A 140,000-nucleotide genomic window follows, 5' to 3' on the forward strand; every position below is an offset into this window, starting at 1 on the left:
ACTGTGTTTTACTTTACTACTGGCTACAAGTTAGTATACTGAATACCAAAACGAAATGCAGATCAGTTAAAAGTTAGAGTTTGTTTTGTTTAACGACACCACTAGAGCCAATTGATTTATTAATTTATTAATCGGACTAGTGGATGTCAAACACTTGGTCATTTTGACATGTAGTCTTAGAGAAGAAACCCGCTACATACTTTTCCATCAGTAGCAAGGGATGTTTTATATGCACTATCCCACAGACAGGATAGCACATACCACGGCCTTTGATATATCAAAAAAAAAAAATACAGATCAGGGTTATGGTTTGTGCAAGGGTGAGAGTAGGGTCTAGATTGTGGCGAGCGAATTTTTTTAAGTTGGGGGGGGGGGGGGGTAGGGGTGGTCGAGTCATGCTTCCATAGCATACATTTAAAAAAGAAGATAATTTGCTTGGAGCAGGGTTTTTCTACCCCCAATCTCTACGCGCCTGTGTCTTTAGAAAAGGTTTACTTGATTACAAACGCTCCATTCTATTAAATGATAAACGGATCTCTTGATTCTCAAACTGAGAATAAATAAATATAAATGTGTTAATATTTTCTTAAAGAAATGTAAATGTGTTTATACTTTCTTAAAACAATGTAAATGTGTTAATACTTTCTTAAAACAATAGAAATGTGTTAATACTTTCTTAAAACAATGTAAATGTGTTAATACTTTCTTAAAACAACAGAAATGTGTTAATACCTTCTTAAAACAATAGAAATGTGCTAATACTTTCTTAAAACAATACAGATGTGTTAATACTTTCTTAAAACAATAGAAATGTGTTAATACCTTCTTAAAACAATACAAATGTGCTAATACTTTCTTAAAACAATAGAAATGTGCTAAAACTTTCTGAAACAATGTAAATGTGCTAATACTTTCTGAAACAATGTAAATGTGTTAATAATTTCTTAAAACAATAGAAATGTGTTAATACTTTCTGAAACAATGTAAATGTGCTAATACTTTCTTAAAACAATGTAAATGTGCTAATACTTTCTTAAAACAATGTAAATGTGTTAATACTTTCTTAAAACAATAGAAATGTGTTAATAATTTCTTAAAACAATAGAAATGTGTTAATAATTTCTTAAAACAATGTAAATGTGTTAATACTTTCTTAAAACAATGTAAATGTGTTAATAATTTCTTAAAACAATGTAAATGTGTTAATACTTTCTGAAACAATGTAAATGTGTTAATACTTTCTTAAAACAATGTAAATGTGTTAATACTTTCTTAAAACAATGTAAATGTGTTAATACTTTCTTAAAACAATGTAAATGTGCTAATACTTTCTTAAAACAATGTAAATGTGTTAATACTTTCTTAAAACAATGTAAATGTGTTAATACTTTCTTAAAACAATAGAAATGTGTTAATAATTTCTTAAAACAATAGAAATGTGCTAATACTTTCTGAAACAATGTAAATGTGTTAATAATTTCTTAAAACAATAGAAATGTGTTAATACTTTCTTAAAACAATGTAAATGTGTTAATACTTTCTTAAAACAATAGAAATGTGTTAATACTTTCTTAAAAAAATAGAAATGTGTTAATACTTTCTTAAAACAATAGAAATGTGCTAATACTTTCTTAAAACAATAGAAATGTGTTAATACTTTCTTAAAACAATAGAAATGTGTTAATACTTTCTTAAAACAATAGAAATGTGTTAATACTTTCTTAAAACAATAGAAATGTGTTAATACTTTCTTAAAACAATAGAAATGTGTTAATACTTTCTTAAAAGAAATAGAAACTTTAAAGTTACAGGTGATATTTATCGTTGCGTTTTATCGTTGCGTTTCTTTTGGTGCTCAGTATATAATAATATTTGGCTGGGTGTGCATATTTATGAAATTGCATTAATAAATATGTTAATATGTTAATATGTTAATATCTTCTTTCTTCTCTCTCTCTCTCTCTCTCTCTCTCTCTCTCTCTCTCTCTCTCTCTCTCTCTCTCTCTCTCTCTCTCTCTCTCTCTCTCTCTCTCTCTGTGTGTGTGTGTGTGTGTGTGTGTGTGTGCGTCGATATATATTGGTACTATTGATATACGTTTTGTACTTTGTTACTTATGATATTTGAAAGGGGTGGGTGAGCCAATCCATGTTCTAACTCACGCCATACGCTCACATAAAGTTTTGATTTACTAATCATCAGCTCTTTGATGTCAAACATTTAGTAAAATTGACATATAGTTTTAAAAGTGAAAATCCGCTACATTTTCCCGGAATTAGCAAGGGATCTTTTATATGCACCATCCCACAGACACGATAACACATATCATGACCTTTGATATACCAATCGTGGTGTACTGGCTGGAGCGAGAAATAAATGTACAGGTGTGAACAGGACCGAAGAACACCTTCGGGGCTTTTATAATTTTTATAGAAATCACTAGCCATGGGATAAGTGTTTTTTTAAATTTACTAGCCCTACTTTTAAATAAATGCAATTTTACTAACAGTAACAATTGGAAGATAGAGCTTAAAAACCTTATATTTGAGGAGAGGATATTCATATTTACTAAATTAACTTAAATGCAGCATTTGACTTCATAAAATCGAGAGTTGCTTCATTCCTAATTTTGGGTCAGGAGTTTTGAGACGATAACTTAAAGAGACATTCCTGAGTTTGCTGCATTGTAAATTGTTTCCGACTAATAAAATATGTCTACGATTAAACTTACATATTAAATATATTTTCTTGTTTAGAATATCAGTGTCTGTATATTCAATGTGTTTCTGGTTATCTTAATATTTGCAAGAAGCCCAAACAGGATTTTTCTTCAAATAATTTCGTACTACGAAAAAAAACATATTTTAGAAAATCAAAGGAAATTTAACCCAATACAAATATTAGAACGACCAGAAACACATTTAATATACAGCCGCTAATATTTTATGCAGAAAAATATATTTGATATGTAATTACATTTGTTAAAAAGTCTCTGTTAGTCGATAACATCTAAACAATTGCAGCAAACTCAGGAATGTCCCTTTAAGTTACCTGCAATATAAATGACATTAATGTTAAATATAGTAACACACGTAACACAACCTCCCACGTAATTTTTGATATGCGGATTAAGATAAAGGCAATCTGTGAATGAAGGGACTGAATACAAAGGACTACAACAGTTGAGATAATATATGCACATTAAATTTCAGCCAATCACTTTTGTTGGGTGTTGAACAGGATCAAACACATCGCCGCCCAAGATTAATTCCATATTGTATACCCAGTAATAAAAATGCGGGGGTGGTAATTACTATGTTGTACACCCTGTAATAAAGTGCGGGGGTGGTGATTATTAAAGGTGAAGACAATTAAGATGTCTGTGGCTATTGGTGTCTTTTACTTTTTTAAAGGAATTTATTGACAAGGCGGGTCTAAGATATTATGCGGGAGGGACCAGGGATTTTCCAAGTTCTTGCCGTTTATTACGTATCACTTATCACTGCCACTGGTTTAAAAATGAACTCGCTGAGGATTGCGATTATGTGTTCAAAGACGAACACACATTATAGCATAATACGTCTTGTATATAATTGTTGTGCGATCGGTCTGGGATCGACCCCCGTCGATGGGCCGACTGGGCTATTTCTCGTTCCAGACAGTGCACCACGATTGGTCTATCAAATGCCGTTGTATGTGCTATCCTGTCTATAGGATGGTGCATATAAAAGATGCGTTGCTACTAATGGAAAAAAAAAATGTAGCGGGTTCCTCTCTAAAACTCTATGTCAAAATGACCAAATGTTTGACATCCAATTGCCGATGATTAATTAAACAATGTGCTCTAGTGGTGTTGTTAAACATACCTGATTTCTATAGTTGAATTGTATTACTTTCAGATCTCTCTCTCTCTCTCTCTCTCTCTCTCTCTCTCTCTCTCTCTCTCTCTCTCTCTCTCTTTTTCTCTCTCTCTCTCTCTCTCTCTCAATTTCTCTTTCTCTCGCTATTTATCTCTAACATCTCTTTATCTCTCTTTCTTTTTCTCAGTGAATGAATATGAACGAACGACCGAACAAACAAACGAACGAATGGATAATAAACATCGCGTGCAGCAGCTTGAACAAAAAAGAATTAAATAACAACATTAATATTTGGAACGACAGTTATTTCGAACCCGAGTGATTGTTTTAAAGTAATAACTGTACATTATTTATTGAACATTTCGTCCCTAGAATATTCACGTCATCTGCATCATACAGTCTCTATGTATTTAACACCGGTGCCTCGAGTTTATCTGATGTGGATACAGTTTCCACTGTATGCAACATATGGCCGATTGTCTGTGCGTCTGTCTTTGTCTTATAGGGGATCCAGAAAATCCATTTAGGAGGGCCCCAGTGACATGAGGTGGAATGCCAAGGGAATTTTGGGGGAGGTTTGGAGGGGGGGGGGGGGGGGGGGGGTCGTAAAAAATAATAATTAATATATAATAAAATTATTAACTATCGCAAATTTTAGGGTGGGGGCCCTAGATCCGCCTCTGGTAGCCCAGTGGTAAAGCGCTCGATTGGTGCGCGGTCGGTTTGGGATCGATCCCCGCCGGTGGGTCCATCGGGCTATTTCTCGTTCCAGACAGTACACCACGGCTGGTATACCAAAGGCCGCGATATGTGCTATCCTGTCTGTGGGACGGTGCATATAAAAGATCCCTTGCTACTAATATACATTTTTTTAGCGGGTTTTCTCTCTTGAGACTATATGTCAAAGTTACCAAATGTTTGACATTCAATAGCCGGTGATTAATAAATCAATGTGATCTAGTGGTGTTCTTAAATAAAACTAACTCTTTTTTTGTTGTCATATAGGTGGGAATTTACACAAAAAACAAAGGGGGGGGGGGGGGGTCGTAACAATCAGTAGTGGTATGAAGGTTTAGAACTTAAAATAGAACTTTATTGCTATCAGATCACAACGGGTGGGGTGCGGGAGGTGGGGGCCACGCATAAAACGAGCACTGTAACATTGGACTACGTTCTGCCCTTCCAAAACACATGAAATGTTTTGGTTTCCTTGTTTTTTGTTTTAAATTGTTTCACTTCGCTTTGCTTTGCTATTTTCCCCTTCTGTTTCTGTTTTGTTAAATGTTTTGTTTTTAAAACGTTCTTCATATATCTTTTGCATGTTTGTTTGTTTGTTTGTTTATTTATTTATTTCTTGTTGTTGTTGTTGTTGTTGTTGATGATGATGATGTTGTTGTTGTTTTCTAAATAGCTAATGACATCCAGAAAGGAAATTATAGCTACAAATGAAGGCGTAATTCTTGTCTGCAAGACACCACGGGAAAGAGAAACCCGGAGCACGTTGTAGGCCCTACACAGCGTAATATGACGTGTTGATGGGTAGGGTGAGAATACAGGTTTGGCGATGGAACATTACATTACAATAACAAAAATATATAGGAATATACAAAACGTTTTCGTCAAGACAAAATACACTGGCGTAGGAAACGGGAGGGGGGGGGGGGCAAGGGGCATGTGCCCCCCCCCACCACCACCACATTTCAGATATTTTGCTTTATAATAGTGTAAAAGTGTGTAAATATAAAAATGTGTCCCCCTCACTTTTTGGCACCTTCCTACGCTCGTGAAATGTTAAAAAAGAAAAAAAAAATTTTTTTTTTTTTTTTTTTAATGAAGTTTGTTTTGTTTAATGATATCATATTAATTTATTAATCATCAGCTGTTGGGTTTCAAACATTTGATAATTTTAACATACTGTCGTAGACAACACCTGCTCTATTTCCCTCCATTAGCAGCAAGGGATATATGCACTTTCGCATAGACAGGACATCACATACCACGACCTTTGATATACAAATCGTAAGGCACTGACTGGACGGGGGAAAACGGGTCAAGCAACAGGGTTCGATCCGTCAATCCAAGCACCCCGGGCGAGTGCTTACCGATTGAGCCAGTAAAATAAATAAATAAATAATTTTAAAAATCAGCACCACATCTCTAAAAAAAAAAACTACCCATATAAAAACAACAAATACCAATAAAAACAAAAATAGAATAGAATAGAATTAGAATAGAATAGAATAGAATAGAATAGAATAGAATAGAATAATAACAATTAAATTTTCTTTTAATTAATTATTATTATCACGAGCGTAGGAAGGTGCAAAAAAGTGGAGGGACACACACGCATACATACATATATATATATAAAAACATCGCTACTGCTACAACGTGTGTGTGTGAGATGTGTGTGTGTGTGTGTGTGTGGTGGACATACCCCCTTGCCTCCCCCCCCCCGTTCCTACGCCAGTGATTATAATAATTATTTATTAATTTTAAAACAAACAATAATAAAATATTTCAAAGCAATAACTATCATAACAACAACCAGACAGCAGAACCACAACGCGGTTCATTTCCCCCGCCTCCTAAAAAAACAACAAAAAAACAAGCACCCCCCAAAAAAACCCACACACCAAACAACAACTTTAAGAAAAGCAAATCACTGGCCCATAAAATGCTATTAATGAATACTTAATTTTATTTTATTGGCAATAGGGGTGTGAAACGTTTTCATTCACGTTCACACCCATATAATGCTTTAGAACAGCCCACCGGGAGATCCAAGTGGACTGACCCGTGGAGCTATCGCCAAAACAACGCGTGGGAGGGTCACGTGATGTTATTCCCAGATTATCCACCCAAGGGTGTTTAAAGTTTAAACCAACACGGTTATGAATATCTAATTCAACAAATGACCTTGGCCTTATTAATAGTAAGCAACAGTGGCCGTTTGGCGTTATATATCATACATCTTATAACGAATTCGTCCCAGGCAGTGCACAACGACTGGTATATCAAAGGCCGTGGTATGTGCTGTCCTGTCTGTCGGATGGTGCATATAAAAGATCCCTTGCTACTAATGGCAAAATGTAGCGGGTTACCTCTGAAGACTACTAGTCAAAATTACCAAATGTTTGACATCTAATAGCCGATGATTAGTAAGTACTCAGGGTACATTTTAAAACAGTATTTTCTTGCTGTTGATTAAACAATGTGCCTACCCGCCCAGTGCTGGAGAAAATCCTCAAATGCGGATAAAAACGATAGATATATTCGGGCAAAATAAAATAGCCTGAAACCTTTTTACGAATTATATCCATCATTCTACCCACAATATTAGTTGTAATCCATGTAAAAATGCGTAGTGATTCACTTGCAACTCGATACAGTATTGCTAATATGAACAAATGTTGTTATCTAGGTTCGGGCATTTTTGTTTAATTCGACCCTCACCCCATCGTACAAAAATGGGATCGCGTATGCCTATGTGCCCTCTCCCCCGCCCCTACAAAAATAGGAGCCCGTATGCCGATGTGCCCCCTCTCTCGCTCCTACAAAAATGGAAGCCCGTACGCCTGTGTGTGCTGGGATATCATCCCGAGTAAACATCAGTGGTGTAGGAAGGTGCCAAAATGTAGGGGAGGGGAGGGGGGGGGGGAGCACACACAAACATACAGTGCTATATCATAATTTATCATCAATTAAAAAAGAAACAATAACAACAACAAAAAAACAACGCAAAAAACCCAAACAACAAACATCACCAACCACAAAACAATCATAACAAGAGTAATAATAATAGTAAAAAACATATTAACACCCCAAAATAAATTTAACATAAAAACTAAATAATAATAATAATAATAATAATATATAATGATTCGACCGCTATTAAAAAAACAACAAATTATAAAGCACACACACAAAATAACAAACACCTAAAACAAAAGATCTGGTTTATAAAACTCACAAAACACGACAAAAGAACACCCCCCTCCCCCCAAAAAAAACCCCCCCAAAACCCCCCCCCAAAAAAAAACCAAACAACAACAAAACAACCTAGTCAAAAAACCCAAACAGCAACAAACAATACAGACAATATATAGTACAAACAAAATAATGAACAAAAATGACAGCAATACATTGTTAAAATTTCTAAAACTGTTTATTATAGTACGATTATGTCAATCAAAAAGATGTATGTTTATTTCATAACCGTTATTTACTTTTACTTTAAATCGCCGCGTGTAATATACCAGCTATATTACACACACAGGCAGCTATATCTTGTCGTCTACCGAAGGTGTACATCACAAGTGATTGACTGTCCAACGGATAAATAATTACCCGTCAAACGCTTGTCACAAGGTCATTTGTACCCGCCCACTGGTTCATCGCTGGCCAGAACTCTTTTTGATTGACAATAACAACGTTTTATTTCTGCACGGCAAATGCCCTTATTTGGAACAGGGGCAATCCCGTTATACCCATTAAGAGCCATTCGTTGGGTAACTGGTTGTTGTCGTTTTTTGCTTGCCCCTCCCGTTAAAAAAAAGAACAAGTAGAAATCTGCAGGAAATGTAACGGTAAACGAAAAAGACAGTTGTTAATTAAACGGTCATCTTGCTGGTAAAGCAGCGAGCTGTTGGTCTGAAGCCACTACGATTCATAATATCAAACGCAATTTCTTGTTTTCCTCTGGCCGCTGACAGCTGATAGATCTAAAAGGTCCCGAATGAGAATTTGTGACGTCACAGTGTAGTCGTACTCACATCCGCTCCATTGCTGACAAGTGGCATGAACAATTGGTTTCCCAGCGCGACAGATACGGTGACAGTAGTGTTATACGACTAGACCACGTGGTAGTCAGATCCGTTGAAACAGCATTAAATTTGAGTCAGTACCGTATCAAACATTTAATTTTATTTCCGGAACTCTTTTCCGCACGCGGAGCTTTGTACCTGTTACACTGGGCGTGAGAGGGACTGGGTAAACTCAATTTCGTGTTAAAGTTTGATGGTGCCTCCCGTCAGAAAAATATCGCCAGGAAAACTTCAGGATTTATTGTCTCTCTTTCGCTGGAGGAGTGGATTTTGTTGTGTGGGTGAATTTCAGGGATTTTGTGTATTATCTGTATATACCACTGACACTTGAAAATGTCGCAGGAGAGAACGGAACGGAAAGGCTCTCAGGTAGTGCATGTGCGGGAGAACAGTGACACAGAACTGGAAGCGCTGTTCAATTTCGCAATCAACCCGTCCGACAATAAGGGCTGCATCCCATTCCGAATGAGGAACCTGCCACCTTCTTTCTTCAACCCCGGGGCCCAGAAACACATCGGACACATTCACGAGGACAGTTCCGACTCCACCGGGTACCCGGCCACGCCCAGCTCGGTCGGGGGAGCCCACAGCAACGTCATTTCACACAGCAGAGCGCACTCCTCCCCTGCAAGTCTTCAACAGACCCTCAGCGCCGCACCCCCACAGTTACCCCCTCCACACACGCGACAACAGAGTTGCGACATTCTCTCGGACGATCAGCCGCTGCCTCCAGGATGGGATATGGCCAAAACGTCCCACGGACAAAGGTACTTTCTCAAGTAAGTCGGCGAAAGTTGGCTTTAGGTGTTCTCGACGCCATTTTGAATTGGTTAGGGGATGGTTGTAAGTTATAGAAAGGTATGACTAACGGTAATAAGTGTTATTACACGGTGAAACCTATATTTTTAGGGGGTATGTTGTTAAGTCTGTACGTTTCGTTATCCGGGACCCTCACCCGGATTGTTTTTCATGTCGATTTTTAACTGGATTCACTAATAAACCGTAAAGCGCCCCCAGGCCAAAACTTTGAAGTTTGACAGCTACAGGTAAACACAGAATCTACGTTCTCACTTAGCAGTCGGGCTGTTTCGCTGAGCCATACACACGGTAAATTAAGCACAATGTTTTTTCTTTCATTTTATATTGGTTCTCAATTTTAAAAATGCCAGTGGATATAAACAAGGGTCGGTTTATAAATAATAAAAAAATTAAAAATTAATAAAATGTATTAAAAAAAGTTGAACATGTTGCTACAAATGTAATACGTTAAGGTGTGCATTTCAGTTTGTCTGCCTATACTATGTGTTGTGTGTGTGTTGTGTGGATATTTTTTTTTAAGTATTACAATGTTACACAGACTATAATAGTATTTTTTTTTTTTTTTAAATACTGTATTACATATTAATATAACATGTAAAACAATGTAATCAGACAAAGGAATGCTGGGGTATTTAATGTACATACTTAATATACTATATGGCTGTGTTTTAACATTAGTTCTTAAAACTTTTTTCTGGCCGAACCAACATGCCCATACGCAGAGGGGTGCATATGCACCCCCCCCCATAGTCTACCGAGGTCTGTCCCAGAATGCAGGAAAATGCATCTCCTGCATTCTAGATTTAATTTTTTTTTAGGGGGTGGCATGCCCCCAGACTCCCCTAGCAACTCCGTTTACGCACCCCTATAGCATATACATTTCTGCATACGGGCCTGACCAATATATTTATATTGAAACAAAATGGAAATAGATATTATTTACAATCTTATGTGTCGTGCTAAGTTTATGAAACGAGTCAGGATTCTTGTGTTGCAAGAGCGAGGTTAATACATGACTCCTAAAACGAGTTTTGTAAAACAGTACGACTCACGAGTGTAATACTTTTTAAATTTTGCTTTTGCACCACCAGAAACTCCATATGTATAACCTGTATGTTTTAGTTCTGAAAGCGGACCATTTGCTTCGGGGGGGGGGGGGGTCATCCTACCCCCCCCCCCCCATCCTACGCCCCTGATATTTGACATGCACTATCTGAGCTAGAACTGGAGAAAGCAATGTTATATTATGACGACATTTCGCTTGTTATTACACATGTGCTTCGTACAGTTTTTATTAACTTGGTTATGTTGAACCATATATGAATAATAATAAACATTACAACAAAAAAATAACTTAACAACCCTCCTCCCCCCCCCCTCCCAACAAGAATCCCCAATTTAAAGAGACCTTTGTGAAACATTTTAAACATATTGATATACAGGGTTTTATAAAATACATCATCCCACATGCGCATTTTCTTTGGATGATTACCAGGTTCACTGAAAGTGGTGAGAGGAACAACCTGTAGTCCAGGTAGTAAAGCACTTGTCTAATCCGTGGTCAGTCTAATATTGATCCCCATCAGTGGACCGACCCATTGGGGTATTTTGTCGTACCAGCCACGGCACCACGACTGGTATATCAAAGTGGTCCGAAGAACAACCTGTAGTCCAGGTAGTAAAGCACTTGTCTAATCCGTGGTCAATCTAATGTTGATCCCCATCAGTGGACCGACCCATTGGGGTATTTTGTCGTACCAGCCACGGCACCATGACTGGTATATCAAAGGCCGTGGTATGTGCTATCCTGTCTGTGTGATGGTGCATATAAAAGATCTCTTGCTGCTAATCGAAAAACATAGCAGGTTTTCTCTCTATGACTGTCAGAAATGACCAAATATTTGACATCCAACACCCAATGATTAATAAATCAGTGTGCTCTAGTGGTGTTGTTAAACAAAACAAACTTTACTAATTATATGGAAAAATGTAGAGGGTTTCCTCTGTGTGACATCCAGTAACTGATGATTGGAAAATGAATGTGCTCTAGTGGTGTAATTAAAACAAACTTTTTAATGGAAAAAATGTAGTGGGTTTTCTCTCTCTGACATTCAACAGCTGATGATTAATAAATCAGTGTGCTCTAGTGGTGTCGTTAAGCAACACTGTAAACTTTAACATTAGTAGACATCGTTGTTGTTGATTTGATCTCTCAATCCAGGAAGTGCTTGGCCTACTGCTACCGTCAACATGTACTGGACTGTGGAGTGTTGTGCTATTGTTTTTCAACAGCTTATCAATGTTGTTCAGGATGTGTACGTAGTACAAGCTTAATTGTCTCCATGTTAATTACTATCACAGCTACCGCTACCGGCCTTGGTCCATTGCGCAGTAGCAGTTTAAAAAAAATAGTGGTATGGCTCGAGGTTGCCAGATTTCTCTGGAAATTGTCACAGATACAACAAATATAACTCACAGGAAAAAAAAGTGTGTCTGCCAGGCATGGATATGTAGGTCAGAGCTTGATAGGGATCTTGGTCAGTGCTAAGCAATCAGGTCATGGATACAGGTCAGGGCCAGGCATGTAGGTCAAGGCCAAGGATGCAGGTCAAGGCCAAGGATGTAGGTCAAGGCCAAGGATGTAGGTGTACATTATTTGCTAATATATAACATAAATTTGTACGTTTGAAATATGTCTACACAGCAAAATAACCTTTCAGTCATGTTTATTTGCTGTAAAAGTCACTTTTTAAAACAAATTTGCTGTGAGCAGGACCAAAATTGTGAAACATTCCTTGCTAATGGGAAAAGGCAGCAGGTGTCCTCTAAAGACAGCCAGTTAAAATACCAAATGTTTGACATCCAATATCTGACGATAAATATATCTGTCAATGTGCTCTAGTAGTGTCTTTAAACAAAACAAACTTCATAACTAAATGAGTTTAAACATTTCTAACCATTGGACTGCATGCCACTGGTTCCAGTCAGTGCACCACGACTGGTATATGAAAGGCCGTGGTAAGTGGTATCCTGTCTGGGATGGTGCATGTAAAAGATCCCTGGCTAATGGACAAATGTAGCATTTTCTCTCCAAGTCTGTATTTATATAAAAATTACCAAATGTTTGACATCCATTAGCCGATAATTAATAAATCAATGTGCTCTAGTGGTGTCATTAAACAAAACAAACTTTAACTTTCATGTCAAAAATTACCAAATGTTTGACATCCATTAGCCTATAATTAATAAATCAATGTGCTCTAGTGGTGTCATTAAACAAAACAAACTTTAACTTTCATGTCAAAAATTACCAAATGTTTGACATCCATTAGCCGATAATTAATAAATCAATGTGCTCTAGTGGTGTCATTAAACAAAACAAACTTTAACTTTCATGTCAAAAATTACCAAATGTTTGACATCCATTAGCCGATAATTAATAAATCAATGCTCTAGTGGTGTCATTAAACTTAACTCTTTCTTTTTTTTACATATATCACTGTTTGTGAATGAGGGGATGAGGCCAATCGATATAACATTGGATCACTGTGCTCCAGTAGTGTCGTTAAACAAAACAAACAGGTTTTTTTTAACATATACCACTGTTGGTGAAGGGTGGGGGGGGGGGGGGAAGAAGCCAATCTTTTTTGTTTTTTTTAACATACACCACTGTTGGTGAATGGGGGAAGAAGCCAATCGATATGGCGTCGGGTGACATTGTTCCTCAATGAAGTAATGTCTAAGTTTGGCGGCCTGTTTCGGAATCCCGCTCGACCTGCGCTTGAATGGACCTGGGGAGGATGTTTACTGTTTGGGAAATATTTCTCTCACTTCGCAGCATTTGTCCGCTGTGTTTGTCGAGAGTAAAATCAGAACAGCCATGTTTGTTTCCGTGGGAGACCAGCCATCCAGTTACCACAAGGAGGTTCTGTATTGATCACGAAGGTGCAGTGCTCGGATGAGGGGGGGGGGGGGGGTGTCTTCGCTCAACTCCTCCCGGGGGCGGGGGGACATAGCCCTGTGGTAAAGCGCTCACTTGATGCGCCGTTGGTTTGGTATTGATCCCCATCTATGGGCCCATTGGGCTATTTCTCATTCCAGCCAGTGCACCACGACTGGTATATCAAAGGCCCTGGTATGTACTATCTTGTGTGTGAGATGATGCATATAAAATATCTAATGGAAAAATGTAGTGGGTTTCCTTTCAAAGACTAGATGTCAAAATTACCAAATGTTTGACATCCAACAACCGATGATTAATAAATCAATGTGCTCTAGTGGTGTCATTAAACAAAACAAACAAATCACTCCTATCACATTCATACCCATTGGGCTATTTCTCGTTCCAGCCAGTGCTCCACAACTGGTGTAACAAAGGTCGTGGTATGTACTGTCCTGTCTGTGGAATGGTGCATATAAAAGATCCCTTGCTGCTAATTGAAAAGAGCAGCCCATTAAGTCGTGACAGCGGGTTTCCTCTCTCAATATCTGTGTGGTCCTTAACCATATGTCTGACGCCATATAACCGTAAATAAAATGTGTTGAGTGCATCATTAAATAAAACATTTCCTTCCTTCCTCTAATTAGCTCGATGGTCAGTCGTTTCATCCCCCGTAACCATATGTATGACGCCATATAACTGATGTTAAAAATGTGTTGAAAAGTTAGTTTGTTTTGGTTAACAACTCCACTAGAGCATATTGATTAGTTAATCATTGGTTATTGGATGTCAGACATTTGGTAATTCTGACACATAGTCATCAGAGGAAACCTGCTACATTTTCTTAATGCAACAAGGGATCTTTTATATGCACTTTCCCACAGACAAGAAAGCACATACCACAGTTGTGGTGCACTGGTTGGAACAAGAAAAAACCCAATCAGTCGAATAGATCCACCGAGGTGGTTTGATCCTGCGACACAAGCACCTCAGGAGAGCAGTGAACGAAATCCTGCCCCATTAAATGAGTTGAAAGCATTATTAAATAAAACATTTCATTCTTTCTTTTCCTTATAACAAATAAAAGATGGATCTGGGGGGGGGGGGGGGGGTGTTATAATTTTATTATATATTAATTTTCATTTTTTTTATCGGCTTTTTTTTTTTACGATCCCCCTCCAAACCTCTCCCAAAGTTCCCTTGACACTGGGGCTCCCCTAAATGGATTTTCTGGATCCGTCACTGCCAATGCATTTTTTTGTTGTTGTACAGATGTGTCATTCGTTCTTTTTATTTATAATTCATTCTATATTCTGGTTAAAAGGTTCCTTTCTCTTCCTACTACATTTTTGTATTATGAGTCATTTTCAACTTATTTGAACTCAATATATATATATATATATTTATATATATATTTTTAAAGATTATATAGTTCTCTGGTGGGTTTTTTGTTGTTGTTAAGAAGATGTGAGCCAGCTTCTGTTGGTGGTTAGTTGAAGCAGTGGGTGGAAACCTCAGGAAAAATTGTATATCGCCAGGTTCTATCTGATGCTTTTGATAGCCCCGGAACATAATCGTGCACTTACAAGAGATAAGAAACCAGACCAAGGCCGTGCATAGTGGGCTGTATAGTTTGCAAACCATTGTGTTACCATGGTAACGGAGCACATATCACAGTCTGTGAGTTATTGTTTAGCACACAGAGCAGCTTCAAAGAAAGCATCAATAACTTAAGTGGAAATTTGATCAATGGTGAAATAAATGTTTAATTTTTTATTCTTTTCACATTTTTTCTTCGTGGTTCAAATTTATGCAGTTAAGTACTACAGTCTTTGTGGAGTAAACCAGTAGTAAAAGTTTGTTTAGTAACGTCTTTGAGGGTCAAAACATAATCAGAAAATTTTATACATTTACACATATTGATGTGATACATAAATTTACATATTTTTTGATATTGATGTTTACCACAAATAATGTCCATAAATATATGCACCTCAGCGCTCACGCTGGATCACAAAATACCTGTAGCCAAAACAATTGCCAAATGGGATTTTTATTAACCATAGTGCCACCTGTAACTAAATTGATTAGTAAATATTAATACACTTTTTTTTTTCCATTATAATATCAATAATAGCTTTCCTCAGTAAAGTTTGAGCACAATGTTTAATTAATCATCAGCATTTTAACATGGGTGGGGGTAGAATTTAACTGTCGGTTGATTAATCATCAGCATTTTAACATGGGTGGGGGTGGAATTTAACTCAGTCAGTTGATTAATCATCAGCATTTTAACATGGGTGGGGGTGGAATTTAACTAAGTCGGTTGATTAATCAGCATTTTAACATGGGTGGGGGTGGAATTTAACTCAGTCAGTTGATTAATCATCAGCATTTTAACATGGGTGGGGGTGGAATTTAACTCAGTCAGTTGATTAATCATCAGCATTTTAACATGGGTGGGGGTGGAATTTAACTAAGTCGGTTGATTAATCAGCATTTTAACATGGGTGGGGGTGGAATTTAACTCAGTCAGTTGATTAATCATCAGCATTTTAACATGGGTGGGGGTGGAATTTAACTAAGTCGGTTGATTAATCAACATTTTAACATGGGTGGGGTGGAATTTAACTCAGTCAGTTGATTAATCATCAGCATTTTAACATGGGTGGGGGTGGAATTTAACTAAGTCGGTTGATTAATCATCAGCATTTTAACATGGGTGGGGGTGGAATTTAACTAAGTCGGTTGATTAATCATCAGCATTTTAACATGGGTGGGGGTGGAATTTAACTCAGTCGGTTGAGTGCTCGCTTCAGTTGCAGACCTTGCACGGGTCCGATCGCACTCGTATAGTGCATGTGTTTTCAATCTGACGAGTGTAACAAACAGCTCACGTTACACTCAACAAATGGCACACATAAAAATAGATGGGTATATTTATAGCTCATTTGGCTGATATGAAGGTCCTTTTATTAAAACAATAAAAATTAAAAACATGGCAGTGGCTTCCATGCAGTCGTTAAACTGGTATTTCTCTTTGTTTAACAAATCAGAAAATTGGTTTTATAGACAATTGCGTTTATTTTTCAGAGTGATTTTTCACTCGCCTTAGTTTATTGAGAGTGATTTTTCACTTGTCTATAATTTTTAAAAACCAAGGACTGCAGTTGCTTGCGTTGCAGAATCGAATCACCTTGGTGGATCCATTCAACTGATTGGGTTTTTTCTTGTTCCATCCAGTGCACCACAACTGGTCAAAGGCTGTGGTATGTGCTATCCTGTCAGTGGGATGGTGCATATAAAAGATACCTTGCTGCTAATGAAAAAATGTAGCGGGTTTCCTCTGATGACTACGTGTCAGAATTACCAAATATTTGACATCCAGTAGCCGATGATTAATTAATCAGTGTGCTCTAGTGGTGTCGTTAAACGAAACAGACTTTTAACTTTAGATTTTTGACCTGACCACTCAATGTTCCATCATCACATAAACTGGCGTGAGATAAAGCTTAGACTTTAATAAAAATGTATACTATTGTTTCAGTTTCTTTTTCAAGATTTCTAAATACATACATGCATGTACGCACTACGCATACATATTGAACATTGATTTTCCTACCCACTCTATTCTTCCCCACCCACATCATCCAATATCTTAAGTCCATAAATATCTAAATTGCTTTGAACACCATTACGTTGTATAACAATGTTCACGGACTTCTACTGTGCTGTGAAATAGGATCATATTTCCCAAGTTGCATTCTCCTCATGTCAACATGAATATTTTAAACGGTTTGCAAAATACACTCAAGATTGCCATAGAAACACTCACAATTTATGAGACTTATGAAATAAGATACTGCTTTTAACTCATTTTCAACTATATTAAATGTAAATTGTTGCTATTGTTATGAATAAAACTGTTTTTGTTTGTGTGTGTATATATAAACCATCCCCTTTAAAAAAATGCCCATCAGTCACAAAGTATATTTGACTTGACATATTATATAAAGTAAAGTAAAGTTTGTTTTATTTAACAACGCCACTAGAGCACATTGATTTTTTATCTTATCATCAACTATTGGACGTCAAACATATGGTCATTCTGACATTCTGTTTTTTTTAGAGTAAACCTGCTGTCGCGACATAGGCTACTCTTTTACAACAGGCAACAGGATAGCACAAACCATGGCCTTTGTTGAACCAGTTATGGATCACTGATCAGTACAAGTGTTTTACACCTACCCATTGAGCCTTGCGGAGCACTCACTCAGGGTTTGGAGTTGGTATCTGGATTAAAAATCCCATGCCTCGACTGGGATCCGAACCCAATACCGATACTATAGACCGATGGCCTAACCACGATGCCTCCGAGGCCGGTGACATATTATATCTATATGTTGTATGTAGAGGATTCATTCTAAGTGTTTTATATCAATTGGCTCTGTTAATCTGACAGCCAGTGCACCATAACTAGTATATACCAAAGGCCGTGGTATGTGCTATCCAGTCTGTGGGATAGTGCATATAAAAGATTCCTTACTACTAAAGGAAAAAAAGTAGCGGGTTTCCTTTCTAAGACTATAGACCTGTGTGAAAATTCACTTGAATTGAAGCCCATACATAGACCTGTATGAATATTCACTTGAATTGAAGCCCATACATAGACCTGTGTGACTATTCACTTGAAATGCCCATACATAGAATGAATAGTCATACATAGACCTGTGTGAATATTCACTTGAAATGAAGCCCATACATAGACCTGTGTGACTATTCACTTGAAATGAAGCCCATACATAGACCTGTGTGAATATTCACTTGAAATGAAGCCATACATAGACCTGTATGAATATTCACTTGAATTGAAGCCCATACATAGACCTGCATAGACCTGTGTGAATATTCACTTGAAATGAAGCCCATACATAGACCTGTGTGAATATTCACTTGAATTGAAGCCCATACATAGACCTGTGTGAATATTCACTTGAAATGATAGCCCATATTCACTTATGAAGTCATACATAGACCTGTATGTCACTTGAATTGAAGCCCATACATAGATATTCACTTGAAATGAAGACCTATATGAATATTCACTTGAATTGAAGCCCATACATAGACCTGCATATACCTGTGTGAATATTCACTTGAAATGAAGCCCATACATAGACCTGTATGAATATTCACTTGAATTGAAGCCCATACATAGACCTGTGTGAATATTCACTTGAAATGAAGCCCATACATAGACCTGTGTGAATATTCACTTGAAATGAAGCCCATACATAGACCTGTGTGAATATTCACTTGAAATGAAGCCATACATAGACCTGTATGAATATTCACTTGAATTGAAGCCCATACATAGACCTGTGTGAATATTCACTTGAAATGAAGCCCATACATAGCCCATACATAGACCTGCATAGACCTGTGAAATGAAGCCCATACATAGATGAATATTCACTTGAAATGAAGCCCATACATAGACCTGTATGAATATTCACTTGAAATGAAGCCCATACATAGACCTGTGTGAATATTCACTTGAAGCCCATACATAATGAAGCCCATACATAGACCTGTGTGACTATTCACTTGAAATGAAGCCCATACATAGAATATTCACCTGTGTGAATATTCACTTGAATTGAAGCCCATACATAGACCTGTGTGAATATTCACTTGAAATGAAGCCCATACATAGACCTGTGTGACTATTCACTTGAAATGAAGCCCATACATAGACCTGTGTGAATATTCACTTGAAATGAAGCCCATACATAGACCTGTGTGAATATTCACTTGAAATGAAGCCCATACATGACCTGTGAAGTTGACTATTCACTTGAAATGAAGCCCATACATAGACCTGTGTGAATATTCACTTGAAATGAAGCCCATACATAGACCTGTGTGAATATTCACTTGAAATGAAGCCCATACATAGACCTGTGTGAATATTCACTTGAATTGAAGCCCATACATAGACCTGTGTGACTATTCACTTGAATTGAAGCCCATACATAGACCTGTGTGACTATTCACTTGAAATGAAGCCTGTACTTAGACCTGTATGAATATTAATGAATCCTGTACATCAGACATGCATAGTCTCTCCACCTCTCTCCAGTGGTTCGTACTCATTAACCGTAGCACCTGTTAACCCATGGGATTTCAAATGGCATTGAAATCATGTTACCCAAGTGTTTTGAAAAACACTGGGCTCGGATTTCTGGGAAACCTTTGAGGAGCGTTCCACAGATCACACCAAGTTACCTGCCTGTACTGTCAAAGTGGTACATCATAGGACCAACATAACAGAGAGTGGAAAGGAGTATGTGAAAATAATCATCTTAACCACTATTACTGTTGGTGGAAGCCATGGGGGGGGGCCCTCTTGGGGATGTTTTTAGCAGTCTGTTTACTATTGGCAGAACAGTGCTGTTGTCTGTGGCTAAATCATGAGATTTAAAAGTTAAAGTTTGTATTGTTTGATGATACCATTAGAGCTTCACTGATTTATTAATCATCAGCTATTAGATGTCATAACATTTGGTAATTTAGACATATGGAGAGGAAACCCACTACACTTATCTGTTAGTAGCAAGGGATCTTTTATATGCACCATTTGACAGACAGGATAGCACATACCACAGTCAGTGATATACCAGTGGTGGTGCACTGGCTGGAATGAGAGATAGCCCAATGGGCCCACTATCGGGGATCAATCCCAGACCGACCGCTTAATCATTGTGAGATTTATATGGCTGCTACGTGGTGAATTTCTATCCACATTAAACATTTGGTCATTCTGACATATAGTCTTAGAGATGAAACTCGCTACATTTTCTCATTAGTAGCAAGGGATCTTTTATATGCACCATCCCAAAAACATGATAGCACATACCATGGGCTTTGATATACCAGTCATAGTTCACTGGCTAGAACAAGAAATACCCCAAATGGGCCCACCGACAGGGATCAATCCTAAGTCCTTAGTAAGTCTTGGTGAAGACTCCACAGGTGAAATGGCATTAGCCACTTTACTGCCTTCAGTAAGTCTTGGTGAAGACTCCACAGGTGAAATGGCATTAGCCACTTAATGGCCTTTAGTAAGTCTAGGTGAAGACTCCACAGGTGAAGTGGTGGTCAGCTGAAGTTTGCACTTGTTGACTGGCTGACCACCCGCCTAGTCTTGTCTTGGGGCTGTTGATGTTGCCTTTCTTCTATCTGTGTCCACTTCCACGTGGAAGTATGGGACAAAGCTGCACACCATGGCCTGGCAGGCTGGACAGAAACACAGTGATCAACAATGCACTTTTGTCCTGCCCATTGAGATCCCGCAGTGAATGAATCACTCGTTTACAATAGTGTGTGTGTTGTATGTGTGTGGTTCGCTGACCTGACTGGGGCTTTTGCTTAATAGTGGTCCACGGTTTTGGAGAGTTCTGTTTTGAAGAGAGCGCATGGATGAGTCTGGGTCAGTAGGTTAATGGGTGGGTGGGTGGGTGGGTGTGGGTGGTTTGGGAAGGCAAATGTCGTCCCATGTATGTAACTGAGAACAGTCCCTTAAGGGGTTTGGGTTGGGAGGGCATCACCCCCCCCCCTCCCTTGTATGTAACTCAAGACTTCCTTTAAGGGTTGGGTTGGGAGGGCATCTGTTCCCACCCCTTGTTTCTAACTCAGGACAGTCCCTTAGGGGGTTGGGAGAACATCTATCCTCCCTTGTATGTAACTCAGGACACTCCCTTAAGGGGTTGGGATGCGAGGGCATCTATTCTCCCTTGTATGTAACTCAGGACACTCCCTCAGGTGGTTGGGAGAACATCTATCCTCCCTTGTATGTAACTCAGGACACTCCCTCAGGTGGTTGGGAGAACATCTATCCTCCCTTGTATGTAACTCAGGACACACCCTTAGGGGGTTGGGAGAACATCTATCCTCCCTTGTATGTAACTCAGGACACTCCCTCAGGTGGTTGGGAGAACATCTATCCTCCCTTGTATGTAACTCAGGACACTCCCTCAGGTGGTTGGGAGAACATCTATCCTCCCTTGTATGTAACGCAGGACACTCTCTCAGGTGGTTGGGAGACCATCTATCCTCCCTTGTATGTAACTCAGGACTATACTAACTCAACTATATTAAACTGTATATTCCTGGTATTCATTACCTGCTAGTATTTAACGTATGCACTTGTGAAATATGTCTACACACAGCAAAATAACCTTTCAGTCATGTCGAGTTGCTGCGAAAGTCGGTACGTCTGTTTTTTAAAAAAAACAACTACCGTAGGCAGTCTCAAAAAATTGCCGTTAGTGGACTGTGTCACCCATGGCAACATTTTAAAAATATTGCTGTAGGCGACAAATTCTTAAGTTAGAGACCTGTAATACTTTGTTTATGTCGGTTAAAAAAAATCCAGGTTGTCCTTGCATTTATAGCACTGGTGTTTGAGTGCATTGAACTAATGTAAATAGAGTGGAGGAAATAAAAATTAGCCTGCCAGGGCTTGTTTCTGCATTTACACATTAATGTCAGTGCAGATGTACCTGCTTTTGAACGTCTTTTATTTGTTGCAGTAGTTTTTGTCACTGGGGTGGGGGGTGGGGTGGTATGGACGTAGTCCAGTGGGAAAAAACAGGCTTTATGCGTGGTAGGTCTGAGATTGATCTCCGTATGTGGGCCCATTGGGCTATTTTTCGCTCCAGCCATTGCACCAAGACTGGTATATCAAAGGCCATGGTATGTGCTATCCTGTCTGTGGGAAAGTGCATATAAAAGATCCCTTGCTGCATTAGGAAAAATGTAGCGGGTTTCCTTTCTTAGAATATAATATTATGTCATAATTACCAAATGTTTGACATCCAATAGCCAATATGAATGAATCAATGTGCTCTAGTGGTGTCGTTAAACAAAATAAACTTTTCTACTGGATTAATTTTTTACAAAAAATACTTTGAGGGGGTACACATAACCTTTACTCCCATATTTTCACTTAATGTTTTATAAAATTTATACATAAAATGATATTAATACTTGAATTGGTAACTGTTATTTTGCTTGACACCACTAGAGCACATTAAGTTAGTAAACATCGGTTCAAAATCTGTTTTGATATTCTGTTGCCGACCATGTCAGCTAGTTTTAAATGCCAGCATAGCAAAATTAAAATGTAGTTACATATATATATATATATATATTTATGTACAAGTAGTGTATGCTTAAAATACCCCCCACTCCCCATATCTCCAATGTAATTGCTTCTAAAATAGGCCTAATGGCAACCACATGTGGATTTGGTGGCTGAAGAACAGCAAAATGTCTGTAAATAGCACCAAGCCCATGTTTTCCTGGAAACAAGAAATGCTAAACATCTCCGCTATGTTTCCATAATTATAAATTAGGAATTTTAGAACATTTTTGTTTATAGCCTTGAAAACACATTGGTAATGTCTTGTAAATTTGACCTGTTGCGTGTAGGACAAATACTATTTAAGAATGACTAACCTGATAGCCAGACAGTAATCACACCTGTAGCTACGATGTAATTAAAATGATTATCCACGTAGTTCAAGATATACAGGGAAATATAACCAGTGTGTCATAATGATTTCACATGCACATCGAATGATGTAATTTTGGGAAGCGATGTCATAACATAATGCGGCTTCCCCAGTCTTAGCTCTGTGTGATCCCTTACCAAAATAATATCATTTCCTTGTCTCCTTCTAGTTGCATTTGTAACATTTTGACATGACCCTAGCTTGTTATTCCTAAAAATAAACTGGCCTCGGTGGTGTCGTGGTTAGGCCATCGGTCTACAGGCTGATAGGTACTGGGTTCGGATCCCAGTCGAGGCATGGGATTTTTAATCCAGATACCGACTCCAAACCCTGAGTGAGTGCTCCGCAAGGCTCAATGGGTAGGTGTAAACCACTTGCACCGACCAGTGATCCATAACTGGTTCAACAAAGGCCATGGTTTGTGCTATCCTGCCTGTGGGAAGTGCAAATAAAAGATCCCTTGCTGCTAATCGGAAAGAGTAGCCCATGTAGTGGCGAAAGCGGGTTTCCTCTCAAAATCTGTGTGGTCCTTAACCATATGTCTGATGCCATATAACCATAATAAAATGTGTTGTGTTCGTCGTTAAATAAAACATTTCTTTCCATATAACCGTAAATAAAATGTGTTGAGTGCGTCGTTAAATAAAACATTTCTTTCCATATAACCATAATAAAATGTGTTGAGTGCGTCGTTAAATAAAACATTTCTTTCCATATAACCGTAAATAAAATGTGTTGTGTTCGTCGTTAAATAAAACATTTCTTTCCATATAACCATAATAAAATGTGTTGTGTTCGTCGTTAAATAAAACATTTCTTTCTTTCATAAAAATAAAATAATAGATAATAAAGAAATTGTTACACTCACGTATGAATTGTATTGATTTTATCAAAAAACTTGGGCAGTACAAGAATCCTGACACTCGTTTCGTAAAATCAGTATGACACGCACGCTCTACGGTCGTATAATAATCTCTGTTTATATATCCCACTTCCGGTCTCCATGTCCTGACACTCGTTTCGTAAAATCAGTACGACACGCACGCTCGTATAATAATCTCTGTTTATATATCACACTTCCGGTCTCAATGTCCTGACACTCGTTTCGTAAAATCAGTATGACACGCACGCTCTACGCTCGTATAATAATCTCTGTTTATATATCACACTTCCGGTCTCAATGTCCTGACACTCGTTTCGTAAAATCAGTACGACACGCACGCTCGTATAATAATCTCTGTTTATATATCACACTTCCGGTCTCAATGTCCTGACACTCGTTTCGTAAAATCAGTATGACACGCACGCTCGTATAATAATCTCTGTTTATATATCACACTTCCGGTCTCGATGTCCTGACACTCGTTTCGTAAAATCAGTATGACACACACACTCGTATAATAATCTCTGTTTATATATCACACTTCCGGTCTCAATGTCCTGACACTCGTTTCGTAAAATCAGTATGACACGCACGCTCGTATAACAATCTCTGTTTATATATCACACTTCCGGTCTCGATGTCCTGACACTCGTTTCCTAAAATCAGTATGACACACACACTCGTATAATAATCTCTGTTTATATATCACACTTCCGGTCTCGATGTCCTGACACTCGTTTCGTAAAATCAGTATGACACGCACGCTCGTATAACAATCTCTGTTTATATATCACACTTCCGGTCTCGATGTCCTGACACTCGTTTCGTAAAATCAGTATGACACGCACACTCATATAATAATCTCTGTTTATATATCCCACTTCCGGTCTCAATGTCCTGACACTCGTTTCGTAAAATCAGTATGACACGCACGCTCGTATAATAATCTCTGTTTATATATCACACTTCCGGTCTCGATGTCCTGACACTTGTTTCGTAAAATCAGTATTGACATGCACGCTCTACGCTCGTATAATAATCTCTGTTTATATATCACACTTCCGGTCTCGATGTCCTGACAATCGTTTCGTAAAATCAGTATGACACGCACGCTCGTATAATAATCTCTGTTTATATATCACACTTCCGGTCTCGATGTCCTGACACTTGTTTCGTAAAATCAGTATGACACGCACGCTGTACGGTCGTATAATAATCTCTGTTTATATATCACACTTCCGGTCTCAATGTCCTGACACTCGTTTCGTAAAATCAGTATGACACGCACGCTCGTATAATAATCTCTGTTTATATATCACACTTCCGGTCTCGATGTCCTGACACTCATTTCGTAAAATCAGTATGACACACACACTCGTATAATAATCTCTGTTTATATATCACACTTCCGGTCTCAATGTCCTGACACTCGTTTCGTAAAATCAGTATGACACGCACGCTCGTATAACAATCTCTGTTTATATATCACACTTCCGGTCTCGATGTCCTGACACTCGTTTCCTAAAATCAGTATGACACACACACTCGTATAATAATCTCTGTTTATATATCACACTTCCGGTCTCGATGTCCTGACACTCGTTTCGTAAAATCAGTATGACACGCATGCTCGTATAACAATCTCTGTTTATATATCACACTTCCGGTCTCGATGTCCTGACACTTGTTTCGTAAAATCAGTATGACACGCACGCTCGTATAATAATCTCTGTTTATATATCACACTTCCGGTCTCGATGTCCTGACACTTGTTTCGTAAAATCAGTATTGACATGCACGCTCTACGCTCGTATAATAATCTCTGTTTATATATCACACTTCCGGTCTCGATGTCCTGACACTCGTTTCGTAAAATCAGTATGACACGCACGCTCGTATAATAATCTCTGTTTATATATCACACTTCCGGTCTCGATGTCCTGACACTTGTTTCGTAAAATCAGTATGACACGCACGCTCTACGGTCGTATAATAATCTCTGTTTATATATCACACTTCCGGTCTCAATGTCCTGACACTCGTTTCGTAAAATCAGTATGACACGCACGCTCGTATAATAATCTCTGTTTATATATCACACTTCCGGTCTCGATGTCCTGACACTTGTTTCGTAAAATCAGTATGACACGCACGCTCTACGTTTATATATCACACTTCCGGTCGTATAATAATCTCTGTTTATATATCACACTTCCGGTCTCAATGTCCTGACACTCGTTTCGTAAAATCAGTATGACACGCACGCTCGTATAATAATCTCTGTTTATATATCACACTTCCGGTCTCGATGTCCTGACACTCGTTTCGTAAAATCAGTATGACACGCACGCTCGTATAATAATCTCTGTTTATATATCACACTTCCGGTCTCGATGTCCTGACACTCGTTTCGTAAAATCAGTATGACACGCACGCTCGTATAATAATCTCTGTTTATATATCACACTTCCGGTCTCGATGTCCTGACACTCGTTTCGTAAAATCAGTATGACACGCACACTCGTATAATAATCTCTGTTTATATATCACACTTCCGGTCTCGATGTCCTGACACTCGTTTCGTAAAATCAGTATGACACGCACGCTCGTATAATAATCTCTGTTTATATATCCCACTTCCGGTCTCAATGTCCTGACACTCGTTTCGTAAAATCAGTATGACACGCACGCTCGTATAATAATCTCTGTTTATATATCACACTTCCGGTCTCGATGTCCTGACACTTGTTTCGTAAAATCAGTATGCACGCTCTACGGTCGTATAATAATCTCTGCACTGACACTCGTTTCGTAAAATCAGTATGACACGCACGCTCGTATAATAATCTCTGTTTATATATCACACTTCCGGTCTCGATGTCCTGACACTCGTTTCGTAAAATCAGTATGACACGCACGCTCGTATAATAATCTCTGTTTATATATCACACTTCCGGTCTCGATGTCCTGACACTCGTTTCGTAAAATCAGTATGACACGCACGCTCGTATAATAATCTCTGTTTATATATCACACTTCCGGTCTCGATGTCCTGACACTCGTTTCGTAAAATCAGTATGACACGCACGCTCGTATAATAATCTCTGTTTATATATCACACTTCCGGTCTCGATGTCCTGACACTCGTTTCGTAAAATCAGTATGACACGCACGCTCGTATAATAATCTCTGTTTATATATCACACTTCCGGTCTCGATGTCCTGACACTCGTTTCGTAAAATCAGTATGACACGCACGCTCGTATAATAATCTCTGTTTATATATCACACTTCCGGTCTCGATGTCCTGACACTCGTTTCGTAAAATCAGTATGACACGCACGCTCGTATAATAATCTCTGTTTATATATCACACTTCCGGTCTCGATGTCCTGACACTCGTTTCGTAAAATCAGTATGACACGCACGCTCGTATAATAATCTCTGTTTATATATCACACTTCCGGTCTCGATGTCCTGACACTCGTTTCATAAAATCAGTATGACATGCACGCTCGTATAATAATCTCTGTTTATATATCACACTTCTGGTCTCGATGTCCTGACACTCGTTTCGTAAAATCAGTATGACACGCACGCTCGTATAATAATCTCTGTTTATATATCACACTTCCGGTCTCGATGTCCTGACACTCGTTTCATAAAATCAGTATGACACGCACGCTCGTATAATAATCTCTGTTTATATATCCCACTTCCGGTCTCGATGTCCTGACACTCGTTTCGTAAAATCAGTATGACACGCACGCTCGTATAATAATCTCTGTTTATATATCACACTTCCGGTCTCGATGTCCTGACACTTGTTTCGTAAAATCAGTATTGACATGCACGCTCTACGCTCGTATAATAATCTCTGTTTATATATCACACTTCCGGTCTCGATGTCCTGACACTCGTTTCGTAAAATCAGTATGACACGCACGCTCGTATAATAATCTCTGTTTATATATCCCACTTCCGGTCTCGATGTCCTGACACTTGTTTCGTAAAATCAGTATGACACGCACGTTTGTATAATAATCTCTGTTTATATATCACACTTCTGGTCTCGATGTCCTGACACTTGTTTCGTAAAATCAGTATGACACGCACGCTCGTATAATAATCTCTGTTGATATATCCCACTTCCGGTCTCAATGTCCTGACACTCGTTTCATAAAATCAGTATGACACGCACGCTCTACGGTCGTATAATAATCTCTGTTTATATATCACACTTCCGGTCTCGATGTCATGGTTTCTTTTGTTAAAAGTGGACAGTGTTCACCGACATTGCATAGGGCAAATGTTGTATAAATATTCCATTACATTTGTCTACCAGATCTGAGTCATAATATACAACGTAAATTTGTTTAACTTTGTCTACCTATGTTGTATAATTTGATGTTATACAGATATTCCTTTACATTTGTTTACCAGTACTGAGTGGTATTATTCAACACAGGACTTCTAGATTATGGTAGCCCCACTCCCATGGCAAGTGACATTCAATGTTGGGCTAGTAAATAACTACTAATGCCATGCCCGACAGTTAGTGAATTTGTCTGTCAGATGTTGCAGTTAAGTCTAATTTTGTAAATATGAATATCTTGCCCCCATCCCAACCCCCAATCTTAGTGTTTTTAAGCTCTGTCTCCCTCTTTAGGTGACATATCTGATTATTACTATTATTTAATAAAATTGTGTTAACTTGAAGTAAAGTAGGGCTAGTGAATTTTTTATTGTGGCTGGTAAATGTTTTAAATCACTGATCCCATGGCTAGTGGATTTCATAACACTTCTAGAAGTGTCCGTCTACCTATTAATGATTGTATAGCGTGATGTTTACAAATATTCCTTTACCTTCCTATACACTTGCAAATTCTATTAAGTTCTACCGGAGGTGTGGAATGTAGCCCAGTGGTAAAGCACTCGCTTGATGCATGGTTGGTTTGGGATCGATCTCTGTTGATAGACCCATTGGGCTATTTCTCGTCAGTGTACCACGACTGGTATATCAAAGGCCGTGGTATGTGTTAATCCTGTCTGTGGGATGGTGCATATAAAAAGATCCTTTGCTACTAATGGAAAAATATAGTGGGTTTCCTCTTTAAGACTATATGTCCAAATTACCAAATGTTTGACATCTAATAGCTGATGATTTACATGTCAATGTGCTCTAGTGGTGTTATTAAACAAAACAAAAGTTCTACCATTTTGAATCACTCTTGACCTGAACTGGGGTTCTGTCACAAATCATAACTCATGACCAGGATAGGCATACTTGAACCTGCAGTGGATATGGGCACATTCACAGAGTTTAAGTTAAAGTTAGCACATCAATTTATTAATCATCAGCTACTGGATGTCAGGCATTTGGTAATTCTGACAGTCTTAGTGAGGAATCCCACTTCATTTGCTTATTATTAGCAAGGAATCTGTTCTTTTATATGCATTTACCACAAAATAGGACAGCACATACCATAGCCTTTGGTTGTGGGGCACTGGTTGGAGTGGGGGAAAACCTAATAGATTCACTGAGGATGTTTGATCTTAAGACCCAAACATCTTAGATTCTCCTGCAATTGAGAAAGACATTTGTAGATATTAAACTTTGTTGGCCTCACTGGTTGGGATGGCGGAGGGGTGGGGGGGTGGGGGGGGGCTGAAAATGGGTTCACTGGGGTCATTTGATTTTACAACGCAATTGGCACCTCGGGTGAGTGCTCTACCAGCTTCGCTAGATTCCGCCCCCATTAATAAAGGTTTCCCGTCCTTTCCCTAGATGCACTGTCAAGTTGATATGAAGTTTAAAAAAAAAAAAAAAAAATCTCCCGCAGCGAAATGGTTTTAAAAATAGGCAGTTGTTTACCACACGTGTGTGGACACCTAGCTCTATGTAATTGGTAGGTAGTGCCAGCGTGCGAGGGTACCGGGTCTGTGGCGGACAATACTCGTTCACGCTTCGTGTCACTGCTCGAGAGACGCTTGCATATATTTAGCCGTCAAAGGCCAGGACGATCTATTTGTGGCCACGGATCAGTCTCCGAAGAATAAAAGTAAACACTGGGCTTAGTGTTCTCATTTTTGTGTGTGTCTCTCTCTCGCTGTGTGTGTGTGTGCGTGCGTGTGTGCGTGAAGAATAAAAGTCAACACTGGGCTTAGTGTTCTCATTTTTGTGTGTTTGTGTGTCTCTCTTTCTCTCTCTGTGTGTGTGTGTGTGTGTGTGTGTGCGCACGTTTGGTGAGGCCAGATCTTCGTAGTAGTAATATTAATGCATATATGTATATCTATATTTGTGTGTGTGTATGTGTTTGTATGTGTGTGTCTGTGTGTGTATGTATGTATGTATGTATATCTATGTCTGTGTGTGTATGTATGTATGTATGTATATCTATGTCTGTGTGTGTTTGTATGTCTCTCTCTCTCTCTCTGTGTCTGTGTGTGTGGTGTGTATGTATGTATGTATATCTATGTCTGTGTGTGTTTGTATGTCTCTCTCTCTTTCTGTATGTGTGTGTGTGTGTGTGGTGTGTATGTATGTATGTATGTATATCTATGTCTGTGTGTGTTTGTACATGTATTTATCTGTGTGTGTGTTTGTATGTCTCTCTCTGTGTGTGTGTGTGTGTGTGTGTGTATGAATATCTATGTCTGTGTGTGTTTGTACATGTATTTGTCTGTGTATGTGTGTTTGTATGTCTCTCTCTGTGTATGTATGTGTGTGTATGTATGTCTCTCTCTCTCTCTCTCTGTGTGTATGAGTGTTTGTATGTCTCTCTCTCTCTCTGTGTGTGTGTGTGTATGAATATCTATGTCTGTGTGTGTTTGTACATGTATTTGTCTGTGTATGTGTGTGTTTGTATGTCTCTCTCTGTGTATGTATGTGTGTGTATGTATGTCTCTCTCTCTCTCTCTCTCTCTGTGTGTATGAGTGTTTGTATGTCTCTCTGTGTGTGGTGTGCATGTATGTATGTTTCTCTGTGTGTGTGTGTGTGTGGTGTGCATGTATGTATGTCTGTGTATGAGTGTTTGTATGTTTCTGTGTGTGTGTGTGTGGTGTGCATGTATGTATGTTTCTCTGTGTGTGTGTGTGTGGTGTGCATGTATGTATGTCTGTGTATGAGTGTTTGTATGTTTCTCTGTGTGTGTGTGTGTGGTGTGCATGTATGTATGTCTGTGTATGAGTGTCTGTGTATGAGTGTTTGTATGTCTCTCTCTCTGTGTGTGTGTGTGTGTGTGGTGTGCATGTATGTATGTCTGTGTATGAGTGTTTGTATGTCTGTATATATGGTTTTGCTTGTGTGTTTGTATGTCTGTGTGTATATCTGTATATGTCACACACAGTGTGTATATGTGTGTGTGTGTGTGTTTATATTCCCCGATGTGTGTGTGTATGTGTAAATATCTGTTTGTTTGTGTGTGTATATCTGTGTTTGTATGTCTGTATGTGTGTGTTTGTATGTCTCTGTATAATTTGAAACATGCAATGTATGAAAATCTACAGTCCAGAAAGTAGAAGGGAAGTAACCCTGTATTGTGCTCTTTTTACGAAACTTGCACTTGATTTACCCCGTGTAAAATTCATCAATAAATAATTATATATGTTAGTGTAGATGTCTGGGTAGTATGGAGTTTCTCAAAGGTAATGGACGGGTGACAGTGGCGGATCCAGAAAATCCATTTGAGGGGGGTGGGGTGGGGGGGGGGGGGGGGGGGGCAATGACATGTGATATTCCCGATGGGATTCCTCTGATTCTCCAATGTCAAAAATGAAAACACAAAAATAAAAGTATAACTATTGCAAAATTTAGGTGTGTGTGTGTGTGTGTGGGGGGGGGGGGGGGGGTTCCTGAGCCCCTGGGTTTCCCTTAGATCAGCCACTGAGTGGTTTTGCAGTGCAGGTGTATTACAATACATACATGTACTATGATGCTACTACTACCAAGTCATAAACATATCATACACTATGCTCTATTTTTCTCTAACTTTACATTATGTTTGCAACATGTTCAACAATGTATATAAGTAATTATGAATAGTCCATTGTGTACACATGTACAACAAACGTACATGTATGTGTTCATATACATACCATATAATGGTGTGGTAATTTTATCTCATTACACATGTATTATGTGGGTCTCTCTTTGCTTAATACAGATTTTCTTTTAATGTGTAGTTTTAAAATGTTTTAAAAAGCCAACTTTCAATGATGACCATATTGCATGCTGCTTTTTGCCTTGTGTGTGTGTAGTCGGCTTAAATTGCCTGACTGTAGCAGTAGTCATAATAGTCGATAAAAAAACCCGCCTCATATCTGTAACCCATAGCAACTCATGTGTTCTTAGCATAGCGTAAACATTATTAATAAATAGCATGCAAAATCGGGGCTTATATAATATAGCATTTGTTTGACTTGCATTTCAGATATAACCAGGAGAAACAATAATGTGCATTTCATATATCATGCAGTTTGTTAGATATAGTTTTAAAATTTCTTACAATGTTTGTTTTTGTTGAAGATGGGGCGGGGATTTCAAGAGGGACAAAACATTTTTAAACTGTGGATCCAGACAAAATTACAGGGAATGGCTCAAGAAGGGGTGGAGTGGAGGGGGGGGGGGGGATTATAAGAACATTTAAAAAAAATTGTTTTCTGTAAATAATAAAAGGTTGACCACAATTTTAAAAGAGAGAAAGGGAACAAAATATTTCAAGGGGGCCACAAATCATTTTAAAGGTAACATAAAAAATATTCTGTTTGGAAAGGCCCTAAATGGGAAGGTTGAACCTAGAACAAGTGTTGATCAGGGATTGACTGGTAGGGATGGGGGTAGGGATTGACTGGTAGGGATGGGGGTAGGGATTTACTGGTAGGGATTGACTGGTAGGGATGGGGGTAGGGATTGACTGGTAGGGATAGATTGACTGGTAGGGATGGGGATAGGGATGGGGTAGGGATTGACTGGCAGGGATGGGGGTAGAGATTGACTGGTAGGGATGGGGGTAGGGATGGGGGTTGAACTATAATGTTAACCTAAATTTTGTTTTAACATGTATAACCAATCTAACCTGTAATATATATATATATATATATATATATATATATAGAATTAATATTATTATTATTATCTCTTTAATATAATTAATACAAAATTTGACCAATATTTACTGAAGTATAATTTAACCTGTCTAATACAGCTAACCTTAATTAATACAATTGGCATGTAATGAATAAATGAACATTGTTTTGCATCATATTGATATTGTTTTCAGAAATATTTATTGATGCTGTACAGTACACGACACAACGACAAAGCCAACTAGCAAAGCGTGGTTGGTTTTTCAGTTGGTTAATGCTCCTGCTGAACACTGGGGAAACAGTGATTACTCAGCAACTCCTAAATCTAACCATACCCCCCACCTTCAATTTTTGGGTTCATCCGAATATTTTTATCCTTTACTTGGTTGACATCCAATAGCCGATGATTAATTAATCAATGTGCTCTAGTGGTGTCGTTAAACAACACCTTCACTTGGTCACACCATTCACACTAGGGTACCAGAATAGGACCGAGATATAGCCCAGTGGTAAAGCGCTAGCCTGATGTGTGGTCGTTTAGGATTGATCCCCGTCGGTGGGCCCATTGGGCTATTTCTCATTCCAGCCAGGGCACCATGACTGGTATATCAAGGGCTCTAGTATGTGCTATCCTGTCTGTGGGATGATACATATAAAATATCCCTTGCTACTAATGGAAACCTGTATTGGGTTTCTTCTCTAAGACTATATGTCAAAATAACCAGTAGCCGATGATTAATAAATCAATGTGCTCCAGTGGTGTCTTTAAACAAAACAAAAAACATTATTACCACAATGTTACATAGGCGGAAATAAAAACTGTCAAATTTTGTCCCATAGAACTGCTGAATAACCCATTCTCCTGGTTGACTGTGTTGTTGAGTTGTGTGTTGTATATATAATGTGATATTTTGATGTGTGTTGTATATATATAATGTGATATTTTGATGTGGTCCGGAGTGTAACATGGTAAGTCGTGATGCTATTGTTCACAGAAGGAACCAGAACTACTAGAACACTTGATTACACCCACCCACCACCACCACCTCCCTGATGTGGATAACTAGAATATAACTGAACCTGCTACAGTGGACACCTTGTATAACAACCACCTGTCTATTATGGCCAAATGTGTTTAGGGTTTTTTTCATTTGATTCAGAATTACATGTATATTATATTGTATGTATTTTACTTTAATTTGATGTTGACAAAAATTCCATGTAATACATAAATCATAAACTGTATGTTACAGTATGTATTAGGATGCATGGTCGTGGGAAGGTGTTAAAAAGTGTGTGTAGGGAGGGGGGGGGGGGAGGAGGGAGGGAGGGCACACACATACATATATATAATTTATAAATACATGTATTAATATATAAAAACCAACACTGCTGCCTCTCTTCCCCCACCTCCTATGCCTGTTACCATTTGTACATTCATTCATTTCAACTTAGTTTCGTGCTTATATCCAAGTAAGGTTCAAGCATGCTGTCCTGGGCACACACCTCAGCTATCTGGGCTGCCTGTCCGGGACAGTGGGTTAGTTGTTAGTTGGTTAGTGGTTAGTGAGAGGGAAGAGGGTGTAGTGACCGTACACCTATCCATTAAGCCCTTAAGAACTCGCTCTGGGTGGGAGCCAGTACCAGGCAGCGAACCCTGTACCTACCAGCCTGTAATCCGATGTCTTAACCACTGCGCCACCGAGGCCGGTAGATTATACATACATACATACATGTACATGTGTTAATTGCTAAACATAAATGCCTTGATATGAAACAAGATCATTACAAATTGCATGGACCAGTCTGTGTCTGTATATCTGGCCCGATTGGTAAGTTGGGAAAAACATTCCAAGTATACAAGCCAGTGGCAGATCCAGATTATTCATTTAGGGGTGGTAGGTGGGGGGTGACCAGTGACATGTGACCAAGGCCCCCAAACGTTCCTGAAGGAATTTCTCAGATTCTCCCCCCCCCCCCCCCCCCAAATATATATATACATATATATATATATATATATGTATATATATAATTATGAGGTGTGGGTGGGCCTCCTTAAATCCACTACTGTAAAATCTATAATTGTGTCAGTCTGGTTAACAACAGTTCGACTGTTCATGTACACAAGTACATGTATTACTATTAATGGCTCTGATTCATTTGGACTGAGCGTTAAGTAGTTAAAACAATGGTCATTATGTAGGCGGCCCACTGATCGTGTTGTCAAAACTGAGTGATGTTTGTAGAGTTTTGTGTAGCAAACACATATTGCTGATTATTATTCCCCAAATGAATCTAATAAATAAAACACCCCAGCCAAATTTGCCTGCTATTCATTATGAAAATGGTTAAAATATTCACCTAAATACCTCTTTTATCTTTTTAACCAGCCCTGCTCCACCCATCCTTCCCTGTCCCAGTCCCATCCTGCCCTGTCTCTGAAATCCTGTTCTTTTCCACCCCATCCTACCAAGTCCCTTTTTCACCCCATCCTACCCTGTCACACCTCACAACAGTATACACACACACACATACACATATACCTCTACATGAACAATAAAAGTATACACACACACACATAGATCTCTACATGAACAATACCAGTATACACACACACACATAGACCTCTACATGAACAATAACAGTATACACACACACACACACACACACACACACACATAGACTTCTACATGAACAATAACAGTATACACACACACATACACATAGACCTCTACATGAACAATAACAGTATACACACAGACACACATAGACCTCTACATGAACAGTAACAGTACACACACACACACACACATACACATAGACCTCTACATGAACAATAAAAGTATACACACACACACACACAGACCTCTACATGAACAATAACAGTACACACACACACACACACACACACACACACACACACACCTAGACCTCTACATGAACAATAACAGTATACACACACACACACACATGCATAGACCCCTACATGAACAATAACAGTATACACACACACACATACACATAGACCTCTACATGAACAATAAAAGTATACACACACACACACACACACATAGACCTCTACATGAACAATAACAGTATACACACACACACACATAGACCTCTACATACAATAACAGTACACACACACACACACACACACACACACACACACACACACACACACACAGACCTCTACATGAACAATAACAGTATACACACACATACACATAGACCTCTACATGAACAATAAAAGTATACACACACACACATATACCTCTACATGAACAATAACAGTATACACACAGACACACAGAGAGCTCTACATGAACAATAACAGTATACACACACACATAGACATCTACATGAACAATAACAGTATACACACACACATACACATAGACCTCTACATGAACAATAAAAGTATACACACACACATATACCTCTACATGAACAATAACAGTATACACACAGACACACATAGACCTCTACATGAACAATAACAGTATACACACACACACACACACACACATAGACCTCTACATAAACAATAAAGTATACACACACACACACATAGACCTCTACATGAACAATAACAGGATACACACACACACACACACCTAGACCTCTACATGAACAATAACAGTATACACACACACTTACATAGACCTCTACATGAACAATAACAGTATACACACACACACGCATAGACCCCTACATGAACAATAACAGTATACACACACGCATACATGCACCTTTACTCTACTGCTGCTCATATGACCTACTTAAGGGAAAGGGGAACTCGTGGCCTGGCTAATGGCCAAACTTTTCACTAGAAGAGCACCTGTTTGCAAAAACACTGAAACCTATTTGTAAGCTTATACAGTTTCTTCATATTTATGCCAAGCCATGGTTTATCAATCACCACAGAGACTCGGTTGTTTAGAAATTACTTTTTCTTCCCAGTTACAGCCGTTTGTTGAAGTGGGATTGAAAAACAAACACCATACATGTTCTGCTGTTCAGTAGTGTACACTAAATTGTTAATCATTGGCTTTTGGATGTCAAACATTTGGTAATTTATGTGCACTTTCCTACATGCTGGATAGCACATACCATGACTGTTGGTATATCAGTCACATATATCAGTTGGAATGGGAAAAATCCCAATGAGTCTGCTGAGGCTGTTTGAATCTCAAACCAATCACCTAATGCTAGGCTCAGACTACCAACTGCCAGCACAAAGTTGGCCAACTTTCTGCTCTCACGACTTCGTACATAAACTTCATATACCACACCTGGTATCACCTAGCAGTACTGTAATTGAGGAAGACTGTACACAGTACATAAACTTCATATGCCACACATGATGCCACATAATAGTACTGTAATTGAGGAAGACTGTACACAGTACATAAACTTCATATGCCACACATGATGCCACATAATAGTACTGTAATTGAGGAAGACTGTACACAGTACATAAACTTCATATGCCACACATGATGCCACATAATAGTACTGTAATTGAGGAAGACTGTACACAGTACATAAACTTCATATGCCACACATGATGCCACATAATAGTACTGTAATTGAGGAAGACTGTACACAGTACATAAACTTCATATGCCACACATGATGCCACATAATAGTACTGTAATTGAGGAAGACTGTACACAGTACATAAACTTCATATGCCACACATGATGCCACATAATAGTACTGTAATTGAGGAAGATCCATACACATGTAATTACAAGTTAAACCGTTCACTAAATACAGACGTAGAGAGTATCTCTATCCTTTGATCTGTATGCCCACCTTCAAGCTAATTGGATCTTACCTACTTCGTGACCCTTTATTGGTCGTTTTTAATGTCGTCACACTAGATTAACACAACTCTGAACCAGGTCACCGCTTGGTAGGTATACACCGCTCTCTCTCTCTCTTCACGTTTTACACAGAACCCAGACTCCTACCCTATTATCATACCTGTTCACAGTGGTGCTTAAACTGGCTGGGTCAAAAGTTTAATTACAGGGCAAAGTGCTGCTTTCCTTGCACTGCCTTTGTTTGTTATTGGGCTAATACTGCTGATGGCAGTTGTTCATTGGTTGAGTGGAAAGCGATATATATATACTGATAGTAAAAAAGTGTTACTTGGCAACCCCCACACTCTCCTACAGTCAGGGCTTCTAGAATTTTGATAAAATCCACTAGCTAATGGATCAGTGATTTTTAAAATTGACTAGCCACGATTAAAAATTCACTGGCCCTACTTTACTTTAAGTTAATACAATTTTACTGAATAATAGTAATAATCAGATATGTCACCTAAAGAGGGAGATAGAGCTTAAAAACAGTAACAGTGGGATGGGGGGGTTGGGGTAGGGAAGGATATTCATATTTACAAAATAAACTTAACTGCAATATCAGTGTTCGAGATTAACAGTATCCCGATATCCTGGGGATACCAGAATTTAATTTTGGATTTCAGACTTCAAGAACCCAGTATCCCACCGGGATGCCATATAATCCTAAATTCTCAGGTGGGATACCAGATTTTGAAATGTTAGTATCCAACTGGGATACTGACCAAAAATTTTAATCTCGAACACTGAATATTTGACAATTTTTTTCACTAGCCGTCGGGCATAGAGCTTAAAAACACTAACAGTGGGGTGGGGGGTTGGGGTGGGGAAGGATATTCATATTTACAAAATAAACTCAGCTGCAATATTAAACCTTTTTTTTTTCACTAGCTGTCGGGCATGGCAATAGTATTTATTTACTAGCCCAACATTGAATATCACTAGCCATGGGAGTGGGACTACCATAATCTGGAAGCCATGCTACAGTGTAGTACTACTTGCAGCACATAGCATGGAATAAAAGTACATGTATGTCTGTTAATAACTGGTATCCATGGCGCAGTGCTCATACAACATCACTTGCCAATCTTCTTACCTATCAACCGGCCTCGGTGGCGTCGTGGTTAGGCCATCGGTCTACAGGCTGGTAGGTACTGGGTTCGGGTCCCAGTCGAGGCATGGCATTTTTAATCCAGATACCGACTCCAAACCCTGAGTGAGTGCTCCGCAAGGCGCAATGGGTAGGTGTAAACCACTTGCACCGACCAGTGATCCATAACTGGTTCAACAAAGGCCATGGTTTGTGCTATCCTGCCTGTGGGAAGTGCAAATAAAAGATCCCTTGCTGCCTGTCGTAAAAGAGTAGCCTATGTGGCGACAGCGGGTTTTCTCTAAAAACAGTGTCAGAATGACCATATGTTTGACGTTCAATAGCCGATGATAAGATAAAAAATCAATGTGCTCTAGAGGCGTCGTTAAATAAAACAAACTTTACTTTTCTTACCTATCAGGGGTTGAATTTTTTTTTTTTTACTACTATCCCAAAGGAATAGTGAATTTCAAAAAACACTATTCCGTTTAAAAATGTACTATCCTTTCAATTATTAATGTACCACTAGTTTTCCTGACTGTGCTACGTCGCCCTGTACAACATTGCGTGACGACAATTGTTTATATACCAGTCTATGCATTACTGCGTACTAGCTGGAATTACAAACGAACTCACTCCAAACATTAGTCTCGATCAAAAAGATGTTTATTTTGTACCGGTAAGTGCATGAGAAAGGTCTTAGTAGCGCAAGGATTTGTTCTGCAGAAAAATGTAGCTGAAGAAAAGGTGTAATAGTCTCAGGCGATTTTTGGTATTCCGTGGTTTATTTTCACTCTCATGACGGAATATTGAAAGAATTGTTTTACTAATCCTATATCGAAATTTACTATTTGCGGAATAGCAGAATAGTGTAAAATTCGACCCCTGCCTATATATATGTGTATATATATATATATATATATATAGAATACAAAAATGTTTAAACACGAGTTAAAAGATAAAATTTATGATTTTACTATGTGCATCTGCTATTGAATGTCAAACTTACAATAATTTTAGCAGGTAATCTTCAATGGAAATAACATTTTCCCAGCAAGAGGTCTTTCTTGTGCAGTATTCCACAGACAGGACAGCACATACCACAGCATTTGTTATACCAGAAATAGGAGACTGATTGGGATGACCCAAGCACCACAGACTAGTGATTGTTTGTGCCACCATCAATACTCTCCCCCCAAAAAAAACAAAACAACAACACCCCCACCCCAACCCTGTTATTGTGAATACTGTATTGCATATCATTTTCATGGCAGAGGATAATAATAAAAATAAAACAAATACCCCCCAAACCCCCCCAAAAAACCCTTTCATCATAGACAGGACAGCACATATTGTGGCCCATGATGTACCAGTGATTGGGAAAGTAGTTGAACGGGGCAAAATAAACAAAACTGTCTGAAGGCGATATTATACATCTACGGGTCGAGATTTAGCTCAGTCGATTGACCGGTTGCCTGAGGTGCTTGTGTCAAAGGATCGAACCACCTCAGTGGATCCATTCAACTAATAGTTTTTTTCTCATTCCAACCAGTGCACCACAACTGGTCAAAGGCCATGGTATGTGCTGTCCTGTGTGGGAAAGTGTATATAAAATATCACTTGATGGTAATGGAAAAATGCAGCGGGTTTCTCCTCTGATGACTAAGTGTCAGAATTAACAAATGTTTGACATGCAATAGCCGATAATTAGTGTGCTCTAGTGGTGTTATTAAACAAAACAGACTTTAAATACAGCTATTCTATAACGCCTCAAGAGAGCGCTCTACCACCAAGCTATATTCTACCCTGGTCACAGTAGTAAAGTGCTCTCCTGATGCGCAGTCATTTTAGGATCAATCCCCGTTGGTAGGCCCATTAAGCTATTTCTCTTTCTGGCCAGTGCACCACGACTGGTATACCAAAGGCCGTGGCATGTTTTATTCTATCTGTGGGAAACTCGGGACTCACCCTGTACATTGCCAAATTAGCCAGTTGCTAATTTTTATACAAAATGGCTACAAAATTTAGACTTTGGCTAATAAAATAGTCCTCAAATTAACCACATTTCAATGATTTTCAAAGAAATACTCTACATAGTGGATACTAGTGCATATAAAAGATCCCATGCTACTAATGTAAAATGTAGCAGGTTTCCTCTCTAAGATTATATGTCTGAATTACCAAATGTTTAGTTAATAAATGTGCTCTAGTTGTGTTATTAAACAAAACTATCTTTGAATATTTTGCCCTGATGAATGGCAATAACATTTGTTTTACTACACGTCTTTCTGCCTGTATGTTGATTTGTTTACATGTACTTTTCACGTTGTACATTCACCTACATACTTCGGTACAGGTACACATGGAGTGGATGTTTCCATTAAGCATGTTTTTATTCACTGATAAGTGATATACACCAAACCTTACTGCCTGGGGTGTGCTTCATAAACACATATTCGATGAAGGCTTATGGCTGGGCTGCCTGTGAGTGTATATACATGTATCTATGTATCTATGTATCTATATATCTATATATCAATATACTCTTCAAAAAAAGTAGGGGAACCAGAAATATTAATGTTAATATCAACTATTAGACCAAACATACGTTTTGACCACAGACATCCTAGTAAAGTAGGGGAACCTGAAATATTAATGTTAATATCAACTATTAGACCAAACATACGTTTTGACCACAGACATCCTAGTAAAGTAAGGGAACCAGAAATATTAATGTTAATATCAACTATTAGACCAAACATACGTTTTGACCACAGACATCCTAGTAAAGTAAGGGAACCAGAAATATTAATGTTAATATCAACTATTAGACCAAACATACGTTTTGACCACAGACATCCTAGTAAAGAACGTTCAGGTCTGTTTATCAACACACCGAAACACATTCCATAGTTTGCACGTGCATCATGCAGTTGCCCCGTACACGTGCGTGGGGTGTCATTCTTGATTTTGACAATTTCCAGGAAGGTCGATTAATCACTGTAGAACATTATTTCTGTCAATCTTTTTCATTCTGTTGATTATACATTTGCTATTGTTTTGTTTTTAATAATTTTTATTTGAATTTGCGATTTACTGATAAAACCCCCACCAACTTTCAAATTTCACTTCTGACCCCAATCGTCCTTCAAGATCTTTGGTGGTCATAAAACCTACTATAATACTGAACTACCGGTTGTAATGTTTGCCCAATTAATTCACTATTATCATATAACCATTCCCCACAGCTAATATACCTTACAATTTTGGCAATTGTAAATTGTTATTAGAGTTCCCCTACTTTTTTTGAAGAGTATATATATATTGGGTCAAGCACTCTCACAGATAAACACACATTGATGTGGAGCATGACCCCGTTGACCTTCAGAATGGGAGCAGGTAAGTAATAAAATCTACCTGTCTGAACCATCTGGAAATTGCAGGAGGGCACTAACCATTTGACTGACATATTAAACACAAGGTGGCAACGTTCAGACAAGGAGATCTGTTAACAAATCTGAAAAATAAATTCCTTTAAAGTTAGAGTTTAAGTTTTGTTTAACAGTTTAAGTTTTGTTTAACAGTTTAAGTTTTGTTTAACAGCACCTCTGGAAGAAGGAAATGTTTTATTTAACGACACACTCAGCACATTTTATTTAGAGTTATATGGCATCAGACATATGGTTAAGGACAACACAGATATTGAGGGAGGAAACCTGCTGTCACCACTTCATGGGCTACTCTTTTTCGATCAGCAGTAAGGGATCTTTTATATGCACCATCCCACAGACAGGGTAGTACATACGACGACCTTTGATATGCCAGTTGTAGTGCACTGGCTGGAATGAGAGGCCCACCGATGGGGATCGATCCTAGACCACTACATTTTTACATTAGTAGCAAGGGATCTTTAATAATGTTTACATATAGTCTTAGAGAGGAAACCCACTACATTTTTCCATTAGTAGCAAGGGATCTTTTATAAAGTTAAAAGTTTGTTTTGTTTAACGACACCACTAGAGCACATTGATTTATTAATCATCGGCTATTGGATGTTAAACATTTAATAATGTTTACATATAGTCTTAGAGAGGAAACCCACTACATTTTTCCATTAGTAGCAAGGGATCTTTTATAAAGTTAAAAGTTTGTTTTGTTTAACGACACCACTAGAGCACATTGATTTATTAATCATCGGCTATTGGATGTTAAACATTTAATAATGTTTACATATAATCTTAGAGAGGAAACCCACTACATTTTTCCATTAGTAGCAAGGGATCTTTTATAAAGTTAAAAGTTTGTTTTGTTTAACGACACCACTAGAGCACATTGATTTATTAATCATCGGCTATTGGATGTTAAACATTTAATAATGTTTACATATAGTCTTAGAGAGGAAACCCACTACATTTTTCCATTAGTAGCAAGGGATCTTTTATAAAGTTAAAAGTTTGTTTTGTTTAACGACACCACTAGAGCACATTGATTTATTAATCATCGGCTATTGGATGTTAAACATTTAATAATGTTTACATATAGTCTTAGAGAGGAAACCCACTACATTTTTCCATTAGTAGCAAGGGATCTTTTATAAAGTTAAAAGTTTGTTTTGTTTAACGACACCACTAGAGCACATTGATTTATTAATCATCGGCTATTGGATGTTAAACATTTAATAATGTTTACATATAGTCTTAGAGAGGAAACCCACTACATTTTTCCATTAGTAGCAAGGGATCTTTTATAAAGTTAAAAGTTTGTTTTGTTTAACGACACCACTAGAGCACATTGATTTATTAATCATCGGCTATTGGATGTTAAACATTTAATAATGTTTACATATAGTCTTAGAGAGGAAACCCACTACATTTTTCCATTAGTAGCAAGGGATCTTTTATAAAGTTAAAAGTTTGTTTTGTTTAACGACACCACTAGAGCACATTGATTTATTAATCATCGGCTATTGGATGTTAAACATTTAATAATGTTTACATATAGTCTTAGAGAGGAAACCCACTACATTTTTCCATTAGTAGCAAGGGATCTTTTATAAAGTTAAAAGTTTGTTTTGTTTAACGACACCACTAGAGCACATTGATTTATTAATCATCCGCTATTGGATGTTAAACATTTAATAATGTTTACATATAGTCTTAGAGAGGAAACCCACTACATTTTTCCATTAGTAGCAAGGGATCTTTTATAAAGTTAAAAGTTTGTTTTGTTTAACGACACCACTAGAGCACATTGATTTATTAATCATCCGCTATTGGATGTCAAACATTTGGTAAGTTGGACATATAGTCTTAGAGAGGAAACCAACATTTTGTCTCTTAGAAACAAGGGATATTGTATATGCACTACCCCACATACAGGATAGCACATACTACGGCCTTTTATATACCAGTTGTGGTGCACTGGCTGGAATGAGAAAATCTCATTTAAAGCTCACCACTGCTAATCTGTGAGTAACTGCTCATGTCATGGAGAGTACTACTAAAAGAACATGTATATGTAGTAACAATAAAACCCAGCAACCTTTTACTAATGTGTTTCTCATTCCAACCAGTGCACCCACAACTGGTCAAAGACTGCAAATGTTTGAAATGTGCTGAGGTGTCATTAAATAAACATTCCTTTCCTTTCTTCCCTTTGTCTTAGTGAATTTATTATGAAAGATTTGCCAAAAGGAAGTTCTGTTCTTACTGGGACATTTGGTGAATGACCGATTACATACTTTCTGTTACTAAATTTGGTAAAATCGGTGTTTATATATATATATATATATATGTATATATGTGTATATATGTATATATGTATATATATATATATATATATATGTATATATATATATATATATATATATATATATATATATATATATATATATATATATATATATATATATATATATATATATATATATATATATAAACACCGATTTATATATACATGTATATATATATATATATACATGTATATATAATATATATATATATATATATATATATATATATATATATATATATATATATATATATACACACATGTATATATAATATACATATATATAATACATGTGTGTTGACAAGTTGTGATATATACTGGTAACCTGATAACAAATCAAAATGCTGACAACACACATGTATAACAACACTGACAATGATTAATGTGAAATAGAACTAGGTGTATTTCAGTGTTCTTTTAGACTTGTTTTAAAATAGACTTTTTATTGCAACCGTTAAGACAGAATTAGTTCAGCAAAATCGGTTACATCGTTCATATCCTCAAGTGTGGTTGTGTTGACAAGTAATCATAATGATGATCAAAGAAGCATATTCCAAGGTGACAATAATAATGTACGTCACTGACCTCGTTTTCCCCCAGGTAGCGAAATTTACATTTATATCTCGCATAAAGTAAACTTAGAGTTGGGGGTGGGACATAACCCAGAGGTAACATGCTAGCACGATGGCTGTTGGATCGATCCCCGTCAGTGGGCCCAGTGGGCTATTTCTGATTCCAGACAGTAAACCATGACTGGTATATCAAAGGCCGTGGTATGTACTACCCTGTCTGTGGGATGGTGCATGTAAAACATCCCTTGCTATTAATAGAAAATTGTAGCGGGTTTCCTCTGTAAGACTATGTGCGAATTACCAAATGTTTGACATCCAATAGCCAATAATTAATAAATCAATGTGCTCTAGTGGTGTCGTTAAATAAAACAAAATTTAACTTTTTTGTGTCTTGCATAAAGTAAACTACGACTGGTATATCAAAGGCCATGGTATGTGCTATCCTGTCTATAGTATGGTGCATATAAAACATTCCTTGCTACTAAAGACAAACAAATGTAGCGAGTTTCATTTCTAAGACTTTATATCAAAATGACCAAATGTTTGAGTCTTTGACATCCAATAGTCAATGGTTAATAAATCAGTGTGCCGTAGTGGTGTCGTTAAACATTTAATTTATTGTCAAATCCCTGTTGCTTTTCTGTATTCATGTAAACTGGTCTCAGTGTGGTTAAGCCATTGGACATAAGGCTGGTAGGTATAGGGTTCGCAGCCCGGTACTAGCTCCCACCCAGAGTGAGTTTTTATGACTCAATGGGTAGGTGTACACCCTCTTCTCTCTCACTAATCACTAACAAACTAATAACTAACTAACTCACTGTCCTGGACAGAAAGCTGAGGTGTGTGTGTGTGTGCCCAGGACTGTGTGCTTGAACCGTAATTGGATATAAGCACGGACATAAGTTGAAAACTAAAGTTTTGTTTAACAACACCACTAGAGCACATTGATTTATTAATCATCGGCTATTGGATGTTGGTAATTTTGACATAGTCATAGAGAGGAAACCCACTGGCCTTTCGATTTCACACCTATTTTTCGCTCCAGCCAGTGCACCACGACCGGTACCTCAAAGGACATGGTATGTGCTATCCTGTCTATGGGATGGTGCATATGAAAGATCCCTTGCTTCTAATGGAAAAGAGTAGCCCATGAAGTGGCGACAGCGGCTTTCCTCTCTCAATATCTGTGTGGTCCTTAACCATATGTTTGAGGCCATATAACCGTAAATAAAACGTGTTGAGTGCGTCGTTAAATAAAACATTTCCTTCCTTCGATTTCACACTGTACATCAAGTGAGTGCGTCACCACTGGGCTACGTCCCACTCTGAAAACAAGTTGCAATGAAACCGTATACAGGTATGTCAAGCTGTGCCTAGTAGTTTAGTCTTTACAAACATTTCTGTTGAAGGAGTCTTCGTTGTTGTCATCCGTGCTGTCTGGAAATCTGGCAACCCGATGACCCAGGGGGTAATTGACTAGTTGATGTTAGTCTGCTGACCTTGGGCTCATTACATGCTTTAGTGACTTTGAGATACAGACAGGGAGAAGTCATTGTAGTCACCCCCCCCCCCCCCCCCCCCCCCCCCGATGTTAGAGTGTCTTGGATTTGGATCATCAATGATATATTAGGTTTCAGATTCAAATAGACAGCAGTTTGAATGTTAGAGGAACTTGCAAACTGATATCATCCGTGTGTCTGTGTGAGAGAGAGAGAGAGAGAGAGAGAGAGAGAGAGAGAGACACAGACAGACAGACAGACAGACAGAGAGCGCCAGCCATGAGGGTGATATTCACAAACTTTCACATTGAAATAGGGAACAGTTACAGGGATAGCTGTGGGTGAGAAAAACAGTTTGCCAAATTATCTTTAAATATTTGCAAAATCCACTGTTATATTTCAACAAAATGTGTTTTGCCATATCAAAATAAAATTCGCCAATTGTTCCTGAAATTCGCAGTTGGCGAATTTGGTGAGTGGCAGAGTTATCCCTGCAGTTAGAATGTTAGAGGAGTTTTCAAACTGATATAGCAGTGTCTGTGCAAATGATGAGGGTGGTATTCACAAAATTAGGGGCAGGTCTGAATGTTAAAGGGACTTGTGTATGGGGGGGGGGGGGGAGGGGAGGGGATGTCAAACCATGAGGGTGATATTCACAAAAATTTCAGATTGAAATACAGTAGTTTGAATGTTAGAGGGGGTGAGGGGTTCAAACCATGAAGGTGGTATTAAAACAGACAGTAGTTTGAATGTTAGAGGGGGTGAGGGGTTCAAACCATGAAGGTGGTATTAAAACAGACCGTAGTTTGAATGTTAGAGGGGGTGAGGGGTTCAAACCATGAAGGTGGTATTAAAAACAAAAATCAGATTTGAATTAGGAGCAGTCTGAATATTAGATGGACGTGTGTGTGTGTGTGTGTGTGTGTGTGTGTGTTTCAAACCATGAGGGTGGTATTCACAATAATTACAGATTCAAATAGGGGTGTGTGTCAAACTCTCTCTCTCTTCTCTCTCTCTCTCTCTCTCTCTCTCTCTCTCTCTCTCTCTCTCTCTCTCTCTCTCTCTCTCTCTCTCTCTCCCCCCCCCCCCAACCAGGTTTCATAATCATATGTTTGACACTAAATAGCTTTAATAATTTAAACAGATATTCCTTTCGTCCACATACACTGCCACACTGCCACGTTTTAATCCACCTGACATAGACATGATGATGTAACATAACACAAGGTGAACATCCTCGCTTGCTGTCCTAATTAATGTAGTGCACCTCTACTTGTGTAAGCCTCCATCTGTCACTGGGAGGACAGTGATTTGTGGCTCTCACAGGATGAAAAATAGTTCTGTTTAATGACACCACTAGAGCACATTACATAGTACAGTGGTAAGGCCCTCGCCTGTTTCTCGTCCCAGCCAGTGCACCATGACTGGTATATCTAGTGGTGTCGTTAAACAAGTTAAATTTTAAATTTGTTTTGTTTAATGACACCACTAGAGCACATTACATAGTACAGTGGTAAGGCCCTCGCCTGTTTCTCGTCCCAGCCAGTGCATCATGACTGGTATATCTAGTGGTGTCGTTAAATTTAAAATATGTTTTGTTTAATGACACCACTAGAGCACATTGATTATTAATCACTGCTATTGAATGTCAAACATTCGGTAATTTGACATATGATCTTAGACAGGAAACCCGCTTCATTTTTCCATTGGTAACGAGGAGTCTTCTATATGCACCATCCCACACCCAGGATAGCACATACCACAGTTTTTGATATATCAATCGTGCATGGTGCACTGGCTGGAACAAGAAATAGTTCAATGGGCCCACAGATGGGGATTGATCCCAGATCGTCCACGCAAGCAAGCTAGCACTTTAGCACTGGGCTGCGTTCCACCCCTTTGTCCTTGCTAAGTGGAAATTTTAAGTATTTTTAATTCGTCACATGAAGTGATTGGTTAATGCCACACATGGCAGGGCTATGAATTATGTACATACACTTGGAAATATCTCTTTCACTTTGTCCACCAGGGCTGGCGTTTGCCTAAAGGGAAAGGAGAAATTCACGCTTGAAATATGTGGAAAAAACATTTTAATACTTCACCATTCAGACAGCTATAGGTTGAGGGCATTTTATAATAGATTGTAAGCATATTTGACAGGAATATTTTAACATGTTTCAAATATTTTTCTCCCCTATCGATCGTTTAAAATATTTTTCATCTCTATCAATCGTTTCAAATATTTTACATCTCTATCGATCACTGAAAATATTTTTTAAATGCTTATAAATCTGTATCAATCATAAAGATTATGCTTGGTCAGGTTTGTTAAACTTTTCATGGCCTGTACACTACATGTATTTGCAAATGAAATGTTAAAGAAAAAAGTAAAGTTTGTTTTATTTAACGACGCCGCTAGAGCACATTGATTTTTTATCTTATCATCGGCTATTGGACGTCAAACATATGGTCATTCTGACACTGTTTTTAGAGGAAACCCGCTGTCGCCACATAGGCTACTCTTTTTACGACAGGCAGCAAGGGATCTTTTATTTGCGCTTCCCACAGGCAGGATAGCACAAACCATGGCCTTTGTTGAACCAGTTATGGATCACTGGTCGGTGCAAGTGGTTTACACCTACCCATTGAGCCTTGCGGAGCACTCACTCAGGGTTTGGAGTCGGTATCTGGATTAAAAATCCCATGCCTCGACTGGGATCCGAACCCAGTACCTACCAGCCTGTAGACCGATGGCCTGCCACGACGCCACCGAGGCCGGTTTGTTAAAGATGACAATGGTGGAATGAAAACCCAGTTTGTTTTGTTTGCCAACATCACTAGAACATATTGATTTATTAAACATCGGCTATTGGATGTCAAACTTTTGTTAATTTTTACATATACCGGTATAGTCTTTAGAAAGGAAACCCGCCACATTTTGCCATTAGTAGCAAGGGATCTTTTATATGTACCATCCCACAGACAGGATAGCACATACCATGGCCTTTTATATACCAGTCGTGGTGCACTGGCTGGGGCGAGAAATAGCCAAATACCCCCAATCCGAGTCGGGCCACTGATCTTATCGGAAGTCGGACTCTGGATGGGCATGTTCGAAACCCTAGTGGTATGTGAGCATGTTAAAGTAGTTATCTTTCTATCCAAATAGGCACTCTGTTGGGGGTTGATCCCAAGCTGACCGCACATCAGGTGACCGTTTTACCACTGAGCTACGTAATGCCCGTGATAGAATGAATCAAATTTGATTTTGCTACTTAAACTTGTACTTCAGATACAAATTATTATGATCAATTTTCTTTGTTAGTGGAATTCCTTATTTAGTGTGACAGATTGGTGCAAATTGTAGAAGAATTGAGCCTTTAATGATAAAAAAAAATGAAACTTCGCATGAAGTAAGAACAAACAAACTGAAAGAGTTATTTTTAGATGTAGGAACATCCTGTGATTTGACAAAATAGTGGCTGAGTCCATGAATCTATCTAGTCCCTCATCCATAGGAGGGCAGCCACTCCTGAGATCATCTTCACTGCCAGAAAGAGGACTGCAACTCTGAGACTAGTTTACTAAATAAACATTAGCACCAGACGTAGCTCATTAGAATAAGTACAGTTGTGATGACATGCTCTCATGAATCACTTTCATAACAGGGTGGGATGTAGTCCAGTGGTAAAGTGCTCGCCTGATGTGTGGTCAGTTTAGGTTCGACCCCCGTCGGTGGACCCATTGGGCTATTTCTCATTCCAGCCAGTGCACCATGACTGATATATCAAAGGTTGTGGTAAGTGCTTTCCTGTCTGTGGGATGGTGCATATAAAAGATCCTTAGTTACTAATGGAAACATGTAACAGGTTTCTCTCTACGACTATGTTAAAATGACCAGATGTTTGACATCCAACAGCCGATGATTAACAGATCAATGTGCTCCAGTAGTGTCATTAAACAAAACATACTTAACTTATAAACAAAAATGGCAAAATCTGTGTAGGCTGGTATATTTAGTATCCAGAAGATAAGGTTGTACACATTTCTGGCATGTTGTTGTGCAGGTTTATAAAACTACTTGTCTTCTTGGATAAAACATTGTAATTTAATCCACAGTGTATCTAACATTAGACATTATCAAGAGGAAAAACTCATCCATAAATACCACAGATGCCAAAGTAGGCCAAGTGAAAAATGAAAGTGTCGTGTTTACATACTGTTAATAAATAACATTTGGTTAGTTGCTGATTAAACGGAAGTACACTGGAGGTGAAACAGCCACTCTTCATACTGTAATAGTGTGTTTTGTTTAACGACACCACTAGAGCACATTGATTAACTAATCATCGGCTGTTGGGTGTCAAACATTTGGTAATTCTGACTCGTAGTTGTCAGAGGAAACTCACTACGTTTTTCCTAATGCAGCAAGGGATCTTTTATATGCACTTTCCCACAGACAGAAAAGCACATACAAGTACCATGGCCTTTGTCCAGTTGTGGTGCACTGGTTGGAATTAGAAAAAAATCCAATACTGTAATAGATTCTGATTGAACCATGAGCTGGGGTTTTAAACATTTAAAGTTTGTTTTGTGTAACGACACCACTAGAGCAGATTGATTAATTACTCATCGGCTTGGATGTCAAACATTTGATAATTTTGACCTATAGTCTTAGAGAGGAAACCCGCTACATTTTTACCATTAGTAGCAAGGGATCTTTTATGTGCACCATCCCAAAGACAGAATAACACATACCATGGCCTTTGATATACCAGTCATGGTGCACTGGCTGGAACAAGAAATAGCCCAGTGGGCCCACCGATGGGGATCGATCCGAGACTGACTGCACATCAAGTGAATGCTTTACCACTGGGCTACATCCTGGACATTTATATATGTATATAACTCTGGGTGAGTGGAAAATGTCAACAAATTATCGATTGAATAATATTTTTGGGGGGTAAAAACCCACAATTATTTTTGAACAAAATATTAAAAACCAAATGTTTCATCATATTAATTGAAATTTTACTGTGTTTTATAAACTTTTCAATTTGTTGATTTGGCTAGTGACTTGGAGAGCTTTGGCGAGTGGCATATAGAGAGTTAGTGGCCCTGTCATTTACCTGTGTTCTTGATTAAACCTTGAGGCAGTGGGACATAGCCCATTATTAAAGTGCTTGCTTCATGCGCAGTCAGTCTAGGATCGATCCCTGTTTGTGGCCTCATTGGGCTATTTCTCGCTCCAACCATGACTGGTATATCAAGGCTGTGGTATGTGCTGTCCTGTCTGTGGGCTGGTGCATATAAAACGAATCCCTTGCTACTATTAGTACTGATGGAAAAATCTAGACTAAATGTCAATGACTATATGTCAAAATTACCAAATGTTTAACATTCAATAGCCCATGATTAATAAATCAATGTGCTCTAGTGTTATCATTAAACAAAACAAACTTTAACTCTAAAACTATGTGTCAAAATTACCATATGTGTGACATTCAATAGCCGACAATTAATAAATCAATGTGCTCAAGTTAAATACAAAAAACTTTTAAAACTTTTTTTTATAAAACCTTTATACACTTGCCAGCTGTACACATGCCTAGTGTGTGTATATATCTGTACATGCATCATGCAGGTTACCTGGCCAACTAACCTGCTTGATTGATTGATTGGGGGTTAGTGGGTCATTATGCGATGATTAAAGCCTTGGTGTCTGCTGCAGGTGCGGGCTGGGCAGACAGTGGATGACAATGGGAGACAGGGGCCGCTACTCAGTCACGTGGGAACCTGCATACGTTGACACCAACCAGTGACCTTCCTGCATTTCCCACAACTAGTGTGTGACATAAAACGGTCTCTATATATGTATATATGTCTCTGTGTGTGTCTGTCTGTCTGTCTCTCTCTGTCTGTCTGCCTGTCTGCCTATCTGTCTGTCTCTCTTTCCCTCTCTCTCTCCCTCCCTCCCTCCCCTCCCCTTCCCTCCCTCCCTCCCTCCCTCCCTCTCCTCTCTCTCTCTCTCTCTCTTTCTTCTCTCTCTCTCTCTCTCTCTCTCTCTCTGTATATATATATATATATATATATATATATATATATATACTCTTCAAAAAAAGAAACGCAAAAGGGTACAAATGGGTTATAACTCCGATTTTATGTTTCCTACCGGTTCATGCTTTGTGAATATAAGGTCATTGCATGTCCCAAACACATTCCCACGGTTACATTCGATAAAACACAGCTACTGTACAATAAAGTTCCAAAATGTGAATATTCGCAAAAACGCAGCCACATGCAAACCATGTCACCACTGCACGTGCGTTGTCTGCACGTGCAACATGAACACCGACAGTATAAAAGTGCAGGGTGTTCGCTTGCCTGGCCTCTGTATCTGGCCGACAGTTGACAATCCATGACATGCCACGTCTCAGTGAACCGCAGAGAAACAATGCCATCGGCCGACTAGACGCAGGCGAATCCAGAACGGCCGTTGCCAGGGCATTACATGTGTCCCCAAGCACCATCTCCAGACTGTGGGACCGTTACCAGCAACATGGATCAAACACGTGACCTCCCTAGATCCGGTCGACCACGGGTCACTACCCCCCGGGCAGGACCGCTACATCCGGGTACGCCACCTTCGGGAACGATTGACTACTGCCACCTCCACAGCCGCAGCAATACCAGGGTTTGCGCAGGATATCCGACCAGACCGTACGGAACCGCCTACGTGAGGTAGGAATTCGTGCCAGACGTCCAGTTCGAGGTGTCATCTTAACACCACAACACCGTCGACTCCGACTGCAGTGGTGCCAGATTCATCGACAATGGCCTCAACTGCGATGGAGACAGGTGTGGTTCAGTGACGAGTCCCGATTTCTGCTCCGACGTCATGATGGAAGATGTCGCGTGTATAGGCGTCGTGGTGAACGTTATGCGGCAAACTGCGTGCAGGAAGTGGACAGATTCGGCGGGGGTAGTGTCATGGTGTGGGCAGCCATCTCACACACTGGCAGAACTGACCTGGTCCACGTGCAGGGCAACCTGAATGCACAGGGCTACATTGACCAGATCCTCCGGCCACACATCGTTCCAGTTATGGCCAACGCCAACGCAGTGTTCCAACATGACAATGCCAGGCCTCACACAACACGTCTCACAACGGCTTTCCTACAGAACAACAACATTAATGTCCTTCCTTGGCCATCGATATCACCGGATTTGAACCCAATTGAGCATCTATGGGACGAGTTGGACCGACGCCTCCGACAGCGACAACCACAGCCCCAGACCCTGCCCGAGCTGGCAGCAGCCTTGCAGGCCGAGTGGGCCACCATCCCCCGGGACGTCATCCGTACTCTGGTTGCTTCAATGGGCAGGCGGTGCCAGGCAGTTGTCAACACACGCGGAGGCCACACCCGGTATTGACTCCAGATGACCTTGACCTTGGTGGTGTGTCCTATCACTTACTCACAATAGACTAGAGTGAATTGTGAACAATCCTGCAACATTTGGTAATTATCGGACTCACCATTCAATAATTAAATCAATTCTCCAAATGTTACGACAATGTGGTTTTGCGTTTCTTCTTTTGAAGAGTATATATAGCCCACTTAATTTCCCATAACTAGTGTGTCACATAAAGCTTTCTATCTCTATATATATATAGAGACAGACAGAGAGAGACAGAGTAGTAGCCCAGTGGTAAAGCGCTTGCTCGATGCACGGTCAGTCTGGGATCAATCGGTGGGTCCATTGGGCTATTTCTTGTTCCATCCAGTGCTCCACAACTGGCATATCAAAGGTTGTGGTATATACTACCTTTTCTGTGGGATGGTGCATATAAAAGATCCCTTGCTGCATTAAAAAATATATAGCAGGTTTCCTCTGATGACTACGTGTCAGATATACCAAATGTTTGACATCCAATAGCCGATGATTAATTAATCAACGTGCTCTAGTGTTGTCATTGAACAAAACAAACTTCTTAATACATATGAATCTCTTTCTTTTGTCATCATCAGAAAGACCGTTGTTATTGCTACAGTTTTTTAATTAAATATGCATGTTTAAGTTCTGATATCCTTGACAACCAGTTAGATATTATCCATTCCGATGGGTCATGGGTCACGATGGGTCATAGGTCACAGGTCACGCTTCCCACTGAAATGACATTATGGACATCAAACACCGTGGTCATCCTGTGCATTTTCAGCCCTGCTACTGCTAACTAAAACATAATGGCCGTGTTCCTGAATACCGGATTTCCATTCAGTGTGTGAAAGGCCCTGTTCACACTAACCCACTGATTGTCAATTGGATAACAAGCCTGGAAGTGGCTTTACAACTTTTAGGTGCCACAGGATCAAATCAGTTCCCATTGCCGATAATGTTAACAGTTAAAAACAATTTAAAAAAAAAAAATTATTTTAATATAAAGCAAATATATGCAGTTTATCAACAAATTCAACTTTTATGTGCCACAGGATCAAATCAGTTTCCATTGCCTATAATGTAGTTTTTTTGTTGTTTTTTTTATCCCAGTGCCCCTTTCCTTTCTCTCCTTTGAATTTCATCTGATTTCTTCCCGATCTGGCAACTCCTTCTATCTTTCAACTTCTTTCACTGTCCACCTCCACATCCCAGTCCTTGTCTCTCCAACCGCGACAGGAGCTTGTCTCTTGTGGCTATCTGTGCCACACACATCTGTTTCCCCATCAGCTTTTAGCTGTGGGCCATTGCCGATAATGTTAATGTGACGGAACATGCTCTTAATTTGTTTTTGATTGTGGCGATATTAATTGTTTTAGAGGGCTGTGTGCAGTTCCAACATGCACTTAAGCCCAGGTGGGCACTTTGTTACGTAATACCTCCGCTGTGCGACGGTGGTCAAGCTGTTCCAATACACACCCAGCCCAGGTGTGGAGGCCATGTGGCCAGTAGTTACGTAATAACTCCGGTAGTGCTGTTTATGACCAGGGGATTGCTCGCGGAATGGCGACAGCCAGTCTGGTCTTCTAAGAGAAAAATGCGTCTCTGGGAGTTGGGTAAATATCTCATGATACGTGAGGTACCGCGTTGTGCCCCCAGGCGATATTCGGATTTTGATAAATAGCTAGGGTTTTAGAGATATCAGGGAGAAACATAGGAAGGCTGCAGGGGAAACGGACGTCGTCCACTGAACGAAATATATAAGTTCAGTCCGGGCGTGGTAAATATATTTTTCTGCTCTGTGTATAACCTTGATGTGATTGATGTGACTTTAAATGTTTTAATACTGTATTATACCAATATTATTTAGACGGTGCTGCTGGTAATCTGATGCAGTAAACTGTAGGCTCACTGTTCTATATATACTCTTCAAAAGAAGAAACGCAAAACCACATTGTCGTAACATTTGGAGAATTGATTTAATTATTGAATGGTGAGTCCGATAATTACCAAATGTTGCAGGATTGTTCACAATTCACTCTAGTCCATTGTGAGTAAGTGATAGGACACACCACCAAGGTCACGGTCATCTGGAGTCAATACCGGGTGTGGCCTCCGCGTGTGTTGACAACTGCCTGGCACCGCCTGCCCATTGAAGCAACCAGAGTACGGATGACGTCCCGGGGGATGGTGGCCCACTCGGCCTGCAAGGCTGCTGCCAGCTCGGGCAGGGTCTGGGGCTGTGGTTGTCGCTGTCGGAGGCGGCGGTCCAACTCGTCCCATAGATGCTCAATTGGGTTCAAATCCGGTGATATCGATGGCCAAGGAAGGACATTAATGTTGTTGTTCTGTAGGAAAGCCGTTGTGAGACATGCTGTGTGAGGCCTGGCGTTGTCATGTTGGAACACTGCGTTGGCGTTGGCCATAACTGGAACGATGTGTGGCCGGAGGATCTGGTCAATGTAGCCCTGTGCATTCAGGTTGCCCTGCACGTGGACCAGGTCAGTTCTGCCAGTGTGTGAGATGGCTGCCCACACCATGACACTACCCCCGCCGAATCTGTCCACTTCCTGCACGCATAACGTTCACCACGACACCTATACACGCGACATCTTCCATCATGACGTCGGAGCAGAAATCGGGACTCGTCACTGAACCACACCTGTCTCCATCGCAGTTGAGGCCATTGTCGATGAATCTGGCACCACTGCAGTCGGAGTCGACGGTGTTGTGGTGTTAAGATGACACCTCGAACTGGACGTCTGGCACGAATTCCTACCTCACGTAGGCGGTTCCGTACGGTCTGGTCGGATATCCTGCGCAAACCTGGTATTGCTGCGGCTGTGGAGGTGGCAGTAGTCAATCGTTCCCGAAGGTGGCGTACCCGGATGTAGCGGTCCTGCCCGGGGGTAGTGACCCGTGGTCGACCGGATCTAGGGAGGTCACGTGTTGATCCATGTTGCTGGTAACGGTCCCACAGTCTGGAGATGGTGCTTGGGGACACATGGAATGCCCTGGCAACGGCCGTTCTGGATTCGCCTGCGTCTAGTCGGCCGATGGCATTGTTTCTCTGCGGTTCACTGAGACGTGGCATGTCCTGGATTGTCAACTGTCGGCCAGATACAGAGGCCAGGCAAGCGAACACCCTGCACTTTTATACTGTCGGTGTTCATGTTGCACGTGCAGACAACGCACGTGCAGTGGTGACATGGTTTGCACGTGGCTGCGTTTTTGCGAATATTCACATTTTGGAACTTTATTGTACAGTAGCTGCGTTTTATCGAATGTAACCGTGGGAATGTGTTTGGGACATGCAATGACCTTATATTCACAAAGCATGAACCGGTAGGAAACATAAAATCGGAGTTATAACCCATTTGTACCCTTTTGCGTTTCCTTTTTTGAAGAGTATATATAAAGCTTATCCAGTCATCCTAGAGGACCTAGGTAAACTGTAGGTTATTGTCTTTATTGTGATAGGTACCAGTATTAATTCTGTGTTACAAGGTTACTGAATGAGTAGTTAAGGGTTAATTAAAAATTAACCAGTTAGGAATAGAGTTGTAATTCCTTTATTAATTCAGTTCTCCTGGAAGCATTTCTCAATTATCACACATGTGGGTGTTGTGTCACGGTGAAGTGATTAGAATATTGTGTAAACTAGACACCTAGAGATTAACTAATTAAGTGATCAGTTCTGGGTTGTTATTATTTGGTGTTGTTAATTAACTACTGTGGCAGTACATTTGTCAGCGTAGGTTAATACAGATTCCAAAGTGTATTGTGTTTTTGTTGTGTTTTCTAGTGAACTAAACGTGCTATATTATACATACTTGATATAAGATCGTATCTCTGATCATACCTAGAGACGAGCCACTAGGGTATAACCACCGTTACAGAGAGATCTAATAGATATACAGTTAGGAGAGAAAAAAATTGGATAATCGTGTTTCATTCAGTTACGGGTATTGTAGGATCCCCATGACAGTTAACATTAAACATTTTAATTAATTTTTATATATAAAGCTGATATATACAGTTTATCAACACATTCAGGAAATGAGTACACATAAAAAGTGACATATTGCCTTTAACCAGCCTGCAAAGATTTATGGGTATATATATATATATATATATATATATATATAATTACAGTGATTTCGGCCAGGATATACATGTAATCTTGTGGTAAAGAGCTCACTTGATGAGTAGCCAGTATAGGATCAATCCCCATCAATGTTTTTGTCCCAGCCAGTGCACCACGACTGATATATCAAAGGTATATTAAAGGCTGTGGTATGTGCTATCCTGTCTGTGGGATGGTGCACATAAAAGATCCCTTGCTACTAATAGGAAAATGTAACCAGTTTCCTCTGAGACTATATGTCAGAATTACCAAATGTTTGACATACAATGATTAATTAAATCAATGTGCTCTACTGGTGTCGTTAAAAAAACCCCAACCTTTAACTTTTACAGAATAATTATGTAGAAACATTTTTGAATGGAAATATTTGTTTGATAGCCAATAGTGTCCTGGGGCATTGTTAAACCATTCGTTTGTTTATTTATTTATTTATTCATTTGCTTGTTCATTCGTTCTTTCATTCATTAGATACATATATGAATTTCCTGATATTACACTGTAAAAAAATAGTTTTAGCCTCATTGGGGGGATGGAGGGTATTGGTGTGGGGTATTCAAACACCCCCACCACCACCACCCAGCCTATGCCCCTGACATTATTAAAGTGTGGTTGACGTGGAACTTGGACACAGACGTTCGTTCGTTTGTTCGTTTGGTGTAGTACATTCGTGACCGTGATATCTGACTTGGACAGATGAATGGTGGGAAATCCCAGGCCGTGAACTGCACTCATTGAACATATACACTGTGGGCTGTGTTTGAAACCACCAGTTGATTCTGTGAACACAAGCGTGCAGGCAGTCCAGGCAGCCAGACAAGGCACTATCGGCTTGTGCCAGGTATAATTGGCAGTGCTGCCGCAGTGAATGTGCGGTCTGTGAAATGATTCATATGGGAACAATGTGGCTGAAGATTACTCAGCTATAGTCCAGGGAACGGACCACAACAGGCGGCATGAATAGGTTGGGGGTGGAGGTAGTCAGCTATAGTCCATGGAACGGACCACAACAGGCGGCATGAATAGGTTGGGGGTGGAGGTAGTCAGCTATAATCCAGGGAACGGACCACAACAGGCGGCATGAATAGGTTGGGAGTGGAGGGGTAGAGGTCAGCTATAGTCCATACAACTGACCACAAATTGTGGGATGAATGATTTGGGGTGTGTATGGAGGGGGGGGGAGGCGTGGGGGTTGGAGGTAGTTGGATACTGACTAGTCTGCTATAGGCCACAAAACAAATAAAAAGTCTGTCTGTCTGTCTGTCTGTTTCTCTGTCTGTCTCTCTACCTCCCTCCCTATCTCTCTTCCTCTCTCCAGATTTCTATAACTTGTAGAAGACCGATTCTGCACTGCACCCAGTACACTGTTGCTGTGTTATTTTGGTCAGATCTGCTGGGCTTGTCGGTGTTGGCCCAGTAAACTATCTCTCTCCTTTCCCTTCCTCCCCTCCCTCTCTCTCTCCCCCTCCCTCCCTATCCCTCTCCATTTCTCTAGATTTGTATAACTTTGTAGAAGACGGATCCTGCACTGCACCCAGCACACTGTTGCTGTTATTTCGGTCAGATCTGCTGGGCTTGTCTGTGTTGGCCCAGTAAACAGATCGGCTGGCTGGCTATCCGGTTTGTTTTGTACCGATAATAAACCACATCGTCTTGTTTACCTCAGCAGCCCACCGCAGCACGTTCTCTCTGGCTTCTCTCCACTCCGCCAGGCTTGTTTATAGCAGGCCATTGTTTATCTCCATTGCTGTTGTCTCTATCTTCCAGTTACTGGTGTCCATGCCACCCTAGAACAATGGCATTATTAACTAATTAGATAAAGACGTCAGGTGGTGGGTGATACATTCTGGTTGTCTTTCCATTGCCAGAATCTTTATAAGTCATGTAGCCGAGATAAAATGCTGGTCAACTTGCCCGAGTGTTTGGACAACTCACCCTAAACTTTACTGTCTGTAATTGTGACAGAATTAAAAATGGACGTCTACAACTTTGGTGTCCTTTTATAAATTTATGTACATTAGTGAAAATACGACCACTTATTAAATGGTTTTATATTGGGGAAATACTAGTAATGGATAAATAATAATCTATTACAATGAACTGTCAAGCCTATTTTAACGACGTTTGTTAGTTTGTCCCTTATTTCCTTAAAGGAATGTAGGACTTCTAGAATTTTGATAAAATCCACTAGCCACGATTAAAAATTCACTTGCCCTACATGACTTTAAGTTGATACAATTTTATTATATAATAGTAATAATTGGATATGTCACCTAAAGAGGGAAATAGATCTTAAAAATACTAACATTGGGGTAGGGTGGGGGGCAGGATATTCATATCTACAAAATAAACTTAACTGCAACATTTGACCAAAATATTTCACTAGCCGCTGGGCATGGCAATAGTAGTTATTTACTAGCCCAACACTGAATATCATTAGCCATGGGAGTGGGGCTACCATAATCTAGAAGTCCTGTCGGGCAAGGCAATAGAAGTTATTTACTAGCCCAACACTGAATATCACTGGCCATGGGAGTGGGGCTACCAAAATCTAGAAGTCCTGTCGGGCAAGGCAATAGAAGTTATTTACTAGCCCAACACTGAATATCACTAGCCATGGGAGTGGGGCTACCATAATCTAGAAGTCCTGTCGGGCAAGGCAATAGAAGTTATTTACTAGCCCAACACTGAATATCACTAGCCATGGGAGAGGGAGAGAGAGAGAGAGAATGAGAGAGAGAGAATGAGAGAGAGAGAGAGAGAGAGAGAGAGAGAGAGAGAGAGAGAGAATGGAGGGGAGAGAGGGAGGGAGAGGGAGAGAGAGAGAGAGAGAGGGGAGAGAGAGAGAGGAGGGAGAGAGGGAGGGAGTGAGAGAGAGAGAGAGAGAGAGAGAGAGAGAGAGAGGGGAGTGGAGGTGAGAGTGTGAGAGAGTGGGGCTACCATAATCTAGAAGCCCTGAGGAATAATCAGGCAAGGCTTTTGGATTCCCGACTGGTGTACATATTCAACAATATTTAATGCACATTATTGCTTAAACTATTGGTGTATTAATTAATAAAATTGTAATGATATGAGTTACAGTGTGGGGCAAGTTGACCAACTGCTGGGGCGAGTTGACCTGCTCCCCATGAAATATAGATTGAGGTCTGATTCTTGAAGAGCAGAACACTTTTTTTTTATACAGTGAAACCCCTCTAAACTGGATACCCTCGGGACCAAGTAAAATATCTGGTATTAAGAGGTATCCTGTTTAGAGATGTTAAGTTCTGTATCGATTTTTAAAAAAAGGACCGTGAAACATGTCCGGTTTGTGTGAATTCCGGTTTACACAGGGGTTCGGTTTGAGAGGTTTTATTGTATAGGTTTTTAAAAATAGACATACTGCTGAGAAACCGGCCTCGGTGGCGTCGTGGTTAGGCCATCGGTCTACAGGCTGATAGGTACTGGGTTCGGATCCCAGTCGAGACATGGGATTTTTAATCCAGATACCGACTCCAAACCCGGAGTGAGTGCTCTGCAAGGCTCAGTGGGTAGGTGTAAACCACTTGCACCGACAAGTGATCCATAACTGGTTCAACAAAGGCCATGGTTTGTGCTATCCTGCCTGTGGGAAGTGCAAATAAAAGATCCCTTGCTGCTAATCGGAAGAGTAGTCCATGATACACCAGGCGTAAGGCACTGGGTCCATATTTTCGTCACAACCTACCTATGATGGTTTTATGATTTCATTATTTTCGTTACGATTTTATAGCGCTAACATCACTTCGAAAATATTGGTCCTGGATGGTTGGTGTGGGAGTAGGGTAGGGTGGAGGGGGAGCTGAGGGGTCCCCCACGGTTGATTGATCCAGTGACTCATCAGAGCTGAAGCAAGTGCTCTATCAACCGGCTGTATATCCTCGCCCCGGGACCGCGTTCAAGTCTTTTGTGAATTAAATGACGAGCATTCCGATTCTTGATTAAATTGTGACAGTAATGTCGACATGTTACGAGATACACCATCAATAATAAACAAAAAAGATCTCTGTATCGCCTGTGGCAAAATGAACAGCAATTATTCACGTAATTTATAAATACGACTGACGTTTTACATTACAAAGCCAGCGGTAATTATGTTTTATATATATATATATATATATATATATATAGGTTACATTAAAAACAAATATAGGTACGTTTTATTTGTATGTGGAGAGAGAGAGAGGGGGAGAGAGGGAGAGAGGGAGAGAGGGAGAGGGAGAGGGGAGGGGGAGTGGAGAGAGAAGGGAGGGAGGGAGGGAGGGAGGGAGAGGGGGGGAGGGAGGGGAAGTGAGGGGAGAGGGGGGAAGGGAGGAGAGAGAGAGGAAGGGAGGAGAGAGAGAGAGAGAGAGAGAGAGAGAGAGAGAGAGAGAGAGAGAGAGAGAGAGAGAGAGAGAGAGAGAGAGAGAGAGAGAGAGAGAGAGAGAGAGAGAGAGAGAGTGAGTGTGAGTGTATAAGTATATAACAACTGGTTACTGCCGTAAGATATCGGTTTTATCCTGCGAAGGTTAGAATTGCTGAATGTTGTGAGGCTCTGCTTTCGATAGACAGGTGGTTGTTGTACAAATTTCTCATTACAAAATATCTGTGCTGAATATAGACAGGTAGTTGTTATATAAAATTCTCATTGCAGAATATCTGTGTGTTAAATATAGACAGGTGGTTGTTATACAATATTCTCATTGCAGAATATGTGTATGTGTACAAAATATAGACAGGTGGTTGTTATACAAAATTCTCTTTGCAGAATATCTGTGTACACAAAAATAGACAGGTGGTGGTTATACAAAATTCTCTTTGCAGAATATGTGCTTGTTCCAGCCAGTGCACCACAACTGGTATATCAAAGGCCATGGTATGTACTGCCCTGTCTGTGGGATGGTGCATATAAAAGATCCCTGGCAACTGATGGAGTAATATAGCAGGTTTTCTTCCTAAGACTATATATAAGTCAGAATTACCAAAAGTTTGACATCCAATAGCCAATGATTAATAAGTATTATGCTCTAGTGGTGTCGTTAAACAAATTAAATGTTTTAAAGAATGTATGAGTGCACAAAATATAGACCGGTGGTGGTTATACAAAATTTCCATTTATGTACAGAATATTTGTTTAAAAAGTTTGTTCTGTTTAACGACACCACTAGAACACATTGATTTATTAATTATCGACTATTGGATGTCAAACATTTGGTAATTTCGACATATTGTCTTAGAGAAAAAACCCGCTACATTTTTCCATTAGTAGCAAGGGATCTTTTATATGCACCATCCCACAGACAGAATACCACATACCACAGCCTTTGATATATACCAGTCATGGTGCACTGGCTGGAATGAGAAGTAGCCCAATGGGTCCACCGACGGGGATCGATCCTAAACCAACTGCGCATCGAGTGAGTGCTTTACCACTGGGCTACGTCGCTCTCCTGAATATTTGTGTGATTGTTGTTTTTAAACACCACTGTTCTTCTTTCAGTCACCTCTCACAGACGACACAATGGACCGACCCACGCAAGGGTCAGCAGCAAGACTCACCCATCCACAGCGGTCCGTCCTCCCCCCAGAACAGCGTCTCCGTAGATAAGGTCCCCCTCCCCCCGGGCTGGGAGCAGGCATTCACCCCCGACGGCGAAGTGTATTACATCAACCATCTCAACAGGACGACTAGCTGGTTCCATCCTGGTATACGTGAGTATCTTTTTTTTCTCTCATTCCAACCAGTACACATGCACCACAACTGGTCAAAGGTTGTGGTATGTGCTATCATGTGTCTGTGGGAAAGTGCATATAAAAGACCTCTTGCTGCATTGTAGCAGGTTTCCTCTGATGACTACAGGTCTGAATTACCATACATGTATGTTTGATATCCAGTAGCCGATGATTAATTAATCTAGTGGAGTCGTTAAAACCCCCAGAAACTTTAATGAACCTTTCCATAGGTATCTTCAGCATTGCAGTTTGTTCTACTACAACAAGAGTCCTGCTAATGCAATACATGTCCCCTACCAGGCCCAACAAATTTGCATATATCCTAAATTCAAAGCCTAAAATATGTATGTGTAAAATGAATGCACCCAAAGTAAATAAAACATACTGACATGAACAAATTTCCATATATCCTAAATTCAAAGCCTAAAATATGTATGTGTAAAATGAATGCACCCAAAGTAAATAAAACATACTGACATGAACAAATTTGCATATATCCTAAATTCAAAGCCTAAAATATGTATGTGTAAAATGAATGCACCCAAAGTAAATAAAACATACTGACATGAACAAATTTCCATATATCCTAAATTCAAAGCCTAAAATATGTATGTGTAAAATGAATGCACCCAAAGTAAATAAAACATACTGACATGAACAAATTTCCATATATCCTAAATTCAAAGCCTAAAATATGTATGTGTAAAATGAATGCACCCAAAGTAAATAAAACATACTGACATGAACAAATTTCATGTTAAGCTTTCAAAGGTATATTAAAAAAAAGCATTCTGAGAGTACTGCTAATGCAATACATGTCCCCTACCAGGCTCAACAAATTCAAGGACCATAACTCTGCCAATTAAAGGTTTATTAGCCTGAAATTCAAACTTGATCTGTAACAGTACATGATAAAGCTGTACACATAATTTCAGCTCAATATCTTGAGACCCTCTGAAAAATAAAGCCCTGAAAACATGAACAAAAGAATCACTGCATGAAATAAGGTATATTATACAAATACTCGCTGAAAGCGTGCAATTTGAACAAGAAATAAGTTGCCAAATCGGAATTACGTTTTCGTACTCCGACTGTCCAGGTGATATTTTGGTCCTAACACTGTTAGTCATCTGTTAGCTTCCTAAATGAAGATATTAAATATATTTTGCCTGTTTTAATTTAGCGGAACTTAACATCTGGCCGTTTAAAGAAAGCAAAATTAAAATGGTCACAAACATTTGTCAGGAGACAATATGCAGACGTGTTCATTAAAGGGACAGAACCCAGTTTCAGCCCATGAAAATTAACACTACGTTTAGTTGATCTACAAACCTGTAACACATTTGGATAAAGTTACAACTGAGTGAAACATGAGTCTGTGACTTTGAAATGGTGAAATACCCTCTAAAAATAGACTTAAAAATAGACTAAAACTCGACTCCATAACTGTTACTTCTCAGAATTACTTCTCAGATTGGGTGTCACGTGCACTTCTCAGATTTATAAAAATATGAGAAATGCATTTTGTGCTAGTAAAAACACCAGGATGACCAAAGACACATCGAATGTACGGAAATGAATAATCTAAGCAATACAATCTAAGTAAAGTATGATTTTAGTTATCAAAAATGGCTATAATAGTCAAAAATATGTCTTAGTGTTTAAAAACTAGGGTGTGTCCCTTTAATAATGTTTTACAGTTTTTATTTGTTGTGTACTGTGGCATTAATAAACCAATCATTGATTGTTTGATTGACCGATTTATTGATTGACCAGTTAGTCTCTTGATTGACCCAATTATCCATCCATCCATCCTTCCATCCATCCATCCATCCATCCATCCATCCATCCATCCATCCATTCATTCATTCATTCATTCATTCATTCATTCATTCATTCATCCATCCATCCATCCATCCATCCATCCATTCCATCTATCCACCCACCCACCCAATAACCCACCCATTCATCCATCCATCCATCTATCTACCCATCCATCCATCCATCCATCCGTCCATCCGTCCACCCACCCACCCATCCACCCATCCATCCTTCCATCCATCCACCCATCCAAAAATAGAATTGTTGATTTAATTTTTTTCAGCACATCAGCTACAACGTCCTGGAATGAGAATGCAACAACAACAACAGCAACAACAACAGCAACAGCAAATGTCGGCGAACCCGACGTCTCCGCAAGGGCCCGGTCCGCGACCGATCATGGTGGAGCGCCTCCAGCGTCTACAGCTGGAGAAAGAGCTCCTCAAGAAGAGACAAGAAGAAATCGCACGTCAGGTAGGGTGACCACCAGGGTGTGTGTGTGTGTGAGGTCAGGTAGGGTGACCACCAGGGGTGTGTGTGTGTGAGGTCAGGTAGGGTGACCACCAGGGGTGTGTGTGTGTGAGGTCAGGTAGGGTGACCACCAGGGGTGTGTGAGGTCAGGTAGGGTCACCACCAGTTTAACGTATGGAGGGTGTGTGTGTGTGTGTGGGAGGTCAGGTAGGGTCACCACCAGTTTAACGTATGGAGGGTGTGTGTGTGTGTGTGGGATGTCAGGTGGGTGACCACCAGTTTAACACACTATGGGGGATGGGAGGGGTGGGAGACGTCAGGTGGATCACCACCAGGTTAACACCCTTATGGGGGGGGGTTGTGTAGCATGTCAGGTAGGTCACCACCAGTTAACACCCTTATGGGGGGGGCGGTGTGGCATGTCAGGTAGGTCACCACCAGTTAACACCCTTAAGGGGGGGCGGTGTGGCATGTCAGGTAGGTCACTACCAGTTTAACACCCTTATTGAGGGTGGGGGATGTCGGGTAGGTCACCACCAGTTTAACACCCTTATTGCGGGTGGGGGATGTCAAGTGGGTCACCACCAGTTTAACACCCTTATGGGGTGTGTGTGACATGTCAGGTAGGTCACTACCAGTTTAACACCCTTATGAGGGAGTGGGGGGGGTGTGTGGCATGTCGGGTAGGTCACTACCAGTTTAACACCCTTATTGGGGGTGGGGGATGTCAGGTAGGTCACCACCAGTTTAACACCCTTATGGGGGGTGTGTGGCATGTCAGGTAGGTCACTACCAGTTTAACACCCTTATGGGGGAGTGGGGGGGTGTGTCACCACCAGTTTAACACCCTTATGGGTGTGTGTGTGGCATGTCAGGTGGGTCACCACCAGTTTAACACCCTTATGGGGGGGGGGCATGTCAGGTAGGTCACTATCAGTTTAACACCCTTATTGGAGGTGGGGGATGCCAGGTAGGTCACCACCAGTTTAACACCCTTATGGGGGGGGGTGGCATGCCAGGTAGGTCACCACCAGTTTAACACCCTTATGGGGGGGTGTGTGGCATGCCAGGTAGGTCACCATCAGTTTAACACCCTTATGGGGGGGGGGGGGGAGTGTGGCATGCCAGGTAGGGCACCATAAGTTTAACACCCTTATGGGGTATGTATGTGTGTGGCATGCCAGGTGGGTCACCATCAGTTTAACACCTTTATGGGGTGTGTGGCATGCCAGGTAGGTCACCATCAGTTTAACACCCTTATTGAGGGTGGGGGATGTCGGGTAGGTCACCACCAGTTTAACACCCTTATGGGGGGGGGGTGTGGCATGCCAGGTAGGTCACCATCAGTTTAACACCCTTATTGAGGGTGGGGGATGTCGGGTAGGTCACCACCAGTTTAACACCCTTATGGGGGTGGGGGGGTGTGGCATGCCAGGTAGGTCACCATCAGTTTAACACCCTTATGGGGGGTGTGGCATGCCAGGTAGGTCACCATCAGTTTAACACCTTTATGGGGGGGGGGGTGGCATGCCAGGTAGGTCACCATCAGTTTAACACCCTTATGGGGGTGTGTGTGTGGCATGCCAGGTAGGTCACCATCAGTTTAACACCCTTATGGGGGGGGGGGGGGGGTGGCATGTCAGGTAGGTCACCATCAGTTTAACACCCTTATGGGGGGGGTGGCATGTCAGGTAGGTCACCACCAGTTTAACATACTTATTGGGGGTGGGGGACATCAGGTGGGTCACCACTAGTTTATCACCCTTATGTGGTGGGGTGGGGGACATCAGATGGGTCACTGCCAGTTTAACACCCTTATAGGGGGGGGTCACCATCAGTTTATCACCCTTATGTGGTGGGGTGGGTGCAGGACTACATTGGAAAATAAGGGAAACCACTCTTTTTCATAGTTTTTAACTTTCTGTCAGAAGTTGTTTCCCTTGCATCATTTATACCAGCCGGCGTCAGATTACAGTTATCTTCCCATTTGGTTGTCCAAAATCCGGAAATTTGACCGCGCAAGTAGTCTGCTGTTTGACTGTGATTATTTCATGGCAGACAGCTATGAAGTGGCAACTATTCGACTGAAGTTGACAGGGGAGAGCATGTAGTTTGTAAACAGGTGTAACTTGTTGATATTGAAGACTTGTTTGTGGTAATTCCGGCTCATGCAAAAGTAGTGCTTTTTGTGTAAAATGGGTGTACTCCGGCCTCGTTTAGAGGGTGTGTTTGTTTAAACCAATATGCTGGGAGAAAGAGCTGGACAACAGGGTCTGTCCTTTTCAGGGTATGTGTCCCCCAGGCAGGCAAAGGTACATACAAAAATCCACGGGCCTGCTGATATTAATTAAAATGTTATAGCCACTGAGGCTATATAGAAACATATAGCGAAATTAATTGTGGTCTGAGGCCAGCCTTACTTGAATGTTTAATCAGGCTTGTAGGAACTAGAGGGACCAGGCAGCACATGCTCTCCCCAACTTAACCTTTAGACTACTTTTTAGCAAAAATCATGTTGAGTGGGTACAGATTTATAATTTTTACTCACATGTATTCACTTAAATGTTTTATAAATACATGAAATAAAGTTCAAATATGAATCGGTAAGTATTATTTCTGTGGGTTTTTTGTAAAAAAAATATTTTTATATCAGCTAATGGTGATTAAAACAAACAAAAAATTGTGTTTACTTACGGGCATTTGTGTCCAGCTGTCCAGTATTTATGTCCATTATTCCCGATAACAGTGGTTTTGTGACCAGAATTTTTTTTTAAACCTGAACTACGATTCATATTGCAATATTTGGTGATTTTGTTGTTGGTAAAACTATCAAATTTATTATCAAATTAGCTGTCACACTCAGCTATCGATCCCTGAAAATGACCGCGACATGCCGCCATTGTTGTCAAGCGAAAATACTTGCTGAAAACCACTTTTTGAACTCAAAATTTCAAGGTATTTTCAGTTAAAAAAATCAAAGCCACCATTTTGGAAAAAAAATCTTTTTTCTTTTATTATATTTCCGTTTCCGGTGAGTGTCGTGTGCAAAACGACGGGAAATATGAATTGGGAAATGCACTGTATACAGTATACAGTATGTCGACTGACGTGACGTCGGGCGAGATATCTCGCCTGCAGTACTCACAAGGTTAAGGACCAACTTGTATGAGGTTTTCTGGTTGTCCTAATCTGGCTTGTGCTCCCCAACTAGAGACTGTACCCACCCCACTAGAGGTTGTGCCCCCCATCACCACTCCAGATATGGTTCCTGTGGGTCTGTTAATTAAAACTGCTCTTTTTGTAAGGTGAGTAAAGATCAGCTGGCACCTCCCCCTGAATGTTCCTTTACTAGAACTTTTATTTCAATACTAGAGAAGATCATCATATACATTTGTGGCATTAGGGTTATTTCAAGGAATAAGTAGTACACCAGCACAGCACATTGTTTAATTAATAGTTCAGAACTCGAACTCGAGGATTTGTCTCCCACGGCAATTTTTAAAAGAATTGTCACAGGTGAAACAGCCCACCGATGGAGTTTTTTTACAAAGTGACACAGGATCAGTGTACAGACGGACGGTGGATGTGATTAATGTGAGGTAACCATGTTGATGTGTTGTTGTTTCAGGAGATGATGATTCGCACGGGCAACCTGGCGTCGAGCACGGCGGAGCAGCAACAGAAAGACATTGTGTGCTCGCAGTCAAATGAGATGACGTCGATCACGGACCCGTTCCTTGGGCAGACAGCTGCCACAGACTTACACTCGAGGCAGGCCAGCGCCGACAGCGGACTCGGTATGCTCGTCAAACATGTAGTACTTATAAAAAGGAGTGCTTATGAAATGTAGTGCTTATGAAATGTAGAGCTTATGAAATGTGGTGCTTATAAAATGTAGTGCTTATAAAAGCTTGTTTTCTTGAAGGACATGTAATATCATGGTCAGTGTGGTGTTCTTGAGAAAGTTTACCATATAACGTTTTATACGATGCATATATATCCTCTGGATGCCTGTTTTAAAATGTTGCACGTCCTCACTTGAAATATTCTACATCTGTCACAGACACTTGTTTCAACACGTAAAAATGGACACCAAGTTTGATCTACAAATCTGTAACACATTAGGATAAAGTTACAATAGATTGAAAGTAGTCTCTGTGATGTTAAAACTAGGAAATGCCCATTTCCAAAACAGTTATTTCTCAGAGGTATATGTATATGTACGTGCATTTTTAAAATATGAAAAATACATTTCATGTATTAGAAGTACCAGGATGACCAGAGACACTTCGGGTGTATGGAAATGGATAATGTAAATAATACAACATCAATAATGTCTGATTTATAATGATAAAAACCATTTGTTTATAGTGAAAGGTAAGCTGTAGTGTTTAAAAACTCTGGTTTGTCACTTTAACTGTGTGAATAAGAGTGTATTTTAATTTCAGGTGGGATGGGGACGAGCTATAGCTTACCTAGAACTCCTGAAGATATCCTTGGCAATATGGAAGAAATGGACACACAAGATGGGGGTATGATCATTGCGTTAACAGACGCTGGTTTTTTAAAGAAGAAAATGTATTTAATATGTATTCTGCTAAAAAAAGAAGTCGGTAAAGAATTGTATTAAATAACATGTCATCATAAACTAAATACTAGAATTGCATGTAAATGCAAAGTGCTTATAAAGTATGTTATGTGTTATGTCTTTTCGTTTGCCAAATTGTGATGTTTTCTTGGTTTTGTTCAGACAAGGTAATTAATTCATTGGTGCTTAGTCACCCAGTAGTATGGTATGTGACACTAAAAGGCGTTATTTTCTCAATGAGAAATTACGCACAACGTTTTCCCATTATGAGTAACTACTGTAGTACGAGGACATTTTATTCTTTATGTTTTCCCCACCATATTATCAAGGAGTATTGCATATGGTTAGATTACTCCATATGGTTAGAGGGCATAATGTAAGCCAGTGGTAAAGCGTTCGCTTGATGCACAGTCGGTCTAAGATCGATCCTTGTAGGAGGACCCATTGGGCTATTTCTTGTTCCAGTCAGTGCTCCACAACTGGTGTAACAAAGGCTGTGGTATGTACTATCCTGTCTGTGGGATGGTACTTATAAAAGATCCCTTATTGCTAATCGAAAAGAGTAGCTCATGAAGTGGCGACAGCGGGTTTCCTTTCTCAGTATCTGTGTGGTCCTTAACCATGTCTGACGCCATATAACCATGAATAAAAATGTGTTGAGTGCATTGTTAAATAAAACATTTCCTTTCTTCCTTATGGTTAGTCTTCACAGTTTTGAGACGTCGCTGTGATTTTTGCATACAGGAAAACCTGTATCTTTAACAAGACTTTATTTTCTTTGACACAGGCCCTAAATTAACCGGGGGAGCAAATGACTTTGGCAGCATGGACATTTCGAATGTGGTCACCGGCGACGGAGGTGACAACAGTAATATGGAGAGCGAAGATCTTGTACCAAGCCTACAAGTAAGAATCAGTTTGGTTTCCTCAGAGAATGGCGTCTTATAGGTAGGGCCTCCACGAGACTTGGGGTCAGTTTGGTTTCCTCAAAGAATGGCATCTCATAGGTAGGGCCTCCATGAGACTCGAGTACTCAGGGTCAGTTTGGTTTTCTCAAAGAATGGTGTCTCATAGGTAGGGCTTCCACGAGACTCAAGTACTTGGGGTCAGTTTGGTTTCCTCAAAGAATGGTGTCTCATAGGTAGGGCCTCCATGAGACTCAAGGTCAGTTTGGTTTCCTCAGAGAATGGTGTGTCATAGGTAGGGCCTCCATGAGACTCGAGTACTTGGGGTCAGTTTGGTTTCCTCAAAGAATGGAGTCTCATAGGTAGGGCCTCCGTGAGACTCAAGTACTTGGGGTCAGTTTGGTTTTCTCAAAGAATGGTGTGTCATAGGTAGGGCTTCTACGAGACTCGAGTACTTGGGGTCAGTTTGGTTTCCTCAAAGAATGGTGTGTCATAGGTAGGGCCTCCATGAGACTCGAGTACTTGGGGTCAGTTTGGTTTCCTCAAAGAATGGAGTCTCATAGGTAGGGCCTCCGTGAGACTCAAGTACTTGGGGTCAGTTTGGTTTTCTCAAAGAATGGTGTGTCATAGGTAGGGCTTCTACGAGACTCGAGTACTTGGGGTCAGTTTGGTTTCCTCAAAGAATGGCATCTCATAGGTAGGGCCTCCATGAGACTCAAGTACTTGGGGTCAGTTTGGTTTTCTCAAAGAATGGTGTGTCATAGGTAGGGCTTCCACGAGACTCAAGTACTTGGGGTCAGTTTGGTTTCCTCAAAGAATGGAGTCTCATAGGTAGGGCCTCCATGAGACTCAAGTACTTGGGGTCAGTTTGGTTTTCTCAAAGAATGGTGTCTCATAGGTAGGGCCTCCACGAGACTCAAGTACTTGGGGTCAGTTTGGTTTCCTCAAAGAATGGTGTCTCATAGGTAGGGCCTCCATGAGACTCAAGTACTTGGGGTCAGTTTGGTTTTCTCAAAGAATGGTGTCTCATAGGTAGGGCCTCCATGAGACTCGAGTACTTGGGGTCAGTTTGGTTCTCTCAAAGAATGGTGTGTCATAGGTAGGGCTTCCACGAGACTCAAGGTCAGTTTGGTTTCCTCAAAGAATGGTGTCTCATAGGTAGGGCCTCCACGAGACTCAAGTACTTGGGGTCAGTTTGGTTTCCTCAAAGAATGGTGTCTCATAGGTAGGGCCTCCATGAGACTCGAGTACTTGGGGTCAGTTTGGTTCTCTCAAAGAATGGTGTGTCATAGGTAGGGCTTCCACGAGACTCGAGGTCAGTTTGGTTTCCTCAAAGAATGGCGTCTCATAGGTAGGGCCTCCATGAGACTCGAGTACTTGGGATCAGTTTGGTTTCCTCAAAGAATGGCATCTCATAGGTAGGGCCTCCATGAGACTCAAGTACTTGGGATCAGTTTGGTTTCCTCAAAGAATGGCATCTCATAGGTAGGGCCTCCATGAGACTCAAGTACTTGGGGTCAATTTGGTTTCCTCAAAGAATGGCGTCTCATAGGTAGGGCCTCCATGAGACTCAAGTACTTGGGGTCAATTTGGTTTCCTCAAAGAATGGCGTCTCATAGGTAGGGCCTCCATGAGACTCAAGTACTTGGGGTCAATTTGGTTTTCTCAAAGAATGGTGTGTCATATAGGGGTGTAACATTATACTCAAATATTCAGTGCACCGAACTGCGATCTGTATCGTAGTTGCATTCGTATTTGTCACTAGCTCAACCAAATACATGAATACATATGTGTGTATTGCTAACAGTACAATTTATGTTTTTAATCCACACTAACCAAAACAATATATACTATACGTCAAAATTCTAGGCACAATATTTAAAAACCTTAGGTAATTGGAAGTCGGTTCATCCAAGTTTTACTTAGGTAACCGATTGTTTGGTTATGTGAATATAGTTCTCGTTACCGATGAGTTAGGCCTACCTAATCCTAAAACACTTGAACTACGCGGTTCTGTGCTGCATTGGTGGTTCAAATGTATTCAAAAACATAAACTGATTTTCACTTTCATTACTGAAAGTACTTTTAATTTTAGAACGTAATTGTTCACCAAGTAACCGATTGGTGGTTCTCGTGATTTTAAAGTTGTGTACCGACATGTGAACAGAACAAAGGTTCTCGTGAAATATTGTATCCTGAAAATTACCAAATATTTGACATCTAGTAGCCGATATGATTAATTAATATCCAACCAGTGGTCCACAACTGGTTCATCAAAGGCCGTGGTATGTGCCGTCCTGTCTGTGGGAAAGTGCATATAAAAGACCCCTTGCTGCTCATCGGAAAGAGTAGCCTATGTGGCAATGGCTGTGGTATGTGCTGTCCTGTCTGTGGGAAAGTGCATATAAAAGACCCCTTGCTGCTTATCGGAAAGAGTAGCCTATGTGGCAATGGCTGTGGTATGTGCTGTCCTGTCTGTGGGAAAGTACATATAAAAGACCCCTTGCTGCTTATCGGAAAGAGTAGCCTATGTGGCAATGGCTGTGATATGTGCTGTCCTGTCTGTGGGAAAGTACATATAAAAGACCCCTTGCTGCTTATCGGAAAGAGTAGCCTATGTGGCAATGGCTGTGATATGTGCTGTCCTGTCTGGGAAAGTACATATAAAAGACCCCTTGCTGCTTATCGGAAAGAGTAGCCTATGTGGCAATGGCTGTGGTATGTGCTGTCCTGTCTGTGGGAAAGTACATATAAAAGACCCCTTGCTGCTTATCGGAAAGAGTAGCCTATGTGGTGGTAACAGGTTTTCTCTAAAGAAATATGTCAGAATGACCATATGTTTGACGTTCAATAGCCGATGATAAGATAAAAAAAATCAGTGTGTTCTAGAGGCGTTGTTAAATAAAACAAACTTTTTTTTTGGATTAATTAATAAATCAATGTGCTCTAGTGGTGTTGTTAAACAAAACAAACTTCAAATAACTTTCAGGCATGGTGGAAGCAAGTATACATTGGGGACTGAGATCGAGGGTACAAAGCAAAGTTTCTAGGGCAGTTCTGGGATATGCTCCCCCGTAAAAGTTTTAAACTAGATATCCTGAAATTCAATTTCCTGCACAATTCTACAATTAAAATTCTTCTCTGCTGTAAGATTCACTACCAATAATATTTTTGATTGAGAATTATTGAGGGGGGGGGGGGGGGGGGCAGGCCCCCTTGCTCTGCCGTGACTGATTATTGTCTGTGTTAAATAATGTGCAATTCTCTTTGTAGGAGGACATCAGCAGTGACTTGCTGAAAGACGTGGAAACTGTACTGAACTCAAACAAAATTGACAATTTGTTAACGTGGTTGTGAGATGCCCAGCAGAACCAGTCAACCCGAGAGGGAAAAAAACAAATTAGTTTATTTTTTTATAACTTTCCAACGAGGAGCAATGCATTCTGGGAGCAGACTGTTTTGCTGAGAAGTATTGTAAAGCTAGATAGGCAGATTGAGCTGGCCAATCAACAAGATGGAAAAGTTGACCAATGGAAAACCATGAAACAGTTGACCAATCGAAACCATGGATAAAGAAGAATTGTCCTATCATCGTGGTCAGACAGAAGCTGATTTTTGTTAATAATCAGTTTCCACCATAAACCTGCTTGCATATCCCGCAGAATGACAAAAAAGAGATTTTCTGAAGTTTGGCAGGAACATTTCATTATACTTGCAAATTATTTCACAAAAATCCATTAATAATAGACAGAAAAGCTGATAGAATTATCTCCCTTTTTGATTATCAGGAATTTATTTATTTTGAAAGAAAGTCGGGAGATGTGAAATTTATAAAATATTTTGCATTTCTGTACATTAGCTTGGAGTCACTGGAATCCTTGCCAAACTATCAGTACCATGGTTTCTGTTTCCTGGTTTGAAACTTACCAATCAACACCGTGGTTAGAAATGACCAATGAGATTGCTGCATGTGTCAGCTCAAAATGCAGTATTTCATACACACAACTCGATTGGTGCAATGTAAGCAAGTTGCAAGATACTTCAGGGATGTTTGGAATGGGAGAAAAAAGATGATAAATTACAACATGAAAGAGCGGGCTCTTGTGAATCTATCTTATTCCATTTTGTCAGAAAACAACTTTTGATAAACTGTAGATCTTTCTCATAGCAGAGAGAAAAATATAAACACTTTGAAATCATTATTTTTTATTATCGATCAGGGATGGACGAAACAATTAGTTTCTGTGTTGTATTTTCAATAAAATAGTATGAAGAAAAATATATATTGCAGCAGAAAAAAAAAAGAAAAAAAAGAGTTTTAAAAAAAAGTTGATAATTCCAAAACACACATATTTTAAATACAATATTTTTTTATAATGGGCAGGGAAATTGTAATCGTGTGGAATTTTATGTATTAATAACATCCCATCATGCCTTGCAGTGCTTAGCTAGTTTCTACAACAAGCCTGAGTGTTGTTTATGTAATATGTGGATATTGTACATTAACGTTATTGTTTTCCCATGCCTTGTAGGAGTTGGCTTGAATAGTTTATGTACAAACAAGAATTCAATCAATTTTGTTTTCATGCTTTAAAATATAATTTTTTTATTTTTATGAACTAACTACAGTGATTCCATACATTGTACACTAAAGACCTGCACTGAATCATACCCCAATTTAGAATCTGGACTTGAACTGCATGCAGTTTGTACCAGGAAGGTTTCAGGGATGATTTTAGGGATGGGCAAATAGGGCAAGTTTTACACTTTCAAGGGCCATAGAATTTTGTTATTATTATACATAATAATGAAAAAAAAATGTTCTCATAAAAATTAAACATTACAATGGCCAAATAACTACCCCACTGGTGGCCCCAGGAACCCTAAGTTCACCCTTTTTTGTCAAAATTATTGACATCCACTAGCCAATGATTAATTAATTAATCAATGTGCTCCAGTGGTGTCATTAAACAAAACAAACTTTAACAAACGTTTTGTCAAAATTAAATTGGAGCCTGTATGATAAGTTATTTAGAACCTGTTAGTTCCCAATTTGATTCTTGAAAAAAGTTAAACTATCTCGTAAAGTCCTAGAATGCATAAAGACGTTTCTGAGATTCATAAATCTAATACTGACAGTATTTTTCACTGTAAATCTGTCAGTATTGTAAAACCATTTTATTTTGGGGAAACCAGAGCCAAAATTACTTCTTTTTTTTCTTTTTCATTGAACATAATTGTCAATTTTAGACTCTCTTAGTAAATATTTTGACCATCTTTCAAGTTTGAAAGATATTAGCGTAGCTGTTTATTATTTTCTGATGTTTGTAAAATGTGAAGTTACTATAACTTTTTATTTACTATGCAATATTGCACATAACTTTTGGGTATTTATTTTAATTTGATTGATATAATCTCTCTACTTTTGTGAAAGTGAAAAACGAAGAAGATATATATACATAAAAATATTAAACATTTTTATACGTATATTGTTAGGGGAGTATAAATCCTTTTGTGTAAAGAAGGTAAATAAGTGTTTTTGAAAATTTTAATCTTGTTAATTATATATACATATTCTGTGAATTTTGGGTTTTGGATTGACCGTGATCAGTTTTATATTATATTGTAGTTTGGGTTCTGTTCTTTATAGTTTCTATTTAAATTGTTACAGATTAAATAATTATATATTATATGGTTTGATTTACGGAACAGCATTTGAAATGTTGTTGAAAGTGTATCTTTAAAGAAAATAGCAGAAATATTTGTATTATTGGTATATGTTAGAGTATGTACGAAGTAGCTTTATATTGGGCGATATAGTCAACAAACAAAATCTACATCAATGTGGTACACTGGGTGCTAAAAATAACCAATGCTCTCAAAATGTTCAAAGCAGGTGCCAGATAAAAAGGCAATTTGCATTTTTAAAAATTAATTATATGGTAGTTTTAAAATTAATTATATGGTAGTTTTAAAATTAATTATATGGTAGTTTTAAAAACACTGGATTATCTTTGCTACATCTGTCTGCATGCAGATGCTTTCTTGTTTTGGGTGGTAGTTATGCAGCTGTTTGGTAGTTGTGCAACTGTTTGGTAGTTATGCAACTGTGGTAGTTATGCAACTGTTTACTCGCAGCTACCCCTATACATTTCCAAAACTAATCCACGGGGGTAATGTTTTGGAATAATGGCCACAGCATTTCTGCCTGGGATTATTTTTGGGGGGATATCTGTGAATTCAGTAATGCAGGCATTATGCTTACCATTATCATTAATAAATGCATTTCTACAATGATACTACAGATATACTCTTTTGTTCCAGCTGACATGAACACGGAAATGATGTTCCAGTAATGTCTTTTTGTGAAATTGTTAAATGCTGTTGGAATATTTTATACTCGGGCCTAGCTCTGGCTGAGCAGATCATTGCGCCAGATTATGTGTTAAGCTTAAGAAATTGCAGAAACCGTCATCTTGTAACAAAATATCAGTTATTAATTTAATTATTTTACCAAATTAAAATAAAATTTGCTAATTGTTTTTAAAATTGGCAAATTTAGCGAATGCCAGAGCTAGCCCTGTATTACTAATCAAGTTGGAAATCCACTCTGAACAAACTGCATTTTATATCCGATTTTTTGAGGAGAGTGATGTCCTCTTCAACATTTTAAGGAGTGCAATTTTACACTTCTGTTTTTTTTTTCTTTCAGAAACTAAAGTCTGAATCACTCATGTATATTAGCCCCAGTGTTTGTGTACAAGACATTTTTTTTGTTCTCGCTGCGAATGTTTGCTGTGATTTTGTCGCCCTATCAGAGTTTAGATTACAGGACTAGAGTTTCTAGTCGGGAGACTGAACTAGACTACCAGTTTCTAGTCAAAGAACAACAACCGAGTCGGTACAGATTAAATTCCACCTGTAACAACTTAAAGGGAATCCGTCACATTTTGCTGGCATCACATTTATAGCCTATTGCACATCTACTGCCTGAAAGATATTTAAAAGACTATTTTACTAAAGTGAAACATATACCGTATGTTAGAGCATGGGTTGAAGCACTTTCATACATAATTGTATGGCTTTCTGAGGACACTCTTATCAACTACAGTCCACTCCACTTGTTCGCATATCGGTTTATAGCATTCATTCTTGGTAATTTTGTATCAAGTGGAAAGTAAGGTAGTTCCACACACACAATGGAAATGCTTGTGAGATGTTCAAACACTGTGACTGGCTAATGTGTATAATGTACCAAAGTTATAAATGTGATGCCTGCATCTTATGATTGATTCTTTTTAATATAGATAACCTGCAGGGAGAGAAAAGAGAGTGGGGAGCAGATCCACAATTTTCTACAGATTTTACTGATAAATAGGGCAGTACAATATATAATGAAATGGATCTGTCCCTGTCTCGATAAAGCCTGGATGTATTGTCTTTAATTCTGGCTTCAACTATATATGTGTTAACAGAGGTCAATGGATGGCTTAAATACATGCCGGCCTCTTTAACTACATAATTCTAGACTGCATACTCAAAAGCTGATAGCAGATTATGAATAACTTTGACAAAGGAATTGCAAAGATTTCTGAATACCTTATGACAAAGGGATTGCAAAGATTTCTGAATACCTTATGACAAAGGGATTGCACAGATTTCTGAATACCTTTGACAAATGGATTGCAAAGATTTCTGAATATCTTTGACAAAGGGATTGCAAAGATTTCCGAAGAAGTTTGACAAAGGGATTGCAAAGATTTCTGAATATCTTTGACAAAGGGATTGCAAAGATTTCTAAATACCTTTAACAAAGGAATTGCAAAGATTTCTGAATATCTTTGACAAAGGGATTGCAAAGATTTCCGAAGACCTTTGACAAAGGGATTGCAAAGATTTCTGAATATCTTTGATAAAGCGATTGCAAAGATTTCTAAATACCTTTAACAAAGGAATTGCAAAGATTTCTGAATACCTTATGACAAAGATTTCCGAAGATCTTTGATGAAGGAATTGCAGTTTCCTAAGACTTTTCTCTCCCTGACCACATGTAGCCAAAAAGGTCCAATGCTTACCGAAGGCTTGTCATTGAAACAAAAATCTGACGCACTTGTTTGATGGTAATGCATTGGACACAAATTGCATTTGTCAATTGAATGCAGACTGTTAAGTTTATAACGTGAACTGGCTTCACAGGTTATCATTAGAATGGTTGGAAAAACAAAACTGTGCATGTATGATTATATATAGTATATATTATCAAGTCCTTGTGATCACAAGATTGTTTTAATAAAAGTGCCTTTAATTTGATGGCAATATAGTCTTCAACAATATATATAATTGTACAGAAATGTTGTGTGACATCGGCAGTGGATGTCGCACACCTCTCCATACACAAATTAAGAAGTGGTTTTAACGAAGGTACCCAAGTGCTGAACAAATGCCTTCAACAATGAGAAATATAAGAAATCTTTGCTGTGCTGCCATGAGCATTGAAGCAATCATTTTCTACATTACACGGAGAGAGGACTGAATAAATTTCAGTGTGGTGTGTGTACTAGATATGAGTTTTCTATAATTATTATTGTCATGTTTTTTCATATGAACAGATTTTATTTTCATATATAAATGCATGTCTTTTTTTTTTTTAATCCACTGCCAAAGTGGTTGTCTTGAGTGGGAAAAAAAGTATTGACACATTGAAATGACTTCTGTTGAAATGCAACTTTATGCTGTGAAATGAACCTCAATTTTTTTTTTATATTCATCTATACATTCCAATAAAACCATCCATTTGCAAGCTCACCAAAAAAGCTGATATAGATATGGTAGAAACCACATCTGACCTAGGCAATAATGAATTGTTAATTAAATTAAACAGGAAGCGCCAGCAGCCATTTTGTACAACAGAATTACAAGTATTTTGATGATCTTGTGTACAAGTACTTTGTACCGTTTTTGATGATATACATTTTAAGTATAGCTGTAATTTTTAAACACCCCGTTCCTGGTTATATAGATGGATTTTTGCTTTTTCAAATCAGTCATGTTATAGTTTCCTTGTTTTTGCTGAATTCTGTGGTCGGAAATAACAGTAAGTTTGTGATTACTTAATTCCTCTATTTTAACAGTGTTATTTGTTTGTGAGGGAAAATATTGCATTTGTTTGGCTAAATTTATCACATACCCATTAAAAAGTTGTAAAAGTCTAGATTAATGCAAATTTGAATGATGGCTTTTAATGTATCAATTTCCTCCAAATCAGAAAATCCTATAAATGCAGAAACTAGGGATTTAGAACAAGTATTGAAACCAAAAAAAAGTTTGTTTTTCCTTCTTTTTTTTTAATATATATAATATGAATGGATTTGTGATAAATATTGAGCCATATAATATATTTTGATGCTAGTTATGGACTTGTGTTTTTTTACATGGCAGAATTACTTGGCTGCCAGGACTGATTTCATACATGAAAAATACATTTTAAACTCGGTGGTTCATACCGTGCTCTTAAAATATGTCGTTCTAAGAAACTTTAGTAAATTAAAAAAAAAAAAAAAAAAAAATCAGAATGTTGATTTTTTAATTTATTTGTTTAAAATTTAATAGTATTATCTACACAAGTTGTATTATCTGTCATTTTCTTTCTATTATTATTATTACTCTGTTGTCATTGTCTTAATGATGTTAGTACTTTGCTGCAAAACACACATTGTGAAGAAATATTTTTTTTAAAAGGGCCATTTCAATAGAAAGGTTTTGTACATTATTATGCAATGAAATGTTTATCCTCAGTACTGCAATCCCTCCATATTTGAATCGGTGATTTGAACTTCCTTTTCTTCTCACTGTTGGTTAAGGATGTTTTTCAGGGCTCTAAATTACTTTTAAAGGGACATGCCCTAGTTTTTACACACTATGGCATATTTTTTTACTATTACAGCCGTGTTTGATAACTGAAATCAGACATTATTTAGATCTGATTGTTTAGATTATCCATTTCTGTACATTTGGAATTTTTGGTCATCCTGGCGTTTTTAATATCACAAAATGCATTTCTCATGCATTTTTAAAAACACACGTGCATCTGAGAAGTAACAGTCATGGAGTCGAGTTTTAGTCTTATTTGTAGAGGATAATTCACCATTTGAAAGTCAGACTCCTGTTTCACTCAGTTGTAACTTTATCCAAATGTGTTACAGGTTTGTAGATTAACTAAACTTAGTGGTAATTTTCATGGGTTGAAAGTAGGGTGTGTCCCTTTAATTAGTCTACCGGTAGACCGTGATAGAGCCGTACTATACATGTAATTGTTAAAATTATTGTAATTCACTGTTCTGTTTTTTTTATTGGTTTTATTTGTTCAATTCTGAAGATTTATAAACTTAGTAAACGTTTGAAAATACTATACAGTGTGCAGTCAATACAAGCTAAATATTTTTAAACAGTGTTAGCGACGCACAAGTTAAATAAGAAAGAAAAAAGTACCGGGTATATGTTTAATATCCGTCCAGATTTAAAGTAAATGTGATTGACAAGTATAGGGCTGAAAGTGAATTTACTAGTGTGTAAAACTGTTGTAAACCTCGCCTTAAAAACAACAGCTGTATGATTAAAATATTTGTTTACTTGTATCTGTCCGTAACATAGAAACAAACTTAATGGACGACTAATTTGAACATTATAGAAATAGATGGGTTCATACGTCGCGATAATATCCAGGAATAAACTGTTGTAAAACTTGCCGTAAAAACAACAGCTGTATGATTAAAATATTTCTTTACTTGTATCAGTCCGTCACACAGAAACAAACTTGAATGGAAGACGAATTTGAACATCATAGAAATAGATGGGTTCATACTTCACGATAGTATCCAGGAATAGCTAAGCCGGTTTACGTGAATCTGTTAACAAGAAAAACTTGGTTTTTTTATTATTGGTATAGATATTTGCTAGCTTTGAGTGTTGTCAGTAGGTTTTTCAGCTTGTATAACATATTACCAATACCTATATTTCTTTTTTTAACGAAATATGCTGTGTACTACTTTAATACATATTGATTTAAAAAAAAAAAAAAAAATGTCCACCCCATTACATTTTTAAAAATAACCACAGCTTATAAAATTAAATATTTTTCTTTTCTATTTGTTGACTTTTAAGTCTGCCCAGTTCATTGCTTGGCATCATATTTAGGAAACAAAATTCCATGTTATTAACCTACTTGGCATTGCTTATATCTACTACTTACCAAATAACCTACCGTAATGTGAATTAAAGAAAAAGTTGGCTAATTTATTTTACAGTAAATTCCCCCAAAAGCATTATTAAAAATTCCATGTGTAATGAACCTTTATTTTATTGCATTTTCTTTGGCTAAGAAGATGTGAATTCGGGAACACATTTTCAATCAAAATTTTCCAAATTGTTAATGTTTGTTCAGCCTGTTTGATACTTTAACAACTGGTCAGTTTGTATTAAAATTCATTATTTTTGAAAAATAGATTGTTGTAATATAATCAATATACGATTTTCCTTTTTCTTAATAGTTTTAATATTTAGTCAAATATAATTTGCATATACGTATTTAAAAAAACACATAATCTGCATTTAGGTTTTGCATTAACAGTTTCAATTCTTTGCAGAAGTTTATAAATGAAATACAAATTGCACACCAGTGTTAGAATTCAATTTAATTTTGCATGAACCATTTACAGTAGAAATGATTAGGAATGGCGACTTTTAGCTGAAATTATTCAGCGAACTGAAATGAGTAAAAAAAACCTCCAGCATTTAGTGAAGCATAAAGAACATGATGAAATTGTTTATCATTCATCTTATTATTATACATCTAATTATATACATATATATTCATTCGTCTTTGTTCTTCCATCAATTTTTATTTTTTTATCTATACCCAGTCAATAGAAATTAATATTTGTTTGTACATATGATGTTATGTGTATATAGATCTCAATACTACATGCATTCAAGTAATAAATGAAATTATATATTAAAAAAAAAAAATTATTAAAAAAAAAATTCATAAAATTCATATTCCAAAAATAGCCATGAACGTTTTCACCATTTAACTGGTTGTAGTCCAGAAATGGGCACAAATAAAAATGAAATAAAAATATAAAAATTTTACAAAAGTGTTTTGTTTATATATTGTGGTACTGAACTTGCAAACCTTAGTTTTTAAACACTATGGGATATGGGCAGGGATGTAGCCCAGTGGTAAAGCGCCCGCTTGATGTGCGGTCGATCAAGGCTCGATCCCCATTGGGCCATTTCTCGGCCCAGCCAGTGCTCCACAACTGGAGTAACAAAGGCTGTGGTATGTACTATCCTGTCTGTGGGATGGTGCATATAAAAGATCCCTTGCTGCTAATCAAAAAGAGCAGCCCATGAAGTGGTAACAGTGGGTTTCCTCTCGATATCCGTGTGGTCCTTAACCATATAACCGTAAATAAAATGTGTTGAGTGCATCGTTAAACAAACATTTCCTTCCTTCCTATGGGGTATTTTTCACTCTGTCATTTCTGATAATTGAAATCCAACATTACTTAAAGGCACATTCCCGAGTTGGCTGCATTGTAAGATGTTTCTCTTAAAGGCACATTCCCGAGTTGGCTGCATTGTAAGATGTTTCCGACTAATAAAATAGTTCTACAATTCAACTTACTTATTAAATGTATTTTCTTGTTTAGAATACCAGTGGCTGTATATTCAATGTGTTTCTGGTCGTCTTAATATTTGTAAGAAGCCCAAACTGGAGTCTGTCTTCAAATAATTTGGTACGTACGAAAATAACATATTTTAGGAAATAAAATGAAATTTAACCTAGTACAAATATTAGAATGATCAGAAAAACGTTTAATATATAGCCACTAATATTTTATGCAGAAAACTATATTTGATGTGTAATTACAATCGTTAAAAAGTCTGTTGGTCGATAAACTCACGAATTTCCCTTTAACATTTTATTTGATCTATTTCATACATGTACATCTGCTCATACCCAGCCTTTGAGAAACGACAGTGTTCGCCCGAGATGCTTGCGTCGCAGGATTGAAACCACCTTGGTGAATCCATTAAACTGAGTTTTTCTCGTTCCAACTAGTGCACCACAACTGGTCAAATGCTATGGTATGTACTATCCTGTCTGTAGGATGGTGCAAATAAAAGATCACTTGCTGCTAATGGAAAAATGTAGCAGGTTTCCTCTAATGACAACATGTCAGAATTACACAATGTCCGACATCCAATAGCTGATGATTAATTAATCGATGTGCTCTAGTGGGTGTCATTAAAACAAAAACTTTAACTTTGAGAAATGACATATTTGTTTTTCGCCATCTATATAATATTAAAATTTTAGTGATGTCACATGCATGCAATTTATACGCAATGCCATGGTTTTAAGTCTGGAGATATGATTACGTTTTACAAGTACAAGACCAGGTTTATCTTGGCCAAGTGTCGCGCCAAACGTCGCGCCAAACGTGCTGAGGTGTTGTTATGACTTTTAGTTTTATATTATCAGTTTCACAGGGCAACACCTAGCCCTGTGGTACAGCGCTTACCTGATGCGTGGTCAGTCTAGGATCGATACCCATCAGTGGGTTATTTCTCGTTCCAGCCAGTGTGCTAAGACTGGTATATCAAAGGCCATAGTATGAGCTATCCTGTGTGGGATGGTGCATATAAAACATCCCTTGCTACTAATGGAAAAATGTAGCAGGTTTCTTCTCCAAGACTGTCGGTTACCAAATGTTTGACATCCAATAGCCAGTGATTAATAAATCAATGTGCTCTGGTGGTGTCGTTAAACAAACCAAAATTTAACATTTAGTTTTACTTCAATTAGTTTCACAAAACACATGATACTGATAAGGACTAGAAACCCATTTACTGAAATAATGAAGTGAAAAAACTAAATAATACAAGTATTTTATTTTGACAATAAGTTTAAATTGTATTTGAAAGAACGTATTTTTTAAAGCACTCTGGGGGGGGGGGGGGGGGGGGGAATGACATTCTGAAGTAAGTGTGTAAGGCAAAGTCCCTATACATCATTGCCTATCTGAAATCACTGTCAGAATCATACAAAAAGTGATTTGATTATCTGAAATCACTGTCAGAACTGTACACAAAGCATTGCCTAACTGAAATCACTATCAGAACTATACACCCAGCATTGCCTTTAGAATTGAAGTCACTGTCAGAACTACACACAGCATTGCCTTTAGAATTGAAATCACTGTCAGAACTGTACACACAGCATTGCCTTTAGAATTGAAATCACTGTCAGAACTGTACACACAGCATTGCATTTAGAATTGAAATCACTGTCAGAACTGTACACACAACATTGCCTTTAGAATTGAAATCACTGTCAGAACTGTACACACAGCATTGCCTTTAGAATTGAAATCACTATCAGAACTATGCAGACAGCACTGCCTAACTGAATCACTATCAGAACTATGCAGACAGCATTGCCTAACTAAAATCACTATCAGAACTATGCAGACAGCATTACCTAACTGAAATCACTATCAGAACTATGCAGACAGCATTGCCTAACTGAAATCACTATCAGAACTATGCAGACAGCATTACCTAACTGAAATCACTATCAGAACTATGCAGACAGCATTGCCTAACTGAAATCACTATCAGAACTATGCAGACAGCATTGCCTATCATCACTAGTGATTTTACATCAAGTTGTTATCCAGATGAACAGTACAATCTTCACAAGTGATTTTACATCATGTTATCCAAATATACAGTACAATCTTCACGAGTGATTTTACATCAAGTTGTTATCCAGATGAACAGTACAATCTTCACAAGTGATTTTACATCAAGTTGTTATCTAGATGTACAGTACAATCTTCACAAGTGATTTTACATCAAGTTGTTATCTAGATGTACAGTACAATCTTCGCGAGTGATTTTACATTAAGTTGTTATCCAGATGAACAGTACAATCTTCACGAGTGATTTTACATCAAGTCGTTATCCAGATATACAGTACAATCTTCACGAGTGATTTTACATCGTCGTTATCTAGATGTACAGTACAATCTTCACGAGTGATTTTACACCAAGTCGTTATCTAGATGAACAGTACAGTACAATCTTATTGTACAGTACAATCTTCATGAGTGATTTTTACACCAAGTCGTTATCTAGATGTACAGTACAATCTTCACGAATGATTTTACACCAAGTCGTTATCTAGATGTACAGTACAATCTTCACGAATGATTTTACACCAAGTCGTTATCTAGATATACAGTACAATCTTCACGAGTGATTTTACATCAAGTTGTTATCCACATGTACAGTACAATATTCGCGAGTGATTTTACACCAAGTTGTGTTATCTAGATGTACAGTACAATCTTCGCGAGTGATTTTACACCAAGTTGTTATCTAGATGTACAGTACAATCTTCGCGAGTTATTATTCTGGAATTCTTGCTTGCAGCTAAAGTCATCTGAAGTCATAAAGATTTCTTGTTTAATTTTTCCAATCTGGCAAACGTTGGTTTGATTAAGCTATGAACTTCAAACATCTGAAAAATAAATGAACGTCATTAAAACATGGTGTAAAAGGAAATTTAAAGATTTATAGTCTGTTTACAATCTAAAATCTAGACATGACAAATCTGTAAGTTACTGTTTAAAAAAAATATAGAGACATGACAAATCTATAAGTTACTGTAATCTAAAACCTAGACACATGACACATCTACAAGTTACTGTAATATACAATCTAGACAAATGACAAATCTATAAGTTACTGTAATATACAATGTAGACACATGACAAATCTATAAGTTACTGTAATCTAAAATCTAGACACATGCCACATCTACAAACTGTCCAGCACACCCTTATGAAAAAGTAGGACAAAGTAGGAGTGAAAATTTTGAAAAAGTAGGACAAAAGTAGGACTGAAACAATACAGGCTCAATACAGTAGAGCAACAACTCAAGTACTCAGCTGAGTATTGAAGGAGTACACTACTTTAGACATGGCAAAAGGAACATTTGAGTGACAGAAATAAAATATAATTTTACTCTGACTTTCAGGGAGTAAATTTAATATGTTGAGCTTATATGGTGCCACATATTGGGAGATATATCTTGCTGCACAAAAACAAATTTCCCATAACTGTTGACTTTTATAATAGCACAAGCAATATGCACACTTTAATGGCAATTCACAGCATTTTGAAACAAAAAAGTAGGAAAAACTATGTATTTTGAAGAAAAAGTAGGAACAAATAAGGTATTTTCAAGAAAAAGTAGGAAAAAGTAGGCATTTTGAAGAAAAAGTAGGAAAAATAGGACAGAGACCAAAAAGTAGGAAAAGTAGGATCGCTGGACAGCCTGCATCTACATGTTAATATAAAATCTAGACATGTGACAAATCTACATATTACTGCAATATAAAATCTAGACATGTGACAAATCTACATGTTACTGCAATGTAAAATCTAGACACGTGACAAATCTACATGTTACTGCAATGTAAAATCTAGACACAACCAATCTACATGTTACTGCAATATAAAATCTAGACACGTGACAAATCTACGTTACTACAATATAAAATCTAGACATGAGACAACTCTACATGTTACTGCAATGTAAAATCTAGACACGTGACAAATCTACATGCGACTACAATATAAAATCTAGACATGTGACAAAACTACATGTTACTGCATTAAACCAAATCTAACCTGGTGTCTTGATGAGTCCCGAGACACTTCACACAGCAGTACCTGGTCCCACACTGGACGCACGTGTAGTTTGACAGATACGTGGCAACATTAAGAAAAACATTTCATTTAAATTACATTTACTTTTGTCTTTATATTCAGTTAGGAGCGAGACACAACCCAGTGGTAAAGTGCTAGCTTGATGTGCGGTCGGTTTGGGATCGATCCCCGTCGGTGGGCCCAATGGACTAAATGAATTTCTATTTGTTTTGAAAAAAGAAACCATTCAAACTTCGTCACAAAGTTTCTCTAACCAATTTTCTATGTCCCATTTCGTTTATAAAAGACAAACCTTTTGGACTTTGTTACCAGGGCTCATATTTTCGAAGCCATTTTAGTTCAACGAAATCGGAAAACTGTTGTAAGATATGATGTCACTGTAATACAAGCCATAATGATGTCATAGCCTATGATAGTTTTACGATTTCTAGCACAAACATAGCTTCGAAAATATGGGCCCAGGATTCTAACCATTGATCTATAGCTCATTTCAGTTAGTAAAGAGAAATGGTTTTGACCGTGTTGCTCAAATATATAGAGGTTATTAACAGCAGTGTGTTTTGGTATCGTCAATATCATATGTTAGGAATAGAAACTGTATTATTGTTATTCCTAATATATGATATATTGACGATACCAAAACACACAAAGGTAATAATCTCTGATCATATAATCTCAAGCTTAAGACAAAATGTTTTCATAAACCGTATACACAACTTTTAATTTCAGTCAGCCATTACTCGATATTCAAATGACGAAAGGATATGTAACGCAGTGTCGTTTTGAATGGAAACTATGTGAATTTGAATGACTCCATTTTGGATATTCGTACATAAAAAAAAACTAGTGCTTATCGTTTTTTGTTTTCTGAATGCTGGACAGCTTTCACTGGAAAACTATCACATACTTTGCTTACACTGGAAATATGCTAGATATTATATGATAAAAAGGATATCCACAGATGGCACAGAAGTGTCTGGATGGAAACGTAGATGGCGGCACACTGGCTGTGAAGTAGGTTGGCCCATCTTTGTTCATCATTTGCTGAAATTAAAATAACAAATGTATATGCACATACTTGGTATGTGTGTAGATCTGGGTGGTATATCATATATACCATTCGGTATCGGTATCATGTCAATACCGAAGTACTGTACAGGGTTCGAAACTCGCCAAAAAATATGGTGGCCCCAAACATTATAATGCATGTTGGCAAATTATGGTAAGCGAACCATGAGCAAGATTTTAATGTGTAATACAAATATTAATAGTGGCTCATATGTTATAGATCAAAAGAAGATAATATTATTTGGGTGACTAAAGCCATTATTTTTTACATATTTAAGTTGCTCAAACATGACATTGGTCGCATTTAGTGACCTGGCCACAGGCTGTTTCGAGCCTTGTCGAACCGAGCAAATTTCAAAATACTGAAATTTCGGTATTGAAATATGTTATTTGCTATTTAGTAAAGAACTAACAATATATCTGACAAAGACAAAAATAGCTGAAAAGAAGAGAGAAATGAGGGCCTTGTGAATGGAAGTTAATTTTATTTAGATGAAATTAGCGGATGAGACTTAATTCGGGCATGTATTTAAAGCTGAGTATACCAAAAATACTGCTCGCTATCATCATCATATCAATACCAAATACCATGCACATACCGAGGTAAATCACCCCAAAAATACTCGATACCAAAATTGAAATTTTAATACCGTCCAGCTCTACTTGGTATACGAGTGTAAAATACTTGTCCACATGTCAGTACAATTGCAAGCCTATAAGAGATGAAAGTCTGTAAACCATTAATAGGTTATTTAAAAAAAGAAATTACATGTGACCCATTTCTTTTTGTGTAACCTGTCACAACTATAGACATGATTTCCTAAATTTAATATATTCATACACCCAAATTAAGTAAAACATGCTGATATGAAAACATTCCCCCTCCAAACCACTGACATATTATGCTTTAGTTAAGATTCTAACAATTATTCTGAGAATACTGCTATTTAAAGCAATATATACTCTTCAAAAGAAGAAACGCAAAACCACATTGTCGTAACATTTGGAGAATTGATTTAATTATTGAATGGTGAGTCCGATAATTACCAAATGTTGCAGGAATTGTTCACAATTCACTCTAGTCCATTGTGAGTAAGTGATAGGACACACCACCAAGGTCAAGGTCATCTGGAGTCAATACCGGGTGTGGCTTCCGCGTGTGTTGACAACTGCCTGGCACCGCCTGCCCATTGAAGCAACCAGAGTACGGATGACGTCCCGGGGGATGGTGGCCCACTCGGCCTGCAAGGCTGCTGCCAGCTCGGGCAGGCTCTGGGGCTGTGGTTGTCGCTGTCGGAGGCATCGGTCCAACTCGTCCCATAGATGCTCAATTGGGTTCAAATCAGGTGATGTCGATGGCCAAGGAAGGACATTAATGTTGTTGTTCTGTAGGAAAGCCGTTGTGAGACGTGCTGTGTGAGGCCTGGCGTTGTCATGTTGGAACACTGCGTTGGCGTTGGCCATAACTGGAACGATGTGTGGCCGGAGGATCTGGTCAATGTAGCCCTGTGCATTCAGGTTGCCCTGCACGTGGACCAGGTCAGTTCTGCCAGTGTGTGAGATGGCTGCCCACACCATGACACTACCCCCGTCGAATCTGTCCACTTCCTGCACGCAGTTTGCCGCATAACGTTCACCACGACGCCTATACACGCGACATCTTCCATCATGACGTCGGAGCAGAAATCGGGACTCGTCACTGAACCACACCTGTCTCCATCGCAGTTGAGGCCATTGTCGATGAATCTGGCACCACTGCAGTCGGAGTCGACGGTGTTGTGGTGTTAAGCTGACACCTCGAACTGGACGTCTGGCACGAATTCCTACCTCACGTAGGCGGTTCCGTGCGGTCTGGTCGGATATCCTGCGCAAACCTGGTATTGCTGCGGCTGTGGAGGTGGCAGTAGTCAATCGTTCCCGAAGGTGGCGTACCCGGATGTAGCAGTCCTGCCCGGGGGTAGTGACCCGTGGTCGACCGGATCTAGGGAGGTCACGTGTTGATCCATGTTGCTGGTAGCGGTCCCCCAGTCTGGAGATGGTGCTTGGGGACACATGGAATGCCCTGGCAACAGCCGTTCTGGATTCGCCTGCGTCTAGTCGGCCGATGGCATTGTTTCTCTGCGGTTCACTGAGACGTGGCATGTCCTGGATTGTCAACTGTCGGCCAGATACAGAGGCCAGGCAAGCGAACACCCTGCACTTTTATACTGTCGGTGTTCATGTTGCACGTGCAGACAACGCACGTGCAGTGGTGACATGGTTTGCACGTGGCTGCGTTTTTGCGAATATTCACATTTTGGAACTTTATTGTACAGTAGCTGCGTTTTATCGAATGTAACCGTGGGAATGTGTTTGGGACATGCAATGACCTTATATTCACAAAGCATGAACCGGTAGGAAACATAAAATCGGAGTTATAACCCATTTGTACCCTTTTGCGTTTCTTTTTTTGAAGAGTATATATCCTTTACCGAGCTCAGCAAATTTTTATATCTCCTAAATTCAAGGACCATAACTCTATGAAAAATGGGTAAATCGGCATGAAAGTAAAACTTCATCTGTAACAGTACACGATAAATCTATACACAAAATTACAGCTCAATATCTCAAGGCATTATTGTGAAAAATAAATCTGGGAAACTGTATGTGGGACGGACGGACGGACGGACAGACAGACAGACAAGACACCTATTGTTGAAATGCATTTCTGAACATGCACAACTGTTTAGCAGCTGTTAATGAAATTACTGTGCTAAAACGACCTTGCTGTTCTCAGAACACAGACACAAAAAAACACTGTTGTGCAAAAACCATTTGTATTAAATACCTCTTCTTCCAGAAGTGCTGAAAAACTCTTTTTAAACCGCGGCTTAAAATCTCCCTTTGACTTCCTCTTCTTCTTTCTGTCAGGGCCTGCAACAGACACGTCATAATAAGATACATACATGTGAAAACACCTCAGTATCTGTACAATAGAAAGTTTGTTTTGTTTAACAACACCTCTAGAGCACAATGATTTATCAATTATTGGCTATTGGATATCAAACATTTGGTAATTTTCATATATACTTAACAAAATAAGAAACTTCCGCTAACTTTGCTTGAACATAACTTGATGAAAACAAACCGGGGGAAGAATTGTTATATATGCGTTTAAAGAGTGCTCCATGATGAATCGTTTGGTGCAAAAATCATGGCCATAGGTTAACAAGAAACTGGGAGAAATTTCGACCACGTGTGGTAGGGGTTAAAAAAAAAAAAAACCCACTTACTAACGGGTATCACCATCTCTTGAATTGACCACTGCAATGCATCGCAGGCGCATAGAATTGACTAAAGTGTTGATTTCTGCCTGTGGAATATTGTTCCATTCCTGAATGAGCGCTTGACGAAGTTCGTTGACGTTAGCGGGTGGGTTGGGACGACGCCTCAATCGTCTGCCCAGACTATCCCAGACATGCTCGATGGGGGCTAGTCATCAGTGAAATGAATGTTATTTGTCCTAAGAAAATTTACAGTGTCTCTAGCTGTATGAGATGTGGCATTATCATGCTGAAAAATCGAGATGTTGGTGTTGTTATGGAACAGAGGAATGAAGTGATGAGCGAGAATGTCATCGCGGTAACGATGAGCATTTAATTTGCCATCACTGACGACTAGTGGTGAACGATAACCATGGGCAATGGCTGCCCAGACCATGACACAACCCCCACCCCCGAAACGATCTCGTTCAAGAACACAACAGTCAGCATAGCGTTCATTTCTCCTACGGTAGACGCGCACCCTGCCATCACCACGTTGTAAAGAAAATCTGGATTCATCCGAAAAAAGAACGGTATTCCAGCGTCGCCGTATCCAACAAGTGTGTACACGTGCCCAATTAAGATGATTTAGACGATGATGTTGCGTTAAAACACATCCGACGTAAGGACGTTGTGCATGTAAACCGTTCTCCCGCAGACGATTACGAACAGTTTGCCTACTGATTCGGTTATTATGAAGCCCAGGTGTGTTAGCAGCAGTAGCAGTGGCAGTTTGGAACCGATTGCGCAAATGTGTGTTCATCATATAGTGGTCTTGACCACGCGGACATCCACGACGTGGCAAGTCGTTGGTGCTTCCTGTCGTTCGAAATCTTACGCGAAGATTTTGTATCGCTCGACTAGAACTCCCAACATGCCTTGCAACGTCTTCTGTCGACATGCCAGCATCAAGCATGCCAATCGCCCGTTCGCGTAAATTATTGAGTATTCTTGGCATACTAAAAATGCTTCAATGTAAAAAACATTAATTTTTTTTACAAATTTTGAAGCGTTTTCGTTCACTTGACAACAATGTCATTAAGACAAGTAAAACAAATTGACTGAATACTACACGGGACATGTCGAACCATGCATGCACGTGCAAATTGAATTTCATGTTGTCGACAATTAACAGTGCAAAAATAATCGATAAAATTCATGAATCCTGATAATACAGCTCAAGGCTAATACTACCTATATAATTTCATTACACAATGAATTCTTTAACACAACAAATACTATATGTACAAATTGGAAGTTTCTTTTTTTGTTCAGTATATATAGTCTTAGCGAGGAAACCTGCTACATTTTTCCATCAGTAATGATCTTTAAAATGCACCATCTGACTGATGGAAAGCACATACCACAGCCTTTGATATACCAGTCGTAGTTGCACTGGTTGGAACGAGAAATAGCCCATCAGGGTAGGGGCCCACCGACAAAAATCAATGTTAGCCGACTTTGCCAATTTCTGTAACAAACCAGTGTTTAATTCAACTCTATTTTTTATAACTATATTAATGGTATTTAAATGAGTTATTATTATTGTGACCCATTACATTTGACAAAGTAAACTATTTCTAATTAATGGTAAATTAAATAGACAAATGAGTTCTCATTGGATTTTTACTGTTATGTCTTTGACGATGTGTATTAAACCAGAATTTTCTGAATTGCTTAGCACAGAGAAGTAAGAGTCATATATTAAAAGTCTGCATGGAATCTACCGTTCACGTAACATTTAAAACTTTTATTATATACTCTTCAAAAAAAGAAACGCAAAAGGGTACAAATGGGTTATAACTCCGATTTTATGTTTCCTACCGGTTCATGCTTTGTGAATGTAAGGTCATTGCATGTCCCAAACACATTCCCACGGTTACATTCGATAAAACTCAGCTACTGTACAATAAAGTTCCAAAATGTGAATATTCGCAAAAACGCAGCCACGTGCAAACCATGTCACCACTGCACGTGCATTGTCTGCACGTGCAACATGAACACAGACAGTATAAAAGTGCAGGGTGTTCGCTTGCCTGGCCTCTGTATCTGGCCGACAGTTGACAATCCAGGACATGCCACGTCTCAGTGAACCGCAGAGAAACAATGCCATCGGCTGACTAGACGCAGGCGAATCCAGAACGGCCGTTGCCAGGGCATTCCATGTGTCCCCAAGCACCATCTCCAGACTGTGGGACCGTTACCAGCAACATGGATCAACACGTGACCTCCCTAGATCCGGTCGACCACGGGTCACTACCCCCGGGCAGGACCGCTACATCCGGGTACGCCACCTTCGGGAACGATTGACTACTGCCACCTCCACAGCCGCAGCAATACCAGGTTTGCGCAGGATATCCGACCAGACTGCACGGAACCACCTACGTGAGGTAGGAATTCGTGCCAGACGTCCAGTTCGAGGTGTCATCTTAACACCACAACACCGTCGACTCCGACTGCAGTGGTGCCAGATTCATCGACAATGGCCTCAACTGCGATGGAGACAGGTGTGGTTCAGTGACGAGTCCCGATTTCTGCTCCGACGTCATGATGGAAGATGTCGCGTGTATAGGCGTCGTGGTGAACGTTATGTGGCAAACTGCGTGCAGGAAGTGGACAGATTCGGCGGGGGTAGTGTCATGGTGTGGGCAGCCATCTCACACACTGGCAGAACTGACCTGGTCCACGTGCAGGGCAACCTGAATGCACAGGGCTACATTGACCAGATCCTCCGGCCACACATCGTTCCAGTTATGGCCAACGCCAACGCAGTGTTCCAACATGACAACGCCAGGCCTCACACAGCACGTCTCACAACGGCTTTCCTACAGAACAACAACATTAATGTCCTTCCTTGGCCATCGATATCACCGGATTTGAACCCAATTGAGCATCTATGGGACGAGTTTGGACCGACGCCTCCGACAGCGACAACCACAGCCCCAGACCCTGCCCGAGCTGGCAGCAGCCTTGCAGGCCGAGTGGGCCACCATCCCCCGGGACGTCATCCGTACTCTGGTTGCTTCAATGGGCAGGCGGTGCCAGGCAGTTGTCAACACACGCGGAGGCCACACCCGGTATTGACTCAAGATGACCTTGACCTTGGTGGTGTGTCCTATCACTTACTCACAATGGACTAGAGTGAATTGTGAACAATCCTGCAACATTTGGTAATTATCGGACTCACCATTCAATAATTAAATCAATTCTCCAAATGTTACGACAATGTGGTTTTGCGTTTCTTCTTTTGAAGAGTATAGTATTAAACAGGTATTTCTATCAGCTACATAAGGTAAGAAAATTGCACCTCTAATGATTACTATTAAGAGCATTGACATATTGACAACATTAACCGCGACTCACCATTTGATTCCATCTCTTCTTGAAACTTGGGGGCCTTTTTGCTCATCTTCAAGTCGGCGTGAGGGTCTTCCGAGAAGTTGTCCTGCTCAAGTGCCTCAAGAGCCTTGCGTTGCCGACGACGACGCGTGGCCTCGTCCAATATTCTCTTCTGTTCAACATTCTTTATACGACCTACACATACATGTATGAATTTTAAAATATATTTTTAGCATAGAGTGTACTTAGGGGATAACTATGTTGTATTTGACCATTGGTGGGCATTCATTTGTGATTTCCCTAGAAATTAGGCAAGGCATGGTAGACCAAACACTTTTGGAGCATTTTCACCATTTTCGGGGCACTTTTTTTTCATTAAAAATAAACAACAATTAATTGAAATAAACATTAATGTAATTTATGTGCTTGCTTTAATAAATGAATGGCAAAAAAAATAATAAAAGGCCTATTTTATTAATTAATAATACCTTATTGGATGTTTTATAAAGGCAGTTTTGGAATTAATTAGTGAAAAAGGCATGTTTAATCTCAGGGCAGCATGGTGCTGATAAAGGCAAGATGGTGTTAGACTATTGAGGCATGGTGCTGCACCATGCTAAAACAAGCTAGGGAAAACACTATTCATGCTATGGTGCTGGTTTTATAGTATTCACTGCTTAATCATCCTGCACTAGGCCTACATACGATAAACAACGGTAGCCAAACAGTGTGTGTGATAAAACCAACGTGAAAAAGATCATATCCATATGTATTTTAATTAAATGAATTAAAATAAGTTATGAAACATCAACTTTTACAGTTCAAATTATTTCCCATCAATTTGTGTAATTATCTCCCTTGGAAGCTCAATCACAAGGAATCCGTTATAAAAAGGCTCTTAAAATAACAAATATTCCACAACATTTTTAACTTATGACATAGTTGAAAAGCACATTTTGGTAATCAGTTTGTGCTACAATAAATGCTTCATCAAATTTGAAAGAAATAATTTATCAATAGTCAATACAAACCCGATTCCCGTTTTGACAAGGGTGTCGCCATTTTCTTTTTTAATAAATCGCGCACCTGCTTCTACTTCCGTAAGGAGTTACTCGATTCTCTAGTTCCAAATGTTCTTGAAGTTACAGATTTTTAAAGTAACAAACTTGTAAAATACTACAGCCGTCGTGTATTGCCATACTATTAGTATTGCGATGTATTACAAATTTCAAGGAAAGGCACACTATAGTATTATAAACTAGTACAAGTCTCAATGTGTCTTTTAAATATTTGATGTATCGTTAGTACATGGAATAACATTAAGAATTACAAGAGTTAGGTATCGTATGTTAGGTATCGTGATACGTATCGTATCGTGAGTTAGGTATCGTGATACGTATCGTATCGTGAGTTAAGTATCGTGATACGTATCGTATCGTGAATCAGGTATCGCGATACGTATCGTATCATGGGTTATGTATCGTGATACGTATCGTATCGTGAATCAGGTATCGCGATACGTATCGTATCATGGGTTATGTATCGTGATACGTATCGTATCGTGAATCAGGTATCGTGATACGAATCGTATCGTGAATCAGGTATCGTGATACGTATCGTATTGTGGGCTAGGTATTGTGATATGTATCGTATCGTGGGCTATTGGGTTATGTATCGTGATACGTATCGTATCGTGAGGTAGGTATCGTGATACGTATCGTATCGTGAATCAGGTATCGTGATACGTATTGCTTTGTGGGCTATGTATCGTGACACGTATCGTATCATGCGTTATGTATCGTGATACGTATTGTATCGGGAGTTAGGTATCGTGATATGTATCGTATCGTGAGTTAGGTATCGTAATACGTATCGTATCGTGATACGTATCGTATCGTGAGGTAGGTATCGTGGTGCGTATCGTATCATGGGTTAGGTATCGTGATACGTATCGTATCGTGATTTAGGTTTCGTGATACGTATCGTATCGTGAATCAGGTATCGTGATACGTATCGTATCGTGATATAGGTATCGTGATACGTATCGTATCGTGGGCTATGTCTCGTGATACGTATCGTACCGTGGGCTATGTATATTGATAGGTATCGTATCGTGAGTTAGGTATCGTGATACGTATCGTATCGTAGGCTAGGTACCGTAATACGTATCGTATCGTGGGATATGTATCATGATACGTATCGTATCGTGAGGTAGATGTATCGTGCACTGCCGTTGCCAGGATTTTAGATTGAGGGGACGGGGGGGGGGGGGGGGGGGGCAACCCACACTATGTATGTGTATATATATATGATTTTATAACATTTAATACAGTTAAAAAAAAGGAGGAAAAAAAGTTTGATTGCGGGGGAAGGTGGGGGGGGGGGGGCATGGCCCCCGTGTTCCCCCTCTCTATGTCAATGGTATCGTGACACCCCTATTGAATATACAACTGAATAACCCCACTCGACAATACGACACACGTTTAAATTCAATGTGTCATGTTGGACACGGAACAGTCAATCGAATACCATCTCTTTGTGACGATTTAGAAATTATTAGACATTGTACATTATTTTCATCGAAAAACAAAAGCCAAATGTTCTGCAACAAGCAAGTAAGCAAATGTTCATTAATACTGTCAGTCTGCGCACATCTTAGATGCGCTGTCAGTATTTAAATAATTAAATAGTAACGGGTATTCTTTTACACAATCATTATATTCAATAAACTAAATAGTATGTTATGAATCAAGGGAAATAACTCTTATAATACTCCCAGTTATTAAAACTACATGGATTATTTCCCATGTGTCATTGAATCTGTAGATACAGTTTCTTTGTTTCTCTGTGAAAATGAATACGTTTTCAAGTGTTGGTACCTGGGAGAATTTACCAGCGACAGTGATCGTTGGTTTATATCAGTATCTTACTTTGAAAGATAAACTTCGATTGTCCGCAGTTTGTAAAACGTGGCGAGATATTTTACTGCAAGCCCGACCAATCTTTTGGAAAGTTTTGACTCTTGACTTGCAGCCAGAGAAAACCAAATGGAAGACACAGTTAAAATTTCACAGAGAAATGTGTTTGAAGTTTTCCACATTTACAAAAAATCTCATTGTAAATTGGTGTGTTTGTGAGATTGAAAGTGCGACTTATTTTTTTACTCAGCTTCCTAAGGTTACAAGGAAAGTCCAAGCCCTGGATGTCCGACGTACAAAATGCCGTAGAAAAAGCAGACATGCATCTTGTGTGAGTTCCGGCGTTGCACCACCAGAATTTGTCGAAGCTTTGAAAATCTGTATAACAAAATGTAATCTTTTGAATGACCTTTCTTTTGGGTACAGTTGTGACGAGCATTTGTTTGACATTCTTTGTAACCAGTGTTTTGAAAATCACGCTTCTCTCATTAACCTTAACATCAGCTGTGCAGGGAATTCCAAAATAAGACCCATCAGCAATATGTCTTATCCAAACTGGTTTTTCAACCTGCATACATTGACGATGGATAACGATATGGTAACCGAGAAATACCTGATAGGTTTGTCTACAGCACTACGTCAGGGCACGTTGAAGATGGAACGATTAAATATCGTGGTTGGTTGTAAAGATGGTAGTAGCACCAGTATATGTTCTTGTCAGAAGGAATGGGCACGTTTCTTCGACCAGTTGCAATCCTTCAACTACAGACTTACAATTGGCCTCGTTTTAATAGCGATAGACGTACGACTTTCCTTTCAACAACTGGAGCGCATGTTCCATTCGAGCATTCCTGTGGATCACCTCCTACTTATTCACACAGTTGAAGATGGAACTACCCAATGGAGAACTACGAATGGGTGTTAGGAAAGTTGATGAACTTGCGGACATTGACGGTTCAAGGAATAGAAGCAGACGGTCAGTGTCCACATGACACAACGGTAGGAGACAGATGGATCGACATAGCATCTACTTCTCAACTCTCAAAGTTTAGCATTTTTGGGATTTATTTCGATGTCGACAGAATTGTACATATGTCGGAGGCAAAAAGAGATACGAATTTCTATTTCACCTGTTCCAAGTACGATATTGTTAAAAAGGGCACCATACTCGATTTTCTCATTCCTTTGACGAGCGATCGAAGGGCGTGGAAAGAGTTTGAGCGCTGCCTAAACCAGAAGAAAGGTTTATGGAAGGTAGTCGACAGAATGCCGATTCAAAGACTGTTGAAACGAAAAGGTGAACTGGTAGAAAACATTGTCAGATGCGTTTTAACAACTAAATGAGTTTTAACAACTAAATGCGTTTTAACAACTAAATGCATTTTAACAACTAAATTGTGAATGCGTTTTAACACCTGAATGGAGGGGATACAAGTTGGTCCCGTTGCTTTCAACTCTGGATCAGAATCGAATGGAAACAAAGACTGAACAATTATAGCAGTAAAGTGTTTCAAACTGAATGCACCAGGTTTTTGTGTTGTGGAGTATAATAATACGAGTTAAACAGGCACATCGGAAGCAAGCAGACATTGGGGTGGGGGTGGGGGAGGCTGACTGAGATCGATGACGCAAAACGCCGAGTTTCTAGAGGGCAGGGGGGGGGGGGATTCGGGGGGGATTCTTAAGTTTAATTCCAATAATAGTTTTGATTCAGCCGTACCTGTTAAAGCTAGGTTTGTTCGGCTGTTCAGCTACTGGAGGCCGAGTCTCACATATACTCAACAAAGTTAATTAAGAGCAAGTAGATGTCTGCATTTCTCATTATATCCGGTACAGAATACAAAAACCCCACCGCGTGCTTGATGCGCGATCGGTCAAGGATCGATCCCCGTCGGTGGGCCCATTAGGCTTTTTCTCGCTCTAGCCAGTGCACCACAACTAGTATATCAAAGGTTGTGGTATGTGCTATCCTGTCTGTGAGATAGTGCATATAAAAGATCCCTTGCTAGTAATAGAAATACGTAGCGGGTTTCCTCTCTAAGACTATATATCAAAATTGCCAAATGTTTGACATGCAATAGCCGATGATTAATAAATCAATGTACTCATTTGTGTCGTTCAACAAAACAAACTTTTCATTTCATCATGAACATTTCGGATTTGTTTGTGTAGACTGAGGTTAAGTTCTCTGTCTGTTGTGTGAAACTGGTAGATATAACCAAATGCCTTCAGAATATCGGATTCGTAAATTTGGTAATATGCAAGTTACTGAAAAGGAATATCCTTTTTGTATTAATATGTCCAATTTATCGTGATTTAAAGATGCGCCATTTGCCAAAAATATTCAATAGATGGCCATATATGCAAACATTCGACCAAATGTTTGTCTTCCATAATCACAGTATTATAATAAATCTAGCTAAGTTTATACATTTTACCATACTTAAACGTTAATCGATTGCTCTATAAATGTCTTGCCTGTTCTTTCACTCCACCATTGCCAGTTCTAGTCTACCACGTATGTCTTCACTGATTTGTTTTGTATTTATAGGATATTAAACGAGCTCCCATTTCGTATCACGTTTATGTCCCGAGTGAAATAATTTTCAGTTGTCACGAGCTTTAGCAAGTGACAATGAAAATTGTTTCACGAGGGACATAAATATGATACGAAATGGTAGCGAGTTTAATATGCTATTTATTACCCATAGTCGATCATAATTTATATCACTAAACTCGTTTGGTTGAGATAGTAGTATACAGTTAGCTCCCTTGTGTACCCTGTCGCTTGTTGCTTTTGCACAACCGGCCTCGGCGGTGTCGTGGATAAGCCATCGGGCATAATGCTGGTAGGTACAGGGTTCGCAGCCCGGTACCGGCTCCCAACCAGAGCGAGGTTTGACGACTCGGTGGGTAGGTGTAAGACCACTACACCATCTTCTCTCTGACTAACCAATAACAACTAACCCACTGTCCTGGACAGACAGCCCAGATAGCTGAGGTGTGTGTCCAGGACAGCGTGCTTGAACCTTAATTGGATATAATTATTTGGAATTGGAAGTAAATTCTTAAGCTAAGTAATACCCCAGGAGTTATTTCAGAAAATTACAATTATTCCCCCACCCCCCCCCCCCCCCACCCCCCCCCCCCCCCCCCCCCCCCCCCCCCCCCAGCTTTGCAAACGGTTTAGCTGTAATGAGGCTTGGTATTGGTACACCAGGTTTTCCTAGTGACAAAAGTGGGGCGCGATCATTTTGGGTAATCATCAAACAAGCTGATTTTGTGAAAAATTTAATAGCTAAACCTTTATTCAAATGAGGGTTTTTGTAAGGTTTGATGAGCAAAGTTTCCATAAATATATGTGTGATATTCACCAACTTCCACTCGGGTGTGGTTTGTATGGGTGTGAACATTGTCGAAAATGCACCCAAAGTCATGCAGTTTAGACACATTATGATGAAAGTAACACAAAGATTTAACTAAACATATTTAAAATGAATCCTTTTTATAATTATGACCCTTGTTGTAATTTCCTTGACACTAAATATATCTGTATCTTTCTTTATTTTTAAACCATAAAAGGGTATTTAGGGTGCCAGAGGCTCGCATGAATAAATATCAGCTGAAGATTCACAAATAACTGTGGTCTTCTATCAGACGTAGGCTATCTGTAATATTGTAGTGCGCTAACCGATGACGTCACGATTTATTACGTCCCACATGGCGTTCTAGTGGGACGTATCACTTTGATATGTACCAAGATATTTTTAACCAAAAAATTATGTTTAATAATGTATTCTTTTATATTGTATATATCTGTTATTATTCTTAGTATACGTAGCAGTATTTATTATTATTATTATTATTATTATTATTATTACTATTTTAATGCGTATTCTTTGTTTTGCGTATTCTTTGTTTTGCGTATTATTTGTTTTGTGTTATTAATACCACATCCAACTCATTGTTGCGATGTATTTATGCTTTGCCATGGGCGTACGAGCTCCCTTTTTTCTTCTTTTTCTGTTTTTCTTTTGGGGGCGGGGGGGGGGGGGGGGGGGGGGGGGGGGGTGGAGAGGAGGCTGGTTTTTGTCCGAATTAAACGAAAACTCTTTGAATCTGAATAACACCATTTATTCATATTAACATTACTGCCAAACATCTATATTGGGTTTGTAAATGAATCACTACTAATTTTTACATTGGTTACAACTAATTTTAAGGGTATAATGATAGAAAAACATGGTGAAAAGGTCTCTGGTTAGAACGTTTTTCCCGAATATCTGAATAATTTTTGCCCGAATTTGAGCTTTTTCTCCAGCACTGGTGGTGGGGGGGGGGGGGGCAACCCCCCACCCCCACCCCGCCCTCTGTCTCGTACACCTATGTGCTTTGTTATAAGTGTTTTATAATACTTAACGCCATAAACTATATATAACGTTTAGAAATGACCTGTGATCATGGTATTAAATAGTTTAACACCCAAAGACTCGGTACATAAAAATCATGGTATACCTTTGTTTTGTCTTGGTATATTAACCTGTGTGCAATCACTCTTTCAATGAATTAATCACAAATACCAGTGTGCTCCACGACTGGTATATCAGAAGTGATTTGTGTTATTTTTTGAGAAAATCAATATGCTGGTAATAAAAAATAGAGAGAGAGAGATAGAAGGTGAGGAAAAGAGAGAGAGAGAGGTATCTATGTATGCATGCATGCATGTATGTATGTATTGATATATGAATATCTATATATTATATGTATGTCGAGGTTCACTGTTACATACATAGATATTAACGCACTGGCACAGGGGATAATTAAGTCCTTTCTGGCCTCACAAATTGTCCCTTGCCGTTGCTGAAACTCGAACCCGTGGCACCGAATCGCCTGCAAATTGCAAACTAACCACGATGCGCTCTGAGCTATTGAGGCATCCATGTATGTATGTATGCATGCATGCATTTATGTATGTATATGAGAGAGAGAGAGAGAGAGAGAGAGAGAGAGAGAGAGAGAGAGAGAGAGAGAGAGAGAGAGAGAGAGAGAGAGAGAGAGAGAGAGAGAGAGAGAGAGAGTATGTTTCCCGTAAATCAACACGATATCAAACAAAAAAGAAACCCACATAGGAACAATAAGTAATAATTTATTCATTTAAACCACTGCGCCACATTAACTGCAACAAGTCTATGACTACAGTTCACACATGCGCAATAATCAACAACTGGAAGACTGCAAGAAAATAAGAAAAAAAGAGACGAAGACAAAATGCAAACTTCCGGTCTGGTGTTTATTTGAGTTGTTACGTATATCGCTGGCTTCAAAATCACATACAGTATTCGATTCGAATAAACTAAAACAACATCAGAAATGAAATCATTAAATAACTAAATTTGTTTGAGACTATTATGACAATTTCATAAATATAAAAAAGCAATATACAATGTTATAGCGTATGTATAATTATGGCCTATTATTGCATTTGTTTAGCATTTCTACTCATAAATAAACTGATATCTCTTGAAAAAAGGAAGACAAAAAAAGAAAAAAGAAAAAAAGAAAAGAAAAAAAGGATATGTTATGAGGTGCGTAGGGTTCAAATTAATCATTGGCTAGACCGCCCCCCCCCCCCCACAAGACGACCCTCCCAACAAATATTTAAGATTTTTCTATAAACGGTATGGGGTAGAGAGGTATTTCCTCGGGAGGTACTAAGTTGAGGGGCAGGGGTGTTAGCTGAGTGACTCCCAACTTGTTTTTCATAATTTACTGGCAGAATACTAGTATTCAGCACACAATACTGTACCAAGCAAAGGAGGGACAATGGGGAGGGGGTACTAACATTTTCAGTTTAAACTTGTCTTTTTAGTCTACCTGCCCGATTGATTTTACACTGCCACCCCTTTACATTGGGCTAGGTACGGCCGTGGTAGACACTGCTTTGTCAAAACATCCCTTTGACTCCACGTATTGCCAGTACAGAGATGCGACTTCGAATTCGTTAATTATTTTTTTCGCTAGATTAGTCACAAATGTTAGGTGATTCCACAATCTAATTAAAATTAGCTCCACTATTACATGTGGATCTAAAGACAGCCAGTTGGAGCTCATGTCCACCAATCAAAACCTTACTTGCAGAATCCTGCCAGTGATTTAAAAATAATTTGAAAACATTCCGAATTATCCTGAGGGTATACGACATGTTTCGTGTGAATTACGAATGCCTTAAAACATGTTTTATTTTATAAAATAAATAATTTGTAATGTAAAACTGAAGACTGATTTAGTTTTTTTTTAATTTTATAAATAAATAAATAATTTTTAATGTAAAATTGAAGACTGATAACCCACCCCGTACGTATTGGTATGGTTCGCTGTACTGCGGCCACTAAAATAGACTCGCCCGATATTTTTAGAATTTGTATGCTCCCAAATAACGTTATAAAAGGCGAAGTGTGATTGGTCAATATTTAAATTATTATTTACAGACGAAATGTTACCTGGACATTGGGGACTACGCAGTGTTGTTAATTTTAAATCACTGGCATGATTCTGCAAGTAAGGTTTTGATTGGTGGACATGAGCTCCAACTGGCTGTCTTTAGATCCACATGTAATAGTGGAGCTAATTTTAATTAGATTGGTGATTCCACCTGTAGGAACAAACGTAATGAATAACGCCAGAGTTCTTTTAGTTCCGACAGGGCAATGCATTATGGGATCGAGGTCAGAGGTGCACAAATTGAATTATTAAAAATGGAGCGAATGGGGAATCCATAATATAAAAATAGTGGTTTTTAAAACAGTGTTTTTTTCAATGACCACAAGATCCAACTGCTAATGCGGGTAGCTGGGGTTGGGGTTGGGGGTGGGAGGGGGTGGGGTTGGTAGCAAAAGATGGCAATTGCACGCCCCGAACCCCCCCCCCCCCCCCCGGAAAGTTTCCCTTTTTGTATTTAAAAAGAGCACTTTGGTCGACTGGAGACGACCCTATATTACGTGTTATACGGTAACTGCAGCACCTTCTGTTTTACATCATAAATAACCACAAAATACCAAGAGACCAAAAGACCAAAAATATCAACTCGAAAAAGACTTCCATCTAAGAAATCATGTCTATCAGCCCGAGGCACTAAAAAATACATAGTGAGCATTGATATAGCATATGTAATATGTGATATCGATACTATCCTCTCTAAAAATCCCCCCCCCCCCCCCCCCCCCCCCCCCGCATTTTTAATCGAAGTCTTTCACTCTCACAAGTCACAGTCGCATTCTTTCGAAACTTCCCCTTTCCAAATATTCGGTGCACTCATTCATACTAACATCCATCTTCATAAATCAAGGCTAATATTCGTTCCTCGTATTCAGCCTTGATACATGTCGTCAAGAAATTGTGCCACAAAATGCTTAAATTTCATTGGATGCGATGAGATCTGATTGCAACGAATCGCAACGCTCCTTATAGATTCCCTTGTTATGTAAACTCCATGTTGGCGGGCGAACACTGATATTGCTCAAGATGGTCACACATGTTACCGATGCTGTGATTGGTCAGCGATGTCATCGTGTAAGGAACATAATCGGTGTTACAAATTTTCTTCCAATAGAGGGCGCTAGTAGTGGATATCAATAATCTTGACTACATGTATCAAGGCTGAATACGAGGAACGAATATTAGCCTTGATTTATGAAGATGACGAACATCCAAACATGGACATTCGTGCAAACATTTCAACCATTTTTTTTTACTGAAAATCTGGAAAACCCAATTATATTCATCCATTGATCTCGTTTAGTTAAAAAAACCTGTAAAGAAAAAAAGAATAAAGAAAATAGGCCTGTCCTTTTTAATTACAGTTGTAAGTAATAAATATTAAAAAAAAAAAAAAAAAAATGATATACATGATTTTAATTATTTGTTTTATCTATTCTATGTATAGTTACAAGTGTCGTCCTAATTTGAATACAATTGTAATAATTAAAACTGAAATATCGAATATGTTTTGGAAAGTATTTAAATATTTAGAATAGGTCATTCGGTTAATCTAATATAAGTAATAATGATGTCAAATAGTAAATTGTGTCGTCAGTAATAATTGTTATATGAAAATTATTCAATAATAATAATAATAATAATAATAATAATAATAATAATAACAATGCTACTGCCACTACTACTATTGATAATAATAATAATAATAATAATAATAATAATATTTAATACTATTAATAATAATAATAATTAGTAATAACAATGCTACTGCTACTACTACTATTGGTGATGATGATGATAATAATAACAACAATAACAATAATAGCAAAACGTCGTTCAACGCTCTAGGGGAGGGGGGTGGGTGGGTGGGGGTGGCCTCGGATATGTTGTATAACGATATGAGAAAGAGAAGGGTGTGTGTCAGGAGTTATATCACGTTTTTTTTTTTTTTTCTTTTTTTTTTTACAGCATACTCAAAATGTTCATGTTGCAAGGCGTAGCCAACTTATTGTTCTCTTACAATATATATATATATATATATATATATATATATATATATATATATATATATATATATATATATATAGATCTTATATATATATATCTTGTAAAGAAAGACAAACTGAAAATCCAGTAATTATAATGAAAATTAAAGTGAACGGGTGGTGGGGTGAGGGTGACAAAAGCGTTACATATTTTAAAGCAGCGTTACTAAACATTACATTGGGGGGGGGGGGGGGGGGGGTGTGTGTGGGGGGGGGGGGGTGTTAAAATGCTAGATTATGCATTACGTAACTATTGAACAGTTCTCAATATTAACAAATTATTTAATAATAATAATTTTAATAATAATAAATAATAATATTAATAATCACAACTGTAATAATAATTTTACTTTTGAGGTTGATGTTGTAATGTTTATGTTCAAATCAAAACAGAAACTTCAATGAAACAGCGTTCACACAAACACGCATGCGTACATCATATACACAGACTTCGATAATATATGCATAAACTGTTTCTACACCACCAGACCGACACACGTATATACAGTAGAATTTAACTTTGTCATTTGTCTAATTTTCAAAAGCGTGTTACATACGTAGCACCTTAGATAACACTGGCATGTAGGTAGCCTTATTTGGAATTATCACATTAACATGATTTATTAATTTATGACGAAATGAAGTCAAAAATGTATACAAAAAAAATATAACATTTCAAGCGAAAACATTGCGCAGTTCTTGCTCATGTACAAAAAAGAAAAGGACAAACAATGACTTCAGGCTAACAATTTCCCGGACGTGATAATAAAAGTTTTAATAATTATAATAAAAGGAAAAGTGAAACAATATATATATATATATATATATACACATGTATATACAGATTAAAATACAAGGACGTCGATAAAAATATGTTTATACCACTGTCATATTTTATCACAATAACTTCAATATATTTATAAATCCATCTTCGTTCTGGTGACTAGCTTAGAAAAGTAAATGCTTCCACTCAAATCAAACACACAATGGAAACTCGCACGCACGTACATTTCACACAATCAGACGCACCAAACCCCATTAATTTATTTTAATGGGAGATAATCGGAAACGCGCCAACCCAGAATAACTACAGTTATACAGCGTCAGACATATTATGGTTAAAGGACCATTGAGATAATTAGAGAGGAAACCCGCTGCCGCCACTCCGTGGGCCACTCTTTTTGATTAGCAGCAAGGTATCTTTTATATGTGTTGCCCGCAGACAGAACAGGACACTACATACAACGGCCTTTGTTACACCCGTTGTAGAGCACTGGCTGGAACCCAGAATGAGTGTATCAGCTGTGGCGTGTTCAGGAGGTCGAGCGCTCGCGAACAGTTTGACTGGTACCATCGTTTTCTATCACATCACATGTTTCTAACATTAGGCGCAAAAACAAGTCTACCGAACAACCGCGATCGCTCGTACTCGTGAACATGCCTCAGCAAAAGTTTAAAGTTTGTTTTGGTTAACGATACCACTAGAACACATTGATTTACTAATCATCGGCTACAGGATGTCAAACATCTGGTAATTTTGACAGACTTGCAGATGAAACACTCTATAGGCAGTACTAAACCAAATAACTTCCGGCTGGGTCAAAGTTCGAGGTGCACCCAACTTTTGATAGAGAAGTGAACACCACAAGTCCTGTGATTGGTTATAAATGTGAGTGTGTTGGTTGCAAAAAATAATAGTTTCATCTGGGTAAAAAAAAATATGCAATTTTATTTCATCTAGTACCAATGTGTCAAGTAGCCTTGTGCTTGAAACATGTATGGGGTACCTGTAAAAAAAAGTACTCGAATTTTGTGCGAAACTAGGGTAGTCATAGACGCTACCCGTTATCTCAGAAACGAGCAGCTTGACCCCCAATTTTGTTCTGATTCACTTTAAGTGTGAGGGGTGGTAGTATTTATATCCGTGGCGTTTATGTCGGTTGATACGTTGCAGGTAGGAGTTTTAGCCACATATGTTACTATTGTCGTCTATGGTATTTGATTTGGTAGTATACACCCTATATTTTTCCATTAGTAACAAGGGATCTTTTATATGAACCATCCTACAGACACACATGCAACGGCCTTGGATATACTAGTCGTGGTTTGTGGCTGGAACGAGAAATAGCCCAATAGGCCCACCGACAGGGATGGATCCCAAACCGACCGCGCATCAAGCAAGCGCTTTACAACTGGGCTACACCCCGTCCCACGCCCCAGCAAGCCTAATAGGGAAGTGTAATCCACATATACCAGCTTACGAGTGATATATATATATATATATATATATATATATATATATATATATATATATATATATACTCTTCACAAAAAGTAGGGGAACTCTAATAAGAATCTACAACTGCCAAAATTGTAAGGTATATTAGCTGTGGGGAATGGTTATATGATAATAGTGAATTAATTGGGCAAACATTACAACTGGTAGTTCAGTATTACAGTAGGTTTTATGACCACAAAAGATCTTGAAGGACGATTAGGGTCAGAAGTGAAATTTGAAAGTTGACATTTTTTTTTTATCAGTAAATCGCAAATTCAAACAATAAAAATGACTAAAAACAAAACAATAACAACTGTATGATCAACAGAATGAAAAAAAGAAAAGATTGATAAATAATGTTTCACAGTAATTAATGAACCTTCCTGGAAATTGTCAAAATCTAGAATGACACCCCACGCACGTGTACGGGGCAACTGCGTGATGCATGTGCAAACTATGGAATGTGTTTGGGTGTGTTGATAAAACAAACCTGAACATTCTTTACTAGGATGTCTGTGGTCAAAACGTATGTTCGGTTCTAATAGTTGATATTAACATTAATATTTCAGGTTCCCCTACTTTTATTGCAGAGTATATAATAATCAGGGGCGGATCGAGGATAATATATGGGGGGGGGGGGGGGTCCCAATTTTTTTCTAAAACGTGCAATTTGAGTTTGCTGAAGACAAATGATCAGAGGTCCCAAAGGGAACGAGATCTGCGGAGTAGGGTGGGGTGCGTGTGTGTGAGATGAGGTATGTGTGTGTGTGGGGTGGGGGTGGGGTGGGGGTGGGGGCTTTGATGTACGGGAGCATTTCCCAAGAAAACCTTTGATACAAAGATGCTCAGATCCATTTAGTGTAGTATATTGTGCATGATGAAAAAATAAATAAATGAAAAACCAGAAGAGTCATTAAAAATGGCGCTTCATATGGACTGACCCCTGTGACCCCTCTGGACGCGTCAATGCATAACATAGCTTGTTGTATGGCTTATAGTGCCCATGATATAGCGCTTTTAAAAAGTTTGAATGTGAAGTAAGATAGCTTAGTGTAATCCATAATAAAAGAGCAACTCATGTGACGGCAATTATCGTGCCTATGATACAGCGCTTTAAAAATTTGAATGTGAAGTAAGATACCTTAGTGCTATCGATAATAAAAGGTTAATCCATGTGGCGGCATTGGATTTCCAGTCTTTAATGAGTGCACGCAAAGAACAGAGTACTTGGGCCTTCGATGGACAAAAAGAAGAAATAAAGTCATCTCTATATAAAACAAATAAAAATAAAATTAGAAAGTAGTTTAAAGTAGTATGGATAATTTGGGATGGTATACAATTTACAAATCATTTGTCTTGACAGGGAGGTGAAAACAACAATGGTTCAAGTGGATTATTTCCCTTTAACACTTTTAGAAACAGGCGAGTCGAAATCCATTTCATTGGTTGAACAATGATCATGTAAGACAGTTGGTTTTAAAATGCTTTTTCTTTTAATTTCTCTTTTGCCTTTCATATTTACTGGTTGACCTAAAACCGTCCTATAATCGACGAACATTGAGTAATTTACGAAAATAACCCAGTTGAAGTTTAATGTCTAATATTGATTTCTGTTTTGCTTCAGTTTTACTTGATATGTATATAATTCTTTAACAAGAATTATTCCAATGGAATAATAACGTTTCCATGGTTTTTCTACTACCCAGCTCCCACCCCACCCCCAAATTTCTTCCACCTCCACCTATACTAGAAGGTATGATTGTGATAAAGGATATTAGGTAAAAAGCAGACGTTTTAAAATACAGCGAAGCTTCAAAAATCATTTAGCTGGATACCTATAGTCCGTCCCACAGGGAACGCCTTTTTTCATGTTATGAAATTTACTACAATTTTATGGAATGTTATGGAATTTATGAGCTGATTGTTTTGTAAATTAGACACAAAAATGGTACGACAACTCCGTTTAAGACTGGTATATACTAGGTTCAAATCCCAGTAGTGCGTTCAGGGGAACAATCACTCTCAGACGTCTGGCAGTGATTCAGTATACATTTGTCTGGTTTCCGTCCTATCACATCCATTTAACACCACGGCGTGACCAAGCGCAAGACAAGTTTATCGAACTCCTGAACGCGCCATTGATATGCAGGTATAACGAATCGACAAAAGCGTCCGTCGGGTGTTTTTTGTCCTGAATACCGTGCTGTACTCACTCAAACACAGGATTAAAGCACGTTATATATACTGGGTAGGTGTAAGCCAAATATACTTGCCAGTGTTCCACAAGCAGATGATTAAAGGGTGTGGTATGTACTGTCCTGTGCATGGGAATGTGCGTATATAAGATATCTTGCCTCCAATATATATATATATATATATATATATATATATATATATATATATATATATATATATATATATATATATATATATATATATTCTTAGATAGTTAACACTGATACGAGAATATGTTTGAAGTTGGAACTGGAACGTGATATGAAACAATTCACATTGGTTTTACTGGATGACGTAATATATATTTTTACTTTCGACCATAGAGATCTATAGGACCAAAGTATACGGATCGGAATATCTGAAAACTTGAAAATATTCATTAAAAAATCTATTTACAACCTGTTCCATCAAAGTATCTTTATAATTACAAAAAAAAAAAAAAAAAAAAAAAAAAAAAAAAAAAAAAAAAAAATCCAATATGGAATAACATTTATATCATTTTTGTTTCTTTGGTGTGGTTGCATTTCGGCGCCATTCACACTGTTCCTTGGTTCCTGGAATTATATCTTTAAGCACGACAGATCAGGGTGAAACCAAATATTCTTAGACTACGTTGGATCGTACAACACGCTGGGTTGCGTTCAGTGAGAATCATACAACGCGCTGAGTTGCATTCAGTCCACAGCCTTTTATTGCGATCACCCGCTAATGATTTGACTAGTTCTCGTTCCTTTCACATTCAATTAAAATTAATCGTCAGAAACCAGTCTAGCGAGCGTTTTGTAATGCCACGGCATGGCATCAATTGAACTCGATGCTGGTAACGCAACATTCTATTTCAAAGTGCACGCGCAACTCGTGTTTCTCGCTCTGCCATTAGGTCACGTGATATTCCGCTAGCACCGCCCATCATCGGCGAATATGTTTCCATCCCGGAAGTCTAAACAGGTAATGTCTTAACATCACCCATAGGGTGAATAATACATAAATCCGTAAACCTGAATTGTCGGCGATAGGGGAATGTATCATCTGTTTGTATAGTAAAGATCGGTTATAACGAACTCAACACAAAATGTAAAAGGACTCAAAGGGGAAAGATCACTCTTCGACTAAGGAAACTACTGAACTGGTTGAAATCAGATATTTCTGTCCATTCCGTCTCCATTACTAGAGTTGAAAAACTACAGCCGTCCGTTTCTACAGTAAGACCTCGGTTATAACGAACTCGGTTAAAACTAAAACGATCGCTAGCTTCTCTATTAGCTTCGCTAAAGAATCAGTATTTCGAACTGCTGTGCCATGTCACGTTAGGACTAAAATACTAGCAATGTATTGTACGAATCAATCACAATTAGATCAGCAGTTACTACGATGCTCTGAGTAAGCGGAGGAATTTTACAACAAACCAACCTGCAATGGTGGCCCACTCTCGTCGAACACTATTTGCGTGTTATAAACCTGCCGGAATACAAGCACACGCCACACGCACTGGCAGAAACGAGGGTCACGTGATGTACACGTGGTGTTACTGTGCATCTTGGTCTCAACTATAGTTACAATATTGAGATAGTGTTGTTCTTATTTGTATTCTTACTGCCATAATCTGTACTCGTGCTTTTTGGAATATGTAGTCATCATCTGTAATTATACCTTTAGTAATCCGTATTCGCACGTTTCGCGATCTGTATTCTCACTTTTCTTTTCAGCATCTGTTTCCGCACTTTTTTGTAATATGTATCCCTACATTTCGTAATCAGTATTCGTTTCTTTTTTTTGCAAACCGTAAATTCCTACTTTTTGTTTTCGTCATCTGTCATCGCACCTTTCTTTTAAATTCGCATTCACACTTTTAGTAATTTGTATTCGCACACGTTTGTTTTTTAATTTAATTTATTTTTATGCGCTCCATAACTTGTATTCACACTTTTCTATCATATGATAGATTCTCTGTTCACAGAAGGCTTTTCTGTTCTCTCGTCTCCACTTCCGGTGCTCGTGACGCTGTCGCTTTGACAGATGTGAAGCTCGAGTTCCGTGAGTCTGTTCTCCACGTCCCACTGCTGTTGATTCAGTTTGACGGTGAGTGCCGTGTTCTCTGTCTCTACCTGAGCTAACCTTTCTCGTAGTCTGGAAATTTCCTTGAGCAAAATGTCGGATTGCGAGTCTCGGCTGGGAGACCCGAAGCTAATTGGACTTCCTGCGCTCGCCGCCAACGGAGAGCTTGGCATTGAAGACTGGATTATCGCCCCTGAGGGATGCTGGATGTGGGGCGGCACTAAGTTCGACTGGGACGCACCTAAGTTGGCTTGTTGCGGGGCTATTAACAGTGCAGAGGATGGCGTCTGCTGCATGATACCGGGCGAGGCACAGAAAGGCGACAGATATGTCATAGGGTGAGGTCCCATGGCGTAAGGATACTGCTGAATCATTGGGTTGTAATTCGGCTGCAGCTGAGATATCGGCTGCTGAAAACTATTTGACATGACCGGAAGAGCACTAGCACTGATGGTGGAGATCCCACCAATGGGAGAGCACGTAACTTGGCGAGGTGATAGCGGCGGACTGAAAGTGTTTTTCTGCAACTCTGTACACACGGGCGACCTGATTGGCGGAGACCCGCTCATGCACGACGTCAGACTCGATATCGTCATGGACGTGGTCATGTTGCAGACGACCTGCTGAGCGGGTTCCGGTTCCTCGTGGCAGGGCGCATGCGCCACCAGGTTGTCCTCGCTCTGTGACGCATTGGCCTTTCGTTCGTCTGCTCTCCCATCGGTGCCAGACGAAATGAGACTGGCCGGAAGTGTGTGATGTCTTGACACCAGCATGTGATCGAGCGGAACCTTGCCAGCTGATTCTACTAAACCAGGAGTACTTCTGCTCCTCGCTAATGCCACTGAAAAAGAAAAAAAATAAAAAAAGATAAAAAGAAGAAAGAGAAATTAGTGAAAATATTATTGTCGCCACAGTGTGTCGTATAATTAGGGGATAACGTGAATTAGAATGGGAGTAACGATGTCGTATGTGACCATCTCCGGTCGTTAATGCCCGTTTTACGGTCTTAAATCGAGTTTCACCGGCGACGCGGAGCGGGGAGAGTAAAATTGGATATTTGCGTCCAGTAAAATCAGCAGTAACGTCCGGAACTTGTCGAGTACAGCATTGTTATTCCCATTCATCTTTATTTGACCTTTTCCAACAAAGTAGGCCATTATTTTACATTTTCTAATTAAACAGATACTTTTTATATATATATATATATATATATATATATATATATATATATATATATATATATATATATATATATATATATATATATATCATTGTATGTATCATTGTATGTATGTATCATCATTGTATGTATATGTATATATCCATCCATCAATCCATTCATCCATCCATCAATCCATTCATCCATCAATCCAAGATTCAAACAGTAAGCAGCCATCCAGCCAATCCACCTACCAATCCATCCACCCTTCCAACCATCCATCTATCCTATTCACCCATCTAACCATCCATCCATCCATCCATCCACTGACCCACCCACCAACCCATCCGTCCACCTACCCACAACCCACCCTCCCAGCCACCCTAGTAACCCACCTGCCCACCCACCCATCCATCTACCCATCCATTCACCCACCCACCCATCCATCCATCCATCCATCCACCTATTCATTAATCCACCCATCTATTGCGATCTTCTCACCTTTTTCTAAAGGAGCTTTTTTATATTTTTCTAAACGCTTAACGGCGATTGCTTCCAGTTTCACCCTGGCCGCCGGATACTCCTTCAGCACTTCCCAGAGATCCTTCTTCGACAGACAGAACAGGTCAGAATATCCCACGGAGCGGACGGACGCTGTCCGTCGATTTCCAGCAGTGCCCATGTTAAGAATACTGATTTCACCAAAGTAGCTGCCCGGTTTTAAAGTGGCGAGAACAGTTTTCCCATTGTCAGCGACCACCTGTAATTTGCCCCGGTTCACTATATACATTTCTTTACCGACTTCCCCTACAAAGAAGAAAAATACACAAAATTACTGCGATGAAAAGAAAAGAAAAAAGAAACAAAAAGAAGAAGATGAAAAATCAACCTAAAACGCGCGAGCGTACACTAACACAAGACAAACAACAACAACAACAACAACAACAACAACAACCGCTTTCCCATTAAACAAACAAAATAATACACACATAAAATCAGAAACATTACAACAACCCAGCCCCCAACACATACAAATAAACTCCACCAACGCATAACCCAAAACTCCACAAAACCTCAGTTTATATTTTTGGGAACTTAGATACTATTGTACGCCCCAAAATGGTTTACAACTGCACCATTGTCCCCAGGAGTGATAACAAGCTAGGATCATGTCAAAACGTTTCAAACGTAACTAAAAAGTGACGATGAAACGACGTAATTTTGACTTAAGCGTTTAATGAATTCAGCGACCCTGGATTTGAAAAGCATATTTCCCCAAGAGAATACGCAGATACCACAGAGTTGAATGAATTTCAGCGACCCTGGATTTGAATAGCATATTTCCCACGAGAATTCCCAGATACGACAGAGTTGAACGAATTCAGTGACCCTGGATTTGAAGAACATATATCCCCAAGTGAAGACCCAGATACAAAACGTGACAGTAACGTTAACAAGTGTCAAATCAGATCTGAAAACAAAGTGTGTAAAAAAAACCGTAAGTCCTTTGAGACTTAAACGAACAACCCATAATGTTTCGTTTATTGTCTTCTCATCTCATTTTCCAATTATCGTCTCTTTTCAACAATAAAGATTCCAATATAGCCTTATATATATATATATATATATATATTTATATACTCTTTTCTCGGACCAGTATTGATCTTAAGTTAGAATTAATTTAATCAAATTAGACATGTCCGTCCATCACATATTTTATATACGTCCGTCACGATGTTAAGCATCAAATATATGTGGACTTCACGGCGTTCACTTCATTTTCTGAGTTAAAGGCATACAGTCACGGATTTAAGGACCTTATTTCTCTAAAAATTGATAATCAATAAAAATTACGTTAATTGTTGGAAACCAAATCTAGCTATCGCATCACCTCAACTGATCCATGATCGAGTGAAATCCATGTCAACCCTCTCGGCAATTTTAGTTTTTGAATTATGGACCATTGCCATAATTCAATTATTTTTACAAAATATCATTAATAAATGGAGTTTGGTGGTTATGAAGATGGTTGAATAAAGTACATTTAGGGACAAATCAAATTATTTTTGTTCAGGTAATACTTTGTTAGACCATTAAATAGGTCAGTGGTCTGTGACAATATGCCTTTAAGTAACTTTTGTGTTTAGCATAAATGCATTTTGAGTTACAACAAAATCAAGGTCGACCAGAAACCCATAATAATTGAAACAATATGTTATATTAGTGATGTGTAAAGGCAACGACCGATAATATTCTACACATGCTAATAACTAAGATCAAAGCCTTTAATCACAGTTTGGGGCGGGGTCTAGCTCATTTGGTTCACCTGAGGCTTTTAGGTCGAAGGATACTCAATGCATGCATTTTTTTTTTTTAAATTTCACAAATGTTTGACATCCAATAACCGACGTATTTTTGTGCCGGGGTGTCGTTAAGCATTTATTCATTCATTCATGTAGGAATATCCAATTATGGAAATAATACCCACAATGAAATGTCCACGAATATTATGAATACCACTTCCTGAAATGTCCTTATTTATCGAAACAGAATCTGAAAACGACTCTTTTGGGAAATAGCACGTTCAGGGGCGTAATTCACTAAACTCTCGCAACTTTGCGATCTCGCAGTACAATGCTAAACGACTTGCAAAGAGGATGCTTTGTTGTCTAGCAAAGACTAAGAGACCTTTGTGAAGTAGGCCCCTTGTCTCTAATACATGTGTTGACATCGGTCAGGTCTTCAAACCAGAGCCTGTTTATTGTAGTAGCACATATAGCACGTGCTAAAGTCTCCGCGCTTCAGGGGGCCCCGCGGTGATGTGTACATTTATTTCCCCCACGTAATATTTCTCCTCTTCCTGGGAAGCGGTCCCCGCTGTTATTTGTGTTACAGGCTCCGCGGATCCTTAAACCGGCTCTGCTTCAAACCTCAGTATCAAAATATCAGGAGGAGCTTAACTTTTTCCCAGGTGTATATTAGGATTTTGTTTCTCTTCTTGTTAATCTAATGTTTAACTCAGTAATTTCTGTTACGTAAAATATCCATTCATTTTGTTTGACAAGCACAGATTTAATTTCGAACTTTTATTTTATGTTCGCATATCGCCGTGATTCGTTTAGCATTGATCTCGTGATATAACGAAGTAGTTTACCGAGAGTACTGTCTAGACACCACCTAAACGGCGGACACAAAGACGTCCTCGGAGTACAAGGAAATGAGGAAAGAAGCAGTTCATCTAACGGACATTCTCAACGGAATCGTCAAACGTAGTCAAGTGATAATCATTCAAAACGTCACCAGAAAGCAAATGTTTCAGCCAGCATTATCAGCTTCATTCATAGCCTTGAAACTTTATTCAATAACATTGACAGACGGGAGTCGCTCCGACATTGAATTAAAAGTAATACATCATTTCAAATATGAATCAGCAATTTATTCCATGCAGCTGATGACTATACTAAGTGATTATACACAACTCTTTATGTATTTCTAACATATTGTATTCGAACTTATTAATGTGTTGATTATAAGTTTCCTGTATGTTATTTTGTTAAAGAAAATTCATTGACTCCAGCGCTATGACTCGATATCTCAGAAACGTACCCATTTTGTTTTGGAATATAGATGGTGCTTTTAAATTAATTGGTGGCCAGCGGGTTTACAAACTAAATGATACAGAATTACAGTCAACACTTTTTAAATCTGATATTATCTGTCTTGCAGAAACTCATTGCAGTAAAAGTGATTCTTTATCTCTTCCAGGTTACTATATGTTCCCACCTAACATCAGACCAAAATCTATTAATGCATCTCGTAACTTTAGAGGCATGGTAGTTTGTGTTAGGTAGGGTATACGAGTTGGTGTTAATCAAATGCCTTTAACTAGTAGTGAAATCACATGGATAAAATTATGTAAAACATTTTTTAACTTGGAACAAGATATTTACATCGCAGTTGTTTATGCAAACCCAGCCTATTCTACATACTCTTTTGTAAATGAAGACATTTTTAAACACCTTGAAAATGATGTTACAAAATATTTATTGTTAGGTAATTGCTTCATTTGTGGTGATTTTAATGCGCGAACCAATCAGGAGCCAGACTTCTGTTCTATTGGAAAGTATCCGGGTGTCCCCGATGTAATGACTGACTTTATGTATCCATCCAGCTCACCCATGGTCAGAAATAATCTCGATCCGGCGTTAGTGGACATTCATGGCAAAAAAACCGTATTCAGATTTGCAGGTCTGCTGGGCTTCGTATAATCAATGGTAGAACCAATGTGATTATTTGGGCCAATATACTTGTTATAGTTATACCGGGAATCCCAGTACAATCGATTACATGCTAGCATCAGAAAATCTCTTAAGAATGATCAATAATGTTTATGTACATCAGCCAAATATTTATTCAATTCATTGTATTTTATCATTCAATATATCAACAGGTACATAGTGGAATATGATACACACACAACATTCATTCCTGCATTTATGTGGTCAGCTGATGATGAAAAACCGTTTTACATCTGCCTTACAAAAACCCTCTATACGATCCCAAATAAATAACTTACTTACTAGAAACTATACTAATACTCAGTCTGTTGGTTTTGCTGTAGACTCTCCGACTAATATAATTGCAGGCTTAAAACGAAAGAAGCAACGTAGGCACAATTTCAAAGAGAGCTCTAACAAACAAAGCAGAAAATCAAAACATTGGTATGATTCAGAATGTGCAATCCTTAAGAAGAGTTTGAAATTATTATGCTCCAAATTGAATAGAGACCCATTCTCTCCTCAGTTATTACACGAATTCAAAACCACTCGCTCTAAATATAAAAGAATGCTTAATAAAAAGAATTTATATCGACAAGGTATACTAAATCAACTTGAAACTTTGCATGACGTAAACTCCCATTCTTTCTGGAACTTATTCTGGAACTAATTTAAATCCAATTCCTATCGATGAATGGGTTACTGGACGAATACGTCAATTCAAATAACGATAAAATATTCAATGAATTAAATAAATCTATATCTATACAGGAAATTGTAAAGACTATTTCAAACTTAAAATACAAAAAAGCATGTGGTCCAGATCTTATTTGAAATGAAATGCTAAAAACTGGTTAATCACAAATGGTTCTTGTGCTGTGTAAGATCTTCAACCTCATTTTGGTGAACGACATTTTCCCAAATTCATGGAGATGTAACTTTTTAACACCCCTTCATAAAAAAGGGAGATAAATATAAGCCAGGTAATTACAGAGGTATCGCTGTAGGAAGCAATCTTTGTAAGCTGCTTTGCATTACCTTACATAATAGGCTCCGTGATTTTCCACAATCTAATTCCAACTTCTCAGATTGGTTTAAAAAAAAAAAAGTCTTACAGCTGATCACATATATGCATTAAAAACCTATATACTAAAGGACCAAAGTTGCTTTGTCGACTTTAAAGCTGCATTTGATTCTGTACCAAGGGACGCGTTGATGTACAAACTTTTACTTGCAGACATAGGTGGTAGTTTTTTTAAATACTTTAAAACGTTTGTACTCTGATATCCAGTACTCATTTAAACTTAATAATTATCACAGCAACAGTTTCCAATCTAACGTAGGAGTTAAACAAGGTTGCGTATTGAATCCCCTACTATTCAACCTGTATGTTCGTGATCTACCGGATATTTTTTACATCAAACTGTGACCCGGTGTCTTTATATGATACGCAATTAAGCAGTCTCATGTTTGCTGATGATCTTGTTTTATTGTCAAAATCTCAGTTAGGATTACAATACTCTCGACTGTCTTAGTACCTATTTTAAAAATGGGGGCTTACCGTCAACTTTCAAAAACAAAGATTATTGTATTAAACAAAGGTGGCAAGTTCATAAAAAGATTTTGTTTCACATACGATACATTTGCTATTAACAGTGTTCAGTCTTATTGTTTTTGTTTTTTTGTTTTTTTTATTATTCCCATTTTTATTGACATGATATCCACACACAGATGTATACAGTACATATGATAAAAAGATCCACATGAAAAAAACACGAAGTAGCAAAGGAGATATTTAGCTAAGATCGAATATATGTGACTGACAATCAGACATACATGTATGAAAAAATCAAAAGGAGACTAAGGACATAATAAGTATCAACAAAAGAAGAGAAGAAATACAATCTAGGTATTAAATATATTGTGACAAATTGACCAAAATTTGGTGAATTTATCATAGTTGCACGCGGAAAAAGCCGCTGCTTTTGTACCATAATAGTACTCCGTCAACTCTTTTTGGATCCATTTCAAACTGGGTACATATGCATTAAAATGACTTTTAAATATTACGTGTTTTGTAACGAGTACAATGGCATTAATGGGATCATTATTTCTAGTTTTAAAGCCAAAAATTACATTTTCTTTATCAAATTTAATATTGCTACCCGTTTTTATATTAATCCAGTTCTGAATATCATTCCAAATTGAGTTGACTAAAGTGCATTCCCAAAATAAATGGGTAATTGTACCAAGTTCTAAATTACAAAAATTACACTTCGGACAAGAAATATAACCAATTTTATATAAGAAGGTATTAACAGGAAGTATATTATGAATTATTTTAAACTGAAACCAGCGCAATTCACTACTATCAGTACAGCATAAAGGAATTATATTTATTATTTTCCAATCACAATCTGAAAAAAAATACAATTAAAAATGTTTTTCCATTTTAAATTGTATGCCGATTTTGAGAATGACGAATTTAGTAAAATATTATAGTAATGTTTACTTCCTCTAACTTATATTTAACTTTCTAATATTATATGGTAATATGGGAAACGACAATTTATTTTTCAGTTCAACTTTACACAATTTAAAATATTGTTTTACCGCATTAATTACACCTTGATAAGTTAAAAAATTAGTATTGATATTAAAAACTTGTTTAAATTCATTATAAGTTAAAAATTTACCTCTCTCGTTAGCTAAATCATTAATAAATTTTATCCCTCCCTCAAACCAATCTCTATAGAATATTGAATTTCCATTTATTTTTATGTCATTATTATTCCAAATATATTCTGACAGTATTTCTTCAAATACTGAGTTTGATTTGCATTTTTAAAGATATGTTCCCCATGCTGTTAATATTTCTTTCCAAAAATAATTATAAATATATTGACAGTGTTTTCCTATTTCTTCAGAGTCAAAATCCATTATATTAGCTAAACATTTATACTCATAAATAATCAATCCCTTCCATTTAGAGTCGGTGATAACTAATCTTCTAATCCAAGCAATTTTTTGTGCTTTAATAAATTGTAACTTTAATACCACCATCTTTCATATTTTTTGACATTTGAATACGCTTAATTTTATCAGATTTCCCATTCCATATGAAAGAAAACAATTGTCTCTGTAGTAGTTGAATATCGTCATCTGGTGGATTAGGAAGGGTTGAAATTAGATGATTTAATTTTGGTAAAATAAGACTCTTTAATATTATATTTCTCCCTAATGGTGTTAAAGTTCTACTAGACCAAATTTTTAACAGATTCTTTATTGAGTTTAATTTATTCTTATAATTAATCTGTATCATATTTTCTAAGTCAATATCAAATTTTATACCTAATAAATGAAACGTGTGTGTCCAATCAAATTTCAATTCTTTACATAATTTGTATCTACTCCTCTTCTTAGAACCTATCCATATTAACTTAGTTTTCTCCACCTTAACTTTAAGGCCCGAAAATCTCGCATAAATCTCCAATACATTTAGAACTCCATAGAGGCTTTTTTCTGTTCCATCTAAAATTACTGTTGTGTCGTCTGCAAATTGAGTTAATAAAAATTCTATATTTCCAATTGTTAAACCTTTTATATTATTTTTAGTTTTTAGCATCCTATTAAGGATCTCACCACAAATGAGAAATATATATGGAGATATCGGATCCCCTTGACGGCAACCTCTTCCTAATTTAAAAAAAGATGAAGCAAAACCATTGACAAGAACAGTAGATTGAGAATCTTTAAGAAAAATTGAAATCCATTTTTGTATTGAAGGACCAAAACCAAAATATTTCAGAATATTAGAAATAAATCCCCAGTCTTCAGAATCAAATGCCTTTTCAAAGTCAATTAACAATAATAAGCCAGGAATTTGTTGAATTTCTGTATACTCCATGATGTCATATATTAGTCTTGTTACCTTACCTATATATCGTCCTGACATGAAACCTTTTTGTTCTTCGCTAATTATAATAGGCAACACTAATTGTATTCTTTGTGCTATAGCAGCTGATGCAATTTTATATGAAACATTTAACAATGAAATTGGCCTCCAATTTTTTTTTAATTGTTTAGGCTTATTTCCCTTGGGAATGCATGTAATAATACCTTGTTTTTGAGTTATAGAAAGATTATCTGTCTGATATGCATAATTCATTGATCCTAATAAATATTTATTCAAGTCTCTCCAATTTTTTTTAAAGAATTCTGCGGTAAACCCATCAGGTCCTGGACTCTCTTCATTTTTCATATTTTTAAAAGCTATTAGTATTTCATCATATGTCAATTTACCTTCAAGTTTTTCAGCATCTTCTTGATTAAGTTTAGAAAAAACATTTTCATCAAATAATTCATTAAAATCTATTTCACTAGTATCTTTTTTAGAATATACTTTTTCATGAAATATTTTTGTTTTATGTAATATATCTGATGTTTTATTAATAAGTTTGCCATCCTGAATTTCTAATTCAGTAAAGGATTTATTTCAAAAATTTCTCGATTCTAACTTTAAAAAATATTTTGTTGGTTTCTCGCCTTTTCCCATCCACCTAGCTTTAGACCTTATACAATTTCCTTTTGCTTTCTTAATACTTATATCTTCTATTTTACTGTTTATCTCTTTAATTTCTTTTATAATATTATTTTTTACTTCAATATCATTTGAAATATCTAAATCTTTTGTTAAGTCATCTAGTTTAGTATTTAAGTCTATTTAATCTTTCATCTGAACTTTCTTTTTAGTTGATGAATATAAAATTGTTTTTCCACGTATCATAAGTAGCAGTGTTTCCCATAGTAATTGGTCGTTTATGGTAAAGTCACAATTATTATTTTCTGTATCTTTATATTGTTCAAGAGTTTCTTTTATAGTTTCTTTGACTAAACTTACATATTTATGATCATGAAGCAAGGAATTATTAAATTTCCAAAAACCTTTTCCTCTTTCAATTTCTTTTAATTTTAACGTTAATGTAATTGGTGAATGATCAGACTTGAAACTTGGTAGAATATTACTTGAAGTAACTGAAGATAAAAGGTTATGCGAAATAAGAAAAAAATCTAACCGAGACTGTTTTATTGGGGTTTGCTGCCTCCAAGAGAACCTTTTCAAATTAGGATTTTTTTCCCTCCAAGGATCTACAAGGTCTAATGTTTCTTTAAAATCTGTAACTTGTTTTCGAGCTTTTGGGTTATTCAATGTTTTGTAATTAAATAAATCAAGGGCGGGATCTTGAACAAGATTCCAGTACTTAACTCCAAAAGAAACGCGAAAATTTTAAAATATTAAAAAACCCACATTTGAATAAACTATGTACAAATCGATTAAGTTGACCAATAGCCATCTTGTCAGCGTATCCAATTCCACATAACGCATGAAAAAAACGAGTACAGTGTGACGTCACGCACGTGCTGAAATTGACGACCAAAATCGATCTGGAATGCAAAACGGGTGGATCATGAAAGATGCGAATTGCACGTGAAACACTACCAGGCCTGGGTATAAAAGAAACGCCAGACAGCAATGTTCAACTCATTTTACGAGTAGCGATACAACGATGCCACGACTTAACGCTGATTCCAGACATAGAGCTTTGGGGAATTTGGAGGCCGGAATGGATGCCAGGCAGGTTGCACGTGCTTTCGGTGTCCATGTCTCGACAATCTACCGTCTCATAGACCGATTTCTACAGAACAACAACGTCGTCGACCGTCCACGTAGCGGCCGTCCCAGAGTGACGTCACAGCGCCAGGACCGTTACATCGTCCGAACTCACATGCGTGATCGGTTCGTACCAGCCACCACAACAGCCCGGCAGACAGTGGGAACCCACAACCGCCCCGTTTCCTACACCACGGTACGACGTCGTCTGATCGCCATCCATCTGAACTGTCGTCGACCGTACATTGGACAACGTCTCACACAGCGACACCGCCTTGCACGACACAACTGGGCTGTTCTGCATCGACAGTGGCGGAACCGACAGTGGCAGAACATCGTCTTCTCCGACGAAAGCCGCTACTGCTTAGATAGGGCCGACGGTCGTATGAGGGTGTGGAGGCGTCGAGGTGAGCGCTTCACAGATGCGTGTGTTATGGAGAGGGACCGTTGGGGAGGGCCTTCCGTCATGCTGTGGGGTGCCATATCTTGGGGACGTCGTGTACAACCTGTCATCTTCGACAACAACGGCCGAGGACGCGGCAGGGGCGTCACAGCTGCCTACATCGACGAAGTGCTCACGCCTGTGGTGGTGCCTTTTTTCGCGGGTCACCGTCAGATGGTTTACCAGCACGACAACGCCAGGCCACACACGGCACGGGCCACCCAGGCATTCCTGGCACAGCACAACATCATCACAATGGACTGGCCAGCTTTAAGCCCGGATCTGAACCCCATCGAGCACTTGTGGGACGAGGTTCAGCGCATGATGAACCAACGCCCTGCTCCCGTGGTGACACAGCAGCAGCTCCGCCAGGCCGTCGTGGACACCTACAACAACGTGCCCAGGGCCTTCATCAGGAACCTCTTCCTCTCCATGGGTAGGAGGTGTGCGGCGGTCATGGCCAGCAATGGCGGACACGTTTGAGTGGACATGTTTGAGTGGCATGTGACGCCATTGAAGAAGCGCCATGGCCTTGACATTTCAAATGACAATGCGACCTCGATTTTTAACATGTCAATAACATGAAATCTCATCTTTACGAATTGTTTAAGTTTTTCATAGAAACGATTATTTTAAGAACTTTGGGACGTATTTCAATGAGTGCACTCAAAACCTCCAATCTACGTATTCGCGTTTCTTTTGGAGTTAAGTATATATTTACTTTCAGATGATTCTATAATAGTCTCTATATTAGCAAAAAAATCCTGGTGTATCTGTGTTAGGGCCATAAATACAAATAAGTAATAGTGATTGATTATCTATTTCTATCGTTAATGCTAACAAATTTCCCACATTATCATTAAATTTATTTGTAACCTTAAATTCAAAATTATTATTAAATAATATAGCTATGCCACGGGCATTAGATTTATATGAACTAAAATAGCATTGACTGTAACCCCATTATTGCATAATAATTTGTTCTTGATCTTTAGTAAAATGTACATCTTGAAGACAGTATATATTTGCCGATTTCTTTTTTAAATATTGAAAAATTTCCTTTCTTTTCAAATAATCATTTAAGCCTCTACAGTTCATTGATAGTATAGTTATATTATTATCCATTATCATCATCCAGGAATGTATTAGTGCGATATAGTTGTTTTAAGACATCTATGAAAGAGCCCCAATTTCTTTTCGAAAGATATACATGTAATAGTCTATCAATAAATGAATAACATTTCAATAATGTGGATGTCATGTAAATTTTAAATAAAAAGACCTCCAGAGTGGGTAAATGAAGTAAAAAAACAAATAAATAACAAAATCACATATAGTGAGCAACACATTAAGCAGAGATGATACCATTATTCTCAGGTCAACATAGTTAAAGTACATGTCATTGTGTATAATAGCGACCGTTTTAAAAAAAATACCATGTTTCAATCTCTGAAATAAAAAAATAAAAACCTGCCATGTGGGGGGTTTTCAAATATAGGCAGCACAAAAACAAAACAAAAAAAAAACAAACATTATACAACTACAATAAGAACCTCACGAATCCTCACCATTGCAAATTATCCATAATATACAAGGGAAGCAAGAAACAAAAGACTAATTATGTTTTTTTCCGGCTTCAAAAAAAGCAACAACAAAAATCCATTGATTTGCATCTTAAAAACATGAAGAAAAGCTCCAACTTCAGAGTTCCATATGTTGTATAAATATGTAAATACTGAAAAACGTTTAAGCCTACAAATATTTTGGTTGGCGCAACCAAGCAGTTTGTCACCAATTTAATATTGCAGTACAAACAAAAGGGGAATTTCCTAAAACCTCACTTTCATTTGTCATGTCACACCACCAAAAAGTGAAAAAGGGTCACAGCAAACTGCCACAGATATTAGTTTACAGACTACAATGACTTTTTCAACATAGTGAATGCCTCCGCGGTAGGAACTTTTCTACCTTAAAACAAAATGCATAAATTGAATATGATTATGTGTACACATGTATCTTACCATATTGTAAATTAATACAATAAAAAATATTATCATCAAATACACGTTAAGTTTACTGCACCACTGAGCAATCATATCTATATTCTATAGGCGCTATTAAAAAAATAAAAATAAAAATCATTACACGACTCGGTAAGTATTGTTCATCTGCGATGACAACAAACGTGAGTTGCTATGTTAGTAAGCATTTATACATACAGACACACATACACATACATATACACATACACATACATATACACATACACATACATATACATATACACATATACATATACATATACACACACACACACACACACATACACACACACACATATATATATATATATATATATATATATATATATATATATAGAGAGAGAGAGAGAGAGAGAGAGAGAGAGAGAGAGAGAGAGAGAGAGCTTTTAACTAGTCAGTCCTAGACAAAAACTTCAATTCACTCACCTTAAAAAAATATACATATATTTCACTTTATGTGTGTGTTTGACCATAGATATATCGGACTAATATCCGGATATACCGAAACTGTTCGTTCAATGTTTATAAATGCAAATTAGGTCAGCACTTTAATTGTTCACACACGATATAACACACATTATAAACATTTTAGTGTTATCGTTCAGCTATACTGTCACTTGGAAATAATTTTACAAGTATTCAGCTTCTGTAGACAGTACAGATAGTCTTGTAAGTCCACATATACCACATACCAACTGAAATAATTATATCCATCATCACACAGTTCACTCAGGCGTATTTTACCCAACTTCTGTTGACAGAAATAAAAATCATAACACGACTCGGTAAGTATTGTACATTTGCGATGACAACAAACGTGAGTTGCTATGTTAGTAAGCACTTATACATACATATACATACATATACATATATATATATATATATATATATATATATATATATATATATATATATATATATATATATTATTGTTACTTAGGTATATTATTTACTGCCTCTGGTAACTTTAAGAGCGCATGTGACAGACTTTTTTGATCAGGCTACCAAAGCCATCTTTAAACTCAAACAACTTGATGTTAGAAACAATATATCGACAGTCTTAAAGTTATTTCAGTGCTTAATGTGTCCCATTTTAATGTATTGCTGTGAAGTTTGGAGCCCCTATTATCTCAAAGGAGTAGACCGTTGGGGTTTAAAAATATATGTGACAATACTCCATTCGAAAGTGTTCAAATAAAATTCTATAAATACCTACTTGGTGTTAACAAAAGAAGCACCAATGGTGCTATACGCCAGCACCCACTTTTTATTACATGCTTACCCCTTGCAACAAAATACTGGTTTAGATTGGGAACACATGATTGTTCGTCAATAGTGCATAAGGCGTACTTGGAATCATATTATTATAATAACTCATCTACTTTAAACTGGTCATTTTATATAAAAATTATGTGGATCAATTTTGGCTTTAGTCAATTATGGGACAATCAAGGCTGTTTATACCCTCACAGAGATACATGTAAGTTGAAACAAGAATTCGAGTCGAAATATATAAAATTCTGGTCAGATACTATTCAAAACAATGATTCTAAACTCAGAACATACAGTCTATTTAAATCAGAGTTTAAATTAGAAAACTACCTGCTCTGCACACCAAACTTCGAACAAAGCAGACAATTTACTAAAATGATAATCAGTGCGCACAATCTTCATACTGAACTTGAAAGATTCTGTAAACCTAAAAAACTAATTGAACAGAGAACTTGTTTTGTTTGTAATTCTCAAGCTGTGGAAGATGAAAAACATTTTAATTTAGACTGTCCTATTTATTATGTTGAAAGGCAACAACTATTTGATAAGTTAAACTCCTTTTCTGAAGTGGCGGCAGCGGGTTTCCTCCCTCAATATATGTGTGGTCCTTAACCATATGTCCGACGCCATATAACCGTAAATAAAATGTGTTGAGTGCGTCGTTAAATAAAACATTTCCTTTAACTACGTCTATAGTAAATCAAATTTGTAATGAAGGATTTCACATTTTAGCTCTGACCAATCACGCGGTTCACCAGCGCCATATTGTACACGGTGTCACCGGCATACGACTTTGAGTGATGTCCGTCTTTTTGGCGCCATCCCACGTGTCCCGAAGCTCGGGTTAAAGTGTCGCGAACATTATTCATATATCGCTTTGGAGACCGCAGAGCTCATGAGCATTCCGGTTAATCGAATTTCCTGTTTTGAACCTTATCAAAACCTAAAATAATGGCAGTGTTGACGATGGCTAGCGTGTTAAAATATTCCACATTTATTCCATTGGCTTTTATCGATTGCTTCGTTCTGTGTCGTGCAAAAGTTGTAGTAGCAAGCAAAAAAAAAAAAAAAAAAAAAAAAACAAACCCAAACATATTGTTTATAATAACTAGCACACACTGCCCTAAGATCAAAACAACAAATTATTTCAAATTATTTTGCATCAATGATTTGAGATTTTTTTATTGCAAATATCAGAGAACATATTTCACGGAATCGCTCGGGTACTAAAATTTCTCACTTACGAAGAGAATAAAGAAGAAAAGAAAAAAAAAAGCGGATTGCAGAATCAAGATTACTGAATTACAGGGGATTGGTGAAACGAAAAGGAATGGTAAAGATATTAAAACACTCTTGGAGACTTGCGGTCGAACGGCGGTTCTTTACGCAGTACCAGATGTTCTCGATCGCCCCGGCAAGGTCATTCGTTCACGGAGATCGAAGAGCAACGAAGTATAATGGCAATGTAATAACAGCACTAATACTTTTAGAGTGGTGACAGTTCCAGTGACGTCCGAACCGCTGTATCTATGGCAACGAAGAAGATCTTGGCGCGATATGCCAGAGGATCATGCGAAATTGTCGTCTGCCGAAATTAACTCTAATCCAGAAATTGACAGAGCAGAGAAGAATATTTTCATGTCAGACAGTTACAACACTCACATATTATTTTGTCAAAAGTATTTCTTTTTTTCCCTAGTAAATTGCCGCAGTTCAAGAGTGTTTTTTGTTTTTTTTCTCAAACATACATATTTCTCTTTTGAACAATGTACGACGTTTCTGGCTAGGAGCTAGGACCGTAATTAAGGTGGGGGTGGGGGTGGGGTAGTTGCTCACCCCCATGAAAAATACGAAACAAAATCACTTTAATTTAGAAGTGAATTTTCTTTTTTTTAACTGTCCCCCCCAAAAAAAAAAAAAAAAAAAAAATGTATCCATGTTTGCTTCAAACTTCGTTTTTCATGGGTACATATTCATTTTGCTAATAACTAGGACCGTAACTTGGGGGGGAGGGGGAGGGGGTGGGTGGGTGGGTGGTGGTTAGTTGTCACCCCTGAAAAATACGAAACAAAATCAATTTAGTTTAGAAATGAATTTTCTTTTTTTTAACTGTTCCCCCCCCCAAAAAAAAAAAGAAAAGAAAAGAAAAATGTATCCATGTTTGCTTCAAACTTCGTTTTTCATGGGTACATATTCATTTTGCTAATAACTAGGACCGTAACTTGGGGGGGGGAGGGGGTGGGTGGGGTGGGTGGTGGTTAGTTGTCACCCCTGAAAAATACGAAACAAAATCAATTTAGTTTAGAAATGAATTTTCTTTTTTTAACTGTCACCCCCCCCCCCCCCCCCCCCCAATTTTTATTCATGTTTGCTTCAAACTTGGTTTTTCATGGATACATATTCCTTTTGGCTAAGAGCTAAGACCGTAACAAGGGAATTATTGATAATGTTTGCTTCAACTTCAGTTTACAAAGGTACATATTCCTCTGTTGAACAAATGTTCGGCATTTGTGGTTAAGATACATTTACCGTTATATAAGATACATTTACTGTTATATAAGAAACATTTACTGTTATATAAGATACATTTACCGTTATATAAGATACGTTTACCGTTATATAAGATACGTTTACCGTTATATAAGATACATTTACAGTTATATAAGATACATTTACCGTTATATAAGATACATTTACCGTTATATAAGATACATTTACCATTATATAAGATACATTTACCATTATATAACATACATTTACCATTATATAAGATACATTTACCATTATATAAGATACATTTACTGTTATATAAGATACATTTACGATTTTATAAGATACATTTACTATTATATAAGATACATTTACCATTATATAAGATACATTTACCATTATATAAGATACATTTACTATTATATAAGATACATTTACTGTTATATAAGATGCATTTACTATTTTATAAGATGCATTTACTATTATATAAGATGCATTTACTGTTATATAAGATACATTTACTATTATATAAGATACATTTACTAATTTATAATAATTAAGTAATTGTCGCCATTATTATATTGTATGTATTTAGGAGAGGGCCTAGTAAGTGGGCAAACTTGTGCCTTACCCTTTTGTTGTTTATGCAATAAAATATGTATCCCCCCAAAAAGAAGAAGAAGAAGAGAAGAAGAAGAAGAAGAAGAAGAAGAAGACGGACAGGATCAGGATGAATTAACAGAGGAGAAAAATAGACGAGAATATAGAGAAGGAAAACAAAAACAGCATCAGAACGCTCTGGCCCCCAGCATGCTGTACTGTCTTCATATAATTGTTGGTATAGCACCAAGATCAATTGAATTGTGCGTCCTTGAAGAACGAATATACGATACGCCGCAATCATTAATCAAATAAACAATTAACTACATCACCAGCAAACTTCAGCCCGATGACGTTTCAAGTGGTGAAATTGTAATTTAATTTACAGCAAATCGCGTTAACCCGGCACCTGGAAGCTTCGTACCCGATGGTCATATCTCTCGGCCACAGAGGACGATTAGAAAGCCTGTGAAAAACAAACCGCGGTCTACGATTGCCTATCACTGGCCAATTACAATAATCATTGAAAGCGATACCAAGTTCACTGTGAGAATGACCCCTCGCTGACCCGGCATAATCAGACTGAAGTCCTACCCCGGAAGGCTTGTTATTGGCAAAACAATCAACCTACCAATAGACTCGTCTTACGAGGAGGATCACCATTATCTGGGGTCATTAATAGCATTTCATTAGTTCCGAGTCCGGGTACGTCTCCGACAAACAGAAAACAACAATAATCTCATATTATGTACGGACCTCGGTGGCGAGATGGTTGACACGCCGGACGGGTAAGCCGGTAGATGTCGGGTTCGCATCCCAATACCGGCCCGCAATCAGAATGAGGTTTGTTTGTTTATTTTGTTTTGTTCAACGACACCACTAGAGCACATTGATTCATTAATCATCGGGTATTTACAAAAAAAGGTTATGGTTTAGTAACACCACTAGAGCACATTGATTCATTAATCATCGGGTATTTACAAAAAAAGGTTATGGTTTAGTAACACCACTAGAGCACATTGATTCATTAATCATCGGGTATTTACAAAAAAAGGTTATGGTTTAGTAACACCACTAGAGCACATTGATTCATTAATCATCGGGTATTTACAAAAAAAGGTTATGGTTTAACAACACCACTAGAGCACATTCATGTATTAATCATGGACTATTGGATGTCAAACATTTGGTAAGTTTTACATATTATAGTCTTAGAAAGAGATTTTTTTCAGTTAGTAGCAAGGAATCGTTTATAGGCACCATCCCACAGACAGAATAGCATATACTACGGCCTTTGATATATCAGTCGTGTTGCACTGGCTGGAACGAGAAATAGCCCAATGGACTCACAGACGGGGATCGATCCTAGATCGACCGCATATCCTAGACCGACCGATCGCGCATCAAGCGAGCGCTTTACCACTCGGTTACGTCGCGCCCCTTGAATGAATGAAGCATTTTTTTTTAATTTAACAACGCACGTTTTAATTACGGTTAAATGGCGTCGGACATATGCTTAACGACCACACTGATAGTAAGAGAGGAAACCCGCTGCCCACCACGCAATGGGCTACTCTAACATATGGTTATTTTGACACTTTGTCGAGTGAGAGAGGAAACCCACTTCCGCTACACAGGCTACTTGTCCCACCCCCCAAAAAAAAAAACCAACAACAAAAAAACAAACGAACAATAAAACAAAACAAACAACAAACAAAAAAAACATGGGCAAAGTAGTATAATATACCATGACCTTAGTGAGGCATTGTTTGGAACGAGAAAGTCCGAATCCCCCGAGAGAGATAAAGGAATCCAAATTATTTTGTAGCGTTTGCTTCTTCTCTCTAATGAACTATTGCTTGAAACTGAATTTTGTTTTAAACTTAGTTTATGGTCGCATACTCCTGAACGTTTTATTTTACTGATTGGTTAATAAGTCTAGTTTTAGCCAAGCACACACATTACTACACTTTTTAGACCCTCACACTCCAGTAGAAGTCTGTAGGCCTAGTTATATAGACAAAACGTCGAGCTTTTAGACTAAAACGTTGGGTTTTAATTGTAAATGTAAATAAACACGAACATAAATAAATAAATTGGATAAATATTTTGATGCAAACCAGGGCCCAGGGACCAATTTCACAAAACATCGTAAGTTTACGTCTACGACTAGCAGGTATATCAAGTATACATTTACACATGTTTGACATCTATTTCACGAAGAAATTTACAATGTTGCTGAAGATGAAGCATTTTAAAGGACGAAAAGAAATTAATTATGTGTATTTCTAACTATATTTGTTGTACTATAACAGTAATATCAATTGTGGTTTAGTCGTAGATTTACATTTAAGTACAAAACTAGGCTTACGATGTTTTGTAAAATTGGGTCCAAATGTTTTAAGCTATCTTAACACTACGATATCGTAAAACCGTCGTAGGCTATGACACACGTCGTTGTGACGTCAAAGCTTACAACGGTTTTACGATATCGTAGCATTCGTCTATCATTACAGTGAATATTCGTATATGTTTCAAAGGCGCCGACTCTAGTTTCAACCCATGAAAATGGACACCAAGTTCAATTAATCTACAAACCCGTAACACATATGGGTAAGGTTATAACTGAGAAGCTAAAACTCGGTGATGTTTAAATGGGAAAAAACTGCCTGAAAATAACCATTATTTCTCAAACGAACGTGCGTTTTGGGGATTATTAAAAATATATTTTGGGGTATTACAAAAACTTTGAATGACCAGACCCACTTCAGGCGTACGAACATGAATATTCTAATGTTAGACATTTCATGACCGTTTCAGTCATTTTTTTATGAGTATTGTTTTATAGCACCACCAAGATCAACAGCATTCTATCTTCGTGGTATGTGCTTTCCTGGGAAAGTGCATATAAAAGATCCCTTACTGCATTAGGAAAAATGTAACGGATTCCCTCTTATGCCTACGTGTTAGAATTACCAAATGTTTGACATCCAACAGCCGATGATTAATTAATTAATTAATGTTCTCCAGTGGTGTCGTTAAACAAAACAAACTTTTCCTGTCTGTGGGAAAGTGCATATAAAAGATCCTTTGCTGCATTAGGAAAAATGTAGTGGGTTTCCTCTGATGACTACGTGTTAGAATTAGCAAATGTTTGACATCCAATAGCCAATGATTAATAAATCAATATGCTCTAGTGGTGTCGTTAAACAAACAAACTTTAACTCTACCTTCTTTTACACACACACGTTCACTATCGGCCCCAATCCTGCAGTTATTAATTTATTCGTTACACCATAAGCGACATAGCATCTGACTTGGCACGTAGTCAGACAGTCAAGAGTTATCTAACTTCGTCCGAGTCTCTATTATCCAGTACGTCACCGACAGAAAAACCGAGTGGATTCGAGGTGCCGGAATCAACAACCGTTTCGTTAGGTCATCACTTGTTAGAAGCAGGGGATCAATTTCAAACAAGAAATTCAATATTTGATCAGCTCCGGTTTCCAAAAGTTCCAACCAAACTCGACAACAAAGGACGCCATTGGAGCAAGCTAATGAACCAGCGTATCCCTGGCTGATGAGGTTTGCGCGAGTCGAATATCTATTGAAAACGACGTCTGCGCGAGTCGAATATCTGGTGGAAACGACGTCTGCGCAGAACGCGACCCAAGCAAACAAGGAACTTCCGGCGAATATTTGGGACAAATGAAGCATCTGTTGAACATTTACCTACACATCACCGAGGACAATGGCATCAATTTGGCAATCAATTCCCCGTCCAATATGTCCACCAGCGCGGACAGGCCGGGCATGGAAGAGGATCGATAGCTGTAAAATTAGTCATTTTTAATCTTGGTCCATTATGTCCAGCAAAGACGCACGCCAGAATCATCTTTCCATTATTGTGTGTATCTTCCTCGAAGAGATCAGAGTCGACACGGGAGTCGATATAGGAGAGGATATTGTTTGCTAGATTATTTTCAAGATGGAAACATTTTGCTGAAATCTTGGAAAAAATCTTTATTCGTCTCTAAATTCAGCGCACTGATCCGCTCGTAAAACGAACGAAGTCTGGAGTGACGTTCTCTTCATTACAGCTCTCCCGGCTGCGAGACAAAATCCACTGTGACCAACAAGTGGTCATACCAAGCGAAGCGATGCTAAGAATAGTAAAAAAAAGACAGCTAATGTTCTATTTACAGTCGGATTCGATCTGCGACAGACACTTTGTAAATGCTCCGCCGAGTTAAAGACCAGATTTTATGACTAGACTGGTCCGCGGCCTGATTCTTGGAGGGTTTCTAAACAAGCTTCACTGCAACACCGATACTCAGACCAAGAGACTACTTACGTTCTGCTAATTCGGATCAATTGATTCTTGTTTTTTTGCTTTGTTATTAAGTGATTGTGACGGACAGGGAGACAAAGCCAACACAAATAACTTCATATATACAGCCCCTGCGCGTGCTGTAACCTCACCGTGGTGCAGGGGTGTAACATTCTTTTTGAGAATGGCCAATACAGCACAAATCCCCTTATTTTCTTCGGGATACAATTTTTTTTTTTAGTAAAAGTCAGTATCTATCTGTGATATTTGTATTTTTGCATAGTTCTTTACACTGTGTTTTTATTTAAATCTTGAATTTTTATATTGATGTTGATCATCACTTTATTTGTTTGCATTACCATTGTTTGACACCCAATAGCCAATGTATTTTTCGTGCTGGGGTGTCGTTAAGCATTCATTCATTCATTCATTCATTCATCCATTCATTCATATATAAAGCTACTTATCTTTTATGAAGCTTTATAATCAATCTAAACGTTATATATCTGTTATCGCAATAAAAAGAAATCGTAGCTTGCTGTCACTGAACGTTAGAGTTAGCTACCGTCAGGCCCCTGATAATTGCGAGAACGATCGTTTCGTTCGCGCGTCGCTCGCATAAGTATAATTCGCTCAACGCATTTTTCGTTCTCGCATTGAATTTATGACATCATTATTCAAGTTTACGTGACGTGCATACACCTCCCCAGGGGGCAGGACGTAGCCCAGTGGTAAAGCGTTCGCTTGATGCGCGGTCGGTTTGAGATCGATCCTCGTCGGTGGGCCCATTGGACTATTTTTCGTTCCAGTCTGTGCACCATGATTGGTATATCAAAGGCCGTGGTATGTGCTATCCTGTGTGGGATGGTGCATATAACATATCCCTTGCTACTAATGGAAAAAATGTAGCGGGTTTCCTCTCTAAGACTATATGTTAAAGTTACCAAATCTTTGACATCCAATAACCGATGATTAATAAATCAATGTGCTCTAGTGGTGTCGTTAAACAAAATATTTTAATTTCATTTCAAATTGTGCTTATATCCAATTAAGGTTCAAGCACGCTGTCCTGGACAGTTAGTGAGGGAGAAAAGGGTGTAGTGGTCTTACACCTACCCACTGAGTCGTTAAAACTCGCTCTGGGTTGGAGCCGGTACCGGGAGGCGAACCCTGTACCTATCAGCCGTATGTCCAATGGCTTAACCACGACACCACCAAAAACAAAATAACCAAACGAACACGAAAAATGAAAGAAAGAAAGAAAAAAATGTTTTATTTAACGACGCTCTCAACACATTTTATTTACGGTTATATGGCGTCAGACATATGGTTAAGGACCACACAGATTTAGAGAGGAAACTCGCTGTCGCCACTACATGGGCTACTCTTTCCGATTAGCAGCAAGGGATCTTTTATTTGCGCTTCCCACGGCAGGACAGCACAAACCGTAGCCTTTGTTGAACCAGTTATGGATCACTGGTCGGTGCAAGTGGTTTACACCTACCCATTGAGCCTTGCGGAGCACTCACTCAGGGTTTAGAGTCGGTATCTGGATTAAAAATCCCATGGCTTGACTGGGATCCGAACCCAGTACCTACCTAGGAAAAATGATGTTACACAAAGTGGAATAGACTGCAGCTTTAATACAGTTTGCGTTTCTGCTGCCTCTATAAACAAGGACCCCCTCCCCCCCCCCCATCTCCCGACCCCCGTTTTCAGTAAAAGTTAACAGCATATTTATATTCCATGTCAACCGTCTCACGAAAACACGCCAACCTCCTACTAGGTGTAATTGAATTTTCTCAAATACGTTTGTTGGACGTAATTACGGCCGCAAATTGTCCACAGAGTCCAGAGGTTGTTCAAACCATCCAAGGAGAACGTCAAACATGGATCGGGGAGGGTGACACGGGACGGACACGTCCCCCGCAGAATCGCATCTCGATATCCAATTAACCGCCCGAATAATCGAAGCCATTTTTAATAGGCAGGGACGTCTTCTTCTTGTTCTTCTTGAAAGCGCGGTTCGATGTATTTGGTTTCTTCCGCTCCGAGTGCGCGCAGCGTTTTTCGTGATTGTAAATAGTTCCACGATGATGACGACGACGATTTAATCCCATATGCTTCCGCCGTCGCGGATTGACCGGTTTTATAAACCGCTCGCCCTCCTTTTTAGGTAACCGGCCTCGGTAGCACAGTGGTTTCAAGGTTCGCAGCCCTGTACCGGCTCCATCCCAGAGCGAGTTTTTAAGGCCTCCCCTCTCTCACTAACCAACGAACAGCTAACCCACTGTCTTGGACAGACAGCCCCGATAGCTGAAGTGTGTGCCCAGGAAGGCGTGCTTAAACATTAATTGGATATAAGCACGAAAATAAGTTGAAAATGAAAAAAAAACCTCTTTAGATAGCATAAACAATAAATTTAAGTATTTTAAGTTAATACATACATGGCTTAACGAGAGAGAGAGAGAGAGAGAGAGAGAGAGAGAGAGAGAGAGAGAGAGAGAGAGAGAGAGAGAGAGAGAGAGAGAGATATATATATATATATATATATATATATATATAGATATAGAGAGAGAGAGAGAGAGAGAGAGAGAGAGAGAGAGAGAGAGAGAGAGAGAGAGAGCCCGACTGGCCCATCCCGGATTTGATCTCTGACATCGCCAGTGACCAACTCCGGAAGTACAGTTACGGCCTCACAGACTACCGAGTCCTGCGACGGTGGTCGATCCTGCGACACACCGCACCTCAGTGGATCGCTCTACCACTGGGCCACATACCGCCCCACACCAGACGGCGGAGTTCTCGCAGAAGTAGGTTATTTCCAGACGCCGCTCCGAGAAGGAGATTTTACTCATGATTAATCTGTCAATCACACGAGACCCGAGGTGCGGTGCGTTGGACAGCTCCGGTGGAAAATACAACAGAATGATTCCCAACACGTAATATTGTGAAAGTGACACCGCGCTGTGGTGAGTAAACTTGACGTGAGCTGACAATAACGTGCCGTGTAAACAGGCCCTTAGGCTGTGAGTTCAGCGAGTTCAAACAACCCCCACCAGCACCCTTAAACAAACGAGAAAAATATTACAGGCCATCAAAATTCGCTCTCTTCTCTCCCTCTGTCTCTCTCTCTCTCTCTCTCTCTCTCTCTCTCTCTCTCTCTCTCTCTCTCTCTCTCTCTCTCTCTCTCTCTAGTATTAGCAGCAAGGGATCTTTTATATGCACCATCCCACTGACAGGATAGCACATACAACGGCCTTTGACAT

At 38.6% G+C, this 140,000-nt stretch overlaps 3 protein-coding genes across 5 annotated transcripts in view; 1 reads left to right on the top strand and 2 right to left on the bottom strand.

Annotated features, from left to right (window-relative positions):
* The first annotated feature begins 8,056 nt into the window (after window positions 1-8,056).
* LOC121375340 (transcriptional coactivator YAP1-like) lies at window positions 8,057-81,476 on the top strand. Of its 3 annotated transcripts, none has more exons than XM_041502753.1 (7): window positions 8,057-9,463; window positions 63,893-64,104; window positions 66,230-66,420; window positions 70,046-70,214; window positions 70,866-70,949; window positions 71,772-71,911; window positions 75,184-81,476. In XM_041502753.1, exons 1-7 carry the CDS (start codon window positions 9,018-9,020, stop codon window positions 75,265-75,267), a joined length of 1,326 nt encoding a protein of 441 aa, XP_041358687.1. In that variant the 5' UTR covers window positions 8,057-9,017; the 3' UTR covers window positions 75,268-81,476. The 3 variants fall into 3 exon arrangements, with proteins under 3 accessions (XP_041358687.1, XP_041358703.1, XP_041358695.1); XM_041502769.1 differs by having other exon boundaries at window positions 8,060-9,463; window positions 71,793-71,911; XM_041502761.1 differs by having other exon boundaries at window positions 8,062-9,451.
* Window positions 81,477-85,803: 4,327 nt separating this feature from the next.
* On the bottom strand, window positions 85,804-97,529 carry LOC121375361 (zinc finger HIT domain-containing protein 1-like). The gene is made up of 6 exons (XM_041502780.1): window positions 97,454-97,529; window positions 96,447-96,617; window positions 92,609-92,694; window positions 89,669-89,757; window positions 88,675-88,755; window positions 85,804-87,499 (listed from the first exon to the last, which is right to left on the bottom strand). Exons 1-6 carry the CDS (start codon window positions 97,482-97,484, stop codon window positions 87,478-87,480), a joined length of 480 nt encoding a protein of 159 aa, XP_041358714.1. The 5' UTR covers window positions 97,485-97,529; the 3' UTR covers window positions 85,804-87,477.
* A 15,052-nt stretch (window positions 97,530-112,581) lies between these two features.
* LOC121375370 (cyclic nucleotide-gated channel cone photoreceptor subunit alpha-like) overlaps window positions 112,582-140,000 on the bottom strand; it is a 174,214-nt gene continuing 146,795 nt past the window's right edge. Inside the window, exons 3-4 of the mRNA XM_041502792.1 lie at window positions 116,109-116,414; window positions 112,582-115,289 (exon numbers count right to left, since the gene is read on the bottom strand). Of these exons, the coding sequence (XP_041358726.1) occupies window positions 114,325-115,289; window positions 116,109-116,414 (1,271 nt within the window). The 3' untranslated portion in view covers window positions 112,582-114,324. The remainder of the gene's footprint in view (window positions 115,290-116,108; window positions 116,415-140,000) is intronic.

The sequence above is a fragment of the Gigantopelta aegis genome, chromosome 1 (genome assembly GCF_016097555.1).
Source record: "Gigantopelta aegis isolate Gae_Host chromosome 1, Gae_host_genome, whole genome shotgun sequence".
Classification (NCBI taxonomy): domain Eukaryota; kingdom Metazoa; phylum Mollusca; class Gastropoda; order Neomphalida; family Peltospiridae; genus Gigantopelta; species Gigantopelta aegis.

What these genes read in the sequence shown, in the direction of transcription:
- LOC121375340 (XM_041502753.1), top strand. Translation starts at nt 9,018, where the DNA reads ATGTCGCAGGAGAGAACGGAACGGAAAGGCTCTCAGGTAGTGCATGTG. An exon ending in CTGGTTCCATCCTGGTATAC is followed by an intron (nt 64,105 to 66,229) that starts GTGAGTATCTTT and finishes AATTTTTTTCAG; the next exon opens with CACATCAGCTACAACGTCCT. An exon ending in ATCTTGTACCAAGCCTACAA is followed by an intron (nt 71,912 to 75,183) that starts GTAAGAATCAGT and finishes TTCTCTTTGTAG; the next exon opens with GAGGACATCAGCAGTGACTT.
- LOC121375361 (XM_041502780.1), bottom strand. Translation starts at nt 97,484, where the DNA reads ATGGCGACACCCTTGTCAAAACGGGAATCGG. An exon ending in CACTTCTGTGCCATCTGTGG is followed by an intron (nt 88,756 to 89,668) that starts ATATCCTTTTTA and finishes TAATGTTGCCAC; the next exon opens with GTATCTGTCAAACTACACGT. An exon ending in GGGACTCATCAAGACACCAG is followed by an intron (nt 87,500 to 88,674) that starts GTTAGATTTGGT and finishes TTTATTTTTCAG; the next exon opens with ATGTTTGAAGTTCATAGCTT.